Genomic DNA, 144,179 nt, shown 5'->3' with positions numbered 1-144,179 from the left:
TCGTGAAGCCCGTACGGAAGTGACTTAAACTATCATTCATTAACAGGCTGCTATAGGCTGGCTACAAAAGGGAGTCAATTCCATAGACTCCCCATGTTAAAACACCCAACTTTATAGCCTGGTTAAAAAAATTATTTAGGTCTATATTGATAATTTTGCTTTCATGACAACTGTGAGGGAGGTGAATTTTTTTTATAACTCATCCGTTTAAATTATATTAAGCATTTAAGTTCTGCATAATTAAGGGCATGGCCACTTGAGTGACAGGTGGATTGCCACAGCTTTTTTGCCCATTTTCAATTATCTAAGAGTGACGTGAGGTGATGCGCTGCCAAGATGCCCACTTTTGGTACGCTCTTCCGAAACCTATGGGTGATGTCATGGACACTACGTCCATGATTTTATACAGTCTGTGCTCATTACTTCCATTTCAACATTAATCTTACCTAATTAGTTGGGTGGGCATCTGGAGTTTTAGTTTTAATTCAACATATTTTATATGTTTTTTTACATATTTTATATTATATTTTATATATATTCATAATTCAACAATTATTTATGGGTAAAATATGCTATTTCTTTTCCTTTAAAAAATTATTTTATTTCTGGATATCATTGTGCGACCCCTCCTCGTGGTTTTGCGACCCCTACTTTGGGAACCCCTTGTCTATAGCATATTAATATATTTTTGTTATTAATTTCAAACCAGTTTAGATATAATTATAGCTATAAATGGATTGTTATTGTCTCAGTTACAAAACATCATCGAAAAAGTATATGCCATTATCTAAATTACAACGCCTTTTGGTAACATTTGACATTTTCCAGCTTGTTAAAATTACTTAAAGGCATGGTAGGTGATTTGGTTCAAAAACATTTTTTGTTATGCTGGTTGAAAGTTTCTTCACATCCTGATAGCAATCACTCTGTCACAAACACAGCCTCTGTGGCTCTCTCCGATCACCACCAGAGGGAACCGTCACCCGAGTATTAACCTCCTTCAAACTCCATTTCCCATACACCCCGTACCTGGGGCTGATTACCTGCACAGGTGTCGCTCATCTTCACCCCCTATTTAAGGAACTCACCCTGTTCTCTCAAACGCGAAGTCTTGTTTTGCCCATGCAGACATTACCGAGCGTTTTCCCACTGTTGGATCTTCCGTGTATGACCTGGACTGATTATTGGACTCTGATTCTCTGCCGCCTGCCTTATCGACCTCTGCCTTGTTCTCTCGCCTCTTCCTGCCAGCCGCCAGCCCTGATTCTACGCTCTGTCAAGGTTTATGATTCTGATTTGTCTACGTGGTATCTAACGCCCCTGATTGACCTGTTTCTGTTTACTCTGTGGATTATTGAAATAAAGCTGCTTATGGATCATAACGTCTCTGACTCAGCGTTACAGAAGACTTCGCCACATATTGATCCAGCGGCTTTCTTCCAGATCACGGCAGAAGAATCCGCCCAAGCCGCGGCGCTGACAGCACATCAGCAGCAGCTGAATCGACTCACCTCTCTCACCGAAGAGATGATCCGAACCCTCCAATCACTCCGCCTGCAAACCCCGGAGGGAAACATTCCAGCAGCACCTCAACCTCAGCAAATGGCCGCCGCCGTGGCCACACCTCCCGCTTCAGTAAGCCCGCGCTTGGCGTTCCCAGGAAAATTCGATGGATCACCTGCCAGATGCAAGGGGTTCCTATTACAATGTTCGATGTTCGTTAACCAGCAGCCCTCGTTATATCCCACAGAGGACAGCCAAATTTCGTTTGTGTGTTCTTTGCTCACGGGGAGAGCACTAGAGTGGGCCACAGCCATCTGGAACGGTGATCGATCAGTTTTCACCACCTTTTCAGCATTTCTACTCCGATTCAGAGAGGTTTTCGAACACCCCGCGGGAGGAAAGGAGGTTGGTGAACAGCTTATCGCACTCCGTCAAGGAGGAGGATCGGCCGCAGATTATGCCCTTTCATTCCGCACCCTAGCTGCACAAACTGGCTGGCCAGACGACCCTTTACGCCTGCACTTCAGGAGGGGACTGGATGCTGAGCTGCAGACCGAACTAGCCTGCCGAGACGAGGGCAAAACCCTCGAACAACTCATCGATCTGTCCATCAAGGTAGACAATCTGATTCGGGCACGTCGGCCTCGTTACCGAACTTTATCATTCACCCCGGTCAACAGCTCAAGCCCGGATCCAGAACCCATGCAAATCGGAGTTACCCGATTAAGCGAGGAGGAGAAGTCACGCAGGCGACAGCACAACCTGTGTTTATACTGTGGCTTGGCTGGACATCTACGGGCTGCATGCCCCACTCGACCGCCGCGACATCCAGCTGCGGTGAGTTATCCCTCTAGAACTTCTTCTATGTTAGAGATACCTGTCATGTTATCTGTCAAGGGAGTTAGCATCGAGGTGAGGGCATTGATTGATTCCGGAGCTGCGGGAAATTTTATTGATACCACTTTCATGGAGACTCATAACATCCCATGTATTCCATGTACCTCTCACTTGGCAGTGGCAGCCCTAGATGGACGACCGCTGGGCTCCGGTCGCATCCAAACCATCACTGAGGAGTTAGAACTCACCGTCGGGGCCCTCCATTCTGAAAAGATCCACCTCTACAGCTTCCAATCTCCTCATAACCCCATCATCTTGGGACTGCCCTGGCTGGAAAAACACAATCCAATCATCACCTGGTCCACAAAGCAGATATCACAATGGTCAGATTACTGCAAAGAACATTGTCTCCATTCCTGCACTCGACCCACGATCACTCCTACTTCCCCATCGGCCTCTCCACTGCCTCAAGAGTATGACGATTTCCAGGAGGCTTTCAGTAAAACCAAGGCTGCGCAGCTACCTCCTCATCGACCAGGCGATTGCGCCATTGAACTGATGCCAGGCGCTCAACCACCCAAGGGCCGAGTATTTCCGCTATCTCAACCCGAAGCCACAGCCATGAAGGAGTATATCGAGGAGGAATTAGCCAAGGGATTCATTCGACCTTCCACTTCACCAGCTTCTGCAGGGTTCTTCTTCGTGAAAAAGAAGGACGGAGGCCTCCGCCCTTGTATAGATTACCGTGGCCTCAACGACGTTACGGTGAAGTACCGATATCCCTTACCACTCGTCCCAGCGGCTCTAGAGCAACTACGCCGAGCAAAGTACTTCACGAAGTTGGACCTCCGAAGCGCCTACAACCTGATCCGAATTCGAGAAGGGGATGAGTGGAAGACGGCTTTTTCAACCACCACTGGGCACTACGAGTACCGGGTCATGCCGTTCGGCCTTTCCAACAGTCCTTCCGTGTTCCAAGCCTTTGTGAACGACATATTCAGGGATATGTTGAATCATTGGGTCATAGTCTACATAGACGATATCCTCATCTACTCCGAAACGTATACAGAACATGTGAAGCAAGTCAAAGCCGTCCTCCAACGCCTAATCCAGCACCAACTGTATGCTAAACTGGAGAAATGTGAATTCCACAAGCAGACTATCTCCTTCCTGGGTTATGTAATCAGCGCTGGAGGAGTAGCCATGGAAGAGGGGAAGGTTCGCGCTGTAGTCAACTGGCCTCTACCCCTGACACTCAAAGAACTACAACGCTTCCTGGGTTTCGCTAACTTCTATAGAAGGTTCATCCGCGACTTCAGCTCCATCGCAGCACCAATGACTTCTATGGTTAAGAAGGGCTCTCAGCGTCTCCACTGGTCCTCCGCCGCCCTCAACGCCTTCCAGGCCCTCAAGGATAGATTCACCACAGCGCCCATCTTACATCATCCTGATCCAGAGTTGGAATTCATTGTGGAAGTAGACGCTTCAAGTTCAGGTCTCGGGGCTGTACTTTCACAACGTCAGGGAGATCCACCGAAATTATACCCATGTGCCTTTTATTCCAGGAAACTAAACGCAGCCGAAAGGAATTATGATGTTGGAGATCGCGAGCTCCTTGCTATGAAAGCAGCATTCGAGGAATGGAGGCACTGGCTAGAGGGGGCTAAACACACCTTCACAGTCCTCACGGATCACCGCAACCTTGAATACGTCCGGTCAGCCAAACGCTTGAATCACAGACAAGCCAGATGGTCGCTCTTCTTCACAAGATTTAATTTTCAAGTCACTTATCGTCCAGGTTCCCAGAATACCAAAGCGGATGCACTCTCTCGTCTCTACGAAACCAACAACCAAACTCCAGACCACGAACCCATCATTCCTCCCACGATCATTCTTGGACCCATCCAATGGGACATTATGACTGAGATCATTGAGGCCCAACGCATCGAACCTCCACCTCCTGAGACTCCCCAGAATCGCACATTCGTCCCTCAAACACTGAGACAACGAGCACTACATCAGGTCCACTCTACCCCAAGCTCAGGACACCCCGGTATAACCGCCACCATCCAGCTCCTATCTAACCGCTTCTGGTGGCCCTCAATGCAAACTGACACCATCAATTACATTAGAAACTGTATCACTTGCGACACTAACAAGTCATCCCATCAATTACCCGCTGGTCTTCTTCACCCGTTACCCGTTCCTCAACGTCCTTGGTCCCACATAGCCATCGACTTTGTTACAGATCTGCCTCTCTCGCAGGGCAAAACCACAATTCTATCCGTGATCGACCGCTTCTCCAAAGCCTGCCGCTTCATCCCATTACCCAAACTCCCGACTGCCTTCGAAACAGCAGAGGCACTTTGTGAGAATGTGTTCCGGTTCTATGGCCTCCCGGAGGACATTGTCTCCGATAGGGGTCCCCAATTTACCTCCAGAGTATGGTCGGCATTCTGCCAACAGTTAGGCATCAATGTTAGTCTCACATCAGGTTACCACCCACAATCCAACGGACAGGTCGAACGTCTGAACCAAGAACTCTCCCGTTTCCTCCGATCCTACTGCAACCAAAATCAAAATGATTGGAGCCGCTTCCTGCTCTGGGCCGAGTACGCACAAAATTCCCTTCAAAAACCTTCCACCGGCATGACTCCCTTCCAGTGCATCCTAGGATTCCAACCTCCTCTCTTCCCATGGTCTGGCGAACCATCCGAATTACCTGCAGTGGATGCTTGGCTGAGACGCTGTGAGGAGACCTGGAACAGCGCTCATGTTCATCTTCTCCGAGCAGTTCGTCGGACCAGAAATCAGGCCAACCGACACCGCAGAGCCCATCCGGATTACCAGCCCGGACAATGGGTCTGGCTGTCCACACGGGATCTTCGCCTCAGACTACCATCTAAGAAACTTAGTCCCAGGTACGTGGGTCCTTTCAAAATCCTCCGTCAAATCACCCCAGTATCATTTAGACTATCTCTCCCATCTCATTACCGTATCTCACCCACTTTTCATGTTTCCTTGCTCAAGCCCGCTGGTGGACCGAGAGGATCAGAGAACCTAGAGGAGGCTGGTGACCAGAGAGCGCCTCCCCTCATCATCGATGGCCAGGAGGCCTATCAGGTACACGAAATCCTGAATTCACGTCGCCGGGGCCGAGTCCTACAGTATCTGGTCGATTGGGAGGGGTACGGCCCAGAGGAAAGGTCCTGGGTCAATGCTGATGACATACTGGATCCCACTCTTATCACGGACTTCCATCGAGATCACCCAGACAGACCCGCTCCTAGACCCCGAGGAAGACCCCGGCGACGATCACCTCATCGCGTCAGGAGCCGCTCGCAGGGGGAGGGCTCTGTCACAAACACAGCCTCTGTGGCTCTCTCCGATCACCACCAGAGGGAACCGTCACCCGAGTATTAACCTCCTTCAAACTCCATTTCCCATACACCCCGTACCTGGGGCTGATTACCTGCACAGGTGTCGCTCATCTTCACCCCCTATTAAGGAACTCACCCTGTTCTCTCAAACGCGAAGTCTTGTTTTGCCCATGCAGACATTACCGAGCGTTTTCCCACTGTTGGATCTTCCGTGTATGACCTGGACTGATTATTGGACTCTGATTCTCTGCCGCCTGCCTTATCGACCTCTGCCTTGTTCTCTCGCCTCTTCCTGCCAGCCGCCAGCCCTGATTCTACGCTCTGTCAAGGTTTATGATTCTGATTTGTCTACATGGTATCTAACGCCCCTGATTGACCTGTTTCTGTTTACTCTGTGGATTATTGAAATAAAGCTGCTTATGGATCATAACGTCTCTGACTCAGCATTACACACTTAATTAAGTGTTTTAATTTAAATATATTTATATCGTCTGTGGAAGGTGTAGGACCATAAAATGTTCGTCCAATCATATACCTGAGTCCATAATAGGTCATCCTACCTGTCTGCCAACGTATGTATTCGAAAACCTCCTCGCGCCCTGTTTGCACAGACATGATAAATCATAAGTGCGTTCCACTACACTATTGCAGACCAAGCAAGAATGGAAGACCTTATTATTGTAATATTATGCACTTTTTACTGTAATGACATGAGGGATAAAGGGACAGTTAACTCAGAAATTAAACTTTTGTTATCATTTACTCACCCATAAGTGTTTTTTTTTTTTTTTTTTTTTTTTTTTATACTACGGGAGTCAATAGTGACCAGTAACTGTTTGGCTACCTATATTATTCAAAATATATGCTTTTATTTTCCATAGAACAGAAAGTCATAGAGGTTTGGAATGATATGAGGGTAAATAATTGTAATTTTATGGGTGAAATATCCCTTCAATTATATGTCAAGAAATAACAATCAACACTACTTTTACAGTATTTTGTCACAGTGAGAGGTCTTCTTGTGCAGACAGTCCATTGTTTTGCTTCGTTCATTCAAAACAGCTAGTTCATTTCCCATCCATCACACAAAGCTTTCTTCACAGATGTGTGAAAATGTACTATAGATAATGAATGGTCATTAAAGAATGCAGAAAAAAAATCTATAATAAATCTATATATAAATCTATTTATTTATATAATAAATCTATATAAATCTATAATCTATGTTTATAAATCTATAATTTAAGAAAAATACTTAATGACAGGTCACCGGGAGATACAATTCATCTGTTCATTCACATTATCTATAATAAAATAACTTTTTTTTTTTAATTCAGAGAAACCAAAGAAACATTAAGATTTAATCTCAGCCTTTATGAACTTACTAATGGAATTATTAAAAAACCCAAGACCGACACTTTAGCAGGCCATGATGAAATACCCCCAAACCTAAAATTAAAATAAAATTTAATCTGAGCTCAGAACTATAGGCTTCATTTTCATATGTAGCTTGCTTAAATCAACACTGGATTAATCAACTGCCAGCATCCTTTCTTATTGAAGGTATAATTAAATACTAAACATAATTCAATAAAAGAATGCCTCCAGAATAGCACAAGTGACATTGTGAAACCCACCCACATGCATGAAATCAGAACAAAGAAAAACTTGAGCCATGATTTTTTCTATACTGATGAACTAACTCAAAAAGTCTTTTTATATTTCCCGCAAACACACACACACACACACACCAGGCACACAAAGATCTAGAAATCATTGGCAATCATTTCCACAGCATAAGGATAAATTATACAAGCCAAAAAGTTAGCAAGACAAATACTTGTTTATCTCATCACGAGGTTTATGATTATGTTGTTGTTGTTTTTTTTTTTTTTTTTTTTTTTTTTTCACATTATATATTCACAATGATCAATTATATATATATATATATATATATATATATATATATATATATATATATATATATATATATATATATATATATATATAATATATTTATATATAATCTATATATATATATATATATATATATATATATATATATATATATAATTTTTTTTTTTTTTTTTACATTGTGTGTGTATTGCATTTCAAATGGACATTCCTCTTCAGCCATGTGTTTTTGAGAAGTCTTGATTTGTACTTACCAGACACTGACCCTTTCAATTGATTTTGAAGTATGATCACACTTCAAGCTGTGATTAACTGCTGTCCTGTGATGCTGCATCATTTCCATATTAATTTGTTCAGCTATAGAAAAGCACACTGCCATCCGACATAATCAACTGCACTTCTGATATGTTCTGATCCCACTTAACCCTCTGTTTTAGCATGGCATTTCAGCATGTTGACTGGACAATGGTTCATTTTGTCTCATTAGTTTTAAACTTCCTGACACTTGCCTTTGGTAGTAATCACAGGTCAGTTTTGTCACCTTGCTGGTATTTTTTTAGGCCAGGGTTTGGAGAAGCAGAAGGAAGTCATCTCAGAATTGTTACTTTAGAAGATCACGTGACCATTCAGCAACAATGCACAGATAGTCCTTTGGTCTGCTTACTTTGTCACTTTGTTCTTCAATTTTGTTTGAAGCATATCAGGGCCTTAAGCCTTCCCCATGTGAAACCATGGGGAAAATTATTAATTTAAGTTACATTTAGAACAGATAATATGTGCGATTAAATTGTGGTAATTCACGAATTAACTCATGGCAATCATGTGATAAATTGTGATTATATATTTTAATTGATTGACAGCCCTAAGTTAAAATGAATAAAATAAAATTGGCTTATGCTGGTAACTCACCAGTGGACTTTCTTTGTCGATATAGGCTATTTTTTCACAGTTTCCTCATTGTCACTAATTCAAGTTTTTATATAAATGAATCTCTGAAGGAAACTGATTGTCTTCAGAAATGTTTTGATCACATTTTCTTTTTATCTGATAAAGTATAATTTTTTAGCTGAGCTGCTATGTTTACAGCCCTTACCGTGGAAACCACTATATATCTCTGATGTTCCAAAAGCACCTCCTACTGGCAGAGAATGAATGTGCATTTTCAATAATCCAGTCTGCAGTTTTTGTTCAGACCAATGCAAAAATTCGCCCACATAAATCCGTTTTAAATAATATAATAATGTATACTTCCAACTCATCCCATTTCTTAAAAAAATGGTTTAAAGGTTCAGTTATGAGGTTTATCATTTTATCATTTATTTAGTTTTTTTTTTTTTTTTTTAAACTTGTATCTCAATGGTAAACCAATTGTTACTTTGTGGTCTACAACATGAAATGATAAAAGTGTCTGTTTTATTTATAAATTTAAATGAAAGAATCCCATTATAACATGTACATAAAAAATGTAGAAACATTGGACAAACAATCTGGCACCATTGTGCAGCAGCAAGCATCACAACAAAAAGGAACCTCAAGGTTGATCTAGGTAAATGTGTGCAAATGTATAGTGCACCATTCCTATATTTGCCTGGGACCCCCCAATTCACTAAATCCGCCCCTCGTGATGGGTGGTGATTTTAATGCTGTCTTTAATCCTGCGCTGGATAAATCTCACCCTGATACAGTACTACAGCTAAACCATCGTATAAGTTATTGAATAAATTTATCACAGAACTTAATATAATTGATCTTTGGAGAATCCAGAATACCACATCTAAGCGCTTCAGTTTTTTTTCTAATAGACATAAGACTTTCTCTAGGATGGATTAAATATTTATCAGCCCATCTCAAATTTCATTTTAGTCTTCTATATTACGAATTTTATTGTCTGATCACTCTGCAAGTGTTATGTAATGTTCACCTTTCCAACATTAAGACCAAGGCCCCTAGATGACATCATTACTAAATAATCAGACATGCATTAATTCACTAAAAGTTCATAGAAAGGAGTTTCTCGAAATTAATATATCTTGTGATGTAGACCATCAAATATTGTGGGAAACGACGACGTGTATAATACGAGGATTTTGCATATCTTATTCTTCTGCTCTTGCCAAAGTGCAAACCCGCGAATTTACACAATTAGAAAATAAGATTAAATTATTACAAACCTTACAAAACAATATATATGTTTTTTTTCTGATCAACAAGCTACATGATTGTCCTCTTTGAAAGAGGAATATGACCTTTTTTCACAATCATAGGCAGAGATTATTTTTCAAATAATGAATAAAGACTCTTTGGAGGACCAGTTATATTTGGAGGAGCTCCATGAAGCACTAAAAAGCCTTCATAAGGGCACCAGGCTTTCATTGCTTCTTAAAAGGGTAAAGATCTGTTATATTGCTCTAACTACAGTCCAGTATCAATCATCCCATGCGATTTAAAAGTTTATGCTAAAACTCTTGCCTCTCGCATGGAGAATGAAATTCATAGCTTAATCAAAGAGGACCAATCTGGTTTTATTAAGGGGCATCACGTGTCCAATAATATGCATGGACTGTTTCATGTACTTCAGTTTGCAGACTCTCTTCCGAGTCCTTGTGTTTTTTTTTTGTTTTTTTTTACTTTTTTACTTTTTTCACTCTACTTTACTTTTTTTTGCCAACTATATGTGGGCAATTCTGCAATTTCTTTGGTGAACATTACATTTCTATGATTAAGACACTTTACCACTCACCTGAGGCATCAGTCTTAACTGGTAATATTACTCCCACCCCTGTTCCCTTTACAGCGTGGAACAAGGCAGAGATGTCCACTTTCCCCTTTATTGTTTTGTTTATCCCTTGAATCACTAGCACAAGCCATTAGGAAATCTGACGTTCCACCGATTAAGATTCATGACCATAGTCATATACTAGTAAAAGTAATGGCAGCTGGAAGTTAGATCTCCCACAGGTGTTGATTTAGCCAAAACTCCTGCTACCATTAACGAAACATTGCAAACTTTTTATGTCTAATCTATAAAACATATGCCAGAGAAAATGGGCATTAAAGGAAATGCAGTTGAGCTTGTCCGCTGTGGCATTCTTTGCCTTTATGAGGAACAATCTATCAGTAATTGCATTTACCTGCACAATCTCTAACTCTCTGTACCAAGTTTACATGAAACAATACATAAAATAATATTTGAAGGAAAAAATAATATGTCCATCATTACCTAATTTGCAGCAATATACACAAAAATAGGAAAATTTACATGACATTTTAAAAAGTAAAAATTGTTCACCCAGGAAACAATGATGATTAACTGAAGCACATGTCAGATGTCAGTTCTCACTTCATCCAAAGCGGATTCTTCACCTTTTGTTGGCAGTGAATTACGTAACCAAAAATGTTTAATTCCATGAAAGGAAATTAAAGATCTGGATCAGATAAGTTCAGATAAAACAGCACAGTTAGGTGCCATAGCGGTGGGTGGACAAAAACCGTGGAAAAGAGAGAAAATCGTTGGTATATCCTTGTGTTTAACTAAACTATAAGAGGTAAATGGTCCTCTGGGGTGTATGAAAATTAACCTCGATATACTACTTAAATGATTCTACTGACTGTTTAAAGAGCTTTCACATATGAGTCAAGGTAACAGCCTTCAGTGTGGGAAGTGACAACCAAATGAGGCGCATTTGAATTAGATGAAATTGACATGCAAATTAGATCTTGTAAATGACAGAGTTACTTTATGTTTTGTTTTAAAAGACTGTGTTGCACAATGGCATGTCATAGACACACTAAATGTCCAGATATTATGAAAATACACAAAAATTGGTGTTTGCCAATGAAGGGCCTACTTTGCATCAGCAACACTGACTCAATGACAAACAAGTCATTCATAAGACAAATGATGGCATCTGTATTCATAGCAACTAGTTTCTAATTGTGGCGAGGGGGGCGTGGTTTAGCGGAATCCGCAACGGGAGAGAGACGGAGGGAGCAGAGCGAGGCGTAAGTATAAACGAGTGTCCCAGCAACAAGCCGACCCCTGCCTTCTTCCTTCCTATTGAGACTGTGTTGAACCTTGTTACAGTGGTGCCGAAACCCGGGAAGGAAGAAGAGCATCGCCGCCATGCAATCTCCGTCAGGTATGCCATTTGCGGACATCATCCAGTCGCTCGCCGGTCTTCATCAGGAACAACATCAACACATGCTGGCGATCAAGGAGGAGCAGGACAAATGATTTGAGGCGCTCCTTCGGGCCCAGCATGAAGACCGCGAGCTATTCCGGAGCTGGGTAGACCGGGAGGCCCGGGCCACCCCTTCGTTTAAAGACCAGACATCTCCTCTGCCGCTCAACAAGATGGGGCCTCAGGATGATCCGGAGGCCTTCCTGGACCTGTTCGAAAAATCGGCAGAGGCTCGAGGGTGGCCCCCTGCGGACTGGCCCCTGCGGCTCATTCCCCTGCTGTCCGGGGAAGCGCAGGTGGCCGCTCACCAATTGCCAGTCCAAAACCTCCTGGCCTACCAGGACCTCAAGCGTGCCATCCTCCAGCGGGTCGGTCGGACTCCGGAGCAACATCGCCAGAGGTTCAGGACTCTAACCCTGGAAGAGTCTGGCCGGCCCTTCGTGATGGCACAGCAGCTCCGGGATTCCTTTCCGCAAGTGGTTGATGGCCGACAGTAGCGACGTCGAGGACGTGATCGATCGTGTGGTACTGGAGCAGTTCGTGGCCAAGCTGCCAAGGAAGACAGCGCAGTGGGTCCAGTGCCACCGCCCGACGTCGCTGAACCAGGCCATCCAGCTGGCGGAAGACCAAATGGTGGCGTGTCCAGGGGTCAGCGACCCCTTACCATCTGCTTCTCTCTCTCCTTCTCTCTCCTCCCCTCCCCTCTCTCTCCCTAAATCTGTCCCTCTCCCCAGGTCCCGTGGGGGGCTTCCGTCGAAGCTAGCCCCGAGGTGGAGGACGAGTTACGGGGCTGAACCACCAGCAGGTCCCAGGGCTCCTCCCAGGGGTGGGACTTCGCCCATGGGATCCGTTCCCCAGGCCCCGGCCTCTCCGCTCTCTCCTCGCCAATCGCTTGACCTACTTCCTGCCGCCAGGGTGGCAGTAAAGTCTGGGCCGGCCTGTTGGCTTTGCGGGGACCCAGGGCATTTTATCGATAGGTGTCCGGTGATGGAAGTGGGGACGTTGATCCGGGTCCCCGACGCGCCAAAGGCTGCCCTCGATCAGGCTGGCTTATACCAAATACCAGTGAGTATCAGGGGGGGTACATATCAGGCTTTGGTGGATTCGGGATGTAACCAATCCTCCATCCATCAAAGCCTGATTCATCCGAAGGCATTGGATAATAGCCGCATGGTTAGGGTTCGGTGTGTACACGGGGAAGTGGTGAATTACCCTATTTTGCCTGTGGATATTAAATTTAGGGGAGAAAAACATAGAGTAGAGGTGGCCGTTAATCCGCACCTCAGGCATCCGATAATTTTGGGTATGAATTGGCCCGCGTTTAATGAATTATTGGGGTATTTATGTTCGGATGGCTCTTGGGGGAAAAAAGGGAGGGATGGAGTAGCGGTTGCGCAGGTGGGAGAGGCTGAACCGGAACCACCGGAACCTGTTGCAGGGGAACCGAGTGCTCCCGAGCGGAACATCCTCCCGGAGCGCGATGATTTTCCCCTGGAACAGTCCCGCGATGAGACGCTGAAAAATGCTTTTGACCAGGTTCGCTCGATCGACGGACAGCTTCTCCTCCCTGACCAACCGCTCTCTTATCCTTACTTTTCAATTTTAAAAGATAGGTTGTATCGGGTGACCCAAGACGCCCAGACAAAGCAAGATACAACCCAGTTGTTGATACCTAAAAGCCGCCGGGAAATGCTTTTCCAGGCGGCTCATTGTAATCCAATGGCCGGGCATTTAGGGCAAGCGGCTACACTAAACCGTCTCATGGCCCGCTTCTTCTGGCCGGGCATTCACGAGAATGTGCGCAGGTGGTGCGCGGCTTGTCGTGAATGCCAGCTGGTGAATCCACCGGCCACCCCAAAAGCACCATTGTGCCCCCTTCCATTAATGCAGGTCCCCTTCGAACGAATAGGCATGGACCTCATCGGGCCATTAGAGCGGTCAGCACGAGGACACAGCTTTGCATTAGTTCTGGTGGACTATGCAACGCGATATCCTGAGGCAGTGCCTCACCGCTCTATTTCCGCGAAGAGTGTGGCGAGTGCACTGTTTCAATTAATCTCCCGGGTGGGGATCCCAAAGGAGATCCTCACCGATCAGGGCACGGTGTTTATGTCACGTACTATTCGCGAGCTTTATGAATTATTGGGCATTAGATCGATTCGAACAAGCGTCTATCACCCACAAACAGACGGGCTGGTCGAGCGATTTAATCGCACATTAAAATCCATGATTCGTAAGTTCATTCAGGAAGACGCCAAAAATTGGGATAGGTGGCTAGAACCCCTCTTGTTCGCTGTACGGGAGGTCCCGCAAGCCTCCACGGGGTTTTCCCCCTTCGAGCTTCTTTATGGGCGCCAGCCCCACGGGGTCCTTGACGTCCTTAAAGAAACTTGGGAGGACGGACCTTCTGCTAGTAAAAACGAAATTCAATATGTCATGGACCTGAGAACAAAACTCCACACGTTGGGGCGGCTATCCATGGAGAATTTGTTGCAGGCTCAAGACAAACAGAGTCGGTTGTACAACAGGGGGGCTAGGCTACGTCAATTTGCACCGGGAGATAAAGTGCTTGTATTACTCCCTACCTCTAGTTCAAAGTTACTCGCGAAGTGGCAAGGACCCTTTGAGGTCACACGGCGGGTTGGGGATCTTAACTATGAGGTAGCTCGAACGGATAGGGGCGGGGCACATCAAATATACCACCTCAACCTATTAAAAAAATGGTCTGAGGCGGAATCAGTGTTGCTGGCGACGGTAGTGAGTGGGGAGGAGGATCTCGGTCCAGAAGTGAGTTCAAAATCCCAATCTCTCGCTCTGGCCCCTGGAGGAGACCACCTCTCACCATCGCAGCTCACTGATATCAAGTCCATTCAAGCAGCCTTTGCTGATGTGTTCTCGCCCCTGCCTGGTCGAACGGATCTCATTCAGCACCATGTTGAGACCGAGCCGGGCGTGGTAGTTCGCAGCCGGCCGTATAGATTACCTGAACATAAAAAAAAAGGTGGTTCAAGGGGAGTTAGAGGCAATGCTAGAGATGGGAGTAATAGAAGAATCCAACAGTGACTGGGCGAGCCCGATAGTCTTAGTACCTAAAACAGACGGCTCCGTGCGGTTCTGTGTGGATTATAGGAAGGTGAATGCTGTGTCAAAATTTGATGCATATCCAATGCCCCGGGTGGACGAATTGCTTGATCGGCTAGGCTCGGCTCGCTTTTACTCGACGCTGGACTTAACTAAAGGTTATTGGCAGATCCCCTTGTCTCCCATGACCAAAGAAAAAACAGCTTTCACCACGCCGTTCTGGTTACACCAATTTGTCACTCTTCTGTTCGGGCTATTCAGGGCTCCAGCCACGTTTCAGCGTCTCATGGACAAAATTCTCCGTCCGCATGCTGCATATGCCGCCGCCTACCTGGATGACATCATCATCTACAGTGGGGATTGGCAGCGACATATGCAGCATTTGCGAGCGGTCCTGAAGACGCTGAGGAGGGCTGGGCTCACGGCTAATCCGAGGAAGTGTGCGATTGGGCGGGTGGAAGTAAGATATCTGGGTTTCCACTTGGGTCATGGACAGGTGCGTCCCCAAATTGATAAGACGGCAGCAGTTGCAACTTGTCCAAGGCCTAAGACCAAAAAGGAGGTTAGACAGTTCCTGGGGCTGGCAGGGTATTATAGAAGGTTTGTACCTAATTTTTCGGATACTGCTAGCCCGCTGACTGATTTAACTAAAAAGGAGGCACCAGATACAGTCCAGTGGACGGAGCAGTGCCAGCAGGCTTTCACCCAGTTAAAAGCTGCCCTGTGTGGCAGACCGCTCCTGAATGCACCTAACTTTTCTCTCCCCTTTATCTTGCAGACAGACGCGTCGAACAGAGGGTTGGGCGCAGTCCTGTCCCAGGAGGTGGAGGGGGAAGAACGGCCGGTGCTGTACATCAGTCGGAAGCTCTCTAAGAGAGAGACGATGTACAGCACCATAGAAAAAGAATGTCTGGCGATCAGGTGGGCTGTTCTTACCCTCCGTTATTACCTCCTGGGGCGGGAGTTCACCCTCTGTTCGGACCACGCTCCTCTGCAGTGGCTCCACCGCATGAAAGATACCAACGCGCGGATCACCCGGTGGTATCTCGCTTTACAACCGTTTAAATTTCAGGTGATCCACAGGCCGGGTGTACAGATGGCTGTGGCTGACTTCCTCTCCAGGAGGGGGGGGGAGGCTGCAGGCCGGACGGCTCCCTGGCCTGAGTCGGGCGGTGGGGGTATGTGGCGAGGGGGGCGTGGTTTAGCGGAATCCGCAACGGGAGAGAGACGGAGGGAGCAGAGCGAGGCGTAAGTAGGTCAAATGCAATTAACGAACACGTGTGTTTGATTGCAGTAATTGGCGTGGAGAGACCGGATATAAGCCGAGTCACCGCAGAGAGAAGGAGAGAGAGACACGCTGGGACCTCGTTCTGCACTAGGGAAGCTACAACAGTGCTTTGAAGTTATTGAAGTTATTGACCATGTTTAAGCAATCGTTTGCTGTCTACGCCCAGAGGGCATCGTGTTTTATTTTGTGTTTATTGAATAAACGAGTGTCCCAGCAACAAGCCGACCCCTGCCTTCTTCCTTCCTATTGAGACTGTGTTGAACCTTGTTACACTAATTAATTAATCATTTGATTTTTAAATAGAAAAATATATTATGTGTCAGGCAGTCATTCATTCAATTGTATGCAAAATCATGATCGTACTAAACTGCTACTTCAATTAGGGTACAATATTCAGCAATTAAATATTTGTTATCAATCATTGGACACCTGTTTGGAAGTTGAAACAACATTTACTAAAAGATCAATGTTTTGATTTTAGATGTAGCCAGAAAACGTAATCAGAAAGTAGCAACAGAACTGGTCGAGGAGTATTAACCCAACCACTGAATCTATTGAGAGCCATAGAATTATAAAGGACACATACACATGTACACTTATAATATGCACAATTCCACCAAGAACATCACATTCTATTATTCATTCATCAATGCTTCCTTTTCCACTCCATCGTTCCAATAATTCATGTACACTAAAAGCTGCTTGGATATATTTGCTTACCCCGATAGGCCTATTTATGCAAAGAATTTAGAAAAAGTTTCGGTTGATTCACACTTTATGTCATCGTCACGATATGTATTTTCATATAACACATCCCTAACATGCAGTAATGCTTTAAACACATTTGACAATCTAGTTGATAAAGACAACAACCAATTAATTAAAACTGATTAGCTAACACTGTTTTACCTATCAGTGCTTTTTTATTCTTTCATGTTAACTGAAGGCAGATCTGAATGATGCACTATTTAACTTTAATCAACATGTACAATTAACGATGACATCCTCACCTTATCTTATTCCAGAAAAATCACTCACTCAATGCTGAATGGAGTTGCAGCTCACACGTGAATACTGGGGGCATGTCTGAACTAAATCAGCACTCTGATAAAGAGGTTGACTGGCACAAAGTATTGTATGTATTTTGAAAATACAAAAATACCAATCTTAAAAGTATTTAAATACAAATTACATTAAATAGTGTTTTGTATTTTAAATATAACCTATTATAGGTTACCATATAACCTATTTGGTTGGAAAATGTATACTTGTATGAAATGAAATCGAATGCATACCTGTGGAATCTTTCACAAATATCACACACAGTGTTCAACTAATAAAGATCTTATTCTGTGGCAAACAATAGGATGCATTTGCAGATTTGGTTTCAATTGACCATATGTTTAGGGTCACTTCATCCAACACTATTTATGCTCTCTGTGCCTTTACATTTCCTGTTACAACTTCTAGTGAGAAATCACATCAGATTTAGTGCCTGTAGAGAAATCAAGCGTAGCGATAGATCTGGCAGGTCAAATCAGTCAAGACTACATCAGCTGACTGTCAGCTGATCCACGTCTACCTATAGGAATACGACACCTATCACAGCATTCATATATATATATATATAATGTCCATTCAGTATTATTCAGCAGCTTATCAAATTACTCTGGAGCTTATTACCCTCCTCCACCCCTAGCTCCTCTTTCCTCCACAGTCAGGACTTGGCCTTTTGATATTCCTCACTGAATAAGATTACTTTATCTTGAATTAAAGATAAAGATCATTAAACTGTCATAAAACCATTAATGATACCTGCTACATTTATGTAGGTTCTGTTCTTCTGTTTGCTTTTACTCTAAAGGCAAAGTATACCTATGTTTTTGAATGTACACAAGGATCATTATTTTTTTATTTTTTTATTTTTTTGCATACACAAGGGACACTAATTTTGTCACCAGAATAGTATGTGTATAGAGTAGAGTATGTGCATTCATGCTACCTCAAATGGACTATACTTTGAAAGTCTATGCATACCAATCTGCGCATACATTATCGCTGCTCTTCCTTATCTTATCCATGCTAGGCTTATCCATGGTTTTTCCCCAGAAGAGAGCCATACCACCAATCCAAACAGTGCTTATTGTCAATCATCTTTGACAATAGTGGTCCTGACAGAACAAATAATACAAACTGATTTGCAAACCAATTTATACGGCTTGTCAATTGTTTGATCAAGTCTTTGAACAGGATCAAATCAAAAGTGATTCATTCTTGTATATTTACACGAACAGGTCCATCCTTTTTTTTTTTTTTGTCTTTGTAATGATGCACTTGTACAATGGTGAGTTGCTGTTTAAAATGGTGAGTTGCTTTAGGCAAGGGTTTAGATACCCTGTGTTCTATAAACAAATGTCTTTATTTTTCATAAAACAGCTGCTTTAAAGCTACAAACATGTTGACATGTCATGTCAGTTATAATCACAATGCAAAGAGCTTTGAAAATGGTTTAAACCTATAATAAAACACTTATTTAACTTCCTTATGCTATTTTGATAATATGATAATTTTGATAATTATGTAAATTTCCATCATATACTTGATACTTCACAACTTCATCTCATTCATTCAACATTTATTTTAGCTTAAAGGTAATACAGTTATATCATGACTACTCTTGGAAGATTTTAGCATGGTAATAGATGTGACACTGTTAATGTATTTGGTCTTAGCTGTATAGATCTACTATGCTGCTGAATTGCTCCTGCTGTTCGGTTATTGCTGTTGTTATAGATTATTGCTGCTGCTGCTGCTGCTGCTGCTACTCCAAAGTAAGTTCAGAAACTTTCTCCTGCCAATACATACATTGATGCAGTGAAGTGAGTATTTAAGACATACTGCTGCTGCACAAATAGCATATATAATGATGCGTAGCAGATCTATACAGGTGGAGCTGGGGAAATTGGAGAATTTAAGAGGAACTCTGAAAGCGCAATGCGAAATGCTATAGGGCAGGGTTTTCAAACCAGCCAGCCCTGCACACTTTATATGTCTCCAGTATCAGTCACACCTAATTCAGGTCTTGCAGTCTCAACTAACTAATAGGTTTGTTTAAGTGGGAATGAAAGATACAGTATAAAGTATATTATTGTATGTTATATTGAATTTATTGCTTTTCAAGCAATCATTATGGGAAAAATCCAAAATGGCTGACTGTGTAATATAAATGAATAGATAGCAATCTCAGTTGTGATTATAAAATAATAGGTTTCGATCATGCAAGGGGTTTCAAAAGAATCTAAAATAAATCAATTCAAATAACTAACCATTAATATTCTGACATTTCGAACCTGAAAGATCTGTTTAAAACAAACATGAAATATTTATTTGAATTATTTGTTTGTGGGAGAGGGTTCTTCTTCCTGTGCTGTATGTCTGAATGTTCTTAGCCCCTTTCACACTGCACATTGGGCCCGGAAAATTGCCGGAACATTGCCGGGTCACCTTCTGTGTTAAAGCAAGCACGTCCAGGATTGATTCCAGGATTGATCCCGGGATTGATCCCGGGTCGGGGACCTAGTAACATTGTCGGGATCAGTCCTGGAACCTGTGTGAACAAAAGCCAGAACTAATGCCATAAAGTGTGTGTCATAGTGATGATACACGTTATTGCACAACTTTTTTACCAGGTTTAAACAAAACAATATGTGCAAAATGTAATGAAGCAGAGATCAGTAGTTCTTCACTTTCTGCGCTGATGCTTAGATCGTTCGCCAGCTTAAGTGAAAGTTAACGTACATAGCGTTTTCGACTCTTACATTACACGTCACATCCTGATGCCACATGTCTTTACGGGTTGTGTATGCACGCACATATTCCGGGTAATCACTGCCAGTGTGAAAGTGCAAAATCTAGCGACACAGGAACATTTGCCGGGACACATTACCCATGTATTTTCCAGAATCGCAATGTAAAAGGGGCTCTAGAAGCTCAATTCATTTATCACAACTGACTTGTCAAGTTGTCAGCTCTTGTCAGCTTATTATTAAAATGAATGGTGCATGATCATTTCATACAGTCTTGCTCACAATGCCAGTCCAAACCACTGCAGCTTATCCAGATATAAACTTTTTCATCCCTCTTTCCAAGGCACCAAAAAAAGCTGGTCGAACTTTAAAATTGGCCAACTGCAAGAAGTACACCCGAGGACACCAAGGGTCAGGGGTTGGTAACTAATGTGTAGTCCATGGACAATTACTGCCTACCATTTCCTGTCTCACTCATGTAACATGGACCAGTATGTAAAATGTGCCTGTGAGCGGCATATGGGGTCATTATGTTTGGCCAAATTATAGCAAATTGCTGGACCAAAGGGTGAATTTTACACAGAGAGAACAAAAGAGTTGGATTGAAGCAACAAGAGTTGTAATACCAGATGAAAGGAAGAATAGGAAGAGAGAAAGTCAGAGAGAAATGTGAGGGCCAGGGAAGATGAATAGCTTGGTTCTCTAGGGCTTTCCATGCCGTTAGTATGCAGTGGGCACCATACAGCTTATGTATATGGGTGTGTGTGTGTTTGTGTAAAAGGACTATTTGGCTGACAGTGAATACTCCAACACCGTCTCATTACTGAAGCGACGAGGAGTGTCCATCCATAGGAAATATAGCCTCTCTGCTTTTACTGCTTATATCTAATGTAAAAATTCAGCATCATTTTATTTATTTTCTTCTTCCACCTTTTAAATGTATACTATGTGAAATAAGTTTTGAATCACTGTCAGAAGTGTAATGAGATCGTAATGGCTTGAATCTCAACTCAAATTTATAAGGCCTCTCTGCCTGTGTAGGCATGGTACAAATATCCTGGTGTAAACTGAGCTGTAAATTCTGCTGTACTGAACTGAGCTGTTTATACAGTGAACATGCTTTCTGAATGAACCTTGAAGTTTTCGTTTATTCTTTTTGAGGAGGCAAGTCAAAAGGTTTTCACTTGTTTATTTGAAAGAGGACAAACATTTTCAGAGGATTCTTTAAGTGTATACATTTGTCTGTGTTCTTCATTTGCTTTATTGACATTAAATAATAAAGCAACTAATGGAACTTTACATCTGTTCATTTCCATCAAGGCCAGTATTTGTGATTCACTGTATCCAAAAACAACAACAGTTTTATACCAAAATAGAAGGAAAAATTAGAGGAAGACAATTATTTAGAACATCCACAATGACAAGTAGTTACGGAAAGTAGAAGTGAGAGGCAAATGAAAATTCTAATATTCTTTTGTTGAGTGCATTTTTCAATTAGATTGATAAATTGCTCTTTAAAACACTGTGAAATTGGACAGACCCAGTGAAAGACCTCTAGTTTAATGTCTCCTGACACTGTAATCTGTTTTGTTATAAGACTCACATTTCCTTCACATAAGCTCACCGCATATACACTCACCTATGATATGATCGTGGTTTTGGAGATTGGCACCAGATATGGCGTATAAATGAAATACTGCACACACAGAGATTCTATCCTTCACAAGACATTACTTGGACGTAATGTTTCTCCTGGATCAATCCTTACACAGTCTAGCCACAGAAATGGGCAGCGTGGAAACAGAATCCCATAACAGCTACAATGACAGTGTGTGCGAACTGAAGAGACTTGTTGACTTGATGTTCAGCGTTCAGACAGATAGAAATACTTAGCTTCCCCTGACAGCTCTATGCGTCCATCATGCACACACAGTGGTAATTGCATGTGTATTTGATTAGTCATATCTCATATGTGAGATTAACCATTGACTTGGATCAATGTAACATGGGGGAAAAAAATCCTGTGCACACATGCTGCTAATTAATAATCGAAAGGAATTTTATTTTTCATGGGCAGAACCATAAACCTGAGCCTAATTATGGCTGCCACAATGGGAACAATACAGAAATAAATAATAAAAACCATTGGTTAAAGTGAATCTTAGCACAGGCCTGACTCACAGCCATACACGCTCTATTTGCTCTTCCACATCTAAGGACACAAGTTATACCTTTCCTTGAACTTCATTGTTAGTTCTAGTGCTGATTTTAACTTAGAAATTATAGTTACTTTAATTTTGTTAAAAGTGTAATTTTACACACAACGACAGACAGTATTGAATATGCCTTATGTTGGGTTGTTAACATTTATCTTGAATGTTCTAAATTGACTTTCTCCCACCCAATTTATGCATGTAAGGCTGAATTTATTTCCATTTTTTCAAAATCATTTTTCACTTTATTTTGATGGTCTCTTTGACACATTCTGTTTACTAAAAGTAACGTTGCACGTACATGTCTTCTAACTCTTATTAGCGTGTTAGTAGAGTATTAGTAGACTGATAGGGTTAGGGTTAGAATAAATTGATATGTACTTGTAAAGTTACTTATTGTTACAGAGGAGGCCCCCCATCACCTCCTCTTCACCACCAGAGGGAACTCTCTCCTGATTATTGATTATATCCATTCGGACACTAGTTCCCATCATGCCTCATACCTGGGACTGACTGCACACACACACAAGCATTTAATTACACACACACATTTAAGCCCCACACTCACAGTAGCTCTCTGCAAAGTCTTGATTTGCCCCCGCTGACACTTCTCTAGCTTCCAACAGCATTTTTCCTGCATCTTGCCTACTTGTTTTGACCTTGGACTGTTTATCATTTTCTGATCATTCTCTGCCTGCCCTTACTTGGATTGTTCTTTGGACTGTGACTGCTTACTGCCTGACCCGATCTTCTGCCTGTACCACATTTTGTCCCTGTCTAGCCTCCGCTATTGTCTCTACTGGTGATTGACCCTGTTTTGTCTGTTTAGTCTCAAAAAAGCTGCAGATGGATCCAAATTCTGCTGTTGCCTCACAACAGAAGACTTCACCAAACAGCAATCCAGTAGCACTCATGTAATTATCCACTGACTTATCTACATAGGCCATACACGTCACTTTGCATCAACACCAACTAAACCTGCTTACCTCCCTCACCAAGGAACTAGTTAAGCTAGCAAGGCCTTCAAGTACCACCACCTGCGGCCGCATCCACTCAAGCCCCGCCACCTGGTCACACCATGCCACAGAATCATTAGCGAACCCATGACTATCCTTCCCAAAGAAATTCGATGGAGACCCTGCCAGATGCAAAGGGTTCCTGCTTCAAAGTTCACTTTTTGTTAATCAACAGACCTCGCTATACCCCACAGACTTGAAGCAGAATTGCCTTTGTGTGTTCATTGCTTACTGGGAGGGCGCTGGATTGGGCTACCACTGTTTGTGGAATGGACGGCTCCTCATTTCATACCTTCGCAGCATTCCTCCAACACTTTCGTGAAGTCTTTGAACATCCTGCTAAGGCGAAAAGTCCAGATGACCAACTGCTAACACTTTTCAGCTGAGTACGCCCTGGCCTTTCACACCCTCTCTGCCAAGACAGTTTGGGTAGGACACGCTTAAACTACTGTTTCAGAGGGGATTGAATTCGGAGCTCCAATCAGAGTTAGCTTGTCGAAACAAGGGAAAAAGTCTGAGTGAATTCAATGAACTCGCCAGTCAAATTGATCATTTGGTCTGCTCACAGCATCCTCCCTGATCCATGCCTTGATTTACGCAAGAGAACAACACTGCAACAGAACCCATGAAGCTGGGATTCACTCACCTAACTCTAGAAGAACGCAAACACTGTATGCAGAACCAACTATGCCTCTAGTGCGGTCAGGCTGGGCACATGATATCTTCTTGCTCGGTCCATCTATCATCCGAAACCCAAAAAAAAAATTTTATTGAAAATTTGATCTAAAAAAATTTTTCCAAGCTATCAATCAAACAGTATATATGCAAATTTAAAATTAAGGGAGCTATAACTATAGGCTACAGAAGTAGGCCTAATTAAATAGCACAACAGGCACCTCTCTCACACCGCCCGCTCTCCCGATACCACCAGTGACCGCCTCCCAGCCGGAACCACGACTTCCCATCCCGGAAGCCTACTCGGGTGAGCCCAGCTTCTGTAGAGCATTTTTAACCCGTTGTGATATGCATTTTGCTCTTCAGCGTAGAACATTCGCCAATGAGAGAGCCAAAGTGGCGTTTGTCCTCAAGTTACTCTCTGGGAGGGCGGCACTATGGGGGACGGCGGTGTGGGAGAACCAGGACCCATGCTGCGACTCGTTTCAAGCGCTCTCCGCCGAGATGAGGCGGGTCTTTGATCGGGCCGTCGCAGGACGGGAGGCGGCCAGGATGCGGCCAGGATGCTGGCGGAGTTACGCCAGCAGGAGAGATCCGTCTCAGACTTCTCGATTGAATTCAGGACCCTGGCGGCAGAGTGCCATTGGAACGAGGAGCCGCAGTGGGACATGTTCCTGCATGGGCTGGCTGACCGCGTCCAGAGGGAGATCTACGCCCTGGATCTGCCCCCCTCTCTTAATGGACTCATTGAGCTAGCGTTATGGGTGGATGCCCGCCTCACTCAGATGGAGAGGAGGGGGCTGCTCAACACCCCATCCAGGGGCCCGGCGGATGGGCGATTCAGCGACGGAGACGTGGTCAGTCCCACCTACAATCACGAGCCCATGCAGGTAGGGCGAGCTTGGCTTTCCCGGGAGGAGAAGGAGAGGCGGAGATCCCTAGGCCTATGCATGTACTGCGGGGGAGCCGGACATCAAGCCCATACCTGTCCAGTAAAAGGCCAAGCCCGGTAGTACGCATGAGGCATCGTCCTTACGACTGTGCCATAGAGTTATTGTCAGGTAAGTCTCCGCCTAAAGGCAAACTTTATTCACTTTCTGTCCCAGAGAGGGAGGCTATGGAGAAATATATTTCTGATTCTCTAGCTTCCAAATTCATCCGCCCTTCCTCTTCTCCTGCGGGGGCGGGGTTCTTTTTTGTGGGAAAGAAGGACGGATCACTGCGACCTTGCATTGATTACCGAGAGCTGAACAACATCACGGTAAAGAATACTTATCCTTTGCCGTAGATGTCTTCAGCCTTCGAGAGGTTGCAGGGAGCGTCTATTTTTACAAAACTGGACTTACGCAATGCGTATCATTTGGTTCGGATCAGGGAGGGGGATGAATGGAAGACCACGTTTAACACCCCCAGAGGGCACTTTGAATATTTGGTTATGCCCTTCGGGCTCTCCAACTCCCCAGGGGTCTTCCAGGCACTCGTCAACGACGTGCTGCGATATATGATTGATCAGTTCATTTATGTCTACCTGGACGACATATTGATTTTTTCTTCCTGTCTCCAGGAACATGTGCAGCACGTCCGACGAGTGCTTCAGAGGTTGCTAGAGAATGGGCTTTTTGTCAAGGGCGGAGAAATGCGAGTTTCATGCACAGTCTATTCCATTTTTGGGGTTTATCGTGTCGACTGAGGGAATACGCATGGATCCCGAGAAGGTTAAGGCTGTGGTAGAATGGCCAAGCCCAGATTCTCGTAAGGCCCTACAGAGGTTTCTGGGGTTCGCTAACTTTTAACTTAACTTAAAACTTTAACTTTTAACTTTAACTTGTTTTAACCGTGGTGGACCGGTTCTCGAAGGCCGCCCACTTTATTCCCTTGGCCAAGTTGCCCTCAGCCAAGGAGACAGCGTTGACCATCATAGACCACGTCTTTCGTTTACATGGCCTCCCGATAGACGTGGTTTCTGACAGGGGACCCCAATTTGTGTCTAAATTTTGGTGAGAATTCTGTAAATTACTGGGAGCAACTGTAAGTCTGTCCTCAGGGTTTCACCCCCAGAGCAATGGCCAAACCGAGAGAGCCAACCAAGATTTGGAAAGAGTGTTGCGATGTTTGGTCTCCAAGAATCCTTCCTCCTGGAGCCAACAATTGTCTATGGTGGAGTACGCCCACAATACCTTACCAGTATCAGCTACGGGCCTATCTCCTTTTGAGTGTAGTGTAGGGTACCAGCCACCTATTTTTCCCAGTATGGAATCCGAGGTTGCGGTCCCCTCCATTCACGCCTTCGTCCAGAGGTGCCACAGCACTTGGACCAGAGCCCGCGAGACTCTACTCCAAGTGGGGGCGCGCACCAAGGCCAAAGCCGACCGCCACCGGTCTAGGCCTCCCGTATACGTCGTGGGTCAAAAGGTGTGGCTTTCTACTAAGAACATTCCTCTCCGTTCCGTATCTAATAAATTGGCTCCCAAATTTATCGGCCCGGTTACTGTCACCAAGATCATTAGTCTGGTGACAGTCCGCCTCAAACTCCCTTCTACGTACAGGAGAATTCACCCTGCCTTTCATGTATCCAAAATCAAGCCCGTATTTCATTCTCCCATTAATCCGCCTACCCCGGCTCCTCCCCCACCGCGTCTCGTAGATGGGGAAACCACTTATTTGGTTAATCGTATTCTGGACTCTAGAAGGAGGGGACGCGGATTTCAGTACTTGGTGGACTGGGAGGGTTACGGTCCGGAGGAGAGAAGTTGGGTACCTGCTAGGGACATCCTGGATCATTCCCTTATCGATGATTACAATCGACAGGTAAGAGATTCTGGGGACGCCAGGAGGCGTCCTTAGGAGGAGGGGTACTGTCACGGTTCGTGAATGCACCGTCTCCAGCTGTAGTCATGTTGATTGTTTCATGTGGGTGTTGCCGCTGATCGCCTGAGGTGCGGCTCATTCTAACAGACTATATAACGCCCTGTCTTTCGTCTCCTGTTTGTCTGATCGTTGTTTGTAGATCCTGGGGTTTGATGTCGTGTTCGTGTAGTTCCTGCCTTGATTTGTCTTCGTACTGGTTTTCTGTCGGATCCTGTCTTCACACACGGAATATACTCACCACCATTGGAGTTATCACCACTATCATTGTCATGAGCGCACTCAACTTCTCTACTCACCCGTCTGTGCGGCCATCGTGGTTCCTGCGTCACTCTCCGGCCTTCCATCATCTCATCCTATCAATAAACTTCCTTTTTACTTGCATTTGTCTCCTGTCCTCCATTGCCGCCGTCACATTATGTGTGTCATTTTCTTTACGTTTTCTGACTAGGGCTGGAAAATATATCAAACGATATGATCATGTGTATCTTGTCAGTAAAGCCAGTTGGGATATACCGCTAATCACTGAACCAGCTTTATTGATTTGGGCGATGTGTAGACAAATGGGTTAACCAGAAGAATTAAAAATGGCACGTCATGACGAAAAGGTTGCCGACCCCTGATTTAGTCAATATTCTAAGATTAATAAATACATTAATAAATGTATTGTTCATTGTTTGTTCGTGTTAATTATTACATTGACTAACATTAACTGATGGAAGGAACCTTATTCTAAAGTGTAAAGAGTATTTATTGATACTGGTTGCAAAGGCACCTTTTAAGTAAAATTAATTTTACTTTAAATGCTTTTTCTTCTTCTTCTTCTTCTTCTTCTTCTTCTTCTTCTTTTGCAATTCCTTTGTGTCAACACAAAAATTTCTTGCAGTTTTATACTGAAAGAAATCTGATCATGAAATTATTTACCCTCATGTATACACAGTAAATACATACACCCTTGTCCTGTTGCTCAAAGCTATGCAGACAAAAAAGACACAAGCTGTAGTTGAGTAGCCATAGTGTAACAACACTGGCTTTTCCTGAGAAAGAGATTCTGAGAGATATCACCTGCAAACTAAGTAGCTGAATAAACATTCTGTTATAAAGGATGAAGAAGTGGGAGTTTCAAAGACATGACAGCAGAAGACAGATTACTATGGCAACATACAGAAAGCTTTATTTTAGCCTTGGCCTCGAACTACAAACCCAGAAAACAGCAAAGACTTGTACACATGGTGAAACAAGCTGCCAGAGGGATTTAAAAAAATATCAAGCATATAATGAGATCAACTGACTTTGAAACAGACATTGAATTTTCTCACAGCTTAGGAGACAAGAAGGCATAATCATAGTAAAAATAACATACAGGGTACAACTTTTTCAAGATTTCTTTCAAGTAATAAGTCTCTCAAAAAAGAAAATGCATGCAAGTTATATATATTGAAATCAATACTTTGGTAAGAAAACTAAAATCTTGTAAAAAATTCTAATGCATGTGGCACTTTGTTTTCTTTTTTTTAGAAATGTACTCTGTTCATATTGGTTTTGTCACAAAATCTTTTATCTGATTTTTAAGAGATATTAACGCAAATAAAGGTTTGACATGTTGAGTGGCGCAACTATCAAGTAAAAGTAATTATATATTTATTTAACCTTGAATATGTCTGCGTATAGACATATTTTCAAACTAATACTAACCTTGCCTTTTTAAAAGAAAACACTTTATTAACTAAAAAGTCAATTATATTATTATGTGCATTTTTTGTTTGCTACTACACATGATTTTGTGTACAATTTGTTTTCAAATATTAATATAATTAATCAATTATTATTACTATTATTATTACTATTAACTATTATTATTATTATTATTATAAAAATATTTTTTCCAAGAAATAATATGAGAAGATACTGTCAAACTACTTAATATAGTTTTCTTTTCAAGGGTTTCTTATTGTAATTAGTCTTTACATGACAAAAATGAGCATCACATCACTTATTTGTGACATGAGCAACAACAAATTGAAAAGAAAAGAAGCTGGGCTTTGCCATTAAATATACTCTGCACATTGACATATTTGTTTTTTGTTCTAACATCACGTAGTTCAATCATTTTAGAACACCAAATTTTCATTCAACACTCAAAGCATGTATACGCACTTAAAACTCTGCCAAGAAACTTGCCCTATGAAATCCATCCATCACAAAAGCAACTAGCTGGAGATGAAAGAGTGAAACACTGTGAGAAAATATTACTGTGAGAAAGTATTAATCTTTGAGAAACAACCCTATACATTATAGTTTGCTTCAGAGAAATAGCTTAGCACAAATAATAATAATAATAAATGGAACCTTTCATCTGTTTATGCTACTTGTCATTCTCAATGAAAAAGAAAAACAACCAAACCCTCAAATACAGTAACATAACTTTTACATAGTGCAAAATAGCTAACTTTACTGTACATAACTGAGTGCTGATGAATCTATAAACCACATTTACATTTAGATAATGACCACTGAAAAGGATAATTTGCTACAAAATATGGCCTAACAATACAATCAATGGTTATGCACAAGTGCTTACTCATGCAAACACAAACACACACACAGTCTTATACATTTCTCTCCTTCATTTAAGGCTATGGTGGTGGCCATGGTGCATCGTGATGTTTTAGCCAATACACTGCATTATAACTACATTTTCTTTATAGCTTAATTATGTTTCATATGGTGCTGAACTAAATGTCCCACAATCCTCTATGCAGAAGACCAGTAGTACTTGTATGTGTATGTGTATTGTTTTGTTGTTGTTATCTGTTTAGTATTTTGCTGTTTGTGAGGCTTATTTGGAAATATGTATCTATTGCAAAAAAAAAAAAAAAAACTCATTATACTCATAGATTTTTTTTTTCCCCAATCACATAGTTTGATTTCTAAATTATTTGATATTTACATTTAGAGATTTATCTTATAATAATAGTACAGAATAGAACAGGACAGTGCATATATTTAATTCAATATCTCACATTGTTTTGGTTAAGTTCACGAAGTCCTCCAAAGAAATACACAACACATTTCTGTTTCTATATTTCAGAAGGGAACTAGCAGATGATAATTCCTCCTAGAGAACAATCTAGAGCAGACAAACTTTGACACACTGCATAATTATCAGTCTGTTATTGCTCATTTACATCTGCCACAGTAGACAGCAGAAGCATTTTAGAAAATATGAGCAATCTGTATCTCAACAAGGCTAGAAGATGTGACACTCTTATTTAACCTAGCAGCCAAACATCAAAAGGGGCTCCACACTGCACCACATGTCCAGCTTGATAATATATGCATTTTTCTGTTCTTTGTTATTTGACTGATTATCTAAAGCTATTTCCATGTAATTCATTGCTTTGTTATTCATTCAATGTAGCTTTCATTTCAATCAGTTTCTATTTATTATTTGTCGCGTTCAGTCCGAATCAAACCTCTGTATGAATGGTTGTCATGGAAACAGTTTCCATGTCTTCTGTTGTAGTGATTTTAAATTAATGGCCAGACCAGGACTGCTTCGGGACATTTGGAGCCCCTTGACAAAATTTATGTTCGAGACCCCCAACATAAATTATTACTATTATTAATATATAATTTTAATAATAGTAATAATAGGAATAATTTCGTTTTACATTTTGTGTATTTTTAAAGTAATGTTTTTGAAAGAAGTTTCTTATGCTTCTTATGCTCATCAAGCCAGCCAAAAAAAGGAATATTGTGAAATACTGTATTATCACAATTAAAAATAATTGTTTTCTATTTTACTATACTTTAAAATATAATGTGTGATGTGAAGCTGAATTTTCAGGATCATTACTCCAGACTTCAGTGTCATGTGATTGAAATTATTCTAATATGCTTATTTATTATCACTGTAAGAAACAATTGTGCTGCTTAATATTTATTCTATAACCTGTGATACTTTTTTCATTATTAAAATGTACGTTTAATAATGTACAAACAAATAAAAATCTGCTACAACAATATAAGTCTTTAGTATCAATTTATATATTTTTTATACATTTAACACCTTGCTGAAGATTACTGTTTTTTCTGTATTTTTTATTAAATGCATTCAGGCTTAATGAGCATAAGAGACTTCTTTCAAAAACACACACAAAAAATATGAATGTGTCTATATTAATCTATTGCGATATTGTAACAGAGTAAAATCCCCAGTGTTAAAAGTACATATGAGTGGTCTACATAAGAGTCTCACCCACAGGTGTTAAAAACTAACACTGAAGCAGTGTAGGATTTACACCTGTAGTGTCGACTGTTGAACTATCCATGCAGGTAAAATCAGTTAGCTTCACTTCACCAATGATAACTGATTATTAGTAATGAAACCAGCTGTTAATGAGCAAAGTCTAGTGAAGGAGAGAGGAAGAAGAATAAAAACAGAAAAAAAAAACACGGATGCTGATTTACATCCATAAAGATTTAAATGGAATCAACTGCAAATATAATGTTTAGAAGTAACCAATAATAATTAACTCTTAATGTTTCCAAATATGATGAGCAGAGTGATATGGTGATATGAGCAGAGGTTTAGCTTTATTGAGTGTTGCTGATATTGTTTCATTGGACAATTCATTTGAGCCCATCATTTTGGTGGTTAATGTTCCATTTTTGACTAATGTCGGTTGTTTTTCTGCCTGTGCAGAGTTAAAAAAAAAAATTATACCGTGGCAGAAGATGATTTTGACCGCTCTTAACATTGTGTATGGAAATAAAGTGGTTTTGTTGATTGATGCCATCTAAATTCCAATATGTGAATATATAGTTTAGACTGTGGTATTGATGCTTATTGTAGCAACGCAGTTTGTGATAATACACCATCACAGTTTTAAAAAAAGGTGAAGTCTATAAGCATCTAACACCATACCTCGCACCAGGCCCCGCGTCAGCTAATCAGCTAACCCCCTAGCAATCACTTCAAAACAGATGACGACATCTCACACAGCTTCATTAGGAGCTTTATTTCTTTGTGTGTGTATTTAGCCTTTTGCTTCGGATGTGTTTGTTACAGCACACATTCTGAAGGAAGGACACACTTTGAAACAGCAACATTAATTGATTTGATTGCAGGTGAGTGATAATTTGACTACATCCATTGAACAATGAGGCTAGTATTTTACTGCCTGTCTTGACTGGTGGACTAGCATATAGGGTATGCTATGGTTACACTCTAAAAAACGCTGGGTTGTTTTTTCAACCCAACTGCTGGGTTGAGGCCGTTGGATAGGACTTTGGGATGTTTTAACCCAAGTTTGGGTTGAAAATAACTATCTTTTTTAACCCAGCGGGGGTGGGTTGAGGACGCGGACGTGAAGGAGAGCACGCACGTCACGTCAAAATCGTACGTCTCTCCAGTGCGAGCAGCCGCCATTTTCTCAGCGTGATAGAAGCGAGAAGCGAGTGAAAGACTATGGTAAGTAACGTTAAATATTCAAAATGTAAAGTTATATTTTATTGTTTACCCGGTTGTATGAAAGGCGGAAGGTTTTATGAAAGGCGGAAACAAAGGAGCTTAACGTTATATCTAACGTTATATAAAAAAAAACGGACGCGGTTTTCGCCTCGGACACGGAGGTCTTAACTGCCTCATGTAACGTTACTGAACGGAGGATGTACTTTTAATATAACGTCTGTGAATGTATTTTGTCATATTTACATAAGATTTTACATTATCTGTTCTCTTTGAGGCGTTAACAGACGGTTATGGTCACGGTTACGCTCATGTGAATTTGTCTTTTTTTTTCGCGGTTAAACTGAATGTATGTTTGTCTCCTAAAGGAAACGGCACTGTGTAGTAAAGACTAGCATAATTATTTTGAGGCTGTTGAAGTGGTTACTGTTAAAAGTATGTTTTACATGTAATGTTTCAGACTTGTCCAGCTCCTGTCTTCATTGTCCTCGCGCTGAGAGTTAAAGACACAGAAGCTGTTTGTGTGAGGAGTCACAGACCTGTGTGAGGATGAGGAGGAGGTGTTCTTCTGAAGAGAGGGACAGACGGTTTAAGGAGAGTAAACTTCAGAATAACATCAAGTTATCTTTATTTTTACTAAGACTAAAATAATGTGTGTTTTTTTTAGATGTTGAAATCCAGAGACAAGATAACTTCATTCTTTTGAGACTGATGTAAGTTAAATTATTATTACTTTTTTTTTTTTTTAGAAAATTTATGTTTCTGTTGTGTCCTGCCTGTTAACTTCACATTTTGATGCAAAAACAGTGTGATTTTATATATGTATGTATATGTTAATATTTTATTGAAACCATTGATGCCCCTCTTTGCAGAACTCAAACTAACTGGAGTTAAGGACACAGAAGTCTGCTTGTGTGAGGAGGAGGTTTTCTCAGCTTCTTCTGAAGAGAGGGAAAGATCGTTTAAGGCAAGTAAACTTCATAATTTCATGTTATCAGTTGTTGTTTTTTACAACAGTAAAATAATGTTTGTTTTTTGTTTTTGTAGATGTTAAAAGCAAGAGACATGGGAGATCATCATTCCCTTGAGATTTTATGTAAGTTATTTTTAGAAAATAAATTTTTCTGTTGTCTCCTGCCAGTTTACTTCACATTTTGATGCAACAACAGTGTGATTATGTGCTCATTTCATTAAGACCATTGATGTCTGTGTTTTTCATTGCAGAACTCAAACCAACTTTGGAGTTGTCTGATTTGGAGAGTCATTATTCTTGGTCTGCGCTCTTAGAGGTAAAGTTCACACAAAAAAATCATTTACTTGTCCTCAAGTCATTCCAAACCTAAAAGACTTTTGTCTGTCTTTACAACATAAATTAATATATTTTTAGTTTTCTCATAATGTTTGTTAATCCATTTATAGTTTAGATAATCAGTATTTTCAAGCTTCATAAATATAGAGTTATTGTAGAAGTAAATTCTGATATTTATATATGAATACATCTTAAATTATATGATAGCAAACATGTATGTTCAAAATAAAATACTGGTCTCCCAGACCAGCAATGGAGGACACAAAAAGAGAATATTAAATATATTCATATGTTTTCCAAAAAATGAACAGAGTTTGTATGAGTCTGGAAAAACATGGGGAGAGTAAATTATGAACATTTTAATTATTTGGTGAACTAACGGTTTGAAGAGCAGCCCTCCATGTATATGAATATTGTGAGGTATGTGAATGTCATGTCTGTTTTAATGTTTCAGTAAAGAAGCTTTCTGAAAGCAATATTTATTCAAACAATATCACCTGTCCTCACACTAGTGCTGCCATTATAGCATCCTGGAGCGCTGTGGTGGACTGAGACATTAAACAACCACACAAAGTGTTGAAACTTTAAAAGCGATTATTTACCTATCGTTACGGATGTGAATACACCTCTACCTGAAAATGGATAGTTTAATTAAATGTTTAATTTTTTCAAATGTGTTTCTCTTAGGCCACTGATGAAGAACAGGCGGTGACTGGGATGAATCCTGGTCAGAGAGGAGAATCTTCTTTCCCCTAAACTGATGCAGCGGTGGTTTTAAAGGAGGACGCTGCCCTGGATGATGTAGAAGATGTCAGATGCTGTGCTGATGGGGTTTCTTCATGATTACATCAGTTATGCTTAAGAGATCATGAAAATTGACTGTGATGCATGATCTGTATTCATGGACTATGAAACAAACTGTAAGTGTATAATTTGTTAAAAAAAAAAAAAAGTTAAATGCTTTTTCTGTGTTGTTTAGTAGAAAAGTTTACACTCTGTCATTCATACACCTGCTCACATTCTTTCACACACACACACACACACACACATGCGTCTGTTAAAGGTTATAATATCAAAGTTAATGTTGTGATTTATTTGTGTACTGTCATGCCAGAATAGTTGGAAAAAAAACTAACTAATTGTAAATTTATTGTATGTGTTTTCGTATATTTTTATACAATATATACAACTGAACAAAGTCCAATTTGATCTTAAGTTATATTCATCAAATGTTCAATGCTTTGTTTATGAACTCTGTAGCTGTTAATGCCTTCCTTTTCTGCATTTCTTCTAACATGTTACTTTTTGACTTTTCTCTTGTTTTTAATAAATATTTTCCTTTTGATAATTATTATTTGTGTGTAAAAGTGATATTTAAAATGAACAACATTTGTAGGTTTAATGCCTAGCTCAATTTGGGTTAATTTTAACGTAGAAATGCATTGTTTCCCCACATGGCTGCACTCTGCGACTTCATTTTCTGCCAGCAGGAGGCGCTAAGAGCGAGAGAGGTAGGTTTCTCCGGTAACGGCTGCAGAGCGGTACTGAGCTCACAAACGCTGCCTTATCAAGCACATGCGAAATGATATCGAACATTTTCTAAATACAGTAGTTTTCCTTCTGAAATACAGTGATAAAAAAAAACACCCGCTCTGTTTTTTTAAACCCTGCAATATAGTCATTTTAAACCATAAAAAAGGCAACCCAGCAGGCTGGGTTAAATATGATAACCCAACTGGTTGGGTTAAAACAACCCAGCGCTGGGTTCGTCCCTTTTTGACCCAGCGCTGGGTTGTCAAAATAACCCAAATTGGGTTGTTTTCAACCCAGCAGTTTTTAGAGTGTATGGAGGGCCCACCTCAAAGCTTGAGGCCCTAGGCAATAGCCTGCTCATATAGGTATCAGGCCCTGGGCCAGAGTTGTGTTACCTATCCTCTACCCATACAAAACAAACCTGGAAGAAAAAACAGCTCAACTTTCTGTCGCTTTTGGCAGATGTAGCTGACACCAAGAGAAATAACAGCAGTTGCTTAGCAGACAGTTTGTGTGCCTGAGTGAGAAATAGCACTCTCTGTTTATCCCCAAGACTTGGGTTTGATACAGGTCTGCCACATATCCAGTTGGTACTTTAGAGAAAATGGAGAGAGGGAAAAGAAAAATTGTAAGAAGGGAGAGATAATCAAGAGAGAGAAGCAGACAGAAAAGAAAGAGGTAATAAGGGTGGGCATGTGTGAGAACTGATGATATATTTTTTCACTATATATCCTGGGGGACACATAAACAATTCATGAAGCTGTGAATTCTGGTGCTGACCCCCAAATCCATTGAGGAGGTGAGAAGAAAGGTGAAACAGAGAGATGTTTTTTTTTTTTTCATTGATAATTTTATGCAGTTAGCATATTTATTTAGACAGAAAAAGTAACACAAGTGAATTGGTCCTAAAATGCCTATAAAATAATCATTTGGCCACTGTACAAGGTTTTTTTTTTTTTTACAAATTTCTCAAAATTAACATTTTAGTTGAAGTCATTTCTTTTTTTGTATATGTTTCTATATGGGTTTTTGTATATGTCTGTGTATTTTTAATTCATATTTTATTTTATTAATTTTTTAATTTTTATTTATTTTTAAATAAATTTTATAATTTATTTATTGTATTTTTGAAGTTAAATTAAATTAAAATCATAAACATTGCCTTAGCATGTACAAATATTTTAAGTTAATGTTTATTTAAAGTAACGAAAATGTTTTGAAGGCTTACTTTTATCAAATATGGCCATTCAGGCGTTTCAGCAGTTCAGTGGATAAGATAAACTCAGTATAAGCACACAAACATCTCATGTGTGTTCAGTCCTTTTGAGGTTGAATTTTAAAACACTTGGTTTCGCTTTGCAAATCCAGCTTTCATGTTTAGCATGAACCGCTGAATAAATTAATTTCAGTACAAACAAGAGCTTATCTCCTTTCATATTTTCAGAGAGGGTTCGTTGGGGGCCAGGCGAGAAATTGGAATATCCCAGATGTCTCATCAGCTTCAGCAATAAGTAAGAAATCGATTAGAGCAATGCAATTTGAGATAGACTGGAAGGTTTGCTTATTTTATTATTATTATTTCTTTTGGGGGGGGGCAGTGTTTGTCTGAGAAAACTATTAGAACATTAGTGCCTCTAACGCAATCACATCAAACTTCCCGCTACAGTTTATTATTTCCCTTTCGCATCTCTAGTGCCAGGGCATTGCAATTTCCAACCTGTCATGCAGCTTGGCAGTGCTGACCATGGCATCACTTCAAATGAGGTGAAGGTTTCCAAGAGACTGTTGATTCCATTGAAGACTGAATTGCCTTCCCCACCTGATACATCTTCATGTAGTATAACTTGTAAGAGATTTACATCAGAAAAAGAGGAGCACAAATTAAACATTGTCTCCTACAAATCTCCTACAAAAAGATTATACAAAAGAAGGACTCTCAGTGGTGCTATTTAAGCAAAGCTCATTACGATAAAGATGCCATTATAGCATTTTAATAAAACAGAGAACAAAATACAGATGCTACATTACAACACTCAAAATAGACAATAAAACATACCATTTTGTAGACAGAAAGCAGCTTTCTATAAGTACAGTATATAGTCTTTTGTTTGATCATGCAACATGCAATATTTGGTTCCATAACATTGAAGATACAAGGAATATTTCTATGCTATTTGCCTATGTACACTTCCTTTGCAGGATAAGATCATCCTCTGAAAAGTTCTCTAAAGATCTTAAACAATAAAAATAAAGCTACATCTTTGCACATCACGTGTACCGCACCTTTTGATTTTATCACAATGATATAAATTGAAGACACAACCATAGAACGACAGTTTGCCACAGAAAGAACAGACAAATGAGGTATTCTTTTCCAAATAAAAAAACGAAAACTGACACATTGAACAAAGCATGTTGCCACCATGAAAAAGAAGAACACATCTGGTGATCTGAACTCTTAAACAAGTAGTACATATCACAAGTACACAGCTAATGGATCAAACTGGAGACACCTGCAATGCTAATGCTAACACGGTCCTACCGTGCTAACGGTGGTATAATTGAACCTTGTTATGGATGCCCCTGTGACTCCTGTGATCTCATCATCACCTTCCCTCCTCTTCTTCCTGTTCTTGCATGGCCGCCTGCAACACCCAAAGGTGGCCAAGAGAGCCTTGCGAAAGCGGGTGTTCATGAAGCAGTAGATGATGGGATTGACACAGGCTGAGGTGTAGGACAGCAGTTGAATGAAGGAGATGGGGGCTCCAGAAAGTGCGCTCTGAGCTGACTTTTGGTCGAAAGCCTTCCAGGTGTTGGCAGAGTATAGAGGCATCCAGCATACAAAGAACATGGCAACTATAATGATCAGCATACGGATCACTCGTTTCTTGGCAATTAGCTTTGCCTCTGAGGTGTTGCTCCGTGGACGGTCCGCTTTTACAGTGCCAGAGGTGGTCAGAGCAGAAAGTTCCATAGCAGGGGGCTTCTTTGGGACCTGGATATAACATCCATCACTCTCATCATGGCCAGAAGACAGTGCGCTGTTCAACCCATTCTTTACGCCTATACATCAAAGAAACAAAAGTGGTTTTTTTACAAAATCATATTGGTGGTATGTCTGTTTAGCTGCAGTCACACTAGAGTTTGCACTCTATTCATACCCATCCGAACACAAGAAATCAGAAGAAATTTCACATTCTGTTGCATATGAATGTTCACTAAATTCTGACTCTTGAATCTGTATAATGAGAAGACCTCTGACCAACAGTCTTGAATTCAAAGCTTTTATGCAAATGTAATAAACAGTATGTACGTGTACTGTATTACATTTCTATATATTAAATATATTGTTATATAAAGTAAAAACAAATATGAAACCTATTAGAAATTGAAACTATTTCATATATTTAACATATATATACACTCACCAGGCACTTAATTAGGTAGTTTAGCCTAATAAACTAAACTGCATGTGAAAATTTAGGCAGCTGACTCGCTTCCGTATCAGGCAATGACTTTGCAGGCAGCGAATTTGCATGAAAGCAAGTCATAAAACTGATTTTGGACAGGCTTCTGAGGCAGAGTAATGGTTTAATAATCTACAGCAAAATATAGAGAGCTTTGGTGATAACTAAGTGAATATTTCATTACTGCAATATTCATTTTTCGCTAGAAATTACCTTCAACAGTGGAAAACATTGATCAAAAACGTACATTTACACACAAACTGACCAACGACCACAACTTTCAGATGCCATCTTTATTTTTTGGCTCAACTGTCATAAAATTGAACACACATGATTGTGGGATACCAAAGGCAGCGAAGGATACATCTAAGCTGCATTCAAAAATCGGCCAGATGAAGGCATCTCAGCAGGAACTGAATCAAACAATGAATTCGGGTGTGCCTTAATGTATTCCTACCTTAATATGTGTCCTCCAAAGGCAGCATTTTTCAGTTTTTGGATGCAGCCATGGTATCAGTATCAGAAAGCAAGTATCAGTCAAGTATAAGAAAGCAAAAGAAAGGTTATTTGAGTGACTTTGAATGTGGCATGGTTATTGGTGCCAGACGGGCTGGTCTGAGAATTTCAAAAAATGCTGATCCACTAACATTTTCACACACAACCATCTTCAGGGTTTATAGAGAATGGTCAAAAAAAAAAATAGAAAATATCCAGTGACCGTCAGTTCTGTGGGCAAGAGGTCAGAGTAGAATGGCCAGAGTTGTTTTGAGCTGATAGAAAGGCAACAGTAACTCAAATAACCAATCCACAGCAGCAGAAGACCACACTGGCTGCAACTCCAGTAAGTTAAGAACAGGAAACAGAGGCTACAATTCCCATGGGCTCAACAAAACTGGACAACAGAAGGCTTGCAAAAGGTCACCTACTTTGGTGAGTTTCAATTTCTGATGGGACAGTCGGATGGTAGGGCCAGAATGTAGTGTAAGCAACATGAAAGCATGGATCCATCCTGCCTTGTATCAACATTTCAGGCTAGTGGTGGTGGTCTAATGTTGTAGGGAATATTTTCTTAGCATACTTGGGTCCCTTCAGTACCAAAATAACATTATTTAAATGCCACAGCCTACCTGAGTTTTGTTGCTGACCATGTCCTTCCTTTTATGACCATAGTGTACCCATTTGGTTATGACTACAGTTTTTCCAACAGAATTATGTGGCATGTCACTAAGCTCAAATCATCTCAATCTGGTTTCTTGACTGGTTTCATCTTCATACTAAAATGGCCCCCAAAGTCACCAAATCTGAATCCATTTTAGCACCTTTGCGATGAGGTCCAATCTGGTACTAGCAAGGTACCTGTATACCTAAGTTGTTGGTTGAGTATATATACATATATATATATATATATATATATATATATGTGTGTGTGTGTGTGTGTGTGTGTGTATACGTATGTATATGTATGTATGTATATATGTTGTTTTAATAATGTTGCATATATAAATAAAATATCCACATTTCTGAACTGCAGGTTTGCAGTGTTGCAAAAAATAGATTATACAGTATATTATTACTTATTTACTAAGCATGAAAGTCCTTGAGCATGCGATAACCTGTTCATTGTGCTGTCCAAAGACACCAGATAAATCTATTGACACTGAGGTAAAATGCAGATGGCATAATGTAGGTTTGGCAGGGCAAAACAACATAAAGAGGATGCATTAGCTCATTTATATATAAAGTATCTTGTAACACTCCGTATGCACCGGATACAAGAGAGTTACATAGTGCAAATAACAACCTGTATAACCAGAATCTTATTTAAATATATAAGACCTGGTTTTGCATGTCCCTAATTTTTAGATCACAGCCATTGCACAAGGTAATACTTTTTGAAGAATACTTCTAATAAAAGATACCTCTGGATGTCTAATTGAAATGCCCCCATACGTACATCTTTACACCTAACTGAAGTTGTCTAAAGCTTTTCCCTGAATGAACTTACATCCAGTACAACAGCTTTAATGCCCAGGATAGTACTTAGCATGACCTTAGTGCATTCAGTCCTCGCCATGGGACACATGGGTCAAGCAGACTCTCTCACAAATGGAGAGAGAACAGAAAAGTCTTTTGAGACTTTGAGAACATCAACTCATTGCTTTGAGGAATAACTGATGTTGTGGTGTGAAGGCTTAAGAAAATGGTTCATACCACTAGAGTCTTTCTTCTGCTCCAGTTCAAATTGAATCCCTCTATAAAGTTCTCTGGATATGAGACCATAGGCAATTATCATCACCACACCTGGGATGAAGAACAGAATGAAGAGCAACAGGACGTACCTAACAGAGAGAGAAAGAGCAAAATATATGTCAGTGAAATGTACTGTGTATGCAGATAATGGAACCAAAATGTAATAAACAGTATGTAAACCAAAAAACAAGTCAGTAGTGGACAAATTAGAATAAATCACTAGTGATACTGTACTGCGCTGTGTTTTCCAAAAGATAAGCTTAAGTAGATTTAGTTTATTTATTTACATAAAAATATATACAATACAAGAAAAACAAAATACAATACATACACAATGGAGGGAGAGTCGGAAAACCCAATAAGGGTTTTATAATATAAATATGGGATAAACCATTACATAATTTGATGCCCCATTAACTCTCAATTGTCTACTTAGGCTTACAACACTTTTGGGAACACAGTCCTGATCTGTTTTGGTACCATTTTTCAAAAAAGATCTAAGGTTCGATTGAAATTCTGAAGTTTCTGAAATTAATTTAGTCAAAATTTAGTATCAGTCCTCTAATCTGATTGGCTAAGATAGTTTCAGTTACCTCCATGAGCAGTATGTACACAATAATTACAGAGACAGTATTCCAAAAGTCTCACAAACGTAACTGTTCTACTGAATTCTAAATGTTATTGATTGTTTTGATTACTTGCAGAAATGGTGATATTCAGTAAAACGGCATTATAGTATTGTTTAACTACTGTAGCTTTTGCATCTATTTAAATTAACTGCAATGAACAACACAAGCTTCAGATTCAGTCACACGGTATTTAAAATAATGTAGTCAGATGATCAGCTCTGGCATACAAAAAGACAATGCAATACTTGAATGTCAAACTTTAAATTAAACAGCTCTACCCCATATGATAATATTTTCTAATATTCAAATGAAAGTATGGGACTGTTCCCTGAAAGCATCTCTGGTAGTCTGTTCCTCTGATCTTTTCATCTATCAGACAGCTTTGGGTGTGCAGCTCCTTTCTGTGCTGCACTTCTCTGATATCAAAGACACTTTTCTTTCTTCTTGTTTCCTGTGTGGCTTTCAAATTCATTACAAGCTCCAGCACAAAGGAAATAAAAGCAACACTAATCCATACAAAGTGGATGTAAGAGAGGAGGGTGTAATACTGGGAAGCCCCTATTTATGCAAAACAAATGTATAATGTGTGATCTCCAATGCCTGCGTGTAGCAAGAATTTTTTTTTCTTATTTGCACAAAGCAAACAAAACCAATATCATGGGTAGTGAGATGGAAACCCTTATGCAAAATATGTATGTGTGTGTTTGTGTGTGTGTGTGTGTGGGCATGTTTTTGTGACATATCAGGACACAACTTTGTATAATGACATGGGTATGACACAGGTATTACAAGGAGAGGGTGACTTTTGAGGATATAACCCATGTCCCCATTTTTCAAAATGCTTATAAATCATACAGAATGAGTTTTTTTGAGAAAGTAAACATGCACAAAGTTGCTGTGAGGGTTAGGGGTAGGGGTAGGGTTGGTGAAGGGCGATAGAATATACAGTTTCTACATTATAAAAACCATTACGCCTATGGGATGTCCCCACTTTTCACAAAAACAAACAAACACTTATATACAACCACGCATATTTACAATACATAGTAAGGTGAGATAAAGGTTTACAGCTTTATATAAACTCATGCAAGAGAAATTAATTTACGGAGTGCTGCATTACATCACATGTAAAAATGTGACAAAAAATATTGATAGATAAAGCTCATTTAAATGAACTGGTTTGGGTTGTATCAATATCAGTGGTTTTCTGATTCTTTATATCTGGTGGGACACAGTCAGTCATTAAATGCAGCTGGTGTATGTGTACATTAGGAGTGTTCAATCCTGCTAAAATGTAAAAAATAAATAAATAAATAAATAAGATTTCCTAGAGCATCATGATCACTTTATCTGTTTATTCAGTTGCATAAAAGTCACAAATCCGAGCCCCCTGGAGCTTAACTTCCTTCTGAGCCAGTCTCTGACCATGACTTGAACCAGCAGGCTGTGATTTGTGTGAGGGACTTGTTCAGTGATTTGATGCATCTGACATGAATGTCTGAACAGAGAGGGAACATGAATATAAAATATTTATACATGAATATAGAGGTTTGGACTTCAGCTTCAAAATTAATGAGCTCTTGTTATGCATTTTGAACTTATTTAGAGCCGAGTCCTGACAGCAGGTCCCCTGTTTACAGACCAGCTTAAACCAGCATGAATTTCCAGGCTCTGGTTTATGCTATTTATCCTGCCATTTGTCCTTGCTATACATCGTGGTTGTGATTGTGGTTGTCTCACTTTTATTCACTGTATTAGCAGGAAATGCTTGTTGGACATGTCATCTTTCCTCTCACACCCTTTCTGTATAGAAATGAACACAAACTGATCCATAAATATATATATAAAAGGGGATAGAAAATACTGTTTGTACAGGATGAAAACCATTACCATTACCTATGGTAGTACCAATAAACCACATATACAAGAATATGTGTGTTACAATAAAAGATAGTGCAGTTCAGACTGGATAGTTTTTTATTAGTTTATTTATTTTTTATATTATTATTATGCAATAGTCCACTTTAGACATATACTAAATAAAAGTAATTTTGCAACTACATTTCAACTACCAGTCATTATTGGAGTATCATCATCTTTTTCTACTAATCCTAAACTTAACCTTAACCTGTAAGGGTCTACTAATTTTCTAATGAGAGTTAGATCACATGTATTTGCAATGTTACTTGCACATGAATGCCACCACAAATTCAGAATAATGAGTGGAGAACTAGGATTTCATCAAGCTATGAATTTACAATTTGGGCCATGTTAGTGAGAAAACATGACAGACACAATGGATGCAGTGTCTTTGCTTATGTTTGCTTATGGTAATTTGTTGAAATTAGTGAGAAAGGTCAGTGAGAAAGGTCACTCTGATTCATCTTAGCATTAGAAGAAAAGCTAACATTATAAAAGCAAACAAATGATGAACTTAAGAGAACACACATAGAAGTGCTTGAAATTTTGTCATCTTACCTGAGCATACCAAAATGCAAATAGTTTCATAACAACGTGGCCGTCTAGAATGAAGAAAGTGATTAACATGATACATATTCAAAATGCTACACAAGCACTGCTTTGTTCAAGGTTCGTATACGCGCAGTCCTAGTTTAGCCTTTTCTTTTTGAATGACAAATATTGACTACTACCGCCTGCTGGTATAGAAAGTTATTTCCTCTCACACAGACACAGAATATATGTGTGTGTGTGTGTGTGTATGCTTTCAATTGATTATTGTTATTTTTTAGTTTGCCTAATTAACTATACATTTTTATGTATTTAATCACTTTTATATTGTCATGATTTCACACTGAACAACATTAAGATGGTATATTTTAAATGTGTGTTTAAATCTTTTTACTAAATAGCCAATTATTAATGAAGGCCAGTACTGCTACTGATGTCCCTATTAAATGCATTACACCCTCAGTTTTAGCCATTAATTAAAGCCATCCAACATTAAAGTACAATTTAAAGCCTTAATTTTTTTTTTTTTTTTTTTACATTTAATAGGCTGTATATATATATACATAAACCTTCTTTTTTCTTTTTTTCTTTTTTTTCAATGTTAAGACAAGTAATGTAGCCAAAAGACTCACCAAGTCTGTTCCACCTGACTGATGGGCCAATCAAGCCTGCACATGTGAGCTGTGATGTTGTCTGGCTTGTTGAATGGCACCAGTACACTAAACACAGGATAGGGCACCATGATACCCACAGAGACTATCCATGTGGCAGCAATGACCTTGTAGGCATGAGAACGGGTCTGCCATGCCCTGGACTTCAGCGGGTTGCAGATGGCGCTGTATCTTTCAATGGCAATGGCCACCAGACTGAAGGTGGAGATGCTGACAGATATACCTGTAAAGAGAATGCATACAAGGAAGAAAATTTATGTAAAAAAAAAAAAAAAATTATATATATATATATATATATATATATATATATATATATATATATATATATATGCTTACAATGTAAAATATTTATAAATACTCTCAGAAAAAGTGCAAAAAGCAATCTATTCACAAGAGTTTTACTGATACTGGAGATTTATTACTAATCACAGAACCGGCTTTACTGACAAGCTATGCATGACAATTGCATTCGATTAAACGTGCAGCCCTAGTGCAGACCCTTCAAAAATTGGGGCATTTAAAAGTAAATTACTGTTAAATTTTAAATAAATAAAACATACAGTAGTCTTATATCTGCTGCCATCTTTATTTTACTAACTTACTGTATGCAGAAGGTGAACCAGCTGGCATGAAAAAAATCCAACACAACCATCTAGTGGGCTATTAAGAAATGTATTTTATTATTCTACCAAACAGGATAATACTTGGCATCCGTGTATACAGTATTGCCCCGGAAAATATCACAATGCTGTATCTATTTTTACCCCTAACCCTAGTAAATAGTTGGACTTTTGGCCTTTTTCCTGAGACTGTAATATATATAACAATCTATATAATATATAAATATTAAAGTAAAAAAATAATAATAGTAACTTTGCATACTGTCATTGCTGGATAAGAAAAAGTATAGTATTAACCTTCATCAGTTCTACACCAGTCTTTTACTGTATCATGTATATACCATGCATTTCTTGGGGTTGTGTATTTTATGATTATGTTGCTATGCATAAAAGTTCTTCCAAGTATTCCCACTTAGGGCGCCATACATCTTGTAATTTCATCAGATTTAAATACTAAGGCTTATGGAACCTCCTGGATTAAGAACTGCAGCTAATGCGGTTTGCATACATGAATATGTATATTATGCAGTATTTGCTACATTCTGCTCTGGCACTGTTTACAAATTATTTTAATGTATTCCCCTATTTAAACACACACAACCCTCAGATCTCAGATTCACCCCAGAATTTCTTGTGAACGTCCTTTGAAGAAGTATTTTTCACTGGAAAAAAAGTGTTTTTTTGTTTTTTGTTTTTTTATGCCAATGTGTTGGTGCACTTATTTCATCATGTTGTGCTAATGAAAAACAAGGGCTGCTACTGCAGAACATCTGATTATCCAGCAAGTTCATAGAAACACATGGGCAGATGGATTGAGATTGAGATTAATGAATTTCCTACACTTTCCTTAGATGATTTTTATTTATCTTTTAGCCCTAGAAGTAAGATGTGAGAGCGCCACAGAGAACTGGGTGCTATTGCAAATATATATATATATGTGTGTGTGTGTGTGTGTGTGTGTGTGTGTGTGTGCGTGTGTGTGTGTGTGTGTGTGTGTGCGTGTGTGTGTGTGCGTGTGTTTTCACTTTTCAAAAGTTGATCGTGTATACAAGTTCTTATTATTGCAGAGTACTAGCCTCTTGTTCATTGTCTGTGCTTTACCTCTGGTTTTAGATGCGCTCCACTTTGTTACATATATACAATGGTTTGTCTTTGCCTGTATTTGCCAAGGTTGCACAAACACTGAGCTTTTAACAGCAGACTTTCAGGGAAATGTTCAGTGCAGCATGACATGCTTAAGAACTTTTCTGAAAAGACAAATCTCTGAAGCTCTTCTGTGGTTAAACAGTCTATAGTTGGACTCTATTCGGTCTGAAACTATTACGTTCCACATAGAACTGTTGATTTTTCCTCTTTGGTTAAAGGAATATTTTAAGTGATATTTTTCACATTAGCAATTGTCTTAAGACATTTGTCTGTGTCCTATGCTCCCAGAAATATTCCAGATCTAATTTTTAATCTCAAAGAATTCACACTGGATGACAATGATGCCTAATTTAAAACTCACTTATGTTGAAGTCATTGTAACCACATTTACCAATCGCAAAGACAGTGATTTGTGCTCTGAGGTAATTTTCTTTCTTGTTGGTAGACATTGGCAGATATGACCACTGAGGGTATGAAATCAATGGCTCATAATGGATTTTGTGCATTGATTGCCACTGGCTGACTAATACCAGGAGCCCAAAGCATTCTCAGATTAATGCAAAAAAGTGAGCAAGGTAATACAAAAGAATGGAAACAGAATGCCAGTGGAGCTGTAGAATGTGATGGAATGTTCTCACAGAGGCGGCATGTTCTTCCTCTGACTCAAGGCCAACACTTCACAGAGTGAGAATAACTTATTGCTGTCCAGCTCAGTGCCAAGTAAATTCAGAAAAAAAAAAAAATCTGATTTAGGACCAGGCTGTGCTGCACAGATCCTCAAGATTTATAGCTGATATAGCTATATTACACTCATAAATATGTAACACTATGTAAAGGATTACAGGGCTTAAAGTTCTCCGGCACTGTGCTGAATTCCGGCGTGCAGCATTTGGCAGCGGTAAAAAAGAATCCTATATAAAAAAAAAAAAAATGTATAAAAAAAAAACCTTGCTGATTGATGTCACTTTTGAGTCCATAAGTTTGCCTACCAATAGTATGAGAGGAGCAATGACATTATCTTGTGAATTTGGTGTAATGCAATGTGTTTATGCAGTTTAAGGATTTATTTATTTTTATTTTTTTTTATTTCACATACTATATATTATTGTTGCTCAGTATGTATGCCCTGCCTTTCTGAAATGCATACATTTTTACAAAGCTCATTGTTCTGAAAAGCGAGTTGTGCGCTGATTGGCCAGCTATTCAGTGCTTTGTGATTGGCTGAATGCCTCAAGCATGTGACAGAAATGTTACGCCCATTAACATACTGTGATGCCAAGTCCTGGCTTGATGAGACAAAACCATTAAAACACATTACAAAAGAGGAATTTGCAGCATCCAGTGGGGACATAATTACTGATTATAATGACTTATACTGTCTATTTGCACACTGCGTTGTATATCGCGCTGTGTAAACAAAACCATGTCTGCATTTGTGATCAGAGAAAAGACAAACAATAAGCTCTACTATTTTTTTCAAAACTCGAGTTTGAATCATCAGTGGCAAATTCTTTAAATATGTAATCGTACTTACAGGCTGTGAGTCAGAAGCACCAGACTGTCCTTGGAAGGCAAAGTTGGAATTGCCCCACTTTATAGAAACAGCCTTTGTGTGTAAACAGCATTGTAGGATACTGGTAGGATACTGGTTCTCGTCCTCTGTAAAATGGGCTGTACATCTAAATATTAACAGTGTTGTAAAAACTTAACCACTGATTTCTATTTGTGTCCTCTTTTGGAAGGCCAAACAAAGTAGTTTCACTTTCAAAACAAAAAACAGCATCTCCACAACATGGCAGTGAGAATAAAAGTTACGCCTTCTTTTTTCTCCATGAACATTTGGGTGGGGTTATGCAAATCTTCCCACATCTTGATGTAGACATGTGGGGGCGTGTTATAATGAGCTGCTTTAGGAGTGTGGTTGACTCATAACTTTTATTAAGAAAATCTCTTTGGATTTGAGACTTTAGTCTTTGCAACTTTACAGATCTTCTTTATGCACAAAGAGCACAGAAATTATTACCTGTTTTCTGTAATTCATTTCTCCATTTCCAGCAATTGCTTCTTTTTAAGTAATGTGTAAATACATATGCATATTTCATTTATACAACTATACAGTAAATAATGCACAAATCTGTACATAAATATTCTGCTCCAGATTTTACCACATTATTATTATTATTATTTGTTTTTTACTACTAATTCAATTCTTACTAATTCAAATTTTGTTTTTTGTTTTCATGTCATGTATGTACGTATGTACAGTATGTATGCACTAAGAGCTCCTTAAAAACCACAACAAATTCCTTGTGTATTTGCACACACTTGGTGAATAAAGCTTATTCTAATTCTGATGAGAGATCAGAATGAGAATGAAATGAAATCCATTGAAAATGTCTCTAGGTTACCCATGCTTCCCAAAGAGAATGAGATGCTGAGTTGGAAACTCTTTGGAAAAAACCTCTGTGTGACCATACTATGAAGCATGTGTGAAATCAGTGGAATAGATTGGCAGACATCATAGATGGGATGACGTAGTGACCCGGAAGCTCAAAAATGCATTGGGGTAAATTGCAAAATAATTGGGAGAAATGCAAACACATCTGTACAACTGCATGCAGCAGACAATGTGTCATGTCATGTTGTGCCCTGAAGCAGATGACCATCAGGAAACAACCAAATTAGCCTCTCTAACAACCTCCTTGGAGGATGCGAGGCTCTCAGAGTCAATACATTTCCAGGTGAGCTCTGAAAACTGCACTTTCTGGAGACCGCTGTGTTCTGAGGCACCAGTGGTGGCAAAGTTTACAGACTGATCTCTTTAGGGCACTGAGAAGAGACAGGCATTGTATGATGAGGTGTACACGGCTCTTCCATAGATGGGCCTGCCCTCTGAAGTTCAGCAACATAGGCATCAGGACTTCTTGGCCGAAGACTTCTTAGCCAAAATCACAGTCCTCAAATCCACCTTCTTCTTCAAAGACTTCGACCTGGAGTGTGCTCAGACTCAAAAAACTTTTTGCAGGGGAGTTTGAGAGGTGACTCTTTGTTTCTCATGGTATGAGGAGCTGGTAGATGGCTGGAGGCAATGATGGAGGAAGTACTGGAATGCTGCCGCCGCCACTGCCTGCTTCTTTGGCCTCCTGAAATTTGTCAATGACAGAATTGACTGAGTCACCACACAGGCCAGAAGGCACTAGTGTGTTGTCCAACAAGAAGAACCTGTCTTTATCCTTGATTTCAGACAGTTTCAGCCAGAGATGTCTCTCCAAGGCCATCAAGATCTCTTTGGTGGCCCAGAGAGAAAAAATCTGCAGTCCAACAGAGCTCTTTCACATAGTAGGACCAACCTCCTAACCCTCTTCAAGATCCCTAAGCAAGCAACCTTCTCACCCACTGTAGCATAAGCTTTACCCACCAGAGCCAAAGATGTTCTATGCAGCTTGGTGGGTAATGCAAGCATCTCTTCCACCTGAGGCATCACCGATAGCCATGCTCCCTCAGTCATTGTAGGGCTGAAGATGCATGATAAAAACAGTTTCCCCCATGATCTAGACACCTTGGAAATGCTCGTCCAATTTGCTTTTAAGGTAACTTTCCTGCTTCTTTGCAGGCCAATCGATCTTAAGTTTGGCCACTGCCCTAGTCACTATCTCCAGCTGCTCCTCATACTGGATGGACTGAGGTGGCAAGTCTTCAGTCTCATCCTGGTTGATGCTCACCATATTACACTCCTCAGTGGAAGATAGGTACAGCATTGAGACCTCTCTCCGGGGGAAAGAAACCACAGAGCAGTCTCCTGATCCCAGAGAGAAAGCGCTAGATCAGGTGTATGAGACGTTTTACTCTCACTCACTATAATAGACAGTTACACACATATTTTTTCAGAAAAATGGAGACCGCTTACTCAAGAAGCAAAATGTAATGCTGTTAACACTGGATGCGCCTTTAAAGGGGGGGTGAAATGCTATTTCATGCATACTGAGTTGTTTACACTGTTAAAGAGTTGGATTCCCATGCTAAACATGGACAAAGTTTCAAAAATTAAGTTGTACGTTTGAAGGAGTATTTCTGTTCCAAAAATACTCCTTCCGGTTTGTCACAAGTTTCGGAAAGTTTTTTTCGAGTATGGCTCTGTGTGACGTTAGATGGAGCGGAATTTCCTTATATGGGTCTTAAAGGGCACTTCTCCCGGAAGAGCGCGCGCTCCCGTATAGCAGAGCAATGAGAGGCTGAGCACAGACAATCACTGATCAGAGCGAGAGCGTCGCGAAATGTCACAAAAGGAGTGTGTTTTTGGTTGCCAGGGCAAGACAACCCTGCACAGATTACCAAAGAAAAAACAGCATTAAGGGACCAGTGGATGGAGTTTATTTTTACGGAGCATCATCGGAGTTGAGCAAGTGTTTTTGTTTGTTCCCTGCATTTCGAAAATGCTTGTTTTACAAACAAGGCCCAGTTTGACGCCGGATTTGCGTATCGTTTATTTCTTAAGGATGATGCAATCCCATAGAAAAAGGGTCACGATCGTGTGTTGGAACCGCAGGCGGTGAGTAAAACTGCTTAAAATATCTCTGCCTCCTTGTTAGTGCGTCCGCCTCCCATCGGAGACCCGGGTTCGAGCCCCGCTCGGAGCGAGTCGTTGCTGCTGCTGCTCTCGTTCAGTTTCAGCCTCGGGATCTGATTCTGGATCATAAATAAACGGCTGAATCTGACTGTTAGCCATGGTTTGTTTTGGATGATGTTTTTTTCCTCAAGGTAATGTCAGCTTCCAAACGCTCTCAACACAAAAGCCTACTGGCGCACGTGATTCTTTAGCTCCGCCCACACGCCACGCCTCCAGTCGGTCGTGTTTTTCCGGGAAAAAACAGTACAGACTATCTTTCTCTTATGAATATAATAAAACTAAAGACTTTTTGGAGTTATGAAGGATGCAGTACTACTCTATAGGTACTCAAGATTAACAGGATATTGAGTGAAAACGAGCATTTCACCCCCCCTTTAAGCTTCATGGTTGTGGACTGATTTCGCAAGTGCTTTAGTGCACGTTTACGCAAATTATAATTTATTTTCAATCTCATGCCCTATAGTTTTTAGAACAATGTATATCTCATGTGGATTTGTGTTAGGATGATGTGGTACATTAAAAGGTGGTTTCCAGAGAGAAAGACATCACATGAGAAATAGTACAGTTAATGACTAATTAGTGCAACAATGATTTGGTAGTCAGAGTTGAGGGTATGAACCAGAGTATGTAAGCGAAGTGGAGTGGCAACAATGTCCCCTCGTCATTCCGAGCATTTAGTAATTACTTCGCTCCAACTTTGCTACGGGTTTACCATTTCCCACTCATCGCTCCACATCGAAATTTTTTCACTATTCTTGAAAAATCATAGCTCTGTTCAGAAATTATATTAAACAAAAAATAAATACATAATACTAGAAGAATAATTTTAACATGGTTTATTGGAACGTAGTGTAATTAGCCCAAGTCCATATTAAATGGCTGCTTAACTCGCTTAGCTTACTATGGTGAAGCTGAGGGTAGTTACTTCAGAAACAGAAAGAATATGCTGTAACTTTTCCTTTTTTCTTCATTCCTTAATGTATGTGTGCATTCTGTGCATTATGTACAAGCTTGTGTGCTCTGTCCGTGTGAATCAATGTAGCAGCACATTAGTTTCAAGCAGAGATTAACAAACTGTACAATTTACAACACGCTTTAAATTCCCGCACTCGTCCATCACCATTTTAACCTTCGTATGTGATCCACATATCTGTCAAGCGAATTAATTATGTTTAATGTATGAGTTGGCATAATTTGTGCTCATGACAGAGAGGTGAGCATTCTCGGAGCGAGTGAAAACATCAATGCTCAGACTTTCAAAAAATCCGCTCCTAGCTCCATGCAAAATCACACGGCTCCACTCCACTCCCTGCTCTAGTCCCACTTAACTCTGCTCACATACATTGAATAAGCTAACTAATAAAACATCAGTCAGTTATCTAGGATGTGTTTTGGATAATCATTTAAGTGGGACTAGTATGGCCAGGGAAATATTTGGAAAAGTGAATGCTAGAATTAAGTTTATAGCCAGCTGTTTATATATATATAGACGGTTTCAACGGCATCAACATAAACAAACGTTACTGCGCATGCGCGCTTTTGTTCGACCTAACTTAACTTCCGGTAGACTCCAAATAGAATCAATAACAACAGCCAAGTCCCTCTAGAGTAGATATTTTTTGATAACAAACAAAATATGTTAGCTGTGTGGATCAGGCGGACTTAATGAAAATGCAAATTCAGTCTTTGCCAGCAGGAGATGTTTTAAAGCATAGACATAAAGCGCGAGAAATATAGAGGTTTCCCCAGTAACAGCTGTAAACAAAGCAGAGCTGGTACGCTAACACGCTGCTTTATCAGGCATATAACATGCAAGTCCTACTTCAGAAATATAGCGATATAAAAACACCCGTGCCTCGTTTTGATATTTAATCATATAAATGTAAGGAATTATTATTATTAAACATGCAGTACATAACGTTACGTTACTCATGTTTATTCAACGAAGCCTTTTTGAAAATCGATCAGTTTTAAAATTGTGGCGAGTCTCCAAAAATAAATAAATGTGTGGGAAACACATCCCGCAGCACAACCACCTGAGCCCAACTTCAGTCTACTCATCACCTTGACTTTAACTGCGTTTGTAGATTGCACCGCAGCCAGACCGATATACACAACAAAGACCGGAAGTTAACTTAGGTCCTCAGCTAAAAAACACCATTACAACACAAAGATCACAATTTTGTTCGATTTTCTTTTTTCTATGTTAGTTTTAATATAAAAAAAAGAAATCAAGGAAATTCCTCTGGCATTTCTTTCTTTTTGCTGTATCAAAAACGTACCGAACCATACCGTGACACAATTGTATCGTACCGAACCGAACCGTGAATTTTGTGAACTGTTACACCCCTATATATATATATATATATATATATATATATATATATATATATATATATATATATTCGTGCTGGGGAAAAAATTAATCGCATCCAAAATAAAAGTTTGTGTTTGCATAATATATGTGTGTGAACTGTGTATAATTATTTTGTATGTAAATACACTCATATGCATGTATTAATTAATTTTTTTTGCATGTATATACATTTATACATAATTTATATTATATATAAATAATTTATATATAAATAAATAAAAATATTAAATATATACATGCATACTATTCCTGCCAAACTTTCATGGTTCGTTTAGTGTTACTACAGTAAATCCATGGTGAATGTTGCAGATCTGGACATTGGATAGTTCATTCATGGCACAATGTTTCTTCCTGGTTTCCACGCGCTGTTTGATCCATTAATAACGGAGAAATGTGAATGTTTCTCTCTAGATCTCACAGTGATGTTATTACTTCTGTGGCAAATTCAAATGCTTTCTTTACTGGATCTCTTATTAGCGCTATTAACTAGCTCTCTTATTTACTGTGGTTCTCTCTCAGCCATCCAGCTCCCCTGGGGTTGGATGCCATGGTGCAGGCATGGCCGAGGTCATGCCTGTATGCTTTTCCCCCTGATTGCTCTGCTCCCGAGATATAAGAAGGTAAGCAGCTAAGGCCGCCACGTACACCTTCAGTGTGGAGTGGGATAACCCCATGGAGAGACGGTCCTGCAGGAACTCCATCACTGTACTAACCGGGCAGTTAACTTGGTCCTGCTGGCGCTCTCCACACCAGGAAGTGAAGAGTTTCCACCTCACGGCGTAAGGCTTCCTCGTGGTGGGAGCTCTGGAATGGAGGATGGTCTCAACAACCTCAGTCGAGAGACCAGATCCTATGAGCTGGGCCCCCTCAGAGGCCTAGCCCACAGCCTCCATAGTTCTGGGTGGGGGTGAAGGATCGACCCACTCGCCTGAGAGTAGGTCTCTCCTGACCGGTATCTCCAGGGGAGAGCCGTTGAGGAGAGACACTAGGTCCGCAAACCATACTCGGGCCGGCCAGAACGGGGTTATTAACAAAAGACTTAGCCCGTCTTGGCGAACCCTCTCCAGAACTCCCGGGAGCAGAGCAATCGGGGGGAAAAGCATACAGGCATGACCTTGGCCATGCCTGCACCATGGCATCCAACCCCAGGGGAGCTGGATGGCTGAGAGAGAACCACAGTGGGCAGTGTGATGTCTCTCGGGAAGCAAATAGGTCTACCTCCGCACGGCTGAAGTTTTCCCACAGAAGCTCCACCACCTCGGGGTGAAGTCTCCATTCCCCGGGCCTTGTCCCCTGTCTCGACAGGATGTCTGCCCCCTGATTCAGATACCACGGGAGATAAATAGCTCTCAGCGAAAGAATTTTCCCCTGGGACCAAAGAAGGATCTGACGTGCAAGTTTGTAAAGCGGGCGAGAATGCAGACCCCCCCCTGATGGTTTATATTAGAGACCACCGATGTGTTGTCTGTCCGGACAAGAACATGGTGGCCCCTCAGATCTGGGAGGAAGTGTTTCAGGGCCTGAAACACTGCCAACATTTCTAAACAATTTATATGCCACGAGAGATGATGGTCCTGCCACAGACCCTGAGCTGGGCGACCACTCATGATCGCCCCCCAGCCCGTGAGAGAGGCATCCGCGTTAGCGTAACATGATGACAAGGAGCTCCCAGCATGGGACCTTGAAAAAGAAACCAAGGATCTTTCCACATGATCAGGGCGCGATGACACTGTCACGAACTCAAGATCGTGCGAAACGGATATCCCCTCGAGGACAACCCCTTGGATCTGAGCCACCACTGTAGTGGTCTCATGTGCAAGAGGCCAAAAGGTATCACATTGGACGCTGCTGCCATGAGACCTAATAGTTTCTGAAACTGTTTCACAGTGAGTGACTGGCCTAGCTTGATCTGATGTACAGAGTTGAGAATCGAAGCAATACGAGCAGGTGACAGTCGTGCCTGTATCGTCATCAAATTCCATACTACACCTAGAAAAATGGTTCTCTGTTGTGGAGAACGTACACTCTTCTTGGCGTTGAGCCTCAACCCCAAACTCTTGATGTGAGCAAGAACGACATCTCGATGCCGAACTGCCTGATCTTCCAATTGAGCTAGAATTAACCAATCGTCGATACAGTTCAGAATGTGAATTCCCTGAAGTCTCAGAGAAGCTATAGCAGCATCCATACATTTTGTGAATGTTTGGGATGACAGTGCTAGACCGAACGGAAGAACCCGATACTGGTACGCTTCGCCCCCGAAAGCGAATCTCAGGAACTTCCTGTGTTGAGGGAGGATCGATATGTGGAAGTAAGCATCTTTTAGATTTACCGTGACAAACCAGTCTTCTGACCTGATTTGTGACACGATTTGTTTGAGTGTTAGCATCTTGAATTTGAGCTTCCCTACAGAGCGGTTCAAGAGACGCAGATCTAAAATGGGACGCAATCCCCCGTCTTTCTTTGGAACGATAAAGTAACGGCTGTAATAACCTGACACCCTGCTGGGGGGAGGAATCCGTTCTATAGCTCCTTTTAGCAGCAGAGATTTTACTCTCGAGGCTGGTCTCTGGTTGAATATTGTGAGTGACAGACACAGTGCCCTGTAACGGCACACCGGCAGGGAACGACTGGTATGAACACTCCAAGGCCCTCCTCGGAAGGGGCGAGTGTCCCTCGGGAAAACACTCGCCGGGCCCCTCTATGCCCTGTATTGGCAATAGAACGAATAGAATATAGAAGGTTAATTGAACAGACCCCTAAGGGCACCGGGAGAGACAGGGCACAGTCAAGTAAGGTGAACTCAAGTCTCTCTCGGTGGGGACCACCCTCAGAGCCTTGGCACTTTTGGGGTCAGGACCTCTTCGACGTGGCCTGCTTGGCGGCAATGACTGTCCTCAGATCAGCCCTGCCCCTCGAAGACCGCGCCTGACCGTCCCTCCAGTCTCTCTGTGAGGGGGCACGAGACGCGATGCTCTGCTTCTGTTGCACTCTCTTTGAGGAGCTACTCGACGGCTGGGGCTGCCCTTGCCCAGCAGCCCCAGAAATCTTAACTTTGAGCGGGATACATTTCTGAAAAGCGGCAAACTGTTTTTTTCCTTCCGGCAACCTCTCAGTGACAGATTGTAATGCCTCACCAAAGAGACCCCTAGGAGAAACTGGGGCATTTAAAAGAATAGATTTTTCTCTCTCATTTATTTTAGACTGGTTTAACCATAAATGCCTCTCTGTGGCCACCAGGGCTGCCATAGAACGGCCAATAGATCTAGCCGTCTCCTTGGTGGCCCGGAGAGAAAGATCAGCAGTCTGCCACAATTCTTTAATAATATCAGCTGAAATTTTAACCACAATAATCCATCTGGAAGCATTATCTTATTATTTTTCCATTCACCTAGTAAAACTGCCTCACTTTCTTGATGAAGAAATTAAACTAAAATCATTTTAAACTTTTAATAATACATCTACATCATTTTGTTAACTGACTATAACAATAATGTCATCAGCGTAAGCAGATAAACAAGGAAAAGTTTTATAAATTTGTAAAGACACTCCTTCCAAACATCTCCTTAGGCCGGTGACACACTGGCTGCGTGGCGTGCTGGCGCGCTGGTGCGCTGCTGCTGTAGAGGAAGTCCGTTGACAAACCAGGCTCATGCCTACTGATAAAGGACACCGTCAAAAGTACTAACCGCGAAAAAGATTATGTTTGACAGGTGCAATATTTGAAAATCGATAATTATTATTATTATTTTTTATTACATTTATATCTGAATTTATGTCAACCTATAGACTTTCAAATATCAAAATATCAGGAATTCATATGTATTTGTGTACAAAATGACATTTAAACACATTTTCCTATTATATTTAGCCTGGAAAAGCTTCCAACACGCGCGCGTGTCGCGGTAAAAATAGGCGTCGGTTCTATTTCTAGCAAGCAAGCATTTGTCGCGCGTCTCACGCAGGCGGTCTGTAAGCTCTAACCTGTTAACATGGGAGCCGAATTAAAAACCGACACGCCACGCGGCTGAGACGCTGGCGCCACGCATCCAGTGTGTCACCGGCCTTATAGTATTCAAAAATGGCTCTGTTGCACTTATATACAATATCCCAGACAAAGAACAACCTTGACTTATGCCACGGCCCACTTTAAATGGAGCACATAAGCCACCATTAAACTTAAGTACACTCTCAATATCACAATATAAGACTTTGATATATGAAACAAATTCAGAGCTAAACCCAAAAGCCCAAAAGGTGAGTTTTCCACAAATAATTGTGCTCTACACGTTGAAAAGGCTTTTTCTTGGTCTAGGAAAATCAAGCCCATATCAACTCTTAAAAATTGGGAAACATCAAACAAATCTCTAATCAAATGAATGTTGTCAAAGTTGACCTACAGTACCACGCACACAGTACAACTCGTTAGGATGGATGATCTCAGCCAACACCTTCCCCAGCCGGGTAGCCAGTACCTTAGAAAGCAGTTTATAGTCCGAACACATCGAAGACACGTCTCCAGTTTTTTATGTAACTCAAATAGCCCTTCTTAGGCAGAAGAGTAAGGATCGTGCTTCTACAACTCAATGGCAGAAGACCTTCAGCTAAGCTGCTACTCAAAACAGCCGATAGATCTTCTCCAATAATAGACCAGAAGGACTTAAAAAATCCAACTGGGATTTCATCGTACTTTGCCATTTTCCATTTTCTGAAGAGCCTTATGTAATTCGTCCAAAATCCCACCATTTTGACAAAGAGCTAAGATCACCTTTTTCATTTTTAAAACTCTCCCAAAATGTTTTGTATTGTTTTGTATATTTATTACAAATTTTTGTAAACCAGTATTGAAATGCCAATAAGCACTTTGTGGTTTTATAGAGTTCAAGAAAACATTACATATAACTAGACTATGGTCCGAGAAACCAACAGGGTTTATTACACAATTCTTGAAAATACTACAGTGGTGTTCAAAACTATGAAATCTATCTAACCTTGCCATAGACAACTAACCATCATTGGCATGAGCCCACGTTTATTGTCTCTCATTTCCATTTAAACATCTCTATAATTCACATAAATCATTCATTTTATTTATCTGAGTAAGCAGTTTACGAGAAGGCATATGTGGTTCAACATGGTTACAATCAATATTTTCCTCAACACAATTAAAATCTCCTCCGAGAAATAAATATTTATATAGCCACTATTTCTGGCTCCGTTTATATTTAGAGTTGCAACACAAATATCTCCCATATGTCAAGAGAAGAGTAAAAAAAACACCAAAAAAAAACACACAACCAATGCATATTACTGGCCATTATAAATGAAGTCCACACAGCTCCGGGGGCTTAATAAAGGCCTTCTAAAGTATAGCAGTGCATTTGTGTAGGAAAAGAATCCATATTTAAAATTGTATAACCTGTAATCTCCTGCTTCCGCTAACTGTTGTACACATGTACATAAGTTGCTTCCCAGCTTATGACGCAGGACGTAGGTGCGAATTTTGGGCTACCATCCGTACTAACTAAAAACTACCGCGCCACTACCACGCCACAGGTTTTAGTTGGTCAATGGCACAGTCTATTTCAGTTACTTCAAAATAGCAACGCTCCAGCAATGCGCCTGAACACACCTAGTTTTTAGACCAGCACGCCCATGGGTGCACATATGGGTGCAAATGCATTTGCTAATTAAACAACGTCCCACAGGACATGAAAATGACAACTGCACCGGGCTGAAATTAGCAAGAAACACTGCATTGCGGTGGGTGTATAATAGGGCACACTTTTTCTCATGCGCTTTCCTCGAGCGGGATTCAAGACAGAGTGAAACATGCATTTCATTCATTCGTTCATAACAGTCATACTACCCCACCTGGCTGACACAGTTTTGTGTTGGGCCTCCAGAAGTCTAGAATTGGCTCTGAGTAAACTGATTTCCATAAAAAATTATATATATATATATATATATATATATATATATATATATATATATATATATATATATATATATATATATATATTTATATATATAATTTGATTAACCATTTTAAAGAAAAAGGATGTTTTCTCCACACTTTTGGAGCAAGGTTGCCACCAGCTTGCAGTACAGCTTGTGATGTCACAGAGTTGGTTTGCTCCATTGTCCAGTGTAGTAATTTAAGCATTTCTTTACTTTTTGAATACACACTTGTTTTAAAACTGAGGAAGACAAACATAAAAGGAATGTTGAGCCCATAATAAGTGCAATTGCTTATGCAATTGAGCCGATATGATGAGGGGAGTCAACAGGACTAACATAACAGGTGGAAAAAGTCATGAATCTGCTGATTTGGGGTAAAGAACAGTTTGGAGACAATACGTGTTTACATACGGATTTATGTGGATACTGTGTGTGTGTGTGTGTGTGTGTGTGTGTGTGTGTGTGTGTGTGTGTGTGTGTGTGCAGAAATGGTCTATCACAGCACGTGAGTCACACTCTGAAATCTCTTTCATGCTGTCTCATGCTTGAATGGCTTGAAACACTTTAATGTTTAAACTGAACCGGGCTTAAAACACGTGAGAATGATAAACTTCCAGGGGCAGTTGTGGCCTAATGGTTAGAGTCAGACTTGTAATCCGAAGGCTGTGGGTTCAAATCTCAGGTCCAGCAGAAATTGTAGGTGGGGGGAGTGAACAACCAGTGCTCTCTTCCACCTTCAATACCATGACTGAAGGGTGAGACCCTTGAGCAAGGCACCAAACCCCCAACTGCCCCCCCTGGTGCCGCAATAATATGGCTTGTGTGTGTTAACTACTGTGTGTGTTCACTTGGATGGGTTAAACGTAGAGCACAAATTCCGAGTATGGGTCACATACTTGGCCACACATCACTTCATTTTTTTTACCTTCTTGAGAAAGCAACACTATCCTGGTCAATCATATTAACACTGGAGCATCCTGTTAACACCAGGTAATGTTAAGCATATTGTATTTGCGGGTGTACATAAAATATCTTACACACCACTACTGGTGAACGAGCCAGTGTAATGCAATATGTGCATTTGGACCACAATATATATATATATATATATATATATATATATATATATATATATACAGACAACATAATTCTGTTCCAGAACAGTTTTTCCAACATCTCTCCTCCTCAACAAATCACTCCTAACTATTCGTAGCCCAGTTTTGGGATAGTGAGAGCACTCCAACCATTTGTTCAATCTGATTGTATGTAAGTGCAAACTCATTGAATTGTTTATATAAATACATATGTATTTTTGTTTGTAGGTAACTTGTTTTTTTTTTTTTTTTTCTATCTGTGACTTAGACAGAACATTTAGATTTAGCCCCTCACACACTGTACATGTTTATGTTTTGCAGACACTTTTATCCTTACAGTGCATTCAGGCTATATATTTTTATTTTACCAATGTGTGTGTTCCCTGGGAATTGAACCCACAATCTTTTGTGCTGCTAACGCAGTGCTGTACCACTGAGCCACAAGAACATGCATAAGTGAAATGGAATTAATTAGTTGACAGTTGGCTCAAGTTTTAACAGTTTAAATCACAATGGAATAATTTGTGAAATATTATTGTTGCTGTATGACAATTCTGAAATAAATGAAAAAAAATGAATAAAAAGTAATTAAAAAGCAGCACTGCAGGATAAATTGTAAATTATCAGTGTAATTAAAGTTTACTTTAGCATTATTGAATAATGCTTTTGCACAAAAAATAATCAAATATGAATCTTCCAATTGAGAAAGCCTAAATGAACGTTCCTCACCCATGAAATAGGCGACTGTCTTGCACATCGCAGAGCCAAAGATGAAGTCCTCCAGCAGGCTGGGAATGAGATTAAAGGGCATGCAGAAGATGGCCATCATGACATCACTAATAGCCAGCGAGAGCAGGAAGGAGTTGGTGACGGTCCGCATTCTCTTGTTTACTATTAGGACCACAATGATCAGAAGGTTCCCAAACACACTCAGAAGAAAGACAAGTGAGTAAAGGATAATCCTCAGCGAGTCCATTTCTGAAGAAAGAAAAAATGCTATTTTGATCAAAGGAATCAATACATTCTCACATAACATTTTTTATATTGAATATTTATATTTTGAATATTTTCATTTTCCAAAGGGAATGTGTACACCACCCCTTTGGATTTTAAAGTTGCATATCTTTTAATGCACAAAATGACTAGCCAAGGTATACGTGGTGTATGATGAGTTATAAGAAGGGGGGTCTGTTTACATGGATTCATCTCCTCATCAGGACAGTATTGATGCAGACAGAAAAAAAAAATATTTCACATGAGGAATCTGTAAAGTAATCACACTCGCAACCAGGTGACTGACGGTGAATTCCTTGCCTCAGGTTTGAACAATCAATTCACCATCAGTCAAACAGTTCAAAGTATTCTCTATGCTTTTTTCACCACAAAGCATTTAGACGTTGTTAATAATCATTCTCCCTGTTTCAGTAGTTGATTCTGGCTCATCTTTAACACTCCTGAAGTAAAGCCACATAGCCTATAAAACTTCACTCAGACATCGTGAAGTCAAAGCAACCATATTTTATGAACACTTTCAAAATCTTCTAAAATGTACATTTGATTTATTGTTTCTGCATTCATAAGTTACAAGCGAGTTAAAACAGACTGAGTTGTTGTGAGTTAATGTGATTCACTAAATATCCAGCCAGTACTGTGGTGTTTAATCTGTTATCTGATAGTTTGCTTTACACATGAGAAAGAAGTTAGAAGTTAGAAGGAAAAATATTTTATGAAACATTTGAATTTGATTCCCCAGAAACAAAGTAAGTGTACTTTATAGCTTCCTGTTATTACTTTATTACTTTATTACAATAGTACTTTATTGCTCTGGCAAGCTTTAGCCTCCCTCAGACGCAGCCTCCTTCCTCAGTTCCTCCAGCTCGCCCTCTGGTCTCTGGATCCCAAACTACATCTTACTCAGTTGTCGCTAAGGCTCCTTCACAGCCGCCTGAATCCTTGACCTCACTCCACCTCCTCCGCTCTCTGCACCAAGGGCTCCATCTCCATTGCTGTCGTTGCCTCCAGTATTTTCCATGGTCATGGCCATGGAGCGCCGTTCTGGCTGTGGCCTGGGCACCTGCCATCATGCGTTTGTGTTTTCACCTTTCCCAACTTTCGTTAGTGGTTGTCGTGGTTATTGATTTAATTGTGTTATTATGCTCAGGTGTGTCTTGTTATTATCATTGTTTGGTCTGTGTATTTAAGTTCCTGTCTGTTCAGTTTGAGGTTGTCAGCTCTTGTCAATGTGTGTCACCAGCCTTCCCTTGTTTGGATTTACCTATCTGTGGATTTCTTAAAAACTGCTTATCTTCATCTCATCTTTGTGTGCGTTTATCGGCACAGTTATTTGCAGGGCCGTTTGAAGGAATTTGGGGGCCCCAAGCAAAATGGACATAGAGGCCCCCCGACAATACCCCCCCCCCCCACACACACACACACACACACACACGCAAAGCCTACAGGAACCACAGCATAGCCATACAGTTTAAGTTCACCCGCACTTTATATAAATTAAAAATTTTACATTGCAAATACTGCTTGAAAAAATAGTTTGGTGGGAATTCAATAGTGATTTGCACTGTTTTTTTTTTTCTTCTAATAACATGACAGCACAAACTTAGTTTAAACTCTGGGCTGTGCAGGATATAGGCTATAATTATAGAGCTTTTGGTACTTTGTGCTTTATAGAGGAAAAATCAGCACTGAGAAGTGATGCATCTGTTGATGTTGAGGATGAAGTTGATGGTGTAGCTGGGAAATAATTGAAACAAAAATCTGAAATTACCTGTGAAGTATGTTTTACCATTTCACTGTTAGCATATTGAAAGAGGTCACTATTACCAGCTCAGGGGTGCGTTAAATGAACAACTAGTTTCCTTTTTTAGATTTTTTTTTTTTTAAATGCATAGAATGCAATGCATACATAAAAAAAAAAAAAAAAAAAAACATTTAATTATTAATAATTGTTTCTCTGTCTGTACTTGTACTTTGAACAATGACAATAAAGTTGACAGATGAATTAAGTGCATTTAAGTGCCATTCAGGTGGGTTTTTAAATAAAGCATTTTCTGAGATGCACATTAAACACCAAACATTAATTTATCTTTTAATTATTGAAAATTAAGCAAACTAAAGTTTGTGTTAAGAGCAGTTCTGTAGATGTTGTTCATGTGTTCACATCCTTATTTAGTGAGACATCAGACGCTAGACTGAAATCTCCGCGAGCGTCACCGCGCGCTTCAGTGCGTCTTCAAGGAAGTTAAAAAAAAAAAACATATTACAGTAACCAAATTCCTTCCGTTCGAAAAAAAAAAAGCAGAGATCACTTGACCTGGTTGGCCTGCTGCTGTCAGCGACAACTGAGAGGGGCCCCCTTGAGGGGGATCCCAATAACAGTGTCATTAGATGTTACTGCATTGACGATCAAAGGGGCGCTCACACAGTGTGCATTTTATTCTTAACCAGTCGTTGTCTTGGGGCCCCAGGTCAGCTCGGGGCCCCAAGCAATTGCTTGGTTTGCCTGCCTTGTTGCGACGGGCCTGGTTATTTGGCAAGAGCTGTAACTGTTGTGTAAATGCCTTTATGCCACCTCTAAGCAGCATTAGCTTTGCGGTGTAGATTTGGAATATTGTGCCTACAGTACATACTGTATGTGACCCTGGACCACAAAACCAGTCTTAAGTGTCAGTTTTTCCAAAATTGAGATGTATACATCATCCAAAAGCTGAATAAATAAGCTTTCAATTGATGTATGGGTTGTTAGGATATGACAATATTTGGTCAAGATACAACTGTTTGAATATCTGAAATCTGAGGGTACAAAAAAAAACAACAACAACAACAACACTGAGAAGATCACCTTAAAATGTATCCAAATTAAGTACTTGGCAATGCATATTACTAATAAAAAAATACATTTTACACAATGTATTTTTGACTATTGCTACAAATATACCCCAGCGGCTTAAGACGGGATTTGTGGTCCTGGCTCACATATACCGCTCACATATATTGCTTCCAGAAGTCATAGGTCCTCTTCTGACTATTATTAATTCCTCATTGTCATTAGGATATGTCCCCAAAACCTTCAAACTGGCTGTTATTAAGCCTCTCATAAAAAAACCACAACTTGACCCCAAAGAACTTGTTAATTATAGACCAATCTCGAATCTCCCTTTTCTGTCCAAGATACTAGAAAAGGTGGTATCCTCACAATTATATTCCTTCTTAGAGAAAAAATTGTTCATGTGAGGATTTCCAGTCAGGATTTAGACCGTATCATATTACTGAGACTGCTCTCCTTAGAGTTACAAATGATCTGCTCTTATCATCTGATCGTGGTTGTATTTCTCTATTAGTTTCATTGGATCTTAGTGCTGCGTTTGACACAATTGACCACAACATTCTTTTGCATAGACTTGAACTCTTTGTTGGCATCAGTGGAAGTGCATTAGCATGGTTTAAATCATGCTTATATGACCGCCATCAGTTCGTAGCAGTGAGTGAAGATGTATCATATCGATCACAAGTGCAGTGTGGAGTACCTGAAGGCTCAGTACTAGGGCCACTACTCTTCACGCTTTATATGTTACCCTTGGGAGATATCATCAGGAAACATGGTGTTAGCTTTCACTGTTATGCTGATGATACTCAGCTCTATATTTCCTCGCAGCCCGGTGAAACACACCAATTTGAAAAACTAATGGAATGCATAGTCAATATAAAAAATTGGATGACGAGTAATTTCTTACTGCTAAATTCAGAAAAACAGAGGTGTTAATTATAGGGCCTAAAAACTCTGCTTCTAATAACCTAGAACACTGTCTAAGACTTGATGGTTGCTCTGTCAATTCTTCGTCATCAGTTGGGAACCTAGGTGTGCTACTTGATCGCAATCTTTCCTTAGAAAGCCACGTTTCTAGCATTTGTAAAACTGCATTTTTCCATCTCAAAAATATATCTAAATTATGGCCTATGCTCTCAATGTCAAATGCAGAAATGTTAATCCATGCATTTATGACTTCAAGGTTAGACTATTGTAATGCTTTATTGGGTGGTTGTTCTGCATGCTTAGTAAACAAACTACAGCTAGTCCAAAATGCAGCAGCAAGAGTTCTTACTAGAACCAGGAAGTATGACCATATTAGCCCGGTCCTGTCCACACTGCACTGGCTCCCTATCAAACATCATATAGATTTTAAAATATTGCTTATTACTTATAAAGCCCTGAATGGTTTAGCACCTCAGTATTTGAATGAGCTCCTTTTACATTATACTCCTCTACGTCCGCTACGTTCTCAAAACTCAGGCAATTTGATAATACCTAGAATATCAAAATCAACTGCGGGCAGCAGATCCTTTTCCTATTTGGCGCCTAAACTCTGGAATAACCTACCTAACAGTGTTCGGGAGGCAGACACACTCTTGCAGTTTAAATCTAGATTAAAGACCCATCTCTTTAACCTGGCATACACATAACACACTAATATGCTTTTAATATCCAAATCCGTTAAAGGATTTTTAGGCTGCATTAATTAGGTAAAGCGGAACCGGAAACACTTCACATAACACCCTATGTACTTGCTACATCATTAGAAGAATGGCATCTACGCTAATATTTGTCTGTTTCTCTCTTGTTCTGAGGTCACCGTGGCCACCAGATCCAGTCTGTATCCAGATCAGAGGGTCACTGCAGTCGCACGGATCCAGTACGTATCCAGACCAGATGGTGGATCAGCACCTAGAAAGGACCTCTACTGCCCAGAAAGACAGCGGAGACCAGGACAACTAGAGCCCCAGATACAGATCCCCTGTAAAGACCTTGTCTCAGAGGAGCACCAGGACAAGACCACAGGAAACAGATGATTCTTCTGCACAATCTGACTTTGCTGCAGCCTGGAATTGAACTACTGGTTTCGTCTGGTCAGAGGAGAACTGGCCCCCCAACTGAGCCTGGTTTCTCCCAAGGTTTTTTTCTCCATTATGTCACCGATGGGGTTTCGGTTCCTTGCCGCTGTCGCCTCTGGCTTGCTTAGTTGGGGTCACTTCATCTACAGCGATATCATTGACTTGATTGCAAATAAATGCACAGACACTATTTAACTGAACAGATATGACATCACTGAATTCAATGATGAACTGCCTTAACTATCATTTTGCATTATTGACACACAGTTTTCCAAATGAATGTTGTTAAGTGCTTTGACGCAATGTATTTTGTTTAAAGCACTATATAAATAAAGGTGATTGATTGATTGATTGACCGTAAGCTTTTCACTTGGATTCTTTAGTATTTCTTGAAATTCTTCAGATCCTTAAAACTTTATTAGACATATTTGCCAAAAAAAAATAAATAAATAAATAAATTATATATATTCTCATTTAATAGCAGCTTATATAAATATGCATTCTGCAGTATAGTATCAATAATAGTTTAGCGGAGATTGATTTAAAGTGTTATTCTGTTCTTTACTCCCTCTTTTACTTCTGTTTCATAACAGAATGCATAAACATTGATCTTTGTCCCTGGGCATAAACAGATGGAATTCTGAGTACAATGGAAACCTCAAGAAAGCATAAAACTGACATTCGTGAAGTTGTGGTGCCTCCAGTCACTGTACAGTCAGTGGTGTCGGCACCACTACAGTTAATCCAGTGGCATCCCAATGGTATATTTTATTGTTCATTCTAGTGTTCAGTGTCAGTCTGCGTGTAATGTCATAGCTGTTACTGTTGTGACAGCTCCTCACGTTTCATGTTTCCCTGACCTGCCCTGACAGTTCTTCTGTTCATTTGTATTGCAGCTCTGTTGGGAGCAGAACCCGTTTTCACAGGAGCAGTACCTACCAGCTGGCTCTTCCTAGCATGTCAGATTTAGTTAATATCAAAATAAGAGGAACTAAAACTCTATTTAAATGCAGTAATTTAGGGTACATTTTTTAATCAATGATATGATGTCAGGGTCCTGTCACTTTGGTTAATCTTGTTCTTAGTTTGGTGTCAGAATCAGAATTTTTGACATTTTTTTTGGGGGGGAGGGGGGTATCTGTCTTTGTGTGAGTGTGCAGCTTAAAGTTGCTGTCCCATCCATGTGTATTTCCATTGCTTTAACCATTCTCTTTAGATAGCAAATTCTTTTTTTTACTTATTTTTTTGTATGTGGTTTATTTTAGATATCATGAATTATTTTATTCCAAAAGCAAAAGTATATTTCTATTTTTGCAGAAGACTAGGCAACTATTCTAGTGGGGATAGGATTTTAATGTTGCATCTCAATAAATTAGAATGTCTTTGGAAAAGTTCATTTATTTCAGTAATTCAACTCAAATTGTGAAACTCGTGTATTAAATAAATTCAATGCACACATACTGAAGTAGTTTAAGTGTTTGGTTATTTTAATTGTGATGATTTTGGCTCGCATATAACAAAAAATCTCAACAAATTAGTATACTTCATAAGACCAAAAAAAAATCATTTTTAGCATATTGTTGACTTCTGGAAAGTATGTTAATTTACCGTACATGTACTCAATACTTGGTAGAGGCTCCTTTTGCTTTAATTACTGGCTCAATCCTGCATGGCATGGAGGTGATCAGTTTGTGGCACTGCTGTGATGGTATGGAAGTCCAGGTTTCTTTGACAGTGGTCTTCAGCTCATTTACATTGTTTGGTCTCTTGTTTCTCATTTTATTCTTTACAATGCCCCATAGATTCTCTATGGGGTTCAGGAGTTTGCCGACCAGTCAAGCACACCAACACCATGGTCATTTAACCGACTTTTGGTGCTTTTGGCAATGTGGGTATGTGCCAAATCCTGCTGGAAAATGAAATCAGCATCTTCAAAAAGCTGGTCAGCAAAAGGAAGTATGAAGTGCTCCAAAATGTCTTGGTATTTCTTCAGGAATAATCTTTCAGGAAATGTAGTTTTCGAGTAAAGCTTTAATATTTAACTTAATTGTTTTATCATCCTCAGCTGTCTCTGTAATAATTGTCTGATACATACATGTAAAAATCAATGTTCAGCATAAATTATAAATCAATTATTATTAATTATGTGGTTTTCTCCATTATCTCATGCATGATGTAAATGTGCTCCGGCACGGAAAGTTTAGTGCAAGTGTGAGGGCAGGCCAGCGGAGGAGTGGGGAGGAGGGATAATGGCGCCCAGGCTCGTTTCGAGTACATCCTAAGTCGACCACATGCGTCACCTGCTTTCCTGTCGAACGTTTCGACCCTCTCCCCTTATTATTTTATTGTTAGTTCAATTTGCCCCACCTGTTCTCCCTTGTTACCCTCCTAATTTCCTTTCCTATTTATTCTCCATGTGTGCTCTGTTTTGTGCCAGATTGTTGTGGTTGTTTCCAGTCCTGAATTTACTGTAGCCTTGTTTTAAGTGTTCCTGTTTTGCCCTGTCATGGCTTTCGTTGTCATTTTGCTCTAGTCCTGCCACTACAAGGGTAGTTTTTTGCCTTTTTGTTTTGATTTTAAATTTTAAATAAAAGCCTATCTACACTCTGCAATTGAGTCATTGCCCTTCTCTAACTCAACACTTGACATATGATCTATTCCAGGTTATTCGAATTTTGTCCTGGAGGGCCAATGTGCTGCAGAGTTTATCTCCAACCCTGATCAAACTCACCTACCTGTGATTTTCTAATGATCCTGAAGACACTGATTAGCATGCTCTTGTGTGTTTGATCAGGGTTGGAGCTAAACTCTGCGGCGCATTGACCCTCCAGGACAAGATTTGAATAAACCTGATCTATTCTATTTTGTGTGAACAAAGTTTGAGTAAATATACTTTAGCCTGTATGACCCTTCAAGCACTGATGTACATTATTCAATGATTCATCTCTATGATATTTTATTCATTGGTCAGTTCAGCTACTTCATTCATGTCAAATTATGTGCACGCATTGCTTGTGCCAGTGTTATGATGAATACATTTGAAATTAGTCAATGGGAGTCACACAGAAAGTCTGTGATTTTTAGAATGTCATGTAATTAGACAGGGTAAAAGGATTTGCTGTAATTTTAAGCCAATTAAAAATTAAAGCCATTTCATTCAGGCACAATGCCAACGTCTAATGTTAAGAGCTTATGTTCAATTTCAGTGCCAAAGAAAACACAGCAACACAGTTTAAGCATCCAACCATTACATCAATGCAGATAGCGAAGGGTTTTTTTCTTCTCTTTCACTTGGTTCATTTGATTATTCGATAAATGTATAATATCCTGTTTAGCCAATATTTTTTTTATTAAGGCAACTGCAAATTACAACACAAGACATTTTAATTTGTCAAAACTTTAGTCTTGCATATGAAAGGGTTTTTACAGAGTTCCGGTAATTAGCTCTATCATTGTTACTTCATACTGTATATGGACCTCAACAGTTAGATAAGAGCTATTAGCATCAGCCCACCTCAACAACAACTACATACATTTAAAGCAGCAGCAGTCAAACTATATTACCACATAATTTATTCATGATGCAATGGCAATTAGGCAAGGGTGTCGTAGGGTGTGAGGAAAGTTGGATGAAGGAAGAAACCCCAACTATTGTATGATTTTGTGTTTTAAACTGTCAGTTAGCACATGTAGCCTAAAATAACTGCCCTTAGATGTAATGACACTAGATATGTGGGCTCCACCTAAAGACATTGAGTGGTTTATCCCAAAATGCCACACTCCATCAGGTAGTTAGCAAAAGATGCTGCAGCTAGTATCTGGATACCAGAAATGGAAAAATAAAGATGAGAGAGCAGGATGAGAAGTGTCGAAAGGCTATTAGCAGTCAGAATTTAAAATATATAGATTTGTAAAATATAATCAGCAAAATATAAATGCTTAGTCAGAACCTTACAATTTGTAATAATAAAAAAAAGATATGTACTGAGAAAAACATTCCTTTCACATGGAAAACATGGGGTAGGCTAATATGTCTCTCTCTTTCCTTGTTGAGGTGTCTATTCAAAATATTTCAAAGAATCATCCCTCCATACTAATGTATTGTCATCATAACTAGAAGTAAAACACTCTTATATAGACACCTGTGGAATTATAATAACTATATTAAATGATCCACATTAACATAAACAAGCTATGTATTAGCACTCCCATTTATCCCAATGCCTCTTCATTGGTTAGCGCAGAAAAACTTTGGGAGTACGCAGTGAAATCTGTAATCTTTGCTCATGGTGGCTCATGAGTGTTCAATTCTGCTGCCAGTCACATGAAATTGTGCAAGCAATGCTAATGGCATTACATGCGACTGCCATGTCCTCTAATTTTAAGTGGAATGTTTTTTTTCATAGAGTTGCAGTATTTTGAGCTTATTTCTATAACCGAGTAATGTATTTGGGCTTGCTAGTGCCTACTTAATAGCAGCTGTCAAAGATCCCCACCTACTGTTCAACCCATACTCTATATGTCATTATCAAGCAGTTCCTCCTGCTTACCTCAGCTCCCCCCCTCTCCTAAATGCATGCTGTTTTCCTTTTCATAAGTGCATACATGTGTGTGCACATAGAGAGATGTATTTATTGACTTTGATGGTCAGTTGTATCATGAATAATTTTTGTATTATTATTTTAATGGGGTCATTTGTTTGGGTTTATTTTGGTGTGACAATTTGCTCAATTTAGTGTTTTTTTTTTGGGGGGGGGGTAAGATTAGGTTGCTTGTTTTTATACAAATGTTAGTGACTATACAGAGCTGAGATAGGAACAGTACACTTTTAAGACTGGAAACAATCAGGCACATATATTGCTTTCAAAAATATACAGAGTACACTGTAAAAAATGAATCATGGGTCTTATAATTTTCATCAAAAAAATTAAGGTGATAATTAAAAATAATGTGTGGCTTTCATTAAAAAAACTGTGATTCAGTGTTGTATAGAAAATAATGAGGACTTTTTACTTAGAAAAACCAAGAGATGCGTTTTCCTCATTTTGTTTTAGGAGACTTAAGCAGTTTTGGTGCTTGAATTGGGGAACTGATTAAACTAAAATAATTAAGGAAAGAAGGCTGCCTATTTAATTTAAGTGAATTAGCTCAATTTTGCAGTTTTATTTTAGAGGTGATTGTTAGTTCCCAGCATGCTTTGCATACGGCTGGATATGGAGAGTAAATTTTGAAATTAAATGCTTCTTTATGTTTTTGAGTGAAGGGAGGCATCTATTAATGTTTAATGTTCAGTTACATTTGACATTTGTAAGAGTTTCTGTAACATCGAAGTTTCCATTGCACAGTGCAATCGTTGCCACTGTGCAGAAGAGTAGAGCTTGTAGTTATGGATACTACTCTTCTAAGGCATTAAACCTTGTTTAATGAGCAGTAGCCTTGCTAGTGCTAGTGCAGTACTTTCCAGTATTTCTAAAGTATTTTCCTATTTGAGCTGATTGGCTGTATACAGTCTTGTAAATGTATAAAATAACAAAATACAAACAGATCTCATTTAAAATCACAGACTTTTGAGAATAAACTTAAAATAAATGAGCACATTTCCCTAATTATATTAAATTTATTGTGCCATAGACTAAATCATTTAGGAATTTTTACTTAATTTATTTGGGTAAATTTCACACAAAAAAAAACAACCTTAAAATCTACTCAAATATAATACGTGTAATATTTAAGTAGATAGCATGTAATATTTTTTACAGTGTACACTGATATTTCTTAATGATTGCCAATGGAGTAACATGCTCTTTGTAGCCAGATGGTTGCATCTACCAAATGGGGCCATGCTAGGTGGCAACAACTTGTGACCTCAAGTGGTAACCCTATGTATTATTAGTTTTTTTCCAGTCCTATACTGTAATTGCCATTTCTCATTACTAAACATGACAATTATAGAATGGAACAAACGAATGTACATTAAAATAACCCAGTTGGGTTAGTTGGGACAACATTTGGTAGACTATTGATGGTCTAATATGTGTTTATATGTGTGAATTTGTCTGTGATAAAATGTGATTAACAAATTATTTAAGAACAGGTAATCTATGATCTTGTTCAAAACCTACTGCATTTTTTTCCTCCAACTCCTGCTCCACATTTATGCTCATGCACAGTCTTGACAGATGTATACCACCCTCTTTCATCATTTAGACATCAGAACACTCTCAAATGAGAAAGCTAAAACTGTATTATATGTAATAAGAGCAGAACCACCTGATTGAGTGAGTCACCAATGTGTGAACGTATAAAATTTGTGGATCCATAAAATAGAAAAGGATGACTGAAATGCTGTAGCAGTTTCGTAATCAGAGGTGAGATGCTGCTAAGGTGCATAAAATCAAATGGAATTATTTTTGTCCCAGCTGGGAGGTTTCATTAGGTTCATCAATGTCAAGTTGGATATCTCCGATTACATATGTTTGAAATGAGCAGATTAAATTATTGGCTGACGTTTTTCCACCTAAAGAGCCTTACATGGAGTTTAATCTGCTACCAGACGAACACTCTCCCCTGACATGTCAGTCTGATTCACAACCTTGCACAAATGGATAGATTTAAAACAAATTAGTTTATTTATTAATTGTTTTATTTATTTTTTTGTGCACATAAATCAATCTTGAGGCTGTGTTTTTTTTTTTTTTTTTTTTTTCTAATGAAGTAAACACTTAATTTGCATGGTCAGAGAGTATAATGATAATGTTGTGAGCAGAAAAAAAAATGCAAAGAACATCCTTGGGGTTTAATTACACTAAAAATACCACTGGCATAGTTCTTGAAATACAAAATGAAAATATTAATTTTATCACTGCTATTATTATATACATTTTTGATAATATGAACTATAATGGTTTACATTTTAAAAGAAAAATAACCACTCATCTTTAATGGGCATTTTAAACAAACACACAAACACACTGAAAAAAAAAAACAAGCTGCTGAAGTTTATATTTAAGGCTATGTAAGGTAGTGGTTGCTGGGGCATGGATTAGTTTGTCCTTACCTTTTGGTCGTGTGGGTTGGAACTTCTGAATTATTGACGCGTTGCTACAGGTCGCGTTAACTTCAAACGCAGAGGTGTTCAAGCTGGAATTGTCTGGGGCTCTTGAACATTCCCAAAACGGGATCTGATTTGCATTCATTTTCTGTAAATCCGCTGACCCTCGAAAACTGCTAGGAGTATAGGTTTCTAAATCAATTTAAAACTACTTATTCACGATATTGCACTAAGAGTATATTTTAAGGTTATGTATTAATACGCGCTAAAATATTCAGCGCACCCATTGCGCGCGCGTCTGTGAGAGAATGACTGTGCGCGTGAAACTGTAGTCACTGGAAAGCGTGCTACAGCTCTGATGAGAGAGAGCAGCGTGGGTTGACAGTTCTTTAAGAGTGTTAGCACAGAGGGTGGGGTGATTATAGAAAGGGAGGGCGAATTACAAGAGTAACTGACTCACTAGGAGTTAACAGCAGTTGGCAGTGCCCTTCAAACTAGCGGCTCTTGGTTAATAGTGATGGCCGATTCGTGAACGAATCGTTCAATTTAACCGGTTCTTCTTAGTGAACCGGTTGAACCAGTTCACCAAATCGAACTGAATCGTTTGAAACGGTTCACGTCTCCAATAAGCATAAATCCACAAATTACTTAAGCTGTTAACTTTTTTAACGTGACTGACACTCCCTCTGAGTCAGAATAAACCAATATCCCGGGGTAATCCATTTACTCAAACAGTACACTGAATGAAATGCTGTGAAGACCGAACTGAAGATGAACACCGAGCCGAGCCAGATAATGAACGAACACGCCCACTGCTGGAGCAGTTCTCGTTCTCGAGTCAAGAACCGGTTGCTTCGGTTTTCGGATCACCAGTACACTCAACCGAGAATCGTTTCTGTCGGACGCGTCCGATTTGAGAACCGATGAGCTGATTCTCGTTCTCGAGTCAAGAACCGGTTGCTTCGGTTTTCGGATCACCAGTACACTCAACCGAGAATCGTTTCTGTCGGACGCGTCCGAATTGAGAACCGATGAACTGATGATACTGCGCATGCGTGTAATTTTGTAAGTATTTTGTTAAACATCGGAAAGTGTGATAAAGTAACTATTTTATTTTGATTTTTTTTTAATTATTTTTTTTAGATTAATGTTTCCAATCTGTATATTGTATATAATGTATAGGCCAAATGGGTTTTCAGGGAAGTTGGACAATAATTAAGACTCTAAAGACTCTTATGTTTAATAGGAATAAGGGATGATTTATGAGATATCTGTACTGTATTTATAGTTAATGATGACATTCACAAATTGAGTTTGTAGTAAACAGAACATGAACACGAGTAGAGCAGCTGATGACACTGAACTGCAGCACGTGCCGGTTAGAGCGATTCTCGTTCTCGAGTCAAGAACCGGTTGCATCGGTTTTCGGATCATCAGTACACTCAACCGAGAATCGTTTCTGTCGGACGCGTCCGAATTGAGAACCGATGAACTGATGATACTGCGCATGCGCGATTCAGCGTGAAGCCAACTGACTCACAGCATGTCTCTGAACCGAAGGGATTCTTTTGGTGATTGATTCTGATTCTGTACTAGTAGTTATGAGCGGGTATTTTGAGGGCTTGGATGAGGGCAATCTGGCGAAACGTAAGTTAATTTAATAACAAATACATCGCAATGGATTATGTTTAGTAAGTGGATCATGGTTTCTGCACTGATGACACCTAATTTATTTACTTTATATCTTCAAGACTTAAATCCTCATATGCACATTATTGCTGTTACTGTATTTAGGTGTGGTTGCAAAACTCAAATGTAAACTTTTCATGATTATGAGGTTTTAACTGACTAAAGTTATGATTACTGACTTTATATATTTGAATGTTTGATAGACGTGACGCCATTACGTCATCGCCAATGACGTCATTACGTCGAGCGTGAAAGAACCGATGAACCGGTTTTTTCAACCGGTTTATTGAATCGAACCGTCCGAAAGAACCGGTTCGCGGAAAAGAATCGAACTTCCCATCACTATTGGTTAATGGAATCTAAGTCCTGCGTCTCCCTCCAGTGGATGTCCTGTGTTATTGCTTGTTGATCACCAAAAAGAGTGAAGAAGGTACAGGCAAGACAGAAAGAGAAAATAAAAGCTGCTTCAGGCATACCAATAAGAGGTTCAGAACTCTTAACCGCAGATTTTTCCATGAGATTACCTTTTCTTACTCACACTGTCATTTTCCTGTGTGTGTGTGTGTGTGTGTGTGTGTGTGTGTGTGAGAGAGAGAGAGAGAGAGAGAGAGAGAGAGAGAGAGAGAGAGAGAGAGACCAATATCTTGGGGGGGAAAAATAGCTGAAAACAGCAAAATATCCTTTTGGGGATGTTCTTAAAAAAGAAATGTGGTTCAGAACCTGAGAATGTTGAAGTGGATCTAGTAAATTATTGTGCAGGCTTGGGTTAACATATAATTTGATTTATAAAAAAAAAAAAAAAAGTCTACCATAGGCCTCCTTTCTGACATGCAAATGTACATACAGTATCAAAAAAAGGAAAAGGTTGTTGTTTTATTTATTTTCCAAATTTAGCAAAACAAAAATACTTTACAAAAATAGCTAATTACATTAAGGCTACATATAATAGTGGGTTAAATGAAAATATAAAATGTAAAACTGTGAAAAAAATAAAACGTAGTTGGATTGTTCTCCGAATGCAGTGTGCCCTTTTTAAAACATGGCTGATGTGATGCTTTAGTGGTTGTTCTTGTTCTTGGCAGGGTTCGTTAAAGGTCGTCAGACAGTCTCATACTACTCTATGTAAAAGCCCTGCCAGGTTGGATGTTGAACCCCCTGCCATTTCCGTCTGCATTCTCTGTCCTTGAAAGGAATATCCATTCGCCTCAGCTTGATCTGATGTGCAAACACGAGAAAGACGTCAAAAATACAATTATCAGCCAAGATCAACATATCATTTAGTCCACATTCAAAGACCTGAAGCCAAAGTAAGTCAATCCATAAGTAACTAAATATTTATTGGCAAATGATACTGTCAAAAAATGTAATCACTATAATCACTGAATGTTACTTTTTTAAATAATATAATATAAAATATAATGACACAGCTTTGCCAACCAATATTATAATGAGAGGCCATGGATACTAAATGGCATATTTAAAAAATGATATTAGCCACAGTCTGCATGATTTTTTTAATGAGACATCAATTAAATGGTTAACTTTTCTAATATTGTGTAATACATTCTATTGAATTATATTAATATACTACGTTGAATGACCCATTTTCTAAATGTAAATATATTTATTTACCTGCAAAAAGAAAACGATGCACGTCATTACCAGCCCATATATGACCATGGCTCCAAGCAACACCCAGTAAAACTGGTAGCTGACATTTTGACAGACGGCTTGCTGTTTAACTGGTCTCTCTGTAGAAACACACATTTTAGGGGGGCATCCATAGATGTAATGCTTATTATATAGTACAAAATGTAATTTCTCTCCCCTTACCATAATCTAAAAATCATAAACCTACCGCTCACATAAAACTTTCTACATTTTTAGATATATATATATATATATATATATATATATATATATATATATATATATATATAATTATTATTATTTTTATTTTATTTTTTCTGAGATAGTGAATTTGGGATTTTCCTTAGTTGTCAGTTATAATCATCAAAATGAAATGAAATAAACATTTGAATTATATCAGTATGTGTGTAATGAATGAATATAATATACAAGGTTCACTTTTTGAATGGAATTAGTAAAAAATAAATCAACTTTTTGATGATATTCTAATCATATTGACCATTGCTTTAATTCTCTGCATGCTGTTGACAGTGACAATGTCTGTCTTTCCGTAACAACCATAGTGAACATACCTTCAACAAACACAATAGTTTGTGGTTTGTTCTCCACCTCCTGAAATGGTGGAGGAAAGATTCTCTGGGCCTTGCAGGTGTACAGGGCTGTAGTATTTTTTGTTACAGCTTCCAGGATAAAACTGGTACTGTTATCCGCAACATTAACTGTGAAATCCATCCTTGGCATGTTGTTATTTTTGCTGATGGATGTATTATTAACACTGACAGAAAAAATGTCGTCTGAGCCTTTAAATAATCTGTAGACCATTTCTGGTGCACTGAGTACGGGGCAGGGTACAGTAACACTGCTGTTCAATGCCACATGTTGAAATGATGGTAGATTACCTGCGGTGAGGAGACAACACATCAATAACATCAAAGAACTGCTTCATAGACAGTTTTTAAACTTTTTAAAGCTTTAAAATCTAAAATCTTTGATTGGTACAATATACACTTTTATTATTAATTATTATTATATTATTTTTTTTACTTTGTCTGTAGTTTTTGCAGAAGTGGTTATGCAACCCAAAAATCACCACCACGTTATTAACAAAAGATGGTTCCTGTTCTCAAGTTCACTCACACTGCCAGAGTATATAGACTTTTTTTTTTTTTCTGGATTAGGAAAGAAAATATGTTTTTTGTCTTTTTAATTCCTAGAGGTCTGAGTATTTTTATGTAAAATTAATGTGCATAGGCACTTTCCTATATATCAAACACATGAACAAAAAAGCTGAAAAAGCTGAAAAATTAAATGTTAAATGTCAGAATAACAAAACTGAAGAACAGTTTTGACTGGTTTCTTAATTGCACAGATATGAACCTTTCCATGTAAGAATGGAGAAATATTGTCATAGAGACAACGTTTCTTTGAACAAATTGCTTTGAACATCACTTTGTAGAAAAAAAAGGAAAGAATGAATCATCTTTTTGCAGAATGATTAATGATGTCGGTGCCAAACATGCAAAATGCCACTATTCATGTACTTTATTGTAATTTGCAGCCTTGCAAATTAGAAGTTTGTGGTAAAGTTGGTTTCAACCCCTTAACTGTCACTCACGTTTTTGAAGATAGACTAGAATGTGCATGATACAAACCTAAATATTTATAATTCATGACTAAAAACATTTTGTAACATGATATTGATGTACCATTTACATGGTAATGCAATGTTTGATTATAAAATGGGTTTTAAAGGATGAATTTTAAGATTTTAAGTTTTCAGTCGATATGTAATTTCTGATAAATTCTAAAATGTGATAGAGAAAAAGGCAACGAGGAAGTCTTTTTTTTAAACAAAGGTCAAAATGCCTGTTATAATGTAGATTTTTGAGGGTGCACTCTTTTAATAAATTAATCTATTACTTTTACTACATAATTTTTAACAAAAAACATTGGTAAAATATATATATTTGGGAGTCTTCGACCTTTCCAACAATATATAGTTTGTCAAGATTAGATTAGATTTGATTGTAATATAGTGAAGTACACCTAGGCGTCCCGTATTCGGGACGGGGTGACAGTTTAAATGTGTCTGACTGCACAATATTTTAGTTAACAAATCTCATTCAGTCAGTTAGACTGTATATGGATTTGATTTATACACTGGCAACAAGATGTAACATTTCTTGAATCCTTTTGCCACTTGTATGCTTTATAAATATTTGGAGTTTTTCTTATTTATACATTTGACTACTATAAGTGCATTTCCCACATCCCTTTCATCCCACACAATTTTTGCTGGATGTAAACAAATAAAAGGTCCTATGGTATCTTGCAATCTTTACTATATTTCATAATTTTCATGTAATACATATTTTGACTTTATTTATCCAAATTGAAATTTCATATCAGAATTAAGAATTACTCGTTTACATTGTTGTAATTCCAACCTCATAAAATGTGGTTTCCCAAATGGCTGATAAAACTGAAGGTAAATTGATTTTCATGCAGATATATGCAATGTATTTCACTTAAATATTTGTAGTGCCTTGTTTTGCGCTGTCAGGTCACTGTAGGCCTCTCGACTCGAAGCCCCTGCATATAAAAAAAATTTGTCCCACAGCTCAAGGCCTTATTCTGTCCCATCCTAAATATGTCAAATAAGCAAAGACATGCTTCATGAGCTATAAGTTAAAATGATTTAATGTGACAGAATCACCTGTAACACATGTAGGTTACACAAACAAAAGTAATAACCCACTGTAAAAAAAAAAAAAAAAAAAAAAGTTCAAATTTAAGTAAGTAAGTAAATCTCAAAAAAAGATCTTACCTTTACACATGCTCTCTGTTTCAGATTGGCAACTATGGAAGAGACAAAGACTTAAGAGGGCCACAGATGCCCTGAAAATCTCCATCTGTTGTAGTCGACGTCTTCACACAATAGAAATGGTGTTGAAAACGACAGCGCTGCTACCTTTCGTTTTGAGACTGTTTTGCAAGTATGTCGTTTTGTATGGTAAATTCAACCTTTGGCGTAACAGAAGATCTCATCACGAGCCAAACAGGAAGTTTCCGTTTTCTTCTTGCACCCTTTGTGGTTGATGTTATTTGCATGTTTCATATAGTGTGATAGTTACAGATTCTCACGGCATCATACAGTAGCTGGTGTTTCCTCAGTGAGGGGAGGTAGTAAAGGAGACCCCTGTAGGGGATTTCTAGTAAATGGTCTGTTTGAAGAGTTGACAGGGTTATGTAGGGTTAAAGTGGGTTTGTACTTGAGAGTAACAGATGCAGAAAAATGAAAGCGAACTCTTCAAAGTTAAAATGACAGAAACCCTTGATCGGAAAAGACCTGCGTGCATTTGTTTAATAAAGTGAATTAAAGGCATTTTCTGGCAGTCGCGGACTGCCTCATGTGGCGGACAGGAAAATGCCTTTAAGATGATTTATTGTAAGTCTTCATGTTTCCTGTTTTTTTTTTTTTTTTTTTTTTTTTCTAAATCTGTGTGCACGTCAGAGCCAGTGCACTTTGTGATCTCTATGGCAACCAATTCACAGAACACTGAAACCATCCCCAACCCACGATGCTGATGCTGCTGTTCTCTGCATGTTCCTTGATGGAAAAAACAAAAGATTCTGATTAATCAAGTTTCTTATATTATGAATGAGATACATAATGAGGTTTCGCTTTTGTGGTTTTATTTATATTTAGACCTAAACTGGTTTCAGACCCCTGCATTCTTAGCAACCCCTTAAACTTCCTGCATGAACCACAAAACATGATAACAAGTTTACAGAGCCTACCATTCATAAAGGTGTGTGTGTGTGTGTGTGTGTGTGTGTGTGTGTGTGTGTGTGTGTGTGTGTGTGTGTGTGTGTGTGTGTGTGTGTGTGTGTGTGTGTGTGTGTCTGCACGCGCGCATATATACATACATATATATTACTTAATTTATATATTTAATCAGGAAAAATATTCAATGACAATTTTTTTCAATAATTGTTATTATTGCTTTTGTTTATTTTACATTTTTACATTTTATTATATTATCATTTTATTTTTATTAATTTATTATTAACTTGTTAAAGACTTAGTGGTTGCTTTAACCCCATAAAGCCATTTATTTCTAAATGAACAACATGATTCAAAACTTTGCTGAAAATCCTTTGGCACACAGTCTACTACAGGCCTTCTGTCATCTGACTTATAGTTTATATTTTCTTAGCAAGTAAAAGCCTTTTATTATAACTGTAAAACTAAATATATTGAACATGATCATCAGGTTTGGAGAAATGTTTATTCGTTCATCTTTCAATCATCACTGTATAGTATTTTAAAACGAGAGAGCTTAACTAAGCTTTTAAATGTCATCTTGCTAAGTCTGTTATAGCCTTTTAGAAACATTGTATATTAAAAATTTTGCCAAAAAATTCAGTAAAAAAAACAAAAACTATTTTCCACCGGCATTTAGCAAAAGAATACACCTTTTATAATAAACAAAGCACGACTGTTGCATTTATGGTTTTGTCCGCTGGGGGGAGAACGACGTTACTACACTTTCCCAAAAATGTGTTGAATTCGTTCTCGAAAACAAACTGCTACGTTTCACTTTGCAGATCTTTACCACACTGATGTGACTAAGAAAAAAAAATTGAAATACCCACATTAACACTTCACAACATAGCAAATCATCCAAACCTGGTGTTAAAACATATAGGGTTTTTATTATTCTAACTGCCTATATTTCAGTGTTTTTATACAAGATGCACATGTGCTGCCTGTTGTCGTTTCGCACCAGTAGCGTTCTGCTGCTGTTGTTCTTGTGTGGAGAAAGTGGGGATCCACGCACCTCCTGATTGGTCGAGCGCTGAATCTGGGCAGGACAGGAAACGGGACGCGAGGAACGCCTGGGAAACTGGGAACGCGCAGCAATCTCCGTTCTCCGGGAGAGAGAGAGAGAGAGAGAATGGGAGAGGAAACTCAAATGTGTCTGAGGATTGAATCGGGCAAATGAACTATTTGCCTTTTTAGTTTATATACCGCACTGTTCAGCAGCAGGGACGTGGGAAATACACCTTTAACATTCTTTTAGAATTATCGGCTGTTTTATTACATAAAAGAACTGCAGAGCTCTTCGCCGCTGGGTGAGTGGCTACTATTATCTCATCTTTCTTATGTCTGATACTTAAGCATAGGCTTTTTAACTTAAGCGGCGGTTCTGTTGTAAAAGTGGGTTTACACTAGGCAAGGGCTGGGAGAGCCCATTCTAAACAAACTGGCTTAGATATACTGTGTGCTGTTATTGTTTGTTCCTATGAGAAAATTGCCTGGACAAAACGACGAGAAGAGCGTGTTAAATAAAAGGGAGCGAATTCATCTTAGTCATTTGACAATGGGACAGTTCCCACGTGCACAAAAGCTCTCCATCATCAGTCAGAATTTTGCTGACTGTGGGGGTTGTAGAACTGTAATAAACTCTTATAATTCCACATTTGACTTCATCTCCAGTTGAGCCAAAGAAAGCCTCTGGTTGTTCTGGGAGTGTGGCCGGGCTATGTATTGTGGCTAAAGTATGGTCCAGTGATCAATGTGACATTTTGAGCGTTTGATCATTTCAGCATGTTACATTTATTCACCTACAACACTTTAAAAGAGAATAAAAAGTCCGTCAAGTGTTTTCATTCAACGCTGCATGTGTTCATAACGCCCATACATTTCACCCCATGTTGGTGTAACAGTTAGCTGTTTATTTTCACGCACTTGTTGTTATGCTTCCATCTCTGCGCTTTAAAATGAATATTAATTGAGACATGTTGTCATCTTGCTGGTGTCCACCCTTTCGAGCCCTTAGGGTAGCATGTAGTTCTGGACTTTAAACCATACATCTCCATTTGATAATCCTATAGGGTTAAAAAAAATGAATGAATTGGAAATGCAGGCTATGTAAATATTTTCTGCATGTTTAACCGTTTTTTTATTTGCATGTCGCGTGCGCTCCAGTCCATGTGTCCAGAATGTTCACTGTCCTTACAGTCACTGAAGTCATAAATGTTTTTGTCACGTCTTTTTTTTTTTTTTTTATACATATTTTCAATATTGTTTTTATTATTATTATTATTATTATTGTTGTTGTTGTTGTTTTTTATTCTTCATCCATATCCATGACTATTCCGCTATTGCCCCTGTTAAAGTGGGACTACATATAATTGGTGTTTAGAAGAATAATCTAGTTTGGTGGTACTGTCCTGACACACAGGGTATCAGGGATTGTCCCTTACAAAGCCTGGTTCATAAGAACAGGGAAATGACATCAAGCCCTGTAGTTTATTGGGAGATACAAGAGCTACTCTTAACGTGTTTAATGTTCATGGTCACACCTCAGTTTTATAGTTTGAAATTGTTTATGAGATTTTAACCTCATTACAGAACATGTCTAAGCAGGATGTAAAACTGTAGTGTCCATCATTTCTGCATAAATATGTAACAGATCATCTGAACCAGACTTATTGTACATAACTGTGTCAATAAAAAACAGTGTAGGCTGTAACTGCGTTGGTAAGTAAAGAAAATCTAATTTGATATTTTCCTTGTAGGACTATGACTGACTGCAGTTTAAATAAATTTGACAAGATCCACTGAGGGGTGTCCATGCTTTTCAAGTGCTTTGCAAGCCTTCTGCCAAATAAAAGGCGAGATTGAATCGTAGGAAGTTTCTATTTCTTGGGTCACTTTTTCCTCTTTCTAAGTCTATTTCAGTCTGCTCTTGTTATTCACTGTCAGAGTGTGTTGTCTGCATCCTTGATAGCTAATGGGTGGAATTGTGGGATGCAGTCTGTAAATTGCTGACCTTAAGAAAATAAGTACTTGGCAAGTTTTCCCTCTTTTCTCAGTTACTTGTACACTGCCACGCAGAGAAGGGAATGCACAGTCCTCTAGGCATGAATGTGGATAAAGCAGTTTAGATGAGAAAAACAGCTGTCGCTAATGCATCTCAGCGAGACAAATATCGAAGTCGTCTGTGTGGTGATCTGTTTAACTAAACATTGATTTTACAGTCAATGCCATAATTGCTGTAAATAATCCAGCTTTACATGGATACATCTCTTAAAATAATGTTTGGTTATTTTATAGGTTTTATTTGACTGAATCTCTTTATTAAAAAATGTAGACTTTGAGTTGGATTTTTTTTTTTTTTTGGTCAAGAGCTGGGGACACACAAAAGACTCAGATGTTAGTTGGTGTAATTTTACCAAAGCTCCCCCTCAGAAAAGGCGGCAGACCTTCAAAGAGAACTGTAACCCTCCGTGAAACAGTCACCAGGGAAAGTGAAACCAGATAGGTCTTCAGCAGCTACAAGAACCCGCAATGGAGCACCTGGAGGCCAGCGAATGACCTGCTTGTATAAATGCTTGGCACAAATCAGCAGGTGTGCTTGGTTCTTTGCTTTCAGGCCTTCCAGAGCAAACTCTTCACACTCAACTATCTCTGATTTCCCTGAGCTAATGTATCCAGTGTTACCTCCCAAACACAACTGATTAAGAAACTTCTGAGACTGATTTAGCCAGGAGTGCACAGATTTTAATAAATAAAAGCATTTTATTTTCTTTAGCAGATTTTAGAATCCTGTGGCTTTGAACATTGGGGAGGCTGCGAGTTGTGTGCGTCTGTTATTTAAATACTAAATTACCATGCTTAAACTGCATTTACTATCCACTTATAAAATAAATTGCTTCAGGAGAACAGTAGGCTTAACTGTGTAACTGTGAAGAAACTGGTGTACAGAGCAGATCACACGTTAGATTCATTCATAGTCTTTGCAATGATTCAGACATTAATGTGGTGTAGCCACACACCGACTGTCATTCTGGACCAAAGTGACAAAGGTTCTGACGCCACATTAAAAAAAAGCTTTTAGGGATGGCTTTGTCTTGTTTCAGCTTATTCACTGCTGATTCACTTTCAACTTGGATTTCATTGTGACTTTGCGGAAGCTTATATTTAGTATTTTGTTCCATAAAATAATAAAGCTACTCAATACTCTTTACTAAACTTGCCAGCGTTGAAAGAACAAATGAAGTGGCTCATTGCCCAGATTCTGAACTTTGTTCTTCCGTTTCATTTCTCTCCCATTGATGTTTGACCTCTTGTGACATTAGTGATCTCACATGACGTCAGCTCTACTTCATCCAGCTGGAAAAGATATCACTGAGTGTTCTTCCCTTCCCTCAGAACAGGGGTTTCCCATTCAGTCAATTTACAATATTGAAAGAGAGGAAAGACCAGAACAAATACACTGAATTAAAACAAGTTAATTTAATGAATTAAACAATTAAATACATTAATAGAGCATAAGAAAGGTGAAAGAAGAATGCAGCAAATACAGCATGGGGATGATCTCGTTCATTAAAAAGGATTAAACTGACCTGAAATCAGCTGTAAGGTCATGACTCTGCTCTGAGAGTGAATGAATGAGAGGATTGAATTATATCCGGTCACCACTTTGTGAAATGTCTCATGAAATAACTCCCTCATGGAGTTATTTATTTGTTGCTTCATTGTTTATGTTTGCGATATTGTTGCTTATTCTTCCGCTGCAAATTCCAGTATGTTTGCATCATATCCTTTTGGAAATACAGTTGCATCTGAAAGCAGTGAATTTGTGTTGGAAAATTTAGATTAAAAGAAACTAAATGTTTAGAATGAAGATATGCAGTTATTGTAGCAGTGTCTGGTTGTACAGGAGGATGATTTACTGGTGCTGTCTTATGTTTGCAAATGAGACATTTTGCACTGTTTTTAGTGCCCTGGCACAGATGACGTATGGCTTGATATGATTTAGAAGAAGTTATTTTATACAGTTGAAGCACTCTCTTCCCATTGCTATCAGTTGTCTACCAGTAACTTTAACAGTCTTTAACAAAAATTTTTTTTTTAGCTATAAAAGCATGTTTTGCAAATGTTGATTTCAGCAAAATAAGAACATGCAGTTTTTATATCTTAAATATTAAAACCTTTACACACCTTCAGATGGAGGTTTCTGGGACAGTCTATTTTTTCCTTAGTCTTAGTGATACTGTGGGACTGACTATAAGAAACCTGAGCGTGTAACTGGATGAATTAAATTTTTTTACCCATTTTTCAAACTTCCTTCTAAAAATGCGGTAGGCCTATTTATTTTATTCATTACATTTATACATCACGGTGGGTATGTATAGTGAAGCATGAGAAGGGGATGAAGCGTGGTCTTGCAGCCATGTGCATAAACACTCCAGGGTCATTCAGAATGTTTGAGCTCACAGAACATGTGTGCGCTGATAGTTGAAGGTCCTTTTATTGTTTGCTGACTTTTCTGGCTAGGCTTGCGTGTCCCTGTAATGGAGCTAGAATTGTCGCCAGTCCTCCAATCTCGTTTGTTTCTTGGTTTTCCTCAGATAAAATTGTTTTCCCAGATAAAAACTAGATCTAGGCTAGACTTAAGTTAATTACACCTATAGTCCAAACCTAAGTATATATTGCCATTTGATGTTTCCATTGATTGGCTATTGATGTTTGGGGTACGACTAGACATAGCATGTGTTAAGAAAACCGGCTCTATCTGGAGGTTCAGATTTGAGTATGGATGACAGAGTGTGAATTTTTGGGAGGGTCTGACCTTGTTATAAAGACTTTAACTCCCTAAAAGTATGTAAAACAAATGGATAGTGAGAGCCTAACAAAGTACATTCAACAGGATTTTTTATTTTTTACAAATAATAAAGGTATACATATTTAAAAAGGAATGTTCATGAATGGGGGAATTCATAATGCTCAATAGCTGCTGACCCAGAAATCCTGCTTAACTGTTAAAAGAGTCTGTGATTTTTAGTTCACACAAAAATCTTTTGTACACAAGGTTCAACCAATGAACTCTGTTCTTTTGATCATATAAAGTAATCATCTCTTCAGATGGCTTTGGTTAAACTGCTGCTTCATGTACTTTAACAGTGTATTTTTGTACTTTTGAAGCAATAGTGGTTGCATGGAATTTAATGAATGGCCAAACATTATGAGAAAATATTATACATTTAATAATTGTACTAATAATGATAAATATAATATCTTAATTAGTTTGCTGAAGGTGAATGACAGTGGATGGGATTTAAAATGACATGATTGTGAGTAACAGAATATTAGTTTTTGGGTTAACTATACCTAATGTACAATTATGATATGTTGTAAGATTTTATCCCTCAGTTAAAAAGTGTAATAAAACAGTTTGGATATTTTCCTTTACATTGGGAATCATTACAATTGCTCAGCAGGATCAGCACTGGCAAGCTAGTCAAGTTCACAACGACTCACACAGGTTATGAGTCAAAGTTTGGGATTGTCATAGGCTTTGTACACAAACAGGTTTATGTCCATTATATGGGTTCAGTTGAAGGTACGTGTGCAGTGCAGTCTCTCACACACATACACACATCCTTGGGAGATTCCAAACCCCTAGTCTCCCTCCGGTTAATCTCATGGCCACTATGGCCGTTTTATTATGCGGCTGCTCCAAATTGCACTCTCATGTGCCAGACAGGAAACGTTCAGCCTGTTTTCAGGTCAGCCTCATTGTTTGGCTCTCAGTGGCTCTTTGTGGCCATTGTGGCCCACACAGATTCCGGGTCAACCAACTTCGACAGGTGCCAGTTTCAGCAGACGGCTTACAATGGGAGAACATGTTCTTATTGCAATGTGCAGAAATTGTTTAGTGTGTTTACACTAGGTAAGCACTAAATAGTCTAGTTGTGAGTTGCGCTGATTAAAACTACTAAACCGTTTTAAAGGAATAGTTCTCCCAAAAATGAAAATCTGATATCAATTACTCACACTCATGTCATTCCAAACCCATAAGATGTTGTTCAATTTCAGAACAAATATGTTTCTGGACACAGAATCTCCACCCTGCTTTCTTGTTATGGTGGGATTCTAATTAGGTAATAATGTACAGTTGAACTTATTTACCATTGATCAATGTTTAGCAGTTTATTACGGAAGTTCTAAGCGGCCATGCATTATATTTTTTTCCTTTTTGTTTTCTCGTTATAGCGATTTAATTTTCTCGTTATCTTGACATAACGAAAGTCGTTTTCTCATTATAACGACTTATTTTTCTCGTTATCTCGACATAACCAAAGTCGTTTTCTCATTATAACGACTTATTTTTCTTGTTATCTCGACATAACGAAAATCGTTTTCTCGTTATAACGACTTAATTTTCTCGTTATCTTGACATAACGAAAATCGTTTTCTCGTTATAATGACTTATTTTTCTCGTTATCTCGACATAACGGAAGTTTGTTTTCTCGTTATAATGACATGACAGTTTTACTGTTGCTATAGTAACAAACTCAACTTTGACAGGCATCTGATGGACAACCATGCAGGCGCTCTTACTGTAGCCCATATTTCAGCAAGTTTTGCTTCGCCTAGTTAATAACGTCTACAATACTGTACATAAATAAAGGCTGATCAATCACTGTTGATTTTTCCAGAGACCGTACAACAAACGTTTTGTTTTTGTAATTAACATGTTTAAATGGTCCGCGCCATTAGAGCTGCTTGGATTAAACACACTTTTAATTTTCCCTTTATTTGAAATAAAATTATATATAATTTGTAATTTGTAGCAGTCATTATATGATGTGGTAGATAACATGTGTGTTGCAAGCTTCTGTTTGAAAAGAGCTTTCATGTGTACGTGTAGTGTGTGTGTGAGTGTGTAGAAAAAAAAATGATTACAACATTATAGAACAAAACTGAATTAAATTAGCCTATTAATTTTACATATTCATCACATTTCTCATCAATATGGTTAACAATAAAGATTAGTAATAAGGAAAAGAAGCACATCAGCCTACATCGTTAAATCCCAGAACAATAAACAGAACATATCCGCTTATTAACTACCTAATCATGTGCCTAAAAGAAGCACAAATAAAGATATAGGTGCAAACAGAATACAGTGACGTCAACCTTGGTTTGATAAGCAATTATTATATGACACAGAACGCATTGGTGAAACTCATGCATCTAGCAGGAACTTAATACACAAAATAATCATAATGATTCAAGCATTTACCATTTATGAATTAATTAAATGTCAGTAATGAAGACTGCACAAATTATAGCGATCACGAGGAAGGTCCGCGTACAGTAAAGTGGATAGACAACACCCCATCAGTTATATTCAGGTCTATAGTGCCACCTGCTGGCGCAGTTTTGTAACTTCTTAGAGAAAATGAAGTCGTTATAACGAGAAAACACCTTCGTTATGACGAGAAAATTGTCGTTATAACGAGGAAACAAGAAGAAAAAAAATTATAATGCATGGCCGCTTAGAACTACTTCCGTAGTTTAATGAAACAGAATTCATGTTTTTTTTCCCCAACTTTCCAACAGCTAAAATAACTCCACAAATTGTTGTTACATAATAAAATAATTATTTTATCAGCAATTATCTACATAAAATCATCATCTTCACTTATAAGCTAGTCGGTTGTTGGATGTGGCCTATCCCTGGTTTACACTCAGTCTACACTCTTAAGTTTATCTTTTGCTCAAACAATTTCCCAGCTTGTTTTCCTCAAAGTTGTGCACATATCAGTCCAAAGAGTGTTAGGGGACTGGCAGCAGCCAGAATCAAAATCTGGAAATACTTCAGAGGAATTATAGCGAGCAGTTTTTTCTGACAGGATCATAAAGATGTATGGTGAGTGGTCATCGAATGGAAGATTTCAGAACTGTAGCTGGAATGGAGCCCATCAAACCGCTTCACTGTGGGAATATTACATCTGATGAAATTCCCACAACATGTACTTTGTAGAGCATAGAGGATCTATTTGTGGCTATAGAGTTTATCTATATGTCTTTATGACAATATGTTGAGAATTTATAGAGAACTGATTAAATCCTAATCGCTGTGGAAACCTCGAGGCCATATATATAAAATCCATTAGAAAAAGTGACCTGCTCCACAGTTTTCACATATACTCATCCTTTGGTCTCCACAGTCATATAATAAATTTCACTGCGATGTATATCAGTGGTGTCCTATCTAAGGATGGTAGAAAGATTATTTGGATCCACTCTTAACTATTGCTTAGAGATTTCTGTCAGCATGAGTGCCATCCAGTCAATGCTAATATATTTTGCTGTTTCATGTTGACTTTGATCATTTGTATTGATTTGGTCCCTTTAAACCAGATGTTTAACATAACTATTTGAGATCTTCTACTGTTAAATATTGAAAGTATTGTTTATATTTTTGTGCACTAATGCTCTCTAAGAGTGCTCTCACTTTATACTCATGCTCATCTGTATCTTGCTTTCTCCATTTCAGGCATTTCTGTTGATTCATGTCATTTATTCTGCTGTTTGTGTGTGTGTGTGTGTGTGTGTGTGTTTGTGATTAAGTTGAAGGTTGTTAATCAATAGCCTAGCATTAGGACATCCCGGGAGAACATATGAATTAGAAAAATGTTCATTCTTTTACTCTTAGCTTTCAAAAATCCATTATGTAGTACTGGTGCCAGCTTCTTCCCGTTTTCTCCCTTTCTTTTGAGGTCTGCTAATGGGACCTGGCAAACTGTCAGCATTCGAGTCAGTTTCTTGCATTATTATACCAGTTAAAAGGATTCTGATATGTTTTGGGAGTCTTGTACAATAGGTTTACATGCATGCAAGGTCAAAAAACTTTTTCTCAAAATATGCATTTATAATCTCACTTCATTTTCCAATGATTCTCAAACGATTCAATAGAAGCAGCTCTAAGATTCAGCCTCTCTAAACCCCTCCTTTCTGTGAGCCTACTCTGCTGTGATTGGTCAGATGGCCCAGTCTGTTGTGATTGGTCTACTGTGTATGGCGCTTATCGGAAGCAATACGTTCATTGCCATAGTTCCGTATTTTGAATGCTACATAGAAAATATAAACATCTATTATTTATCATACATACAGGTTGTGATTCAGTAGAGCCAACTGGTTTAAATAAACAGGGTACAGAGCCATCTTTTAAGAGCAAGCATTTTGTTGAACTTCCTGTTATTAAAGCTGTTGTCAGTAAAATGATTGGAACATACAAAAAGGCTGGCGTTGTACTGCTGTGGTACAGAGAAAAAAAAAAATAATAAATTAACCAGTGATTCTTTGTAGCCTCATTCATTCGGAGGTGAAAATAAAACAAATTTACTTTGACAGGGTCTTCTCGACATGATGTTTACCTTGCGAACAAGCTAAAGTGCTTAAGGGCAGGTCAAATTGTTTGCAGCCAGCCAACTTAAAGCATAGGCAGTTATTATGCAAATACGTTACCCAGTGACAGCTGCACAAATTATAGACGACTTGTTTCAGCTGTTCAGAGTCGATTCTTTCTTTTGGGAGACAAACACTTTATTAACTTAAAAAGCAGATGGTTTATAATCATACAGCTACAATACACACTGTATGAAAGGCAATATCCGAAATGGCATAATAAGGGCACTTTAAATTTAAATAAGTTTTACACTATTATCGTATATTATCATTTACTTTAATTGCTATTACAATGTCAAAGTGATTTTTCAAAGTTGCAAACAAAACTAAATTATTGGAGCTTTATTGGAGAAAATTATATTTACGTCTTTCTATTTCCAAATTGTATGTTTTATTCAATGTGTTACTTGCAATTTCTTTGTAATTATTTGTGACATTTGCTTGCCATTTCTGATTGAATATGTTTCAAAGTAAGTACTTGTAATGGGAGATCAGAATCTCACTCAGCAAAATGAACAAATCTTTATTAAATTTATAGTTATTCAAGTAACTTTGTTCATTTGACCAGAATAGAGTTTAAATGTTAAGTTTTTAATAGACAAATGTGCCCAAAACATATTTTTACATTGATCATATTCTAAATTAGAAAATCATTATAATATCAGCTAAAGACAAATTAGGAGAAACCAATGATGAATAATTCACCAATCAACTTTTAAGTTTTTCATCCTTTTGTCAGATAGGCTGTTAACAGAAAATCAGATTTGATGAACGAAAGGTGTGCGCATGTGTTGCACAAAAACAATGAATGATTCACTTGAGGCAACTGGTTACTCCCAAATCATGTAAAAGAGTTGTTTAAAATGAGTCTTTAAAATGTTTAAAAAGTTTTTCACGAGGATGCTTAACTAATTAATACAAATTCTAGAGAACACTGAATGAGAGCAGCAACAGAGTAGCATATGTAAGAAAAAGTCTGTTAGGCGTGGGGGAGTTGTTATATAATCAAATTATTGCAGTTTTAATTCTGTGTTTGTGCTTCCCATGTGCTTTGATGCATGATCAAATAATCTAGTGAGAAGTATGGACAGAAGAACATAGCTGTGTTAATGCATTTACTTTGAATAACATACTCTTTTCATCTTTAATTGAGGACTTGTGCATCTGCGTCTGTTTGGAGAGGGAAGAAAGAAATGCAATTTTGTGTTAGTTCAAGCTTGTAATTTGAATGTGCCAGTCAGCGTGGAACACAGTATTTGTTTCAAGCTTCAACTTGATGCTGTGCAGTTCACTATCGGTCCCCATGAATGGAGACTGTTTGGTCTGTCTGTTCAGTAACAATTGACAGTTCATGGTTTCACTATTAGGGTTTTCCTCTGACATCACCTCCACTGTTTTGGCTTCTGTTCTGTGCCCCCATACTCCCCATTTCCTGTTTAAACAGGAAGTCTCTGCATAGTCTTCCGCTAGGTTGTGCCCATGGCAGGAAATGCTGATGGGCACCCCTGGTCCGAATCCCTCTCCCTTTCTGTTTGCGATTTGTTATGACATTATGAAGTATGACTAAACTCATTAAACAAGTTAAGTCACCTTTATTTCTATAGCAATTTACAATACAGATTGTGTCAAAGGATCTTTACAAAGATAAACAGGAAAACATCAAATTCAGTATTGCAAACTCAAAGAGTCAATAGTGACATTATTTATGACTCAAGTCAGTTCAGTGTTGGTTTAGATCAATAACAATGTGAAGTATATCATTTTGAAATGAGGCCAATTGAGCTATACCGGTAAGCAGTTCTACAAAAGGAAGAAATAAAGATGAACATTTGTACTTTACATGTATCTTGATCTTCCGTAAGAACGTACTGTAGATAATATACTGTACATGTTGAATTAGCCAAAATATACTTTAAAAACCTGATACATGATGTTTCAGCCTTTCATAACAGCCAAGTCATTTTCTTATCAAGCAGGAATCTAGTTCATCTGATACCCGGGTGGTGATTTCATAGCTTTGTGCCACTTAGTTGTGTTAATTATTTTGGCCCAATCCTAAACTAGCAAACACTGTCTCACAAACTCACAACAACACACTCTGCAACAGTGTGTCACAGCTACATTTGTAAAACACCAAGTACAAATGTATATGGCTTTCAGGTAGTGATGCACCAAAACTTTGGCAACTGAAAGTATTTGGTTGAATCCCTCAAAATAGTTTTGGAAGGACCAAAATGGTGAGGTTTGCTAACCTTTATTTGAATGAAAAAAAAAGTCGTGACTTTTGCCAAGTATAGTAACCCATCCTCGAAATTGGTGCTCTGCATTTAACCCATCTTCAGCCATGGGTATCGAGGGAGGAAGAGAGCGCTGTTCATTCACAGCCCCCACCTACAACTCCTGCCGGGACTGAGACTCAAACCTGCGACCTTCAGGTGACAAGTTTGAGGTGTTGTGTCTGTTTCATGCATATAACTGGGATAAACTACAACAGGTTAAAATGTCAGTAGTGTGGATAGACTTCAATGAGACCCAAATGATGAACTAGCAATAAGTCAAATTTGTTCAACTCAAATCGCAGTTGGTTGCCGAAGAAGTTTACTACTAAGTTTAATTTATCTAATTTATCATCTGAGAGCGCGATACCCTGGATGGCAGTAAGAGTTCAGTTAGCCATATGTATTCTCTAAATATGATTTTTGGTTTTGATTAATTCTGGTTTCAGTGTAACTTAAAAAAAAAAAAAAAAACTTTTTGGTGCATCACTGCTTTCTTGGTTTTTACATTTTGGGACGTGTGAGCATTCACATCACTATGAGTAAGTTGCTTTTGTTTTATTAAACAGTTAAAACTGTTTGCTTCTCATGTGTTTGATACTAAGGCTGCTTACTGATTTTGTTTCCATGGTGTCTGAAGTCACATGATCAGGGGGGTTTATACTGACTCACTGTCCCCTCACTCTCCCACACCTTCCTTAATTTTTAACAACTTTCTAAAGACAATATTTAATCAGAGAGCTGTTTTTCAGCACCTTTGGTGGAATGTGTTGTTCAGGATATCTAACACACATGAGTCACACCCCCAGTGTCTAAAAAAAGATCTAATAAGGGAATCTTTTGCAAGAACACCACATGGTCTGCAAGTCGGTGAGCCAGGGCTTTGTCATGCGGCGCACACAGAGTCTCGCTGCCATGTGGACAGACGGTCAGCACAGTTGTGCCTCAGTGTGCAGCTGTGACCTGCTTTGCTCAATGGGACACACACCCGTTTTCATACTCTTTACGTTTGTCTCTCATCAGTTGAGGCGTGTGTGTGCACGGCAAGGTTTTGAGGCCGAGTAACAGATTGTGTGTTACAACTTTCTTGATTAAGAGGAAAGAGCACAATTGAGTCCCCACACTTTTTGTTATTCGCTTAGAAAGAGTTTATAAGGGTTATGAGCCATTGTTGTCTGGGAAAATATTTGTTTGTTCAAAATGCCTGTTTGGTTTTAATTAATGTAACCCTCTTTCTCTTTATCCCTTTTGTGGAATAAGTGGCATGTGGTGGACTTGAAATGAGTCAAATCCCCCACTCTGGGTTTGAGGTTTTTCATTTCAACTTAAATTCTGGTTCCAGTTCCTTTTGATGTATGTACACGTTATCAGAGTTAGTCTTTTAAAAAATAGTTTTCCTTTCAAATGGGACTATCAACCAGTGCTTTAATATTTATAATATAATGTGAATTAACATTTATTAAAACCAAGTCATCTCAAATTCCCAGTTTATATATTTTGTGTAGCTTTTATAGTATAATATGCATAGACCAGTGGTTTGATGGCTGTATACTATAGGGCCTTTAGAAAACGCCCTCACCTGCCATGATTTATAACGCTGTGTAAACACACCGTAAACATTGTGTCAACTTATTTTGCAAATATGATGAACAGCAATAGATGGACGTACGCTGAAGTGCAGGCACTTGTAGCAAATATAGCACTGCCAGTTGTCGTTGGAGATTCTTAGTCCTCCTTTTCGTTCTTTCAACCGCTACATGCATAAATCGACGTTCCATGTCCATTATTGTAAAACCCACGAGAAACAACAAGAACACATCTCCGATCACAGCGTCCTCCATCCTCCTGTTGTTAACGTTGTTCTTCTTTGTTAACGTTGTTGAACGTCACGCACAAATTACATCAATGTTGACTGGCTTACGTCACTTCCTAGTATACACAGTTGGTGTGAATGCAACCCTTTAAATGGTACTGGGAAATAGTTCACGCAAAATTGTCCCAGTACTTTAGTACTATACATTTAGTTCTGGAACTAAAGTGGTACGAAAGGCTCTATTGTTCGGTTTTATGTGTTTGTTTATTTTGATTTCTGTCCTTTCCAATTTTTTGGTAGAGGTAATAAAGCAGTATACCTAAACTTTGTGTATAGTACACTAGTCTCACTTAGGGCTGGGAGATATATCTAACGATATGATCATACGCATCTGGTCAGTAAATCTGGTTCCGTGATAACCTCTAAATTGCCATCACCTGCTTTCAAATGGAGCGGCATTTAATAGACAGAGCCGTAGATCACTGACAAGCTACGCAATATCGCATTCATTATCGAAGGCGTTTCATCTGCAATAATGAAAGCGGAATTGCGCATTTGTCAGTGATCTACGGCTCTGTCTATTAAATGCCGCTCCATTTGAAAGCTGGTGATGCCGATTTAGCGGTAATCACTGAACCAGATTTACTGACCAGATGCGCATGATCATATCGTTAGATATATCGCCCAGCCCTAGTCTCAAGAGAAATAATGTAAAATACTGAAATATTGCGTAATACTGAGCTTGACCAAAAGAAAAAAAGCTCTGAGGCGACTGAAATGTGTCATTTAAACATTTGCATAACAGATAATGTCTGCAGGAATCTAGGTGACTGTTTTTTTATTTCTGCCAACTTTTATCCCCACGCTAACAGGAAAAAATGTCTCGACAAAGATGTCCATTGTGTACATTACATGTGCTTTCAGAGACACTGTTGGAAGTGCAGAAATGTCTGAGAAGAAGAAAGGAAGTGAGGGTGGAAAGAATGATGGAGGATTGGGAGACACGGTGGGTGAAGGTTTAGCATTCTGACACCACAGCTGGATTTTTGAGAATAATGCCAGGAATGAGTGCAGCCATTAAAGCCCTGGAGGATCTGGACAGCTCAGTGTTTAAACTGGAATTTCTCTGGAATTAGTTTGGAGTGTTTGTGTGTATGTGTGCTTTTACTGTAATGATTAATTTTCTGAAGACTGAACTCCAGTCTCTTGACCCACTTAGAAATGATAGAGAGTGGATCCAAATAGGAAGAACACTTTTACACTTGCATTAGACTTACACCTGTACTTACAAGATGATTTAAAGTAAAGTATCCTTTTCAAATGCACAATTTGTATTTTTTCAACAATTTATAAAAATATTCAGGGGCATGACGCCGTTCCTTTTTTCTCTTTGAATGTTTTTTTATTAAAAATCGCAAAAATCCAATTCGCAGCAACTTGTATTTATCTCTTTTAAAATGAACATAATTTTTATTTCTGTTGTTGCAATTTGTATATATTTTTTGCCTTATTTATTTTAAAATATCAATAAAATCAAGTAATTTAGTGCGACCAGTAAGCCTAAAATATCAGAGAATTTTAACATTTCTTTTTATGACAATTTTTATGACAACTAAACAAAGCTTTTTGTTGTTGTTGTTGTTGTCTTTTTTAACCTTTATTTATATAGCACTTTATTCAATACTGATTGTCAAAGCAGCTTATTTTTCAGCTAAAGTCAGTTAATTTATGATTCAGTGATGTCATCATCCAGTTCAGCTCTCTTCCAATAGTGTCTGTGCAATCAGTCAAGCGTCAACTAAGCAAGCCAGAGGCGACAGTGGCAAGGAACCAAAACTCCATCGATGACAGTAATGGAGAAAAAACCTTGTGAGAAACCAGGCTCAGTTGGGGGGTCAGTTGTCCTCTGGCCAGACGAAACCAGCATAGTGTGGTTTAATTCCAGGCTGCAACGCAGGTGCAGAGGTCTTGTCTGGTTCCCGTGGTCTTGTGCCGATTGTCATCCAGGTGATGAAGTTTTCGCAGGGGATCTGTGTCTGGGGTCATCTAGTTGACATGGTCTCTGCTGACATCCAGGGCTTTAGAGGTTGTCTCTAAGTGCTGATCCACCATCTGATCTGGATACAGACTGAATCTGTATGGCTATAGTGGCCTCAGAATAAGAGAGAAACAGACTAATATTAATATAGATGCCATTCTTCTTATGTTGTATCTAGTATAGCGGGTGTTATGGGAAGTGTTCCTGGTTCCGGTTGACCTAATTAATGCAGCCTAAAATTCCTTTAATGGATTTGAATTTTAAAAATGCAAGTTTTGAGATTGCAGCGGACGTATAGGACTAAAATGCAATATGAGCTCACTCAAGTATTGAGGGGCTAAACTGTACAGGCATAAGTAATTATCAAGATGTCAAAATGTATTTGATGTTAAATAGGGAGCCAGTGCAAAGTTGACAGAACCGGGCTAATATGGTCGTACTTCCTGGTTATGTATTGCCCATCCATAGCCTGCAGTTTAAAAGGCTTTTGTTTGAGTTCAGACTAAAAATTGTTGTAAAAAAGAACCTAAAGTATGTCCACTCATACTCTGATGTGAAGACTCAGTGACACGAGGCTCTCAGGTGACTTTGCTGTGTTAATTCCAGGTTAATTCACTCGCTGTCTCACCTTTGGCATCTAGATAAACTGGGTTGATGTGTTTTTTTTAGATTACTCTTGGTCACTAACAACCTTTCCTTATTCCCTTATTGCAACAGTGTGTCGCCCAGGCCACAGCAACGTTTGTTTTTTGGGGGGATGGACATGCCATTCCCAGCTGTTGGAGACAAGAAGAGTTTGAGACTCGTGTCATGTCTGTGTGTCCAGCCTGACACGCAACATGCCCTCACAAAGTTAGCAGTTGGCCAGTGTCACACATTCCAACTGTACATGAAGTGTAAAAGAGGAACGATATGTAAAATAGTCAAATGCTTACTATTGTCTGTGGAAGCACTATGGGAGAAGGTTGCATGCAAGAAACAGGAAATGGATATCTGGAGTGCCACAGACTAATCAAATTCACTTGCTTATCATTCTTCCTTAACATGCAGAAACAGAATAAATAATACAGAAATATGCACAGTATGCACATAAAACATATGCTTAATATAGAAAGTATAACAGAACACAACAGTTGTAATTGGAATATAAGTAAAGGTAAATGTATAGGTCACAATAGAGAAGAATCATTGGTCACAACTTTTGGCTCATGCAAACTTTAAACAGTTCTGCTTATCTAAATGAAACCGCTTGTCAAACCACTCGTGCATTTGTTCACTCAGTCCGTAGAGGTTAGACACAAGTGAAATCCTGAATTCAGTGGAATGCTGAATTACAGAGTTGGTGCAAACATTTCCATATGCCTATGATCAGATGCTTTCTTAACTTCTCTTTTTTATTGCTGTTTTATGTTGTTGTGTAACTAAGAAGATTTACTTATTTACATACTCAACTCAGCTAAACACAGTCCCTAGCAGCATGGGTGGTGTCAGAATGTTCAAAAAGTGTGCTTTTGAGCAACTGTTTCAAAATTGTTTTCACCCCTAAGCTAAGAACACAGAACAAAGAACTTTGTGATGAGTATAACATTGCCTTAAGTGTTGGAACACTTAGTGTAAAGTATAATTTTTTAAAGGAATCTTCCTGAACCTAAAACTGTCTCATTAAATGTCATCTTCAAACTTCAGAAAAAAAACATTGTCCCTTCACGCTTTTCTGTAGTCTAGTAACTTCATTGTATGAAAGTGACAAATCAAGCATAGTGTTAGTTCTGGCAGGTCACATGAGTCAAGCTTGCATCAGATGACTCTCAGCTGATCCACATCTACAGTACATATAGGAATATTATGCCTATCACAACATTCCTGTATAAAATTTATTCAGTATTATTCAGCAGCCTTATCGCTTGCTCAGGAGCAAATTTCCCTCCACCTTCCCCAGCTGCTCCTTTTGTCACAGCTAGGGGTGCTCCAATTGTTTGGCTACCAATCAGTATCGGCCGATAATCGTTTTGGCACGACATGCAGCGGCACCATTTCAGTCTCTGTCCAGAGCAGGTAAAATAATAATAATACTGAAGGTGAGGTACAGTTTATATTTCTTCAATAATTAACTTATAAAGTAGCTAATTTGAAAACTTTTTGTGAAACAATTTCACAACCAGCGTGAGTGAATCACTGTGTGCTCTCTATTTCTCTCAAAATGCACAAATGGCTTCAAATCATGTCTGCATGCTGCATGCTGCACAGTTACCACCGTAATTGTCACTTGCACAATAGAGAGTGTCAAGTCATCACTAATGTTTATAAAATGCATTTCTTTTTTATTATTGCCAGTATTTAAACCATTCTGCACTCACATGCTCTCCTGGAGAATGAGTGCTCATGCACACTCGCAGAACACATAATACCAGGTTCACAGTACTCCGTTTTCAGAGCGTATGCGGTGCATATTTTTCCCACACTCATGTTAACGGATTATTAAAGCGTTCACTCTGCACATGGTTGCATCCGGCCGTGTGTTCCAGGAGCAGTGCAGAGATCGTTTTCCGTTGCAAGCCCTAAATTAAAGTGACAGCAGATTGTTTGTGGTAAATATCTGAACATGGATTGACACAAAACTGTAGTAATTACACCATAAATTCATATAATTAAAGTCTACTGTGTTTCACTATCAACACATAGGCTATGGCTTTTTGGCTAGGTTTAAAGGAAAATAGCACTTTTATATAAACAAGGCAATAATAGATGGCACTCGTGAAGTTAGGAAAACAAGGTTCTTTAAGAACTGCAGTACTGATGATTTTAATAAAGATTTGAATGCAAAAGAAAAGGCACTAGAGCAGACTTTCTGTCAGTGGTAAGTTTTAACTAAGAATGTTTGTGATAATGTAAGAAAAGTAGTTTAAATGTTTTGCCACGAGCTTGAGAAACTTAATATATAAATCTAGAAGTAAATACAAAGCAGAAAGCATTGAATAATGTGTTTCTGATATTTATTGCATTTAAACATCTATGAAAGATTGTATTAGCTACTGCACTGTGTAAAAAAATAATTGGAATTTTATGTAACAATGTTTGAATTTACAAATCAAAATAATGAATAAATGTTGTGTACTGTATGTAGTAAACAGCCACGGATCAGTTGCAGCACCTGCTGCTTCTGCACCGCTTATGTACCACACATGGACTGCATGCGCACTGCAAACAGAGTATGTGTGAACCTCACATACAGCTCACAAAATCATGCTTGTGCTGTGTGTAAACTGTTGTGCAACAATTGCACAATTGTAAAAACCAAAAATGTAGTGCTTTATGAAACATTTAGGTAAAATAAATATATATACGTATATTTTTCAAATGTCTAAAAATTACCCCCTCCAACCTTCAAACTAAAGAGGGGAATAAAAAAAAAATAATCAGGTCCTGAATAAATGTCTAAAATTCCTTTTTGGAGTCTTACAAAGCCCGTCTGGCTTTCCTCTGTTGGAATCATCACTCCTTTTCTCATTAAAGAGGATATTTCTTCCTCTAAAACCTGAGCGTCTTCCCCTTGGGCCACTGAAATTACCACTCCATTGAACACAGGAGGTTTTACAGCGAACATCTTCCTCTCCCGCTAACGGATCTTCAAACAGCAGGGGAAGGACAGGCGACACCTTCTCCATCATCTCACCCCAGGAGCTGGAGGCCTGTGGACAATCCATTGGTTCCTCTCTGGGTTGAGCAGAGAGGCATGGGTCTGACTTCCCAGCTATTGCAGCGCGAATCCTTCGCTCGCAGTGGGGACGCCCTCGGGGTTGTTAAAATATCAATAAATGCCGCCTGAGCGTGTTTAGCACCCAAGCAGGAGATGCAGAGACCATGTGACTCTTTTGCAGAAATCCACATTCGGCACGCACACGGATGAGGAGGACAGCCCTTTCATCCGGGGCTCTCCAGCTCTTTTGCAGTGGCCATGAAGCCTGTACCTACGGTAAGCCCACCACAACATGACAACTAGTACAGAGCTATGCTGCGACAGAGAGCTTTTTTTTTGGTGGTGAGCACCAAAAGAAAAATAAATAGAAAAACTGCATTTGGGACGTTACCTTGCAGCTCCGTCTATAAACAGTTTAGCAATAATTCCCAAAGTCCCAAAGAGGACAGCTTCCGAAATCTTTACGGGGAAGAGAACGAGAATGACGAAATGGCAGTTAGCTGTGGTTTATATGCCTCTCTGATCGCTGCAGTGATTGGTATGCCATGGTTGGCAGACGTGGTGTTATAGGTGCTTCCTGAGGCTGTCCCATAGTGAGATACTGAGCGAATGTTAGAAAGAGAACATTAATTATATCTGCTACATTTGGTTCTCTTCTGTTTACCCTGCTGCTCCTCCTGCTCGTTCCTGACAAGCTGAATGGATGTGCAGGAGGTTTTTGTCGAAAGTTGCAGAGTTGTTCTTTACTGCAGATGAAAGCCCCAAAAGCCCACCCTTGTGCTGCTCATGAGTAAAAGTAGGCACATACCAGAGGTGTGGACTCGAGTCATGTGACTTGGACTCGAGTCAGACTCGAGTCATGAATTTGATGACTTCGGACTCGACTCAACAAAATGTACAAAGACTTGCAACTCGACTTTAACATCAATGACTCGTGACTTCACTTGGACTTGCGCCTTTTGACTCAAGAAGACTTGCTACTTCCCATGAAAACCTGGGGGGGAAAAGTTCACACGGCCGCGCCGTCACCTGTAAGAAAAAAAATCCATCTGTGGCTACAGTTTTGCAATCCGTCCCCTCAGTTTATAAACCATACTCACAAATTCATAAACTGTTCCCTCGGTTTAACAAATCGTACCCACGGATTAACAAACCATGCCCACGAATTCCCAATCTGTGCACTCAAATTTTGTAAACCGTACCCTCGGTTTTTGCATCCGTACCGAGCAGCAACCTCACGCTCTCTCCCATGGAGCCAATAAGGAAGTGACAAAAACTGCAATTCATCGACTGGCCGCTTGAGGCTGGCTGCAAAAGGGAGTCAGTCCCATAGACTCCCCATGTTAAAATGCCCAACTTTACAGCAGAAAAAAACATGTTTACAGCCTGGTTCAAAAAATGATTTTAGTCTATATTGCTAATTTTACCCTTCATTACAACTGTGAGGGGGTTGAATTTTTTAAAAACTCAACTGTTTAAATTATATTAAGACTTAAAGTTCTGCATAACTAAGGGCGTGGCCACTTGAGTGACAGGTGGATTGCCGCTGCTGACAATGCCGTCGCGCTAGGTGGGCGTGGCTTCAGCAATCAGCTCCCGCCCTTTTTGCGCATTTTCGATTATCCACGATCAGCATTCACAAAATAGTCTTCTTTTTAGCGTTTATTTTACATCAATCACCAATAGGATAAGACACAGCCGCCTGTGTTTTACGGCCAAAAAAATTTATGCTAAAAAGAAGAAGAAAATAAGGGTAAATAGCAATACAAAACAAATAATATGCTGGTTATGTTTTCATTCCTTTTCCTTCTAACTGAATGCAATGTTATTTTTGGCCTCATTAACAGTGAAACATGCATCTAACTCCGGCAGGTGGGGTGGAGTGAATGGAGCTTAGTATAATGAAATCACAAAAATAAGTCTTCATGCATGTTAAGAAAGAATTGTACACAAGCATTTACAAAACTGTAAAAGGTTATTTAAAAATAAAGCAATTCATGAATTATTTTCTTGTACTCATTTATTTAGCCTACAAATTAAAATTATAAAAAGAAGTTTATTTTTATCATTATTATATATTATTATACAGGTTATGCATAAGAATCTTTTATCCAAAACAATTTACAACAGAGGAAAAAATTACTCCAGAGTTAGTCACAATGCCAGGTTTATTGCACACTTACAATCAAGATTATTCCTTTATTATTATTAAACCTATTCCACATAATAATATTCAGTAAAACTGTATGTTAACACGTAGCTTGCTTAATGAATGAGTGAGTACGGTTTACAGATCCATGGGAACGGATTGCGAAAACGTGCGCACGGATTATGAATTTGTTGGTCCGGATTCAAAAACAATGGTATGGTATGGTTTACAAAATCTGAGCGCACGGATTGGAAATTCGTGGACACGATTTGTTAAACCAAGGGAACAGTTTATGAATTCGTGAGTACAGTTTATAAACTGAGGGGATGGAATGCAAAACCGTTGCCACGGATAGATTTTTTTTTTCTCCTACAGGTGACGTACGACATCTGAAGTTGCACAAAGAAAGGTAAATTTTGAATGAATGCTAAGCACCTTATCGGATGTACCATACTGTATCAATGAGACAGTAAACGCACTTCTCCCTTGTTGGTTCATGCTAACAAAAATAGGGATTTTTGAACCCGGACTATATGAGGTACATGAGTGTAGCACACTCAGATGGAAAACCTCGCCAACATCATGTCAACGTCCTTTTTATTTCTGTGGTAAGAGGACTTGAAATGACTCGAAACTAAAATGGTAGGACTTTGGACTCGACTTGAGACTTGTTGGCTTTGACTTTTGACTCAACTCGGGACTTACCTCATCTTTGACTCGACTTGACTCGGGACTCGAGGGCAAAGACTTGAGACTTACTTGTGACTTGCATAACAATTACTTTGTCCCACCTCTGGCAGATACTAGTGGGCATAATGTGCATGATGGGATGCAGTAAACAGGCAGCAATTATACTGTGGAGTATGACCGGTCATATATCCCCTATATAATTGTTCGAGTGCTGTTCTGAAGGGTTGGGAGGGGTTTCAGTTCTAATATTACTTGATGTAGGAGTTCAACAGTCTGATGTCCTTTAGAAAAAAGTTGTCCCGCAGCCAGCTGGTCTGAGACCTGATGCTGTGGTACTGTCTGTCTAATAGAAGCAGTGAGAACAGTGGCTGGAGTCTCTGGTGATACTTAGAGCTGCAGTTCCTGACTGAACTCATAAATAGCTGATTGTAGGGCCATCACATGGAATATCTAGCATTCCAGAGCTTTCGCCTGTCTTCATGGACACATTTCTTTATTCTTAACATTTCTTCTGGGTTTTTTTTATTTTTATTTTTTAAATATATATCCATTTCAGACTCTGTAGTATATTGCAGGAGAATGTATTTATATATTTTTTTTGCATGCATGCAAGGCAGCTGCATTATCTGCAGCACTGGTTCGTGGTGCAGTGTATTTGGGTGTTCAAGCTCAGTCTTATGACTACACATTTCAAGCCACCTGGGACCGCGGTAAAAGGGATTGCTTACTCATCTTGCCCTAAAGCTATACACACATGCATTTTAGACACTTACGCACACACATAGAGGGGCATACCCCACAGTCAGCACTGTCCGTGTAAGCATGTGCCTTTTGGTTTTTGTTTCAGCCAGTATGTGGAAGAAATATACATATGAATAATAGCAGAGTAGAACATCTGGAGGATACAGCTCATGCATGGAACCACTTTAATTCTACTTAAAAAATAAAAAAAATCACATACCAAGCATGCTTTTAAAGACCAATAAAAATTGTTGAAGTTTCTGAGCTCTACACGGAGAGTATTCATTATGCATACTCCCCGTTTTAAGACTTGCATCAAGAGCTCTGATGTAAGATGAGAAAGTGTTTCAAGTGAGTGGGTTGCCTCACGGGAGCTGACATAATAAGATCATATGACCAGCTCAATGCTACTCACTTTATCCCAGTAACCCTCATTAATGGACGCTTTTGCTCATTGCACCCTTATATAATTCCAAAACCAAATTAATTCTTTCTTCAGTGGAACTAAAAACTAAAGACAGATTTTTTCCATAAAACAGTTCGTGGTAACCACAAAGCTCCAAAAACGAGAAAACATCCCACCATTAAAGTAGTCAAACTGTGCTTGTGTCTTCTGAAACTTCTCAAATAGAGTAAAATATCTGATGTTATTCTTCTCCTAATGTTGACTTAGGTCACAATTTGGTTAATTTTGTAATGATCAATGCAGGGCGTTAACAGACTATTTTGTATGTTTGAAATGGGTCCCATTTTAAAGCAAAACGTTCTGGAAACGCCATTGAATGTTTGCGAATTTCCTTGTTTCATCTCTCATCTCTTAATGCCTGGTAACAAATGTTCCTGAATGTTTGCTGGACGTCCTCCAAATGGCATGCTTGAATGTCCTTTTAATGGTTAAAGGGGTACACAACCAAAAATTATGCCATCCCAGATGTAGAGTATATTACTTTTTTCATCAGTGAAACATTATTTTCAGAAAAATAATCCATCTTTGTAACTCCATATAATGCAAATGGACAAGTCCTTCAAAAACCATGCAAAATATCCACTTCTAATGCAAGTTCACAACATGCTTTTTCTAAAAAAAAAAAAAACTAAATTCAACTTTTGTTCCACAGAATACATCTAGGATGGATTGACAGTGAGTAAATGATGAGAGAATTTTCACTTTTGGGTGAAGTAAAGAACTCTACATAAAGAAGTTGAGGGGATATTCATAATGGACATTCAGGGGATGTTGTGACGGTCTTTCTTTCACAGCTGGGATGTATCTTCTCTAAAAACGAATAGCATTTCACTATAATGGTCTCCAAAGGGTTTCCCAGAGTCTGCATGCTTCTCAGTTTGGTGATTACAGTATTGACACAAGCTTATATGATTATATGTCGATGAAGTTCATGTTTAGGATATTCCTTGTTGCTTGAACATTTTGGCTAACCGTGTCAGACAGAGTGAAGGTCAAACTATGAAAAATTGACACACCTCTTCCCTGGCGAACTTTGGACTTGTGTGGCTCCTCAATGAAAGGAGCTCTTTCACTGGGCCACCGGCTGTGTGTGTGTGTGTGTGTGTGTGTGTGTGAGGGTGTTTGCTTTGTGTGCCATTTGGATAGCCAAAAGGATATGACGTGAAGTGCTGAGTGAGAATGAGTCCACACCCTCATGAAATATCCTAAGACACCATGTCAGTTGATTCTCACAATCTTTTCTCTCTCTCTCTCCGACTGCATTTCACTCTGTATGTGCCATATCTGCCTCTTTCTCATGATTCAAAAACAATCTGTTGTTCTGAAGAGAAAAGGAAATTAGATAATGCACTCTTTTCCATAGGGCCTGACATAATATTGTTTGAGAGAGTTTGTGTGACTAAAACTCCTTTATATCTGTCACTGTGTATGCTTGATAAATCTCCCCAAACTTTACTTTGCCACATGCAGCACAATGACTGAATGGATGCTGGATGCTGAAATAAATATGTTCACACCTCCTGTATGACTCAGTTTTCACTTTCATTTCAATACAAAGTGATTCTGGGCCTGCACTAAACATATATTTAGAATAACCCTATCCAGTTGTCCCTCTTTTTTCAGTCTTTGCAGATAATGGTTTGATATTGTCTTTAATACAGAGGCATAATGGGAAACCTGGGAGGTGCAGGGAGCAATAAAAAAGAGACAATTCTGCAAGTGAGAATGTGAAATTAATAGAGTGTCCAGCTCTCTGGGTTTCAGAGAAAAAGATAAGAAACATATACTCCAGAGTGACAGAGAAGGAACCAGTGTGGTGTAAAGTTATTGCGTTGACACGTTGGTTCCTTTATAAGCAAACAGGAAAATTGTCATTCAGTGTAATGGTCCAGACTTTGATTTTATCTTTACATCTTTAAATAAACATATAAAATACCAAGTTAATAAGTAGCTTATATTTGTTCTCTTGCTTTTCAAGTAAGTGTTGGCTGTCTATTAGAAGGAATATTTCTTGTTGTTTTGAGTTATGAAATAACCAGGGTACTTTTGTCCTGATTATGCAGTCTGTTAAGAGGTCATTCACTGGAACCAAGAAGCCATTCTGAAATTATATATATATATATATATATATATATATATATATATATATATATATATATATATATATATATATATATATATATATATATATATATATATATATATATATATAATATTATTGTTATTATTATTATTTTATTTTTATTTTTTTATTTTTTTATTTTTTTTATATGATAATCGTTTGACCAGTTGTGACAAAAGACTGCGTTCCTGCAGCAAAGTGACTTTATTGATACGATTTTTCATTCAGGTTAAGGTTTATATCATTCAGTGTAATGTAAATTCTGTTACACCACAGTGTCATCCATGATGGTGAATGGAATATCATGGATGGATGGATATCAATGGAATGGATACTTCAAATATATCAAGGAGATGCATGGAGTCATGCCTTCACAGAGGGTGTTTAGGGCTTATTTTAGAATTCACTGAAATCAGTCATTCTCTGATTCAGGAGCCCCATCAGCTCAGGATGTGATGATAGATTACACTCAGCAGTGTGTGTGTGTGTTTGTGTGAGTGAGGTAAAGGAAAAGTGTGGACAAGCAAAAAAAAAGTGGTGAGTCAGCTTGTGTGACTAAACATTCTTAATATGTGTTTTGAATGTTTCACATACTGGTGATTTTCACTGGTTTTTAATTGTACATTGTGTATGTCTGTGTGCTAAATAATAGGAGATTTGTCCCTCAGGTTACATTCTCCCTTCTCACTGTCCTCTTTTTCACTCTGCTCTTAAGATGCTCAATTTGTATCTTTCTCTCTCTTGGTTAGAGCTAATCTGTGTCCCACTGCACTGTAGAGGAATGCTGTCATATGCCATCATCCCTCAGAGACTGTCTGCCATCACACACACACATGCACACACATACAATCATCTAATGTTTTAAATCTAGGATATTTTCAGAGCGTCACAATTGCTCAGCACATGAGATATTATGCTATTTCTGTCTGGAGAGTGTGCTGCATTCAGCTGTGCTTTACACTGAGCGATGATGGATTTGAAAGTGTCTTCAGCTACCGATGTTTAATTTATAACTCTGCTGAAGTTAATAATTATTAATTCTACTTTCTAGTTTCTAATTACTTACCAGGCTTCAACAATGAGATTTTTATATTATTTTGACAGCCCAGCATTTTGCTGTGTTGTGCTGTGTTTTGTTTTATTATTATTTTAAACAAAGATATGGATGCAAGAAATACGGTATATCCTATCCATTATCATCCACTGAAGGTTTTTTTTTTTGTATTATTATTATTATTTTTTTTTTTTGTAATTCATTTTTTGCTGCAGTAAATTATGCCTGATGATGAGAGCTTGTAGGGAGGAGTAATTTCAGCACTTGTCATACATGGTTTTTCATGCCACAAATTCATCTGCCTTTTCTCCTCACTTCCTCACAAAGCCATTTCTTCACCTTGTGTACCACACGATATGAGTCTGAAGAACAGAAGCAGAGCTAAAAACACCTGCTGCTCTACCCACCCAAATTTAACCTCTTTTAGTGAAACATTGATTGATTTTCTGCCCATGCAGATTACAATCAGACATTTGTATGGCAGTACAGTAACATTCTTTAAATGTCTCAATAGGACATGGTCAAAGGTCATAGCTAGTTTTTTTTGGTCACAGAATGACTGGTGTGTTCGTAAAGCATTTACAGGAGTGTTGTGTTAAAACGGCTGTTACTACTGGTTATGAAAATAAAGTGTGTTATTCAAATCTGGAAACAACATCTTACCCAATTAAATTAAAACGTTATATATTTTTTTTTAATGGTTTAGTTGTGTGTGTGTTTAATTTGGAACGGATAAATATTAGTCCGCTTTGCTGTTGTAATATCAGTGTGTGCTCAGAACCAATGGAAAGACCATGTTTTATGCTGATGTGTTAAGTTAACTCAGAAGTTGGCATCTGCTGGTACTGTACGTGATTTATTAGATTTGAATAGCACTCAGATCCATGTGTTGTGTGTGTTTTGCCATATGTAGTGTTTGGGTAGGGATGAATAATAACATTAGCACACATGCTAATTGTGTGTCTGTGTTTATTTGGGGCCGAACTCACAAGTACACTTGTGTGTGTTTGAGCAAGAGGTCAGGGAGTTAAAAGTGCCAGCTGTAGTGTTTCTTGTTGTTGTTCTTTCACACCGTGTGTGTGTGTGTGTGTTTGTGTGTTTGAAAGAGCGAGACTGCACACATGGAAAAGGGTGTTAGCCTGTTCACCCCTCTTCCTTTTCCTGTCCCCATCCTTGGCCAGCCATGATGTCATATTCAGCCTCATAGATGGAGTGTGTGTGTGTGTGTGGTGTGTGTGTGTGTGTGTGTGTGTCAGAGAACAGCTGCTGGAGGGTGTTGGGAGATTCTTAGCAGAACAGCTCGTGGGAAAAATGAAGAATTCTGTACATCCTGGACATTTCCTCTCTTTCCCTCTCTACCTCCTTCTCTTTTTTTCTCTATATATCACTATATAATTCTTTCCATGTTTGTCCACAATATGATTTTCTGAAATGCTATAAGCAGATCAATCTACTTTGTTTTGAATGCTTAAAATATATTTTTCATAATTATGAATTCTGAACATTTGTTATTTTGTTTAATGTTTTGTGTGTGTGTGTGTGTCTGTGTATGTGTGTGTTAAATACACTACCATTCATTTAGTTTCATCAAGGCTGTATTTACCAATTTATTATTATTACTAATAAATAATATTATTAAAATAATTTTACAATATTCTTTTTTTTTTCAATGCAAATGTATGATCAAATGTAATTTATATCTGTGATGCATGCTAAATTTTCAGTAGCCAATAAGTTAAAAATAATTTAGTTTATTTGAAATAGACATTGTCACTTTTGATTAATTTAATGCATCCTTGTGGAATTCAGACCCTAACCCAATTATTTTCAAGTACAACGGAATCCTTTTCTGTGTTCGTGAGGCTTGATTACTGTTTAGTTAGTTAGCTTAGTAGTTGTTGTTTTTTTGCTGCTGACAGCAGGCCATAACCTTGATGACGAGGAGAGCAGTAACCATTTTGCTTTGTAATGTTCCACCCTGTCACATTCACAGCATTCCTCAAGATATTTGTTCATTCATATATTATTAAGCTTTAAATGAAGCAGAAAAGTTTATATTGTGTGTAGTGGCACCATCACCATTTTGCGTGTGTGTGTGTGTGTGTGTGAGAGAGAGAGAGACAGATAGCTTAGCAGAGCTTTTAGTCTAAATCAGCAGCTGTTAAGCAACAGGGTGCCAAGATAACACACCTCTCTTAATTTTCATCTGCTCTCGTTCTCGATCCACACTTTCTTTAAATTTTCTGCTGTTCCATAATTTAGCAAAATCTTTTCTTTTTTTTTTTTTGCCCCACACCGTCCCCTCTCTTTCCCTCTGTGTTTTTATTTATCCTCTCTGTGCTTGACGGATAATGCAGAACTGTGGCCGTTTGCAGTAGAGTGACTGAAGGCATCATTCGTTTCCTGCTGATCTGATATATTTGCGAGTGTGAGTGTACTGAATTAAGCACCTGGGTGAACAGAACCGCCTCTGATTGTTTGTAGTAACTGAACCCTGTAAGAAGCAGCTCACTCAGCAGGGTCCGAAACCATCTCATAATGGTTCAAGCATTCCGTTTAGATTCTGATTCTGAAGAGACTCTTACATTGATACTGTTTCTGTTTCTGTTAGGTAGTGCAGCTACTTTGCCATGCGGGGTTGGAGCAATATTTATCAAACAAGGCTAATCTCAAGAACATCTAAAGAACCATTCTCAACACGGTCATTTGTCTCGAGGTCTAAGCTCTGTAACTACTGTAACTCTGTAACTACGATAATAGTTTGTTTTAATGAGCTGTTAGAAATGCAAGTTCAGTTAAAGTACAGGTTTAGTTTTTTTTATAGAAACTAATTTTTTTTTTCATCAAGGAAGCATTAAATTGTCTAAAAGTGACAGTAAATACATGTATAATGTTTCTAAATATTTTACAAATATATTTTGTTACATTGATAATGATAATAAAATGTATCTTGAGAATATATATATATATATATATATATATATATATATATATATATATATATATATATATATATATATATATATATATACTATAATTCACAATATTACTGTTTTTACTATATTTTTGATCAAATAAATGAGCAGCAGAGACTTCTTTTAAAAACATTCAAAAAGTCGCACCGATCCCAAACATTTGAAGGGTACTGTATATCTTGACTTTGTTTGCTTTAGTTTAGTTCACGTCTTCCTGGAATATGTGATTCTGCTTTCTGATCAAAATATTTTTCTATGTAGATGTTAAAAAAGCTCATTGGGGTTCAAGTGAGCTCAGAATCTCTGAGGGATCATCTCTGCTCTCTTGGGCCCCATGAGGCATGTGAGTAGCACAAAAAGATGGAAAATGAAAAAGAGAGATGGGAATGTGATCAGTTTAGGTTTCTACAGTCTGACATTTTGTGTAATAATAAATATATATTACATGTAATAGTGAAGTGTGGTCACGGGGCCCTTGCTGGTTTCTCCTACTGTGAAAGTGAATCATAAATGCTGAGGCTGTCATTAATATGTCTCAATGCATAGTTAGTTGTTCACGAAAGTTCATCGGTTTTCCATTCACGCAACCCTGACTCAGCATGGAAAGCCTAATGCATGCTCACACACACTCACACACACATGCTGACTCCTGTGTTTTGTCCCAGTTGTAGCTGTGACTGTGCATCAGTTACATTACTGTCCCCTAGAGGACAACCGTCGCCTGACACCCTCAAACCTCCCTCTAATGAGCTCATTACCGACACACCCAGCATCCTCTTTATTACAGTCAGTGTTTACAATTTCACACCTAAAATATGATTTAATTACATTGCATTGAAACATTAATGTTGATCTACAAGTCAAATCAGCGTGTTTTGTTTATGTGTGCTTGACGCAGTGTAGTATCAGTAACAAGTGTAGACCTAAAACCTAGAAGTGACCTAGAAGTACTTTGTGTGCTTTGGTTATTTTTAATATATTAGTAAGTAATGAACAATATTTTAATTAATAAAACAAATTAAAAACACAGTGGAAGATACAGCAGGGGTTGCCATGGCAATGATGGGGGTGAAAACTGATAGTGGGAGATCTAGAGAGAGTCTTAGAGATGGAGATAAGGTTACCATAACAACCACATCACACCCTCTCAGAAGGCAGCCTTGAAATAATGACTGAGTTTACACAGAGACGAACACTGTGACAGAGCACACATAAAGCTTTTGTTTTTCTCAAACGTGCCAGACTAACAGATGATATCCTACGGGATTGCAGTGTCAAATGCAGATTGGAAGGTGTCATATCACAACCCTCATTCAAAAGGAAGATTTAAGGGCTTCGATGGTGATGTGAGATAAGGAACGCTAAATTAATATCGTTTACTGGGTTACATAAGTGGAAACTAAATCAATCATCATGACAACCTGTGATGAATGAATCAACAACTGTGTTGACAAGACGCATCAAACCCAACAAGTCGTTCTTGAAATGTTGGTTCTTTGTCAGCAGGCTGTAATATCTGTGATGTTCTGTATGTTTAGACATCAGGATGTCTGTTGATGTGGACATGGCACGCTAGTTGACTGTATCATGTACTGAGGTGGTGTGTGTGTGTGTGTGTGTGTTACAGCAGATATGGAGCAGGTATCAGATGAAGAGTTGGACCATGCTGCTGAAGAAGACAGCGATAAGGAGGACCAGGATCTGGACCAGATGTTTGGCACCTGGTTGGGAGAACTGGACAAACTCACACAGGTGACACTCTCACCCTCAGTCGCTCAGTGTGATATTGTGACGTATTTTTAACTTGATGTGTCTTCCCTTTGGGGGCTTTTCGCAGGAAAGTTTGATATGTGCAATATGTTTGATTTTTGTAATTCATTCTGTTTATAATATGTTGGCCAACATCAGAGATTTTCCATTTATTTTATGATCAGTGATTGGTTAGCATTGTACATTTAACTGTACATGCTCGTTTCTTCTATTTTTACATTTAGATTATCTTCATTATCGCCATCATTTAATACAGTGGTTCTCGATCAGGGGCCCGGGGACCTCAGCAGACTTCTGGCCTTATCATGAACATTATTTTCTGCCAGAGTTCAGTATTCTATTATAGTTTATGGTTCACAGACGTAATTCAGATTCTTCAGTTTTTATGTACTGACTGTATTGATGATTAATATGTTATGATTGGTATGTCTCCTCGGATCTCACTTTGCCCTGTCTCTCTCTCTCTCTCTTTTTCTCTTTAATGTAGAGTTTGGATGATGGGCGTCCAGAGAAAATGCAGAAAGCTCCACTCAGACAGGAAACAAATCTTGCCAACTTCTCCTACCGTTTCTCTATGTACAACATCAACGGTTAGACTACACCTAGAAACACACCACCTCCGATTACTCAGCATTCATTGGCACTCCAATTCCTGCTCAGAACGCCTTCACATGCATCTGATATGATGGTGTTGTGACATACTGCAGAGAGATTATTATTAGACCACCAGCATAACTGCAGAGATGGTTGCAATTATAGTTTACCATGCACAAACACTACAGTTTAAATGTTTGGGGTTGTTTTATATTTGTAAAAATAAGCCTCTTTTGTTCATAAAGGCTACATTTGTCTGACCAAAAATACCATAAAAAAAAGTAAACGTGAAATGTTATTACAGTTTAAAATAACTGTTTTCTATTGTAGTGTATTTTAAATGTAATATATTCCTGAATTTTCATCTTCAGTGTCACATGATCCTTCGGAAATCATTCTAATATGCCGCTTTTCTGCTCAAGAAATATTTCTTATTATTATCATTGTTGAAAACAGTTCATATTTTTTGTGGAAACTGAGATACATTTTCAGTAGTCTTTACTGAATAGAAAGGTTAAGAGAACAGCATTTATTTAAAATAGAAATCTTTTGTAGCATTATAAATGTATTTACAGTCACTTTTAATCCGTTTAATGCATCTTTGCTGAATTAAAGTATTAACTAATACTAACTTTGAAATGGTAGCATGCTTGGATTAATTGAATTAAAATTGTCTTCTGTCTATCTGTGTAGAAGCCATTAACCAAGGTGAGACAGTGGACCTGGACGCCCTCATGGCTGACCTGTGTTCAATAGAACAAGAGCTCAGCACTATCGGCAAACCCATGAGCAAGACCTCAGATGGCAAATCTAGACAAAGACCCACAGGCCGCTCGGCCAGCACCAAACACACCGGAGGGGGCAGCAGCGGAGGAAGCACCAGCAGCAGCACCAGAGCTTCTCCTGCTTCCACCGTACGCGCTGGCAGCAGCCAATCACGACCCCTGGCCTCCAACATCTCCCTGGATGACATCACCGCTCAGCTAGAAAGGGCCTCCCTGAGCATGGACGAGGCAGCAAGGCAGACTTCTCAATCATCCTCGTCATCCTCCTCCTCATATTCATCTGCAACTCTGTCTCACCCGACTTCTCACACACATCATCGCCGCACAGGATCGGTTGGTACGGTCAGTGACCAGGAAGTGCACTCGATCGGTCATTCATCCAGGTCGAGCATCAATTCTGCCTCGGCATCCAGCATGGACTCACTGGACATCCGAGGGCAGGAGAATGAGGTGCAGTCACAGAATCAGAACCAAAGCCAGACTAGCACAGAGGTAACACACACAAACATGATATGAAATCTTTTTCCACTCTTTTGTTTTTCCTTTTGAATTATTGCATAGCTGGTGCTTAGATTTCTGATGTTTATAAGGCATGAGAGACCATGCTACTCTGAGAGTTTCAGCAGTTTGAGACATAGCAGAGAGAAAACTGAAAGCAGATGTGAGGGGCTCAAATGTAAAGCACAAAACCAGAAAATAAATATCCACTAAAGACAAAGTATAAAGAGGAATTTTCAGGCAACACAGGGATAATGGTTTCAGTCACAATCGCTGCATTCTTTAGCACATAGATTAAAGCCGAATCTCACAACATCAGGTTATGTATTCCAAGTGTGAAGTCATTTACAACCCCATTTACATTTTCTTTTCTTACATTTTTTTTTTAAAATTTACTTTCATGATAATTGAAAAAGTTTTACTTATTAGGAAATAGTGTTGAAGAGTCATCGGAATGGGGTTCACTTGCATGATAAGAAGACTACTCCTAGTAGGTTTTAATTGGTGCTGGTCACCCTGATTTTTTTCGCTATGTTGACATGACGTGATTTATTTTTCTACTGTATGCTGACATGACATGACCGGTGATGTTTCACTTCACACTCATTAGTATCCATCTCCTTTGACAAAACTCAGAGATGATGATGCTGATCCACGCTGATAGATGAAAATTGCTGCATCTTTCAGCATTGTGGTTTTGGTACAACAGCGATGCTTAAGCTAGATAAAGTACTACTCAGTGCACCTTTAATTCAAAAATACATGAAGTATGCAGTTTATACAAACGGTAACTTGAATGCATCGTTTCTATAGTGAGCATTTTTTGGTTTTGTTTTTAACTTCTGAATTAAATTTTATTTTGATATTTTTGTCACATAATGGCTTATTAATATTTAAAATGTTTTTTTTTTAATTCTGAAACAAGTTAAAACTTTAGAGTAAAAAAAAAATCCCCTTGTAATATGTGATGTCAGATGAATCACTAAAAAAAAACAATTAAAATGCATCACAGCAAATAGTCAACTTTTCATTTTATGCTGACTTCAATACTTCATCATATCAGTTGGCCATGTTCATTAATTAAGAGTTGCTTAGTATGGATGTTTGTGTGTATAATATGGGTGTAAAAGAGAAGAAAATTCAAGATTTAATCATCGTTTCCCATCTATGCAACTTCAGACAGGAACTTTAAGACATTTATTAAAAATAGAATTATGACTAAGACTAATTATTGTCTTAATCATAATTCTATTTTGAATAAATTTCTTAAAATCAGTCTAATTACTACCAAAAAAATAAAAAATAATAGTCCTTGACAGTTTAGAAAGTTTATCCTGTTATTCACTGAACAATTTAGAACAAAGAGGGTCTCTTTACTTGGACAGTCAACATTCCCTCTGACCCCCACACACACACACGCACACACACACACACACCAAACGCGTAGAGTTCTATTCATTGCAGTTTGTTTGTTTGTTAAGGGCAAAGTCTGTTTTGTGGCTTTGGGAAACATGAGGTTCGAGGCCCCGAATACACCATTGAATCATTAAATCAATAAATGGCCACATACTTTTCACACACACACTTATTTACAACAAATTTCTCACAAGCACAGACACTGAGCTTTTATAGTTTTTCAGTACTGTTGTCAGAACCTGGAAGACCTTGAGATGTTATTTCGCCACTCTTGTATCCACAGCGTTGCTCATCCGCTCCAGGATGTACAGACCCGAGCACCTCCGTCTTAAAAAATGCATACTGTGGTTTCAGATGTAAACAAGCGCTGTTTCACAGATGGAATAGGATTTCATGATTGTGTGTGAGAGAATGTGTGCAAATATCTCGCTGTCATAATCTTGCATGACATTATTACGTGACATGTAGAGACACAGTCACAGACACTGTGCTGTACATGGTCCCTGTAAACAGTAGTGTGACAATAACACGTTATGCTATATGTCTATGCTACTCTAACTTATCCAAATGCATGATGTGTTGTGTTTTGGCAACATCTTTGTTGTTTTATTGCATGCTTACACTAAAGAAAACTAGTTCTATAGCAGCAACAGATGACACGGCTTCTATAATGTCATCTATATTGATATCAAACAAGGGTTTTCAGCCACTGCTCTGTGGACCCGGGGCTCCATGAATGTACTGCAGGGACGATACACAGTATTAAACAGACAATTGACATTGTCAAAGCATTATATGATGCTTTAATGAAGGTTATTTGAAAATGATACCAACCTTTTATTTATACTGGAGCAAGGATCCATTTGCTTATAAAGCTTGAAAGCGTGTAATGTTCAGTAAAAGTTAAATTCTATGGGCTAATTGTAAAAACAAACAAAAAGCATGTTTACAGTAAAGATCTGAAAATGGATTTCTGTCTGGCAAGGCAGTGCAGCAAGAGGTAATGTAAAATATAGACAAATGTAGCCAAAGACTTGCATTATTTGTGTCAAATATGATGAAAGGTCAAAGTCCACATAAAGCTAATAACTTTTTGTGCAATGATACCTTAGAAGGGACGTGACGTAACTATCTGCAAATTATTGGCTACATTAAGCAAACTCACAGCCACAGGACTTACACTGTTAATGCCTAACTCTAACTATAGGCCCACAGCTAAAAATGACCATTTTGAGAACTTAACAGCTAGTACAAGCCCATTGACTTGTGTTCATCTTCAGAACGGATAGAGATATTTTTAACATTCTTAAAGGAAGACGCCACTATTTTTGGAAATAGGCTCATTTTCCAACTCCCCTAGAGTTACACAGTTGAGATTTACCATTTTTGAATCAATTCAGCCAATTTCAGGGTCTGGCAGTAGCACTTTTAGCTTAGCTTAGCATAAATAAAAAATGACCAAAGAGTTTCTATATTTTTTCCTATTTAAAACGCGACTCTTCTGTAGTTACATTGTGTACTAAGCCCTTTCCCTAACGGAAAATGAAGGTTTGAGATTATTTGAGTTATACTCTCATATCGGCGTAATAATCAAGGGACTTTGCGCACAATGATATCACACAGCGCCTGAAAATAGTCCCCAGCATCTCTGCTATTGCTGCAACTACACAAACTAGCTAGGGACCATTTCAGGTGCTGTGTAATATCCCGTGGTAACTCAGCTGTTTAACTCTAGGGGAGTTGGAAAATAAGCTTATTTCCAAAAATAGTGGAGTGTTCCTTTAATCATTTTGGTCATCATTTAGTGAGGTTTGTTTTCATGCATCAAGCAAGTACGGTTAAGCTGCTGTTTACCACATTTGATGTGCTCTGTGTATGTGCACTGATCAATGTTTGTATGTGCTTATGAGGCTCAATTAAATCCATTCATCATATAAAGCAATCGTGGCTCTTCAGAAGACCTGGATTAAACCACTCCATATATGTATGGATTACTTTACAATGTCTTTTTCTTTATCTTCTTTTTGAAGATTCAAAAATGTTGGGTTGCATGGACATTCAATGGATGAACCAAAATGATTAGAGAATATTAATAATTTAAGTCACATGGGTTAGGAAAGACAAGATTTCAGATGAAAAAAAAAACATGCCCCGTAGAGTTCCACTGTACATGCAATAGTGTAAATTGAGGGACAAATCAAAATTACTTTCTGTACTTATTGATAATATCTGTGACATACTGTCTTTTAGATGGAAATGATATTATATTAAACCAGAAGATGTTTTTACAACAATAGTGGCAGCATACTGTATATTGACCCTTGCTTGTGCATGCCTTGTTTTGCGTTGTCTGCTGCATGATTAATGTGTTTATGTTTGCACCTTTTCTGTGATGTGATGTCACTGCCCTTCCCCACCCCTTTCCCAGCATGTCTCACTGCGAAGGGCCAATGGTAAAGCTACCAGACGGCATCTTGACTTCACCTCACAGGAGGGGGAGGTGGATCAAAGTACTGTAAGTGTGTTTGTGCACGACAGGGGATATGTGTACACAGTATAGCATAACTGTACTAATTCCAGGTTTTATAACATCATCATTTTGGTTATGAAAGGAAAATTGTGGAATGTCAGGAGAGGTTTATTCTCAGCTCTTTTTTTCAAAAAGAATCTGTGATCATGACATTTTATATACAAAACAGTTCTTCTTTTATATATTTGTTTTCCATCCACACTTTTATATGCCATTTTTTTCTGATTTTGAATAATCAATGCTCAGGGAATGCTTCCACGCTTTCTGTGCTTTACCACAATCAAGAATGTATTTTGTAGCATTTTTGAGATCACTGTAATCATTGCACTGATTAATCTCTGTTTGTCTTTTCCCTGCACCATAAAAGCACTCGTATCTGGACAGGGAGACCTCTCTGATTCTGAAAAACATTGCAGGAAAACCCTCTCACCTGCTGACCAAGGTGACGCCTCCTTTCGCTTGCTTCTTTTCTTTTCTCTGCATGTTGTTTTATTTATTTATTTTGGTTCTTCACAGAAAGCCTTTTAACCTCAGTCTTCTTGCCAGACTTTTTGCTCCACCCACACTGCCTTACTTTTTAAGTGCTATATCTCCTATTTTCTCTTTGCTGCCATCTTCATATGTGTGCAGCCATTTAAAGAAGAAAATCAGCTCATAAAATGTCTATAATGTTTTGTCCTCCTTAATGCTTTCAACTTAAAGCACCTCTCATGGGTAATGTCTTTTAATTTGTAACTTACAGGAATTCTTAAAAAAAAAAATATTCAGTCTGATTTTCTAGTTCATAATGGACAGTTATTAGAATATATATGTGTAGATGAAGTATGTAGTATGTTTATGATTTTATGTGGTTTTCATGACTAATGTATTATCCTTTTGGACCTCACTTAAGAAATGGGTTTCTAAAATGCAACGGCGATTTTTAGTAGATAGAACAGGTTTATAAAGAGGTTCTGGGTTTTGTGAGCTGCATTTTGTGTTTATGTTGGATGCTTTGGGGCGTTATCAAAGTTATCGCTGGTTCCCTGAAGAAATGGCTGTTCATCCCTTAAATCATTTCATTTTAGGGCTATTTTAGTAGTAACACTACTGACTCTCTTTGGCCTGAAATTATTAAATATGTTTTGTCACAGACAGTTTGACTTTCTGTGTGATTAACAGTATTATTTTAAAGGGATAGTTTAGCCAAAAATAAAATGTTTATTTTTTTACTCAACTTTTTTTGGTCCAAATCTGTAGGACTTTTTTTTCTGCAGAGCACAAAGAATATAATAGTTTTTAAATGTTGTATATGATTTTCATTGTATAGTAAAAATAAATAAATATAAAAATTCTCATAAAATTTTCTCACAGACGAAGAAAATCATACAGGTTTGAAATGAGGTGACAGGAAGTAAACAATGACGGAATTTTAATTTTTGTGTGAACTATCCCTTCAATAATGCTGTTAGCCATGCAGCAGACAGCCTTCCATTTTGGCTCACTTGAAACAAAAGCCTCCATATTGTATAACTTCTTGCTTTTCATTTATTCCAGAGAACAGCTATTATTATGCATGTAATTCCAATGTTGTCATACAAGCAAAGCAGGTGCAGAGCATTGTGGGTAAGAATGCTTTTGTCACATGGAGCTAAATAATAAGCATCCAAATCTGATGCCACATAGATTTTTCAAGGTTGTGTGAGCTTTTGTTAAACCTTGAAGCTGCTACAGCCAAATTAATATGGTTTATTATTTTCTCAAGTTCATTGTGTTGCATTGCTACATTATCTCCAGTTGATGTGATAGTATAGGAAGTTTTTGAATGAAAGTTTTACATGTTAATGAAGTTTTTACAGAAATAGCTGTTTTGAATTTAATTCAGAAGTTTTTGCTGCATCCCTCATTTGCTTTAATGAGAGCATCCAATTGAATATGCACTTGAAGTTGTATATTAAATTATATATATATATATATATATATATATATATATATATATATATATATATATATATATATATATATATATATATATATATATATAGAAATAGTGCAGAAAATTTAATATTTCTTAATTTTACACCATATTATTTCTTTGTTTACATTTTTCAGAATCCTAAAGATTTCCCTTTATGACTGTTTATTCCTGTGTTTTCAAAGTGTCATTAAATAATGAGTTTGTCTTTTTTAGCTGTTTAGGAATATTATGATTTTTTCTTTAAATGAAGCAGAGTCAGCTTAATATATTTGTCGTGACATTAGACAAAGTCATTATCATTATTACACAAACCGAGACAGAGATGTTCATGAAATCCCACTCTGATTTCCTCATGATTTCATCAGAGCAGTGTTTGCTGCTCTGCTCAAACAGACCGAGAGAGAACCAGAGAAAGGAAAAAAAGACTTACAAGGGAATGTAATGCTTTTTATCGAACTCTCTGCCTCGGCTGTTTGCAGAGCTCTCCATTCGCTCTCTGTCTCTGCATCATGAATATGCATCTGCCATAATAATTCAAGAGAGAGAAACTGTCCTTTCATATCACCTATACTGCACTTTTTTCCTCCTTCTTCATTATATGCGTTTCATTGAATATACCTAGCATATTGAGATCTTTATTTGACTGCCTCTGACTATGTATTTCTTAATCAGCCCATAACCTTCCCATCCTGTTATAAAAAAAATGACAGTAATATTCATAGTTGATTTAAGGGGTTAACACAGTGTCAATTAAAACCCTTGTCCTTATAAAAAAAAACCTTTTTTAAAATGTCAAAAACAATAAATACAAGACCTGGATATTATTCATCCCCATGGTATCCCCAAAAGGGGAGGGTGTTTTTCCACAACCACAGAAAAGGGATCAGAGAACAATATCATCTACGTTTGGCCTCAGCTTTATTGGCTAGTGGAAATAAGCTCAAAGAAACAAACCTCACTGATTGGCTGCAGAGAAATATATGCACTTTCTGATTGGAGAAGAGCTACGAGAGGGTCTTTTATAGCTGATGGTGGCTTGGTCTACTGGTGAGGGGGAATAAACCCTGTGATTGGGCACGCTACCAGAGACATGCAGCTGTTTCACAGAAAGAGAGCGAGACAGTGAAGAGAAGGGGAGGTCTCAATCCCTCCCAATGTTGAGGAGTAGAGTTGTGTGTAAGGTGCTCTGGGTGTAAAGATATGTGAGGGGAAGCGTTTTCATCTGTGTGTCGCGTCCAATGCACATTTCGCCTTTACGTTCCTCCAGATTAAGCAGCAATAAACGTATTTTTGGGATTCTTTGAATGATTTCCATCAGAGGCCAGTCCTGCAGCAGCTCTGAAACTTCGGCCGGAAGTACCTGTCAGGCCTCGAAATAGTTGACATTTGCGACGAGAACGTCCATTTAATGGATTTAAGAAATATTTCAGCTGATACAAATCTGTCTATCTCTTTAAATTTGAATTGCGTAAATGGACAGCCATTTCTCTAAGGAACCATTAACATGAAAGGTGGTCAGGAGTGATCGTGTAACTTCCTTTTGTGTCCTGGTTGCTGGTTGATCAGATTTGCAAGGGTTTAGGGTTTAGGGTTTGTTTTAAAAGGTCTGAATGGATGTGATGACTGCATGTTGGAGAGGGCAGGTAAGTGTAAACAGAAATTCACATGTCTGATTTCATACTACTAGCAGACTGTTGGCGTAATACTATGTGAGGGTGTTTCTTTGTTAACTTGTCACTTTGTCATTCACAGGAGGAGCAGGCGGCCAAAGCGAAGGCTGAGAAAATCCGTGTGGCACTAGAGAAAATTAAAGAAGCCCAGGTGAAAAAGGTGAGTCAAAGCCCCTGTGAATCTCAGTGGTCAGTGAACCTTTTCTTTCACTGCATGATGCAGCCCTTCAGACGCTCTAGTGGGAGAATTCAGAGGATGAAGGCATAGTAGAAAATAGGTCACTCATGTGTCTGTGAGTCTCTGTCTGCTTAGACCGCAAAATGCACAAACAAGATTTCGGTGACGCTTTTGCTTCAAATTACTTGTTGAAAAATGTTCATTGTGGTTTTTTATTGTCATTCAAGCTGGTCTGAGGTTTGCTTTTATTCTTGAGAGATGATCTGTCCTATTACGCTATTCATCTAAAAGGCACTGTCAAAATAGATGCCACCAGGCACATGCTAATACTAAGTGAATGAATTAGACACAGTACAGTGATTGGGCCTCTGTGGCTGAGACAGATGACTGTTTCCATTCATTATGTGTATAAAGAAAACTGACAGCATTGAGCAGCAATGGTGCAGTGAGACTGATACGGTATGATACTGCGTCAAACACGCTTTCTATAATACAAGAACAAAAACAGCAGAATATAATAATATACAGTGGTCCAAAGGTCTGAGACCCCACTGAATATCAACAGCTGGAAATGATTAGAGATTTTAGCATTTAGGTTTAATATATATGTATATATATATATATAAAATAAAAATAAAACGTAACAAAGGTCACATTCAAAAAGCTAATTTCTTACACTGACCATGTTAACTCAATAAAATGTCAGAATTTCATATATAGAATAGAAACATTTTCAAAAGTGTTCTCAGATCTTTGGAACACAGTGTAAACGCTTGTGGAGGGAAAAACTGATTTTGCTGAGCTGAGCCAAAAAAAAAAAAAAAAATCACGTTCAATTTAGTCAAAATTCAAGTCATGTAAAGCCACAGTGATTCGGTTTAGTCGATAAGAGGGAAATGAGTGATTGTTCTGTCAAAATAAGTCTTTCCTACATTCATCAGAGTCAGTTTGTGATGTTTCTGAGTTTGTACTCTGTGTTGTTTCCTTCAGTTGAAATGTTATTGCACAGCTTGATAGAATTTTTGAGCTGAAGTCAAAGAATGAGGCAGGCCAGATATGTCATTTGTGTGTTTGTTGGAGCACATGTGTGAGAGCTACGAGAGCATAAACCTGTAGAGTGTTTTCTGCTGAGGTCAGGCTTGGAAAATTGCCACATGCTCCCTAATATTCTGATGGCTTTCAGGACCCCTGGCAGGGCTGTCTGTTAACACTTTTCTCTCCCTTTTCTGTGTTCCTTACTGTCAAGAAGAAATAAAATGGAATGTGAAATAGAGAGGGATGAAAGCCAGTTATACTTCTTGTTCCCAGTTAGTCTTTATTAAAGCCACGTTTCTGAAGATCCACATCATATTCCAATTCAGGCCTATACATTTTTGAGCAAAGTAAAACATTCAGATTTGAACATATTTGTAACATCTTGTACTCATTATAATTTTTTTTCCATCTATACAATATCCCAACAAATGCACAAGCTTTAGATGCATGCCACATTTTTCTTGAATTTGTTACAAACATTTATTTAATAAATGGTATTTAAAACATTTGATCTTCCTGATATATTTAATTGGATATAGGTGTGACCCAAGGTCTTAACAAGGGTGCCTGTCAGGAGATGTTCGTAAGATCATGTTACAAAATCACATTTGTCAAAACTGATTAAAAGACAGCATCAGCATGATGTTAATTTGCACTTCATATTATGGGACTTGCAGTGTGTACTAGGGCTGGGATAAACGATTATTTTTTAAACTATTAATCTAGCGATTATTTTTTCGATGCATCGATTAATCTAAAGATTAATTTTTTCAGACCAATTCGATTTAGATTATCTCCCCATTAATTGACTACTAACAATTTATACGTTGATTTACATATCTGAATGAAAAAACCATGAATTCCTTAACATTGCAATATATGTTTATTGCTCTTAAAATTACAAAATAAAAGACTGACTAAGAATGCATTACTTTGCACTTGTATAGAGATAGCATTCAATAAAACCTTGAAGCCTTGAAAACACATAGCTTACTGAAACAAGCTTACTGAACACATAGGGCCTAGCTTACTGAAAAAAAGTTCTTTCAGATGAAAATAACAACAACTTGATGTCAAGCATTCAATAAAAAGGTCACCCAAAATACTTGTTTAGAGCAATTGAAAGAATACAGTAACAATGTTAACTTGAAGGCTTTAAGCTAAAACGGAGAGTGCTTTTCCAAAAAAAAAAAAAAGAAAAAATATATATATAACAGTGGGAGCCAGCAGCCTGTCATGGAGAACAAAAAAAAAAAATCTCTGAATGCTCCACGTGAAACTTTGGCGTTCCGCCATTTTTCTATTGTGTCTAATGATTTTGGTTAAAGGGGGGGTGAAATGCTCGTTTTCACTCAATATCCTGTTAATCTTGAGTACCTATAGAGTAGTACTGCATCCTTCATAACTCCAAAAAGTCTTTAGTTTTATTATATTCATAAGAGAAAGATAGTCTGTACCGATTTTTCCCGGAAAAACACGACCGGCTGGAGGCGTGACGTGTGGGCGGAGCTAAAGAATCACAAGCGCCAGTAGGCTTTTACGTTGAGAGCGTTTGGAAGCTGTGACATTACCGTGAGGAAAAACACATCCAAAACAAACCATGGCTAACAGTCAGATTCAGCATATATTTATGATCCAGAATCAGATCCAGAGGCTGAAATTTAACAAGAGCAGCATCAGCAACGACGTCTCTTTGTGGTATGTACTGAAACTGTATATATTTGCTAAGTGGTTCTGGAAAATGACTAAGTTCCACTTTATGTCGTAATTTTTTTTTTTTTTTTTTTTTAAGCTGTACATGTGGAAAGTGCAGTTTGATGACAACATCGCATGTTGTTTACTTGATGTGCTTACGCGCCGATAGCTAAGTTAACAACACAGAGATATTTAAATGCAGTTTTACTCACCGCATGCGGTTCCAACACACGATCGTGACCCTTTTTCGTTGGGGACTGCATTATCCTTAAGAAATAAACGATACGCAAATCCGGCGTCAAACTGGGCCTTGTTTGTAAAACAAGCATCTTCGAAATGCAGGGAACAAACAAAAACACACTCCGTTGATGCTCTGTAAAAATAAACTCCATCCACTGGTCCCTTAATGCTGTTTTTTTGGTAATCTGTGCAGGGTTGTCTTGCCCTTGCAACCAAAAACACACTTCTTTTGTGACTTTTCGCGACGCTCTCGCTCTGATCAGTGAAATGTCTGTGCTGCTCAGCCTCGCTATACGGGAGCGCGCGCTTTTCCGGCAGAAGTGCCTTAGGACCCATATAAGGAAATTCCGCTCCATCTAACGTCACACCAGGGGCGATTCTAAGATTTTGATTTTAGGGGGGCTCAGCCCCCAATAAGGGTATGATTAAAAAATAGTATTTTACTATTAGGGTAGGGTTGTATACTACTAACCTTATTGCAATCCACTATTCCATTGTATTCCCTGTATTTCATATATGGGAGTAGGAGTACTGACTGAGCCATATATAACACTGTAAAAAAAACTAATACAGTTTTTTAGATGTGACCAGTCACTGGAAAATTTTGAATTGGGAATGTAGATTTTTTTTTTTTTTTTTTTTTTTTTTTTTTTTACAATAAAGACTTCCTGATTCAGTATTAAGGCCATTCATGTTTATCCTTTGATGATACCACTGCTTTTTCTTATGAAATGTAAGTGAAAATTGGCATAAAACTAAAACAACATAAGGGTTCAATGACTGCAATGAATCTTGGGAACACAGTGGTATTGTGTGTGTGTGTGTGAGGCTGTCTGTACTATTCTCACCTGACTGTTGCTCATTTGCAGACCTACTCCCGCACGACAAAAAAAAAGTTGTATATCCATCTACAATGAAATATAAATTATTATATTTTATTATTATTATTATTATTATTATATTATTTTTTAGCTTTTTAGCCTTTATATTCAACAATACGGTTGGTTATACATCAAGTCAGCCCCTGAAAATTTATTTCATTTCAAATCATTTAACTAGCCAGCTAATTTTCATTAAGAATATAGACAAAACATGTATTAATGTAATTGTCTATTGGCAATATGTTTAATCTGTTCTATATTTATTTATATTTATTAAAAATAACATCATTATCAATTTGCCACTTCTATAAATCAATTACTTAAAAAAAAAATCACAGATCCCTTTACTCTTACTCTAATATATGTATCATGATACACTAATGATTAATTATTACTTAATACAAAATTATGTTTAATAAAAGAAAACAAAATAACTCCACATGATGATTCTCTCTCTGTGCCGTTTAGTACTTTCAGACAATGATGTGTGTCGTTAATAATTTATTTTGCATGGCTGCATAATGTAATGCCGAAATACACAATAATATGTTTTCAGTTTCAAAAAGTAAATTAAAATAAATCATGATCGTTTTCTAAAGTATGTTTTCATGGGTGTTAATCGCTTCATTTTTGTTGGAAGAAAAAACATCTCTCACACTGTGATAAAGGCTGAAAGTGAACGCAGTGAAGACGTACTGGTATTGGATGCGAGAACACACACACCACACGCACACACGCACGCACACACACCACACGCACACACGCACGCACACACACACACAGGCACACAAACACACACACACACTTTGTACTCTCTGATGTTCGCTCTGCTCGGCGCCCCTGTGGATTGAAAAACGCGCTAAATCCATGCAGACTCAGATAAGGGGAGGAGCCGGAACTTGATGCAGCTTGCCACCGTCTCAAATGAGTTTTTAAAGGGGACTGAAGCGATCACTAATTAATTAATCAAATAATTTTTTAGGGGGGCTGGGCATAAGTTTAGGGGGGCTGAAGCCCCCCTAAAAAGGGCCTAGCGACGCCCCTGCGTCACACAGAGCCATACTCGAAAAAAACTTTCCGAAACTTGTGACAAACTGGAAGGAGTATTTTTGGAACAAAAATACTCCTTCAAACGTACAACTTAATTTTTGAAACTTTGTCCATGTTTAGCATGGGAATCCAACTCTTTAACAGTGTAAAAAACTCAGTATGCATGAAATAGCATTTCGACCCCCCTTTAATATGCACGAGAGAGAGAGCAAGACAGCGCTCGTGTAGTTTGAAAAGACTGTGAGTGCGCGAGCGCGCGTGAAACTTTGGTGTTTTGCCCTTTTTCTATCATGTTTAATGATTTTGATTAACACGCACAAGGTAGAGAGAGAGCAAGAAGCGCTCGTGTTGTTTGAAGACTGTGAGTGTGCGCGCACAGACGGGGCTCTCTCTCGTACGCGCCCTGTCAGCAGTCTATTCTATTCTATATCACTCACCGATCAAATAAGGCTTTGACAGCCGCCAAAAAAAAGATTAATGCAGAAAAACCCTTGGATTGGTTATATAAAGTTGGACAGAATGTTAATCCGGCCATCGCGTATATTCAGCGCACATAAGGTAAACGTTTTGCAAAGATTTTTAGGGAAATAAAAACAGGTTGACGAATCGTTGCGCATTTTTTGCGTCGAAGTATTTTTTTGCTGTTGTCCCAGCCCTAGTGTGTACTGACCAAAAAAACTGTTTAATGTCCAGGCTTGGAAATAAACTTTTTTGACTTACTCAATTTGACTACAACAATTTTAAGTTACTGGCCATTCAGAACATCTACTATTAAAATATCAGAAATAAACATATTTTATGCTTAGATTTCAGCATATTAATTTCATTAATTTCTGAAAAATCTAAATCTGAAAAATGAAAGAGTAGTGCCATGAAGTTAATTCTGATGGTCACAAAATTCTCTGTGATTGCTCTTATAAAGCAACATTTATTTTGTATATAGCACACTCCAAAATAAATGTTTAATGGTAAACATGTTGAAGATCAGAACATAAGCGATTAATAAATTGATCAGTGTGTCTTCAAAAAACTCTTCTAATATCCATGCTAATGGTCGATCTGATGGAAATGTTACGCCCCTTACTATACTGTGATTCTGTGTCCTGGTGCGCATCCAGTGGGGACATAATTACTGATTATAATGACTTTTCTGTCTTTTTATGCGTTGCATCGTGCCACATAAATGTAAAACCATTCATCTGCATTTGTGATCAGAGAAACAATAAAGAGCATGCACTACTTTACACTGCTCATAACTTGCGTTTGAATCATCGGAGGCAAATCCTTTAAACATGAAAACATACTTACAGGCTGTAAATCATAACAGGCGGCATTGTAGGCTACTATCCCAGGTTCAGGAAAAATTCCTCCGTTAAATGCATTGCACACACACACACATAAATATTTTGTTTGAACTGTTCTGTAACAGTGTTGTAAATACAACTTAACCACTGATTTCTAGTTGTGTCCTCTTTTGGAAGGCCAAACATAGTTTGTTTTCAGAAGGAAACACACAGCGTCTCCAAAACATGGCGATAATACTACAGCAAGAATAAAAGTTACGCCTTCTTTCTTTGCGTGAACATTTGGGCGGTGTTATGCAAATCTTCCCACACAGTGATGTAGACATGTGAGGGCATGTTAGAATGAGCCGTTTTAGGGGGAGTGGACTTAACTTTATAAAGAATATATCTTTGGATTTGGGATTTTAGTCTTTGCAACTTTAGGGTTCTTATCCATTCACAAACAGCTTGTAACACTCCAAAGAGAAAGGAAAACTTGAAATCGCATCATGTGACCCCTTTAATGATAACAAAATTGTTCCCTATGACCTTATGATTTCCTGATGACAGCATTCCTGTGCCTTTCATGTCAGTATATTGACAGCTAATGTTTCAGCTGGTTTTCTGGTTGTGTCACAATAAAGATACTAAAGGGTGCTTTTGGTGTCTGTATATTGGTAAAAAAAAATATTGGAAATGTAGAATTTATCATAAGCCTATGCAGTGAGAACAGATTAAATAGTCTTTTCATCATTACGCCATTTTTCTATTGATAAATACTTCTTGTTGGAACGAAACGGAACAGAACATAATTTAATAAAAAGCATAACCTGCCAAATTAGCAAGTGAGTTGATGGCATCGACTTCCACGGTTATTTTTAATGCATTTTTCAGGTTGATGTATGTTGATTTCAGTACCTGATTATTTTGATTAATTCATTCATTTGGGCATTTGGTCAACCAGCTTGTCCAAACTATCCAACATCAGGTGCATCCTAGGATGAATCTTGAACCGTATTGATGGATTTTCCATATTTGCAGTCCAGTTGTTCACTACTTTTCTTTCTTTCTTTTCCCATCCAGTTGATCTATTGCAAATTCAAAAAGATTTATTAAACAGTCATTTATTTATTTTAGTAAAAAATGTACACAATGTTCTGTATATTGATCTACACAATGTGACTTTCCATGAAAATGTATGTGTGCTGGAATAAACTAAACTTTTTTTTTTTTCTTTCCTATTAATCTTCTTCATCAGCTGGTGATACGTGTACACATGTCAGATGAGAGTTCAAAGACCATGATGGTGGATGAGAGGCAGATGGTCAGGCAGGTGCTGGACAGTCTGCTGGATAAATCTCACTGCGGTTACAGTCCAGACTGGGCTCTGGTTGAAACCATCCCTGAGCTACAGATGGGTGAGGATACCTGCACATGCTTAGATGACCTGTGAACCTGAGGGACAACAGGAAGATGATTTTTTGTATCTTATTCTCGCTCACTCTTTCAATTTCTTTCTTCAGAGAGAATTTTTGAAGACCATGAGAACCTGGTGGAGAACTTGCTCAACTGGACCAGAGACAGCCAAAACAAACTCATGTTCATTGAACGGATTGAAAAGTATGCACTTTTCAAAAATCCACAGGTGAAGCTCTTTTTTGTGACATTAATAAAGAAAAAAAATCTGTTTAAACAGAGATGCAAAATCTCTTATAAAACACTTATAAAAAGTAATAAAAATTGCTGAATTAGAACTAGCCAAATTAGAAACATTTTTACACACCTAAACCATTCAAAAGTTTGCAGTCAGTACAATTTTTATTTATTTATTTTATTATATTATTATTATTATTATTATTTAAATACTTTTATTCCAGGAAGAAAAAAAATTACAGATTTTTATATAAACGGACAGTAAAGATGTTAATACTTTTACAAAATTAAATATTTAAATGAACGTTGTTCTTTTGAACTTTCTATTCGTCAAAAAGAAAAAAAAAAAAAATCCTGAAAAATAATATGTATTGTGGTTTCCACAAAAATAAGAAGTGCATTTCTGAAGGATCATGTGACACTGCAGACTAAAGTTATGGCTGCTGAAAGTTCATATAAAAATATATAAAAAGATTGTACCATGCCTAAACTTTTATATGTGTGCACTCTGATCCAAATTTAGGCTTAAAGTAATAGCAAAGAGTTATAATTCTTTCAATGATTTATGTTGTCACCCTGATTTACTTGTTGCATATTATGTTTCTAAGAACTATTTACTTGGGAGGAAGGAGTCCTCTGAGATGGCAGACAGAAACAAGGAGGCATTGCTGGAGGTGAACAACACATTATAATACTAATTATAGTTTGATATCATTATAGTACAATGGTACATTTTCAATTAAAGCACAGTGGGTCTCAAGTAAAACTCAGAAAACTCAAAACCAGCTGAAGCACAAATATTTTTTATAAAGGCCTAGACTTACTAGCCTAACCTCTCAATGCCTGCTGTGCATAAATTGATTTTTACCTTGTTTAACATGCAAATACATACACATAGTTAGTTGGTGTGAGCAAAAGCCTTTATCACTATAATGTTAATTTGGAAGTGTTGATTGTGATGTCCGACAGAGTTTAAAGATACAATTTCAGAATGCTTGACAGTGAGATGAAGTATTTTATATCTGTATGTCTTGAAGGAATGTTTTTGTGGAAGCTCAGTGTCTGTTCCTGAAATCGAGGGAGTGTTGTGGTTGAAGGAGGATGGCAAAAAGTCTTGGAAGAAGCGCTACTTTCTTCTGAGGGCATCTGGCATCTATTTTGTGCCAAAGGGCAAAGCCAAGGTCAGTGTTATTGTGTGTGTGTTTTTGTTTTATCATATGATTTGGTGTCATGTTCCCATTAGATGGACACAGATCGTAATGAACTCAAGTGGAATTTCCTGTTTATGCATTCTCTTTGGAAGTTCTACATAAACCATATGCACTCTGTCATCCACTTACAATAAATCACGGACATTGATACTGGGACACTTTAATTCCCAGACAGACCTTTGGCATTATCTTCTTATAGAATTTTCATGCTCTTATACAATTTGAAATCAGTCACAAGCAAACAAGTGAATAATTGTTTCATGTTATTATTAAATTCTCTGACATTTAAGGTCATAGGCTTGTCTGTATGTAATATGCTTTGGGACAGACTCACTGATATCCTCTTGTGGTTGATCCTGGGTATTTGCTTCTGCTTGGTACCTTGAGTATATAGTATTTTTGTTTGCCTTTATATTTTCATCACATATTTTGATCACTGTAAGCTATAAAGAATAAACCATCCAAATTTGCCAACAGACAGTAATAAACATGAAACCATATCAATATGTTTATTTTGATCACTGTAGGCTTCAAGGGATTTGGTGTGCTTCCTGCAGTTGGACCATGTTAATGTTTATTATGGTCAGGAATACCGGAGCAAGTTCAAGGCCCCCACCGACTACTGCCTGGTCCTCAAGGTGTGTGATGTTATGTTTTTTTTTTGACTTCACCAGTTTAAGTGATTTGCACTTGACGGTTACCTTTTATAAAACTAATTTTCATAGCTTTGGGGACTTTTTTTGTTAAAAACGATTAATACTTTTATTTAAAAAAAAAGGGGGGGTTAAAGGGGACATCTGATGAAACTTTCACTTTTTTAGCCTTTTTTTCCCCTCTTTCATATAGTTAGGTTTCTGGCATATCTGCCAGCTCAGAAACACTGAAAAAAAAAAAAAAAACAAGCAGCCAGTTTGTTATGGGCTGTCTGGGTCTAAAACTGTGTCATCCGGCAAAGCTGTTTTAATTTGCAGCCGGTTTCTATTGTAGATAGCTAGCTATTTGAATGAGACCACCTCTGAGCCATAGACAGCAGACGTCCCCAACCATCGGGTTGCAATCCACTACCAGTCGTGGAAGAATTGCTACCGGGTCGGGAGAACATTCTGGGAAAAATGTGTATAGATATGACACTCTGTTATTAATTGCGTGTTAATAATTGTTCTTATTATTCAGTATTTTCATTGTATGCGATTGACATGGAGTAGCAATTTGACGATTTCATGTTGAATAAGTAAATTAAAGATCTTTTCTGCTCTGATCTGTTACATATTAGGGGCTAAACGGATTGCAGTTGATCCTTGATATATACGGACGAGACCCTATACTGTTCAGCACGCACCTGATTCGCAGATTAATTTGCCAATTTAAATGTTCAATCAATTTTAAACAACAAGAATAAGAAACAAAAGAGATCTCAATTCGATACTCACTGCACTGTTCTATTTGCATATACTGTATGTACACACAAAATTAGCTAATGTTAAAAATGCTTCACGGCACTGTCATTGTGCTTTAAAAAATAATTCTTGCTTATCTAAAAAAAAAAAAAAATCAGTTCTGTGACTCTGTGGCTAACTGTATGGACTCAGATGTGATTGTGTGACAGAGGGCTTTGCATTATGCACATTGACTGAACCAGGGGTTTTCAAACCTGTCCTAGAGGACCCCCCAGCACTGTACATTTTGTATGTCTCCCTCGTCTTTACACACCTGATTGAACTCATTGGCTCATTAGTTGAAACTGCAAGACCTGAATTGGGTGTGTCTGATAAAGGAGACATACAAAATGTGCCATGCTGGGGGTGCTTCAGGACAGGTTTTAAAACCCCTAGTCTAAAACATATTTACTGCCCTCTAGTATTAGCAGTCTAAAGAAAATCTCTTGAACCATTGACGTCTTGAGTGTCTTGTTAGTATTGTTGATTGTGTCCACAGCACCCTCAGATCCAGAAGAAGTCACAGTATATCAAATACTTATGCTGTGATGATGTCAGAACTCTACACCAATGGGTCAATGGCATTCGTATTGCTAAGGTAATCCCACAGCTTGTCTATTATGTTGTCTGTCTATTTAATGACCTGTGGCCTCAATAAATTGTCCTCTGAAGCTATCTAAAATGAATTTATAACCAGAGCTCATGTTGGAAATTGTTCAATCTTCAACCATATATGCGTATATGTTGGGCTTATATAACTTCATCATTGATTGTGTTTTATTTACAGTATGGGAAGCAATTGTATGTGAACTATCAGGAAGCCATGAAGCGCACTGAGGCTGCCTATGACTGGTCTTCTCTCTCCAGCACCAGCATCAAGTCAGAAACAAGCTCAGTCAGTACACCTGGTGAGTAACTTGAACCTGATCACTGACCTTTGTAAAATCTTTTATGCAATCTTTTTTAATTTTTTCAAATATCATTGAAAGTTATGGAGCATTTTCCTTTCATTTTGACTTTGACTTGTTACTGTAAATTCTATTTGCTACTGTCTGATGTTTATGCATATTTGTTTGGGCTTAAAGAGTCACAGTCACACTCCAGCCAGGCAGACAGTGGTATGTCAGATGGTACTTCATCCTCCCATGCCCGCTCCCAGAGTGTAGTCAGTTCAATCTTCTCTGAGGCATGGAAGAGAGGGACTCAAATAGAGGAGAGCACAAGGGTGAGCTTTACTTCAGCTTTACTTTACTTCAGTTAATCTCTTGATGAAACACCACAGAGTAAGATGAACCACACTAAAGGCGGATAGAATATTACACTAAGAAATAACATTATTTTTTTCTTGTTTTATATTGGTTCAGACAAGGCCAGAATCAATCCGTTCTACCCATTCAAGCCATAGCAGCCATTCTTCTCATCGTGTGCCTCAACAGCAGCTTTCACACCCACAGCAACAGTCACATCCATATTCAGTTCCACTGTCACATGGAAGTGTCAATCAGGCACCGACACAGGCACAAGTACCACCCCAGGCAACTCCAGCCCCACAACCACCTACTCCACCACCCCCTCCACCCCCTCCTCCAATTTCCAATATCCCCCACCATGCCACACCTACAGTGTTCGCCAAATACAGCACAATCACTCGGCTTCAGAATGCCACTCAGGCCACAATTCACCACAAGCCTCAGACTGTAGTACAGCAGCAAGTGCCACCTGTCCCACTGGCCTCCAAACCACAATCAAACAATGTTCCACCAGGGGCTAATATCCCACCCCCTCCTCCTCCACCTCCACCTGCCCCAATGCCTCCACCTGGATCAGCTATGGCTGTTTTGAAACTTGGTCCTCCAGCCCCAGCAACAGTTCTTCAGTCCTACCCTCCTCCTTCCCCCTCATCTCCACCACCTCCTTCTCCCATAATGCCCATGCAGACACAGCCTCTACCACTTTCACCTCCCATTATGCCAATGCAAACACAGCCTTTACCACCTCCTCCTCCCATAATGTCCTTGCAGTCACAGCCTTTACCACCTCCTCCTTCCATAATGTCCTTGCAGTCACAGCCTTTACCACCTCCTCCTTCCATAATGCCTGTGCAGTCACAGCCTTTACCACCTCCTCCTCCCATAATGCCTGTGCAGTCACAGCCTTTACCACCTCCTCCGTCCATAATGCCTGTGCAGTCACAGCCTTTACCATCTCCTCAACCCTTAGTGCCAATCCAGTCACAACCCCTGCCACCTCCTCAACCCATAGTGCCAATCCAGTCACAGCCATTCCCACCTCCTCCACCCCCTCTGCAGGCTAATGGCCTTTCCCCTCCTCCGCCTCCCTTTACAGTACAGGCAACTTTCATATCCAATGGACACAATCAGGTCCTTGCCCACAAATTTCCCAGTGTACCCCAGGATGTAATACCACCAGCCAATCAGATCCATTATCCTCCACCTCCACCACCGCCACCATCAGCACCTACACTCCCTCCTCAACAGCATGCAGCTCCAAATCCACCACCACCGCCTCCTCCTCCACCACCTCCATCAGCTACTATGCAGCTGCCGATTCATCCTGCAGTTATGCCCAAAACTTTCACTGGTGGATTTCCACCCCTGACAGCACCAAAACCTTCGTATGGCATTCTTCCAGCATCCCCAGTGGCTCCATCACCTCAAACTCCAGTACCACCACCTCCCCCACCACCACCTCCTCCTCTACCTAATGCACCACTGAAGAACCAACCCCCACCTACACTACCCAAGCAACACAGCATCTCCAAGACACGCCAAACCTCTTCAGTGCCATCTCTGGTTAAGCAGCTTGCTAGCCAGTTTCCTGTTGCATCTCCTGCAACGACCAATCAAACTGAGTCTCAAAGTCACAAAGCTCCCCAGTCCCCACCTGCAGTGAAGGCTAAACCAAAATGGCAGGCTGTAGGTCAAGGCCAGCAGCAACAGAGGTCACCTGAATTTCCACTGCCGCCTCCAGAGAGTACCCTTGTCTTTCCTTCACCTGCAACTCCGACACCACCACCTCCTCCTCCTCTTCCTATGTCAGGCTCCCCTATCAGGAAATCCCCCTCTGGCTCATCTGCAGGGGTCAAGAAACCTCCACTGCCTCCTCCAGAGAGTACCCTTGCTTTTCCTTCACCCCCAACTCCGCCACCACCACCTCCTCCTCCTCCTCCTCCTCCTCTTCCTATGTCAGGCTCCCCTATCAGGAAATCCCCCTCTGGCTCATCTGCAGGGGTCAAGAAACCTCCACCGACTCCTCAACGCAACATCAGTGCAAAGTACAATGCCTCTGTGGACAACCAGGAGTCCTGCAGGAACTTGGTGAGCAAGTTTAACCCCAGTTCTGCTTCATCTACAACAACCTCTAATAGCTCAACCTCCAAGGATCTTTCCACAAGTCCCCGTGCACCCCCTAAACCAGGGAAGCTCAATCTGGCAAATCTTCCTTTGGTTTTGCAGAATAAATTAAATCAGAACCACCAATCGACTGCAGACTTCCCATCCCCTCCACCCCCAGAAAATTACATCTTCCCCCCTCCCCCACAGGAGTCTGACCTTCCTCCACCACCACCCCTTCCAGGTGATCCAAATGGTTTGTCTCCAAAGGTGGCTGTGGTCAATCCTCAGCCCCAGTCTACTTGGGGCAAGAGTTCCATGAAGAAGACACAACCTCAAGCATCAGTTCACTGTAACAATACTTTTAGGGAGTCTCCATCCCTCTCACCACCTTCCATACAAGGGGGCCCTGTTCCTCCTTCTTCCAAAGGCACCACACAGCCAAACTTCTTGGAGGACCTTAATAAGACACTGAAACGGAAGTCCTTACGAGTCTCTGGAGACAAAGTGGACCCTCTGACCACAATGGATGACATGGCTTTGCCACCACCTCCACCTGAACTTCTGCATGATCAATTGAGACACAGTGGTAGTGGCTATATGTCCGGGAATATCTCAGGCTATGCAACGCTACGGCGAGGGCCGCCTCCTGCCCCTCCCAAGCGGGACCACAGCACCAAACTAACAAACTAGAAAACTGCAACTTTTCCTGGACTCTCTTGCTTGCTATTTTCATGTCTGTGTCATGGAGTTGTAGAGGAGAAAGCCATACCTTTGTTGATATCCTCTGCTTCCTCTGTACAAAACAGCTCAAGAAATTTCAGCTTTACTGTGACTTTTTAACAGTGCATCAGTTCCAGTTCCATACAACTGTGGAGTGATTCCACTTCAACACCTTGGTACTGCATGGAAGAAAAAAATACATTAGTCTATAAATCTTATAGTTTTTTTGGGAAGTCAAACATTTTGAACTTTGGGGTTGGGTGGGATTTTCAATTTTAATTTTATATTGTTTATATATTATCGATTATTTAATAATCTGAATATATTTTGTTATTTCAGACTGAAGTTTTTTAAATGGTTGGATGGTTATTGCGGTTTGAGGAGTTTTAGATGGGTAAGTTGATTTAGACAGTGTGTTCGGTTGGTATATTAGTTTGGCACAACTTTAGCCATTTATGTGGCAGATCCAGTGCTCAATGGAGGGATCTAGAATGTATCCTGATCACTATTGTTCTTTGAGTCGCTTTAAATGCGTTTTAGTTGTTATTGTCAAAACTATAACATGAAGGACTTGTTGTTCAGGGAGTTGACTCATTGTCTAGCTCTGTGAGACTGGAATGTTTGCTTTTTTATTAGAACTGTTTAAATTGTAGATATTCTCATTTTCTGCAGTATCTTTGTTTAGGTAAGACAAATGACTGCCTTGCTGTTCCATGTTGGTCCTTGCTTCCTCTGGTGAACATCCATGCTGACTTACAAATTGTTCACCTATGGAGAGATAGGCTTCTAAGCCATGTGACTGAGTGACACAACCATGTGACTGAGTGACACAAACCTTATTCACATAGATTTATCGTATAACCTGTATTACAACCTGTATTATTGGCTCATGATTACAGCCATGCCTTAAGATTCTATAACATGCGTGTACAATAACCGATAAAAAATATTATCATCTTTCAAAAAGAGGCCATTAGGAAGTAAAATTTCCCTGTAGGTTTTACTTGTTAAAGGGTTCTGACATATTTTTCAACTTCATAATCTTACAGTGAGCACCTATAATGGCTCTGTAAGAGCTACTTTGCATTAGTAAAAACAAGAATGCATATTATCTCTTATCCACATTTGATTTTGAAGAATTTGTTTATTGAATGTATTTACATTATCATGAAACATTTCAGGCTGTTGAGAAGTGACTAACAGAAGTTATTATTTAAATTATTAAAGTTTCCGGTCATGATCCATCAAAGGTCTATGAACATCATGCTTTGCATATCTCTCTGCAAAATGTGTAATTTAAAATTAAATCATACATGTTAATGTCATCCATGTTTCTGTTCTTATGCAGGTTTCTAGTTGTATTCAAATTGTCAAAATTGACAATTGCATTGTCAAAATGGTAGAGTTGGGTCCGAGTCCACCTTTGACAAGTACGAGTCAAGACCAAGTCCACAAACATCGAGTCCGAGTCCGAGTCCGAGTCCAAAAGGGGCCGAGTTGGACTCAAGTCCGAGTTCTTAAAGGCCGAGTCCGAGTCGAGTCCGCCCGAGTCCAGAAAGTAATTAAATTAAAAAAGATTATAAATTGGTATTGTACATTTTTACATTCTATTAATATTTTAACCTTTCAACCCATTAAACCAATGGCAATATAAAAATGTAATAAAAAAAATACCACTGTTACATCTAGTCATTGCCATTGAACATTTTTATTTTATGTCAACAGAACTAGTTTCCTATCAAAAAAGTTTTCAAAGGTTTTATTGTATTACAAGTGCATGAAAATACAAATGAACCTATTTTATTATTGTATCACACTATATTGTCCTCCAGTTAAAGATGACATTTCAGTTATTTAATGCCTCTCCCCCACATTTGACAGAGGTAAAGTGCAGCCAATGAGGAGATCCTTAATGATGACATTATGAATTTCTTGTTGTCTTGGGAGAACTTGCATCATAAAGTAGCACTGCTTGTTTGGTCAATTCTGGTCTTGCAAATCCTGCAATGCTGAGCTGTGCAGCATCTGTTGGTTGCTGCTGCTGTCTTTGGTAGTCGGTTGCATCGGTTTTCGGATCACCAGTACACTGAACCGAAAACCGTTTCTTTTGGAGGAGTCCGATTTGAGAACCGATGAACTGATGATACTGCGCATGCGTGAAATTTTTCAAGTATTTTGTTAAACATCGGAAAGTGTGATAAAACTATATATATATATATATAAAAATATATATATATATATATATATATATATATATATATATATATATATATATATATATATATATATATATATATATACGTTTTTTTTTAAGATAGGGGCTACATGTTTCTAATCTGTATATTGTAGATTATGTATGGGCCAAAGGGGTTTTCAGGGAAGTTGGACAATAGTTAAGACTCTAAAGACTCCATGTTTAATATGAATAAGGGATGATTTATGAAATATCTGTACTGTATTTATAGTTAATGATGACAGATTCACAAACTGAGTTTGTAGTAAACAGAACATGGACACGAGTAGAGCAGCTGATGATACTGAACTGCAGCATGTGCCGGTGTCCTGACATTTTATTATACCCTGTCAGATTTTCCTACCCGGGTTTGAGCGATTCTCGTTCTCGAGTCAAGAACCGGTTGTATCAGTTTTCAGATCATCAGTAAACTGAACCGAAAACCGTTTCTTTCGGACGCGTCCGATTCGAGAACCGAGGAGCTGATGATACTGCGCATTCGTGATTCAGCATGAAGCTGACTGACTCACAGCGCGTCTGAACCGAACTGATTCTTTTGGTGATTGATTCTGAACTGATTTTGTGCTAATGTAATGAGTGCGGGTAAACCGAGGGCTTGAATGAAGGGCAATCTGACGAAACGTAAGTTCATTTAATAACAAATACATCGCAATAGATTATGTATCCGGTGAACTGTTTTTTTTTTCAACCGGTTTATTGAATCAAACCGTCCGAAAGAACCGGTTCGCGGAAAAGAATCGAACTTCCCATCACTAATCCACACTGATATCCAGTGAGTGGTGCGTGTGTTTCGTCTGCAAGCATTGAGACTTCTGCCTGCCGGTGTGGTGCAGTAAAATGACAGAAGGGGAGACATTCATTAATTTATCATTTCAATTTTATGCTGGTTTTATTGTTACACATGACGTGGACTCGACTGTACTCGGAATATTTTCCGAGTCCAAAATGTTCAAGTCCGTGTCAAGTCCGAGTACAAATTCACCCGAGTGCGTGACAAGTCCGAGTTCATTCAAAATTGGACTCGAGTCCGGACTCGAGTCCGAGTCCAAGTTCGAGTACCCCAACTCTACAAAATGGTCTCCAAGATTCAAGCATTGAACGGCCCCATAGTATAAATCAGATTATAATCCTAACTCATAAAGGGTGGAAATACATCAACTTCGCGCTGTGTGATCACCAGATCGGCTTTCACCGTGGACAAGCAGATTCCAGCCCAGGGTTGTCAGATGTGGTTGCCGCAAGCATCCAATCCGATACTTATCCAATCCAATTTTTTTTTTTATCAATGTAGAATTTCTATACTTCTCAGTGTTGACCTGATCAACACTCTTTTGTGTTAACCACAATCTACTACATACAGTATAAACAACTTAATTTTAATGAAACATAAGTGAGAAAATATAAAAATAATCATAGTCTATGGCAAAAAATACTATTATAAACTAGGTTAGTGGATAATTCAGCAGTAAAAGATACTCTAGATTCTAGAAAAATCTTGTTTATTGAGCCTTTTCTTTGAACAGTTTTAAACTGTTACTGTGCGCTCTTGAAGAGAGTTTCATTGTTTTGACTGTAGTAACAGAATGCAACACATAGTTTGATTGCTGAATGGGGGATGACAGACAGCCACAGCGGAAAGAAGAGTTTATGTGAACTTGAATTTAATGACTTCAATATTAATCTGTACCTCACATGGAACTACAGTATGGAACAGTTTCAGAACACTTTAAATATGTCCACGAAAATGTTTTGGTGCTTTATAATGTTTTTGTGCCTTTCGTTTGGCATAAAAATAACACAGAATAGTATACACACAATATCGGATTTGGATCGGTCTCGCCTGACCGATAACCGATCCGCAGTAAATGACAGTGTCTGAGCCGATACCAATCCCGAGTATCGGATCGATGCATCCCTACCTGTAAGTAATTTTTTTTATATTTTCTGCAATATGTTAAGCTATCCAATGCAATGTGATTGGCTGAATACCTCAAGAGTGTGACGGAAATGTTACACCACTTACCATACTGTGATGCCGTGCCCTGGCGCAACAAGACAAAAGCAATAACACCCATTACAAATGAGGCATTTGTTGCATCCAGTGGAGACATACAGTAATTACGGATTATAATTACTTATATTGTCTCTTTACACATTGCGTCTTGTGCCACGTAAACATAAAACCATTTGTCTGCATTTGTGATCGAAGAAACAATAAACAACAAGCGCTACTCCACACTGCTCAAAACTCATTTAAATCGTCATTGGCAAATTCTTTAAATATGAAAACATACATACTGGTTCTGAGTCAGAAAAGCCAGCATTGTAGGTACATCAAACTCCTCCATTAACTGTTTTCACACACACTGATTTTTAGTTGTGTCCTCTTTTGGAAGACCAAAACAAAGTAGTTTCGCTTTCACAATGAAACACACAGTGTCTCCACAACATGGCAGCAGCAACAATACTACAGCGAGAATCAAAGTTAGTCATCCTTTCTTTGCGTGAACATTTGGGCGGTGTGCAAATCTTTCCATACAGTGACGTAGATGTGGGGGCATGTTTAAACAAGGTGTTTTAGGAAGGAGTGGACGAGTCTTAACTTTTATAAAGAATATATCTTTAGGTTTGAGATTTTAGTCTTTGCAACTTTAGGGAGCTTATGAACAGCTTGTTTCACTCCAAAGACAAAGGGAAACTTGAAATCGCCTTTAATCAAATTACGTTTACTGATGCAAACCAGCACTTCATTCTAGCCGATCTTGCTTGTTTTCCACACTTACATTTTGGCCTGTATCTACTCATGCAAATGTTTGTATGCGCATGGGGAAATACAGTATCTCTTAGCTTTATGTTGACACTTACCTCCTCACTGGACTCTGTGAGCATTCAGTTCCTGGGAAGTCGTGGCCTAATGGTTAGAGAGTCAGACTCCCAATTGAAGGGTTGTGAGTTCGAGTCTCGGGCCGACAGGAATTGTGGGTGGGGGGAGTGCATGTACAGTTCTCTCTCCACCCTCAATACCATGACTTAGGTGCACTTGACAGCAAGGCACCGAACCACCAACTTAAGCTGCCCACTGCTCAGGGAGTGTGTTCACAGTGTGTGTGTGTTCACTGCTCTGTGTGTGTGCACTTCGGATGGGTTAAATGCAGAGCACGAATTCTGAGTATGGGTCACCATACTTGGCTGAATGTCACTTCACTTTCACTTTCACTGTTCTGTACATCTGAGAGAGATGATGCGAGTGACATCCTAGTTCACTCTGGCTCTGATAAAGCACCCTGCCTCTGATTAAATTCCCAATGGTGTGGAAAAGAATCAAATAATTTTCACTAAAAAATAACTTTATAATCTTAATATTACTGATCAAAATTACTTATTATTTCATAATGCAAGTTTATACAAAGCAATGTTAATATACACATAAAAATGTTGCTGCAAGTTCAACACACATAACATTACTTTTTTAAAGTCCAAAATGTTTTGTGATATACACTATCATTCAAAAGTTTGGGGTCGGTATAGTGTTTTTTTTTTTTTTTTTTTTTTAGGTTTTTTTTTAGTTTTTTTTTTTTACAGTTGCTAGGTGCAATTTTTCTCATTCAGCATTCTCACCTTATGCCAGTTTTTAGAGATGCAGAAATGAAACAGTTGTTGTAAGAGTGTACTAACCCTCTTTTCAGATGCCTTGGACACTCTGTAGAGGTGATTTGTGGCAATGCTTGCATTGATCCAATTGAATGCCATCTGCAGAGCATCGTCTGCTTTTAAGCTGAGCTTAAAACAGAGGAAAGCCTATGGTTGCATGTTGGAGGTAGAGGTCTTCACGGGTCCAAAAATTCTTGCCCGAACCCGACAGAGACCCGTAATGTACTACACCGAACCGACCCGGACCCGTCTATTATTTCAAAAGCTGGACCCGGACCCGTGTAGATCCGAGAAATGCCTACCCGGACCCGACCCGGACCCGTATATTACTTGAAATCTGGACCCGAACCCGCCGGGAAGACACAGACCCGACTGGACCCGACGTTGACATATTCCACCTTAAATTGCTATTACAAGTCAATAAACCTGTTGCGAAGAATACAGCTTTTTGTCTTACCTAATTTAAAGAGCCGTGGTCTCTCTTCCTTGTACCTGACTGCCTATGATGCATTACAATCCTCCGACAAGAAAGTTATTCATGTTATTCCTCTCGTTATTCCAAGTCCAAGCTGAATCCAGTCATTATTTCAGCTTCAAAAGTCCACTTGATGTCACGGTGACGGATGACAAATGCTACTGTGCACATGTACATTCTGACTCGAGTTAATTCGCATAATAACTTACACTGTTTGCCTTTTGAACTATAATAACGATCGCTCGTGCAATGCCATGGCCGCTGACATTATTTATTTACTATCATCTGATCTCTGTCTGTGCTCTCTGCTCAGCATCGAGTCTGAATCTGAACCACTAAAACTTTAAGATTAAACGGTTCATTTATAATATTATAAAAATGGGAGAAAATGTAAAACGCGGTTTGGCGGTCGAAGTGTCCCTCACTGCTTGCCATAGAAACATGACTGCACATGCGTGCTAGCTTTATCAACCTAAAATGCCTTAACGCAATTTGAGCGTAATAGAAAACATTCATGTGACAGTTCACCTCAGATTGTGTTGCTGATTTGAAATAAATTAAACATGAGTGTGTCAAGTCTGCAAGCATTACCGTGTGTGCACTTGTATTAACTCTTGAGTCTGCGAGCGAGAGAGAGAGAGATCACTTTTTTTGGCTCACTCTTTTCTTTTCCTAATTTTACAAGTTGCAAGTTACAAAAAACACAAGCAGTCTTTGATAACGGCCGGATGTTCTTCGAGTCCGATGACTCCAATCAGCGATCGCACGGGTATTACACACAATGTTAAACAGACCCGGGACCCGAGGTAATAGATTCGGACCCGACCCGGACCCGGCTGATGATTTAAAATATAGACCCGAACCCG

The 144,179-nt window shown here is 38.7% G+C and overlaps 3 protein-coding genes across 8 annotated transcripts; 1 reads left to right on the top strand and 2 right to left on the bottom strand.

Annotated features, from left to right (window-relative positions):
* Nucleotides 1-37,099: 37,099 nt before the first annotated feature.
* On the bottom strand, nucleotides 37,100-73,847 carry LOC113105403 (cholecystokinin receptor-like). Its single transcript, XM_026266450.1, has 5 exons — nucleotides 73,347-73,847; nucleotides 61,115-61,363; nucleotides 44,522-44,783; nucleotides 40,753-40,880; nucleotides 37,100-38,137 (listed from the first exon to the last, which is right to left on the bottom strand). Exons 1-5 carry the CDS (start codon nucleotides 73,483-73,485, stop codon nucleotides 37,602-37,604), a joined length of 1,314 nt encoding a protein of 437 aa, XP_026122235.1. The 5' UTR covers nucleotides 73,486-73,847; the 3' UTR covers nucleotides 37,100-37,601.
* A 2,043-nt stretch (nucleotides 73,848-75,890) lies between these two features.
* LOC113056949 (T-cell-specific surface glycoprotein CD28 homolog) lies at nucleotides 75,891-79,818 on the bottom strand. Its single transcript, XM_026224329.1, has 4 exons — nucleotides 79,507-79,818; nucleotides 77,252-77,578; nucleotides 76,662-76,780; nucleotides 75,891-76,244 (listed from the first exon to the last, which is right to left on the bottom strand). Exons 1-4 carry the CDS (start codon nucleotides 79,589-79,591, stop codon nucleotides 76,143-76,145), a joined length of 633 nt encoding a protein of 210 aa, XP_026080114.1. The 5' UTR covers nucleotides 79,592-79,818; the 3' UTR covers nucleotides 75,891-76,142.
* A 1,740-nt stretch (nucleotides 79,819-81,558) lies between these two features.
* On the top strand, nucleotides 81,559-138,258 carry LOC113105365 (ras-associated and pleckstrin homology domains-containing protein 1-like). Of its 6 annotated transcripts, none has more exons than XM_026266412.1 (16): nucleotides 81,559-81,818; nucleotides 112,606-112,727; nucleotides 113,233-113,335; nucleotides 114,033-114,616; nucleotides 118,467-118,553; nucleotides 118,936-119,010; nucleotides 122,278-122,355; nucleotides 129,816-129,975; nucleotides 130,081-130,202; nucleotides 130,819-130,884; nucleotides 131,248-131,391; nucleotides 131,949-132,059; nucleotides 133,357-133,455; nucleotides 133,645-133,765; nucleotides 133,943-134,082; nucleotides 134,222-138,258. In XM_026266412.1, the coding sequence occupies exons 2-16, from the start codon at nucleotides 112,608-112,610 to the stop codon at nucleotides 136,901-136,903; spliced, it is 4,692 nt and encodes a 1,563-aa protein (XP_026122197.1). In that variant the 5' UTR covers nucleotides 81,559-81,818; nucleotides 112,606-112,607; the 3' UTR covers nucleotides 136,904-138,258. The 6 variants fall into 6 exon arrangements, with proteins under 6 accessions (XP_026122197.1, XP_026122191.1, XP_026122204.1 ...); XM_026266406.1 differs by having other exon boundaries at nucleotides 112,603-112,727; XM_026266419.1 differs by lacking the exon at nucleotides 118,936-119,010 and having other exon boundaries at nucleotides 112,603-112,727.
* The last annotated feature ends 5,921 nt before the right edge of the window (nucleotides 138,259-144,179 follow it).

Source organism: Carassius auratus, chromosome 1 (genome assembly GCF_003368295.1).
Source record: "Carassius auratus strain Wakin chromosome 1, ASM336829v1, whole genome shotgun sequence".
In the NCBI taxonomy this organism is placed as follows: domain Eukaryota; kingdom Metazoa; phylum Chordata; class Actinopteri; order Cypriniformes; family Cyprinidae; genus Carassius; species Carassius auratus.
This window is presented reverse-complemented; position numbering and strand designations above follow the sequence as displayed.

Coding starts and splice junctions, on each gene's coding strand:
- LOC113105403 (XM_026266450.1), bottom strand. CDS start 73,485: ATGAATGCAAATCAGATCCCGTTTTGGGAATGTTCAAGAGCCCCAGAC. Junction 44,784..61,114: donor GACAGTCGCCTATTTCATGG/GTGAGGAACGTT, acceptor TTCTCTTTACAG/GTATATCTGTCAGCATCTCC. Junction 40,881..44,521: donor AGTCAGGTGGAACAGACTTG/GTGAGTCTTTTG, acceptor TCTCTCTGTTAG/GTACGTCCTGTTGCTCTTCA.
- LOC113105365 (XM_026266412.1), top strand. CDS start 112,608: ATGGAGCAGGTATCAGATGAAGAGTTGGACCATGCTGCTGAAGAAGAC. Junction 114,617..118,466: donor AAAGCCAGACTAGCACAGAG/GTAACACACACA, acceptor CCCCTTTCCCAG/CATGTCTCACTGCGAAGGGC. Junction 122,356..129,815: donor AAGAAGCCCAGGTGAAAAAG/GTGAGTCAAAGC, acceptor CTTCTTCATCAG/CTGGTGATACGTGTACACAT.
- LOC113056949 (XM_026224329.1), bottom strand. CDS start 79,591: ATGGAGATTTTCAGGGCATCTGTGGCCCTCTTAAGTCTTTGTCTCTTC. Junction 77,579..79,506: donor AACAGAGAGCATGTGTAAAG/GTAAGATCTTTT, acceptor TCCTCACCGCAG/GTAATCTACCATCATTTCAA. Junction 76,245..76,661: donor GCATCGTTTTCTTTTTGCAG/GTAAATAAATAT, acceptor TTTGCACATCAG/ATCAAGCTGAGGCGAATGGA.